The sequence below is a fragment of the Sander lucioperca genome, chromosome 11 (assembly GCF_008315115.2).
Source record: "Sander lucioperca isolate FBNREF2018 chromosome 11, SLUC_FBN_1.2, whole genome shotgun sequence".
Taxonomy (NCBI): domain Eukaryota; kingdom Metazoa; phylum Chordata; class Actinopteri; order Perciformes; family Percidae; genus Sander; species Sander lucioperca.
The window spans coordinates 6,242,105-6,364,000 of NC_050183.1; the positions used below are offsets into that span (position 1 = coordinate 6,242,105).

The following is a 121,896-nucleotide window of genomic DNA, read 5'->3' on the forward strand; positions in this document are numbered from 1 at the left end:
GGAACTGGTTATACCCAAGGCTCGCAAACGAGGTGAGCTGCTCTATAATGGCCACAAGATCCGCCTCTATGATGACTACAGCCCGGACCTGTTGAAACAGCGTCGGGGGTCAGCCCAAAAAGCACGTCGGCCCACTGGGAAAGTGCCCGGTATGCCAGATGGCCAGCCCGCTCTTGGCTAAGGGTATGAACTCTCCTGTCAAACACAACAAGTGTTTAACCATCTTACACATTTAAACACTAAAATAGCCTTTTTACAAGAGACTCACCTTATGCCATCAAATCACCTTAAGCTCCGGAGGGGGTGGGTGGGCCAACTCTACCACTCCTCATTCTCAAGTAAGGTCCAGGGGATTGCAATTCTTATTCACAAATCAGTGCCGTTCTCCGTGACCAAAGTGGCATCTGACACGAATGGGCGCTATGTCATCGTCACAGGTAAAATACGAGGAAATAGCCTGACTTTGGCAAACGTGTATGGCCCAAACTGGGACACGATAATCGATACGATTTTCGAGAACTTTTTTTTTCCCTCTTTCTCTGACTTGAATGCTCACCAACTCCTCCTTGGTGGTGATTTTAATTGCTGTCTTGACCCTTCGCTTGATCGATCGTCCAATAAGCCCTCTGTTCTATCCAAATCATCAAAAATAATTCAATTGTTTATGGAGAAATATGCAGTCACAGATGCCTGGCACTTTCTCAATCCTGGTATGAGACAGTTTTCTTTCTTCTCCCCTGTCCATGGACCATTCTACAGCATTGATTACTTTCTCATTGATCGCAAACTGCTCCCATCTGTCAGTTCATGCTCCTACAACCCCATTGTGATATCAGACCATGCAACAGTGGTTGTTGACAGCTCTCTTCCTGGTAGATCTGTGTCACGTTCCCCCTGGCGCTTCAGTTCTTTATTGCTTTCTGACCCAAACTTTGTTATGACTCTTACTGATCGCACTGATCTTTTCATTTCTATTAATTTAAACCCAGATACATCAGCAGCGGCCATCTGGGAGGCATGCAAAGCCTACCTGCAAGGAGAGGTAATATCTTACTCTGCTTATCAGAAAAAGATCACCTCTGAGAAAAGTACTAGCCTCGCTAGAGATATATCAGAACGTCAGTCAAAATGTGTGGTTTCTAAAGAATTACTCGTGAAAAAGGCTGAATTCAACGTCAGAATCACTGTTGAAATCACGTCATAACTAACCGACAAGCATCTTCATCACAACATATTACTCAGATAAGTACTACTAATGGGACAACTATTAATTCACAGGTAATCGACAAGCTTTTCAGAGACTTCTATGCCATGTTATACACCCCTGAATGTGTAGCTGATGAGACACAGTATGAACAATTTTTCAACTCCTTAGAGATTCCTTCTATTGACAGTGCAGCGTCATCTAGACTTGATGAACCCTTTACGATTGGTGAACTTAGAAGCGCTTTAATGCTGATGCAGAGTGGTAAATGCCCAGGCCCTGACGGTCTCCAGGCTGAATTTTATAAGATCAGATCAATTAGCTCCAATTTTACTGAACATGTTTAATGAGTCTATGCAAAATGGCATACTTCCCACCATATTGTGGATCTCTATCGGAGAAATGTGGGCCATCCACCCGCCTTCCCTGTCTGTTTGACACTTAATTTGGCAGCAGGAATGAGAAGAGGAGGAGGAGGGGTGTCAGACAAACAGAAACAGCAGAGGAAAAAGCTTGGAGATGGAGCGAGGTGAATGAGTTTAAGTCCTCGATAGGAGATTAACAATTTTGAGGAAATGCATCCTCAGAAATGTCCCTTCTCTTAATAACAAGTCTAAAAAGACACCATCTAGACATTTGTCTCTATGTGCTGCTTGAATAGTTATGAGGTCTTCTTTTCACACATTCGTGCTGTAACAGTAACTGAATAAATTGCCCAAACTGTTCGAGTGAAGGCCAGCGCTTCTGTTGTTCACACAAGCAATGCCTGCATGTTATTTTACACTTGGGATGCTTGAATGTTATTTTATTATGATGTGACCATTCAAACACCACCATCAATACTGGTCCATCCTCCATACACAGACAATAGAGCATAATGCAATATGCCAGAACAGGATAGTGCTTAATGACAACACTGATATTTATATTAGTCGGAATTAAAAAAAACAAAAAAAACAACAATTCTTCTTTGAGTATTTTTTATTTTTGTAACATTAAAAGTTATACACCAAACTCTACATAAGACCTTCAGTCTGCTCTAAGAATGACTGTGATTGCTCTTTTGTTGTGCTGGATGAATGCATGTGAAATCATTTACCCAATTGTAATTAAATAAGGCCAGTATTAGGCCGGTATTTATTAAAAGGAACTGACGGTTTACTTTTAGAATTGGTCAAGAAAAGTGAATTTTGATTTTCATTGATGATGTTGATTGATGTTTTCATTTTCTATCAATCAGTAAAATGGTTCCTTAGTTTACGATGGTGCGTCTAACTTGCCTTATTACATTGCAATGTACGCATGTGACTACAGCACATGTGTACATTGCCAGGTTGATGCTGAAACGATATATTGTTCAGCCCTAAATTGAAGCAGCATTAATGTTACCACATCTTATGAAGTCCAGTTGCTGTAACTGACATTGACTATGATATTGTGGCATAAGCTCCTTATTCACACAACCCTTTAGGAGCAAAATGGAGGTAAATAGTAATAGTGTAGGCTGCATATGTAAAAACACCCTGAGCATATACAGTGTGAGTACTATATAGTGACACAGTATATGTCCAGGCATGAAAACGGGTCAGGGGTGAAAAAGGTGAGAAGGATATTACCCCTCTAGGGGGGTCCGGGGGCATGCTCCCCCGGAAGAAAATTTAAAATATTCCATAGAGCATCAATCTGATGCATTTTGAGATGCATTTTTTGCCAACCTGGGGAGAGCTGATGAAACTTAACTTCAGCCATGAGCAGGGCTTAAAGTAAAACTGAGCCTGAAACTTTTTAAAGTTAATTTGACTGGCAAACCAATTAGTCCTTCTGACATTACACAATAATAAGTCATCATTTTTAAAAACTAAAAAGTTTTGGATACATTTTTACTTCTTCCAACCATATGTTAAATTAAGAGTCAATGTAGATTTACATATTGCAATAATATCATAATCCTACAATGAATCATTGTGAAAACAAAACTTTCTAGATGTTGTGTTACTTTGGCCAGGTCATCATCAAAAAAGCGAATTAGTACATTCATGATTTTGTCCATGTTGATATTTGCTGCTTTATTTACATTTATTAAAAACTTTGCATTGTTTAGCTTTTCATATAGCTAGACGTCTAAACTCTGGGACAAGGCCGTTATGTTTAAATACCTGCCATGCTGATTCCAAACAGACAGCTTTGTCAAGGCAGTTTGGGCTTCAGATCGCTTTTACACAATGGCCATCGTTAATGACAAATCATGTTCCGCTATCAACGTGCACACACATATTGTTTGTATCACGGTCGGGCAGTGAAGGAACAGTCGCAGTGGTAGCGGTAGCTGTCGTTGCCGGTAACTTACTCGTATGACAAGAGTGCACGGACCGAAGCTTTGTGACTAGCATCTAATGACTAGCAATCACTTTCTTACCGCTGTTGCCGTACAGTATCTTCCTTCAACATGCGCTGCAGAAGCAAGCACCCGGCTCCCTCAATTTGAGGCAAAGTGCTAAACAGCTTACCGTCTCCACCCTTTACCTCTTGTCCTCTATTCATGCCCAGCTCCATTTGTTTTTAACTACTTTCTCAACTAAAGCTGTATCTACATGCTCCAAGTTTGATAAACTTTGCCTCTGTCGGTACACGATCCGTTCTGCCTGCACGATCCGTTCTGCACATGCGCAAGATAATACTGTTTTACCTATCCATACGACCTGCACGATCTGTTCCACGCTAGCCTATGGCTAGCCTCCACCGGGAAGCTAACGTTAGTTTAGCTAACAGCTAATTCGGCTAACCGCTAGCTGACAGCTAGATTCAGTCTAAAATAACGTTAACTCAAACGTAATGGGAAAAGCAGGCTACAGCTAAATTAAGACTTCACAGTAATAACAATAAAGACAAGTATTGAGTGATTGTATTTTAAATGAGCACAAGTAAAGTAGAACTGATGTAACAGCTGTTATATATGTCAACGTTTATTTTCAAGTTTTATTTTGAGGGTCTTTTAAAGTTATTACATGCTGTCTCAGCTAGCAGTTAGCCGAATTAGCTGTTAGCTAAACTAACGTTAGCTTGGCTGTCGACCGGAAGCGTGGAACAGATCGTGCAGTGTCGTAAATCCTCGTACAACCGCGCATGCGCGAACATTTTGCGCATGTGCAGAACGGATCGTGCAGGCAGAACGGATCGTGTACCGACAGCCTCCATTTTTTTTGCCGCGTTACCACGGAGACCACACCGGCACCGCACTCTCGCATTTCGGCAAAGACCCGCCCTACTTTGCATCTGATTGGCTAGCACTCGATTCATTGGTAGGTGGAAGTTCGATGATTGGTTAAATCCTGCACTCGCGCTTCCTTCTGGCACGCGCACCTGTTCGCAGTTCACTGAATCCTTATGCAGTTTGCTTGCAACAGTGTGATCATCCGTGTAACCTCCCTCCTTTTACTTTCCTTGCAGATATTGCTTAGATCATAGGAATATTGGCCAGGACGGTTCTAAATCATAAGTATTGTTTGTAATGAATGTGACCAAAAAAGCAAACATTTTTCCAATTGGTACTAATTCTGTTACTCTAAAGACAGCGGAAATATTGGCAAATTTAACTCCAACTCCCTGCAATTTTAGCACGTCATCATATGTCTCTTTTTCACATCTTTACTCCCTCTCCCTGTCAAAAATGAAGTGGAATTAGCACAGAATAAGATCACCATAAGTGCCGTTCAAGAATTACTTGAGCATGACCGGTGCAACTGAGGTCATACCGATGTTAGTGGCTATCTCTGACAGAAACTGCCATCTCCAGTATTCAGTGAGCAACCACAGCTGCAGCCTCGGTTATAGTGTAGCTACAATTTCAGACAGATTCTTCTTTTATTTTTAGAGTTGTGCTCCCTGCAGAGAATTTAATATGCATTAACTAACAGTAGCTGGCTGGTTAGCCCAGTGCTTGCTGGCAGTGAGAAAGTGGATCACACTGGCAGTTTTAGAAGGTGAGAGTGAAGCCCCCTGTGGCCTGGGGACCAGCCTGCCTCTGCCTTTGACTGTAGCAGAGGGCAGCCGCATGTTAGCTTAGCATGAAACCGGACCTGTCTAGCATTAAACCAGGTGGCAGCTAACTCTGGACTGTGAGAAGTTTCCCCTCTCTGTCAGCTTAGACGCACGTTGCCCCTGATGAGGTGATCTGCTGATTATAGATTTGTCAACAGCTCAGTTGCTGAACAAACCCCAGGAGTGAGAATATGCGGCCACAGTGCCAAGTGGATTGCAAGTGGAAAAATGCATTTGTTTGTTAATATAGCTGTGGAAAGTCCTGAGAGGTAAAGCCAGCTCCCTGTGTGCCCACTGCCAAGCTGTGGCTTCTACAGGGAAAAATGATCCTGAGAAATTGCATGAAAGGCATTTTGATTAACATGTACCAACTTGTACCTCCAAAACAAAGAGAGTTGAGGACCAAAATAGCAGTACGTGAGCCAGGGAAAGACAGAGAGGGGGGCAGTTTGAAGAGTGGAAATAATCTCAGAGTGCCATTAAATCAAAAAATATGTTTAAGAAGAAATCTTCAGTTAACAATAAGAGGGGACAATGACCAAGTGATACGACAAGCGAGGGTAGCAAACAATCGTGACTGACCTGTACTTCCACATTTGAGGGCATCACATAAAGGTGGGGGTGCTTGGGAAGGGAGACGGAGCAGAGAGAGAGGGAGTGTGTGGGTCGGAGCACCTGTTCCTCCATTGCCTCAGTTTCCTATTGAGGAGCATGGCAAGGGGAGCTGGCCTAGCCTATTTATATACAACGCTGGGTCCTGTTACAGCTGTGGCACAGGGCCAGGCTGTGGCATATTGAAGCGGGTAGAAAAGAGCAACATGCAGGCCCTGCACTGTCAGATGGCTGGCCAAGAAAAGGGAAGCCTAAATCAGATCACACTGGTGACTTTGGCTCGCCTCCTTCTATCTACCTTCCGGAACTGGCAAAGGAGAGAGGAAGGGAGGGATGGTGGAAGAAAGGCAATGATGGCCTTAGACAGAGGGAGACAAAGAGACAGAATATAAACGGAGAGAAAGAATGAGGAAGAGAACAAGGTGTGTGTGTGTGTGTGTGTGTGTGTGTGTGTGTGTGTGTGTGTGTGTGTGTGTGTGTGTGTGTGACAGTGACACTTGTCTTTGTTTTTAAAGACAAGTGTCACTGTCACTTGTCTTTAAAAACAATGACTCACTATTTTCTACTTCCACCGAGCTTGGTTCAACCAAGGCTGCTGAGAGAGAGCAGAGGAAAGGACAGGTGTAGGAGCAAAGTGGAGGAAAAGAGGGTTGAAGAAACAAGAGCAGAATGTGTGTGGACGGCCCTGTTTGAAATAGTATATAATAGGCCATGCAGTTGCTGAATCGGTCTTCATTTCAGATCGACAAAGGTCAGTTTAAAAGATTTTCGTCAGATTTTGACACACGCTCATCCCGCTTGCCATTTCCAGGTGAGTCCCGACTGCTCCAACTGAGCATGTCAGGTCGGCTAAAATGAAGGCCGACAGCTCCTCCAATGGACAACGGCACGGAACACACCGAACAGACTCGAGTCACTGACAGCTCGATGGTGTTTTTTGCCTCCAACGGCACCTTCCAGGCAGCTAACTCTAACCTTAACCCTAAACATAACCATTGCCGCGCTGCCTGGGAGGAGACGTTGGAGGCAAAAAACACCAAAGACCTCACTGACCTCGCCAGACTGTCCAACGGCCGATTATCGGCCCGGTGTGTAGCTGCCTTTAGAGTGACAGAGTACCTGATAGGAACTGATCCCTGGAGCCAATGTCCACCAACCTAAACACCAAATATCCACTGCTTGGACATGCGTAGTCTGACAGTGAAAAAGGTCTCATTTCCATACCGTATGTAAGATTGATATGAGATAAGATGACTGAGACGCTAAGGTATTTTTCAGCCGCCACTTTCACAATCAAAAACAACAAACAAAAAATGTGCCCATATTTTACAAGAAAATACAAATACATTTTATCTAGCAACCTTGCAGATTGCTAGCCTGTCTCTAGATCTCCAGTGTACTGTTGCACCCCTGCTCTGACTCCATACTCAAAACCAGCAAACAAAGGCCAAGAATTTAAAATCATCAATCCATATGTTAAGCAGATAAGATGTTTATTGTCTTTGTATGCAATGTTTTTCCTTATTGCCCAGTTCCTCATTCCATTTCCAGCCTTTTCTCCTTCCCTCTGCCTCATATGCTTCTGCAACACAGCATAGTGAAATGTGAATATGTATATAGTGAAATGAAAGGATTTAAAATGCAGAGCGTTGATGCAAACTGCATCTGCAACTACATGGAACCTGACAGATATACAATAACAGAGATCTACAGATCTTTCCACTTAATTCCATGACTGATTGTAACCAACATGTTCCCCGTCTAAAAAATGATTGGACAGCTGGTAATACACAAACCAAGGAAAGAAAAATCTGAGAAATTCTGACCACGCCTTACAAAACAGCTAAACCAGGTGGTGCTCCAAACAAATAAAAGCATGTTGGGGGGGAGCAGCATTCCTGACATAGTCGAAGCATTTGGGAACAGACAGAGGAGGAAACAAGAGCAGGTAATCAAGTGCAGGCTGGACTGTGCTGAAGATATACTGAAGTGCAAGACAGACCAGACAAAAAACACACACACACACACACACACACACACACACACACACACACACACACACACACACACACACACACACACACACCCACACCAGAGTGAGTAATACAAAAAACATCCGATGTTCCTTTTTATTGTCCCACGTTAGTGAGTTAAGCGCAGAGCAGTGTCTTGGTGTGGTGAGCTTCGGCCTGAGAGGGAGGCAGCCAGGGCTCGGTTCCCCTGCTCGACTTGCAGCCACACGGCAGCAGCTGCAGGGCCCGGCCCCACCAACGCTCTAACCCACAAACCAGATCTACACATGAGGCTGGACGAGCTACGCCTGCCTGATGGATCTGCCAAATAGGCTTCTTCAAACTCTGTATGGCTTTCTTTCTTCTTCCAAATCGGCCTGTCTGCCTGCTTGAGATCTCTATGGTTGAACAATGGCTGTGAAGCTACATTTCCAATCCTAACCTGCTTCCTGTAGTGCTGCAGTTTGTGCCACTCAGCATTCAGACTGAAACGGAAAAAGAAGAAAGGGAGAGTACGAGAGCTTTGATGGGACAGCTGCCCAGGCTGTAGCTCAACATGCTAACTCTTTTTTTTGACACAGTAGTTTTTACCTCCAGCTAAAACAGTTTAGGGGTTTAGTGGAGGTATTCCCTGTGTGGTGAATGGACGAATGAGCTCATCCCGAGCATGGCAAATCCTATTGATTTGACTGAAATGCTGCAAGGCTGCCAACCCCGAACCAGAGCAGAATCCAAAATTTGATGCAAATGAAGAAAAACACCCAGAGGAGGAAATAATTTGATTCTAACTGCCTTGAAATGAGACTCTGATTGTTTGTGTATATATGAATGTGTGTGTGTAAGGACTATAAAGAGAAGTGAGGAGACACAATAACAAGCACAGGAGATGGGAAAGCATAAAAGAGATGAACAAGAAAAAAACAAGACGGAACATGAGTGTTGTAGAAAGCAAAGTGGTACAGGAGCAAACAGAGAGACAGGGAAAGAGTTGACAAACCAAGACAGAAAAGTGGGAGATCAGAGGGGAGGCTGGCGGGATGGAGAGGCCAGGTCAGTTTAATGGCCCGTTTGTCTGCACTGTTAGACCACCAGCTCTCACTGGCTGCTGCAGGAAACACACACACACACACACACACACACACCTTTTCCATTGCTCAGGTCTGTGCCTACAGCTTCAGTGCCTCCTTCCATCAAGTCCAAGTCCAAGTCCAACTGAAATTAAATTGTATTTTTGTCTGTTACAGCATAGATGTCTGCTCTGTAAATCACTGGTCCTGTGTTCTTCTTTTCGAAAAAGAAATCTGATATTTAACGGGAGAAAGAAAACTATTTTTAATATTTTTTGGTTCTCCCTAGTTTTGCATTCAATAGAATAATGTGAATTATTTGTCTACATAGACAAATATCTTGCTCCATTACAGCCAATCTAATCTGTTTTTGTTACTCTCTGCCTTGTAACACCACTTTCTTACTGACTTGATATCATTACACATGAAGCAGCAAAGCACTGTTCACATTATCTATAAACATTTAGTTGTAGATTTTTGATTGTGGGCAAATATCGCCTCCGCCTGCTGTTTGTTTTTCCACAAAACCCCTTTGCAGATTCCCAAAGACTTTCAATCATTGCCCTCCTCTTTTGGTTTTCCTGTACAGGACATCCACGGGCATGCTAGGCATGGACGGAATACTGACGTCATGTTAACGTTCAAAAGACCCCCCAGCCAACAAATCATCTGCTGTTCCTAGTCTCTGACAGACAAGTCCCTGGAGGGGAGGGCCTGTGGCCACAGCGGTATTGTAAAATGACTTCCATTCATTACGCTGTCATTTAACAGCAAGGCATGATTCAATATGGGCCCCCTTTAACTGTAAGTGAATTAGGAATGCTTGATGCAGACTCGTAAACTAGGCGCAAGCTCTATATCTCTCCGTTCCTTTTCACTCCGTCTTGGCATGAGTCCGTCCAGTGTTTTCTCCCAGATGAAGGCTAGAGTATCAGCGTTGCCACAATGGGACACTCCTTTCACTCCAGTCTGTCCTTAAGTGTCTGTTTTCCTCACTTTCTTCAAGAGCAAGACGCCTAATGGCCAGTTAAACATTGATACAGCAACAAAATGCACGTGATGCGCACACACACACACACACACACACAAAAGCATGTGTCAACAACTATACAATGACATTAAAAAGAAAAAAATAGGTCTGACCTGAATGCTTGAAAGCCTAATGTTTTGCCATAACTGATGCTTACGTGTCTACTCAAATGCTTTGTTGATTTCTTGCCCAGAACACACACACACACACCACGAGAAATTTTCTAATTTGCTTGACTGAGAATATCTGTCAATCCGCTGTAGACTTTGATCTTTGCTAATGATTTCCCAAACTGTAAATTGCATTGCAGCCGTTTCAGAAAAACACTGTCAATTTCTGTTAGCCTATCAAAATCAGTTTGTCATTTGTGAAATGGTTGATTGGTCAAGCACAAATCTGAGTGAGCTGAACTCAACTGATTCGCACTAAATGTTTCCCAGTTTTAACAAAAACTGAGCCTGAGAGATGTATTCTGGCGTGTGCCAGGCTATTAGTGGGTACGTTATTACATGTATCACTGCCAAGGATTAAACAAAAGCTACTGACAATAGATACAATCTCCCAAAACGCAGAAACAAACCAGTTAATAAAAATCAGTTAACGGTCAATAAAAAACAACAACAAAAAAATCATACAAGCATATATTCTGTAATTAAAAGATCACATGTATTCCTTGGCCAGTGGTTTTGTGAGGCACGGCCAGATTCTTACCCATCTGGTTTCATGACTACAGTGGGTGAAAGGGTGCAGAGGTGGAAGGAGCCATACAGTGGGCACGGAAATGAATTGAGAAGGAAGGTGCACTGTATACCCTCTTTCTGTTAAACAGGTGGTTTCTATCCCCCCCGGAGTGCAGTGTTGCTGGAGGTAATCAACACTGCAGTTTGCCAGTGCAGGACTTCTGTAGAAAGCTGTGATCAAGTAATATTACGGATCAATTTCAACACTTTTATAACTGTTATTGTAGCGAGTGTGGGACCCAAGCAGGACTAACTCTCATCAGTTATTGACAGACTCTGAGATTCAGTGAGTTACTCCCACATAGCACAGGACACATACTGATTGGCGAGATGCCCTGATTTGATTACAGGTGTTGGGAGTGAATTGTTGAAACAATAAGGGTACAGCGCTCAGGGGGTCGAGAGAGGCAAAATCAGCCATGATTGTATCGCCACTGGCAACATTCAAAACCACACAGCAGCACCTCAATAATCTGCCACTATAGACTATATTAAGACAACAATGAAAAAAGATTATCCACTTTTCTGTGATCACACACACAGTTAAATGTGTGTTAAATGCAGCAAGGCTAGAAGTGTATTTACAGGGGAGGAGGGGCGAGTACAGTACTGTCAGAACAGCTAGTGCTGTCACCATAGTAACCCATCTCAGGCTAGTTCATCAGGACAAAAACAGAACCCCCCTACCCCCAACACACCTCCTGAACACATTACACATACAAGCATGAGTGCTCATAAAAGGACACACAGACGCAGCAAACACAGCCTAATCAGAAAGGTCCATGTGACTGGGTTTTCACAGTGTGCAGGTGTACATGTTAAGCATCACTTAGGAGCAAGCAGGCCTAATAAGAGAGGAGAAAGCAAAAACCAAAGGGGGGGGTGTCAAATGGATGGTGTTCACACATTTAAGAGGTTTGAAAGAGGAGGCTTTCCCACCCCATATAGAGCAGGATTAGCAGGTGTGTGTGTGTGTGTGTGTGTGTGTGTGTGTGTGTGTATGCATGCGAGACAGGTCCGCAGGCTATGCGCATCTGCAGTGTGAAAGAACAACAAATCAGTGGATGAGAGTGAACCCTCTAACCCCTGAACATAAACGCAAACGGAGGTAGGGAGGGAGAATGAGAGACGGATATGGGAGGGAGGGAGGGAGAGAGAGAGGGAGGGAGCGAGAGAGATGGATATGAGAGGGAGCGAGGGATTCAGGGAGGGAATATGGGAGGAAAGGGAGCTCCAGCATAAAGAGTGGAGAGATACACAGCTGGAAGGAAAAGAGGGAGTAGAAGTTGTTGTGATGCAAACAACTTCTACTGATTTAGATTTCACTGATCAAAATTGTTGCATTTTTGACATGCACAAATCATATACAGCAGCTGATGAAGAACTGATGAATGAAAGTTTAAGAAGAAAAGAAATACAAAAAGGCAAAATGCATATGCCTAATACTTAAGTCGGTGTGTGTAATTAACTGCTAAGAGACTCACTGGGCTGTGTGACAAACGACCACTTCTTAGTCATATGACAGTCCTCAAAATAAATTTAACCCATCAGGTTCAGTTACACACACACACACACACACACACACACACACAGTGTGGCGTTAGCACAAAGTTATCCACATACAGTGCTATGCAAACAATTGCAAAAATTAAATTAAATTTTTTTTTGTCTGAGATGCAAACTAATTGTTATGAAGTTCATAAAATTACTAGCATATATTTGTTCAAAAGGCAGAATAACCACAATTTTAAATGTTTATCATTAGAAAGTATCAAATAAAATATAAATCACTGACAGAACTAAGCCTGGCGCAGTTGATACGCATTAGCTCTTCTAATTTGAACTTTATTATATCCATGAACGTACCTTGTATTGCTGTAGTACCTAAGTATTGTAAAGATCTCAGACAAGAGTTGTAGCTCAACAAATTGGGGGTGTTTAGAAAAAAGACTAACAAAGATTCAAGACTCTTTAAAACCACCCACTGTAGAGTTGTTCAACTGTGTTACATCTTTTCCACAGCCCTGTTACACTGTAAACAGGAAGCCGTTTCTTCACATTTCCTTGTAAGACACAAACTTACATACATAAGCTATCGTCAGTGAGGTCAGACTTAGAAACGGCTACAAGATCAGTATCCGACAGAGATGGACACGTTATCTGCTGTGAGTGTGACCCTCAAATTACAGAATGGTTTTCTAAACTGTAACCACCAGAGCCCATATACAGATTACCATGTGACACAAACAATTCAGCCTTCCTCTCTCACACTAATGTAGATGAATCTGGAAACACTGTTTAAAATGTCAATTTCTACACAATGGCTTACATACAAAGTCTGCTGTCCACTGAACTGCTTCACTAAGCAAGGGTGAACAATGAACTGTGCAAGAATGTGTCATTTTGGATGTGTAGCTAAAGCCTGGATCAACATTTTCAAAAAGTGGAATTTTTCTTCCATTAAAATCGAGCCACATTCAGCCTTATCAGCTATGGACAGCATCTTCGCCTGAAAAACAAACATTTAGGATGGTCAAAAACCCCAGACCACTGTGGATTGAAAGCCAATATGATCATTAAAGATGGACTTTCAAATTCACTCACATTAGGACACGGACATGACCTCAGCCAGTGTCTGGTCCTGTCTGCAAAAGGCCCCCAAAAGATCCCATTGCTGATCCCCGTATTACAGGGCCAGCTCAACTTGGATTTTACTGTGTGAAGTCACCAACAGTTAAAATAGGGCAGATCCAAACAGCAACAAGGACTATCAAATCAGATAGTTGCAGCATGGCGTAACGGCGTGTGTGTCTGTGTGTGTGTGTGTGTGTGTGTGTGTGTGTGTGTGTGTGTGTGTGTGTGTTCCCCACACACCATCCATCCCCTCCCGACTCAACCACATTTCTGTGCAGTGAACAGATGTTTACATAAACAGTCACAGTTCTCCATCTAGGAATGGGACTCAGAGGAGAGGGCATTAGCTAAGCTCCATTTTGAAAACAAAAACAAACAAAAAACAGCCCTAGACTAACGCACATATTTCAGCCTCACATGATCCAGTGTTGCATATGAAGAATTAATTTGATCATTGTGTTCTCAAATAAACTGAGTAGCTTGAATCAATTCATTGTCAAGTCTGGGTTAATTTGGCAATGACAAAGTTTTTAGAATATGAATGAATACACTACAAGTCACTGGCTGGAGTTCTCCATAGCAATGGACATTGAGGCTAATGGGTTGTGTAGTCTTTATAGAGAGATTCAATACACAAAACTAAAGTAAAAAAATATATATTTTTCTTATAAAATCTACATTGAAACTGATAGCTATAGATGCCAATTTAATTTCTGTTCAGTTTCAATTAGGCTATTCTCATCGTTTTACTTCCAATAGTCTTATAAACTTGTTTGTAGACTAAAAATCAAATAAGAGGTAAAATGTGGCCAAAATAACTGGTTAAAAGTTAGAGTTAAAAATTAAAAATCCAGGCATAATTGTCCAGCCTTCAACATGCCTATGTCTACACATTATGCCTTACAGCTACACTTGACATCTTGACCATGCTTTTGTAACCCCTGGCTGGGTATATTTCTTCATCCATTGGCTATTCAAAAGCTTGAGAACACTGTACATTAATAATTATTGTCTCTAATGAATTCAAATAATTCTTTCACCTTTTGCAATCGATTATAAAATAAAAACAATGTTAACGTTGTACTGAAGCATCTGTCAAAAGCACATACACAGCAAACTATGTATTTGCTTGTCAGCCGATAAAATTGTGGGAGTCAAAAGGTCAGGTTGTGTTTTTCATCCTCCGCTTGTGTTGCTGTTGGAAAAGACTCCCAGAAAAAAAAAAAAAAACACACACACACACACACACACACACACACACACACAACTAAACGACAAAAAAATCTATTGGCAAGTTAGGAGAAGTTGTAAGGCATACTTGGAAAGATAAGAGCAGAGGAGGAAGCACTTAGGAAAGGCACCCCAACAGTTAATTTTCTTTAGCAGTACATATTGCCTTCCTGGCCAACACTCAAAACACAGCACACAGCTGGTAGAGTCCTCAGTTCATAACTACCATTGTCTGTAGGTTCTTTGAACATGGACTACCCAAACGTACAATGGCAATCTGCGATCAGCGCTACGGCTGCATTGTGAAAGCCACGTTTCTGCATGTAGCCCATTAAACATACAGTAAAGGGTAGAAAATTAATTATTATTTAAATACAGATTCTTTTTTCTCTGTTTACTGGCCATGGTATAAGCACAATAAAGTCCTTTGAGGTGTCCTGGAATAAAGTATAATGGGTTCAATAGAGGAATGGTCACTCTGCTTTACATTGCGACATTCCTTGCCTCTGCCTGATTCATTGTTTTTATGTATCAGACACCTTGTCATATATTAACACTTCACTAATTTCCTAACATGTATCATGCAATTTGTCCATTTGATGAATTGGATGTGTGGTGGGTCAAGGGGGCCACTCAGGGCACACGGGCTAGTGCTAACAGGCAGCCCACTCTTGAGCCTGATGCTCTGGTACACACTGTTCTCATGCATGACCACCTCCTCCTGACACACACACACACAGAGAAAACATACATTGCCCGGAAGTGGGCAGGTCATCCTGCAGACAGCACAGGGTGGCTGGGGTGTATACTGACACACACACACACACACACACACACACACACACACACACACACACACACACACACACACACACACACACACACACACACACACGGCATCTCTCATCCTAATTTTACAAATCAACATGTTACTCCACCAGCAGAGTTGGAAAAATAACTATTCAGCTGTAGTTCCTGAATAAATGTGACTGGACATTTAATTCAGATCGTCAGGGTGGGGGATTCTTTAGGTCAGGGATCTTCAACAGGGGGTCCGGGACCCCTAGGGGGTCCTCAGAGTCACTCCAGGGGGGCCTCCAAATAATTGTTCATTTAAAAAAAAAAAGTCTTTACATGATTCCAACATATTATTAGCAAATATAAATCCCCACTGATGGTAGCCATCCACAGATACAGTTCATCCCAAAGGACTGACTGTTCCACATGTGTGTTTAACATTAAAACATGATTTATAAAATCATGCCAACAATTATTAGGCTATTTGAATAGCTTTTCTATGCAAAAAAGGTATCTAAAAATGCTTTAGGTTGCCCTAAAAGTTATTGTAGGACCAGATTAATATGCAACTCAATTTTATACAATATATGTGGTAGGGGGTTCCTGATCCGTCTCTCTTTCAGTTAAGGGGTCCTTGGCTTAAAAAACGCTGAAGACCCCTGCTTTAGGCTTTACAGTCAGTGTGACAGACTTGGCTAAGAAGCATACAGACTGTGGAAAGTATACATAACAACACATGCATACACACTGCCCTTTTCCAACAGAGCTGTGCTTACAAGCCTGAGAGGAACAAGAAGGGGGCAAGGCTCCCAGTTGCACAACTTGTTTTTCACAAGTTAGACCAGGAGACAGCTCCTTACTTTAAAAAACTGCTAACTATGACAAGGAGCCCAATCAAAATCAACTAACAACAGTCTGTAAAAAAAACCGCTTTGTTATATTCTCTAGAGAGCATTCAGCAGATCACAGCCGCAGCGTGGTTTATATACCCATACTACTTCCTCTTTCCCATGACTGAGGTGGAGATGTCAGGCAGCATGTGGATTTAGAATAAAGTATTCTAAGTATTTTGGTTGTTGCCCCCCCCCCCCCAGGCGTAAACATCTCAAGAGTGCCAAATATGGTCACTTCCCAGAGAATTAAGTAAATCAGGAACCACAAACATCCAATGACATAGACCCCACTGAGAGAGAGAGAGAGAGAGAGAGAGAGAGAGAGAGAGAGAGAGAGAGAGAGAGAGAGAGAGAGAGAGAGAGAGAAAGAAAAAGAAAGAAAGAGGAGGAAGGAGGGATACCAGCAGCCCTGTCTCATAAGACCCCTTTCAGGGGCCTCTGTTCTGTCTGCATACATGACCTGTGTAAAGTAGCCAGAACATTTCCTTGGAACCTGGCCACTGGGAGACATTTTTAATAACTCAAAGTTTGAAAAGCCACAACGTGACGAAATAAAATAAAAGAAACAAACACTATTTTATTAACGGTTTCATTAAACTGATTAATTCCCTAATTTTAAACTGATGTAAAGGCTCGCTTGCTCTATTCACATGCACTGGGTTCAGTACTGAAACACTGAACACAAACCTCAAAAGTACAAATGTAGGCCATAGGTTAAACCGCTGATAAACAAGTAAAATGTGCTTTCATTAATTTCAGTGCACTTGTAATCCAGCTATTCTTTATCTACAATGAGGTTTCCATTGAAACATCCATTCATTCAAACTGAGATAATGATAGTAAGTTACCACATGGTCAAATGTATTATCTACTTTAAGTAACAAGATCTGTTTTTTCTCATTTAATTCTCTCCCACTGCCAACTTAACCTTTTAAAAATATTACAAGATTAACCATGAATATACAATGCCGTCAAATTAGCTGGAAAATTAGTTGAGTCAAGTCAGTGTATTTCTATAACTTGGGTCAATCTAATATTGCTTACCTAAACGTTTAACATCACATTTAACCCAAAAAGATTTTTCAGACTAGATTAGATGAACTTTTATGCCAATAAAAAGATACGCTGATTTTAAGGGGCTTTTCCTCCATTATATGACTGCTTTAATGCAACAGCAGCCAACAACAATCGCGTCAATTTAAAACAAAATAATGCAAATTATCATTCCACTGATATTATTATTAAGGCGAGGTCATTAGGCGGTTTAAAGCGGGATCGCTATCTCCAGCACTCACTCTAAAGCATCGCGGCACTGTTTATATTACTCGCAGTTACATTATTACAATCAAAACCCCAATTCATTGATGAAATACACCACACAGAATAAACATGCTCTGTACTTCGGTGCGATCTGCTAAAGAGAAACGTAGGCTAATCCACCACCTATAAAGAGACTTCTTAGCGTCGGCGGCTAATTTGTTTACGTTCAGGGTGCAGCAGCGCCGTGTGTGTGTGTGTGTGTGTGTGTGTGTGTGTGTGTGTGTGTGTGTGTGTGTGTGTTGTTTTTGGTGTGTGTCTGTCGCCATGAGAGGCCTAGCTGCGCTCACAGGGCCAATCCTGCTACTCCCAGTTTAGACTCGCTGCAGCAGACCACACTCGTCCAGTTACAGCGACTAATCTGGCCCTGGGGCTGGCACATTCAACACAGGCCGCTAAAATATGTACCTTTAAGAGACGGAGCGAGGGGGGCGGGGATATTACTCAATTTACCCAGGAATATTAATTAGCGCGCAGCTACGCATACGCAACACCTTAAATTACTAGCCCCCTTAATTAGACTCTGTATGAAACTTTACGCATGCGTCAGAATGAAGACGAGAGTCTCGTGACTACAATCTTAATTGATCAAATAAAGATAATAATAATAGAAAGAATTAAGAAACCGTGTCAGTGATGAGACAAACTTTCTCAAATGTGTTAATAATATTCAAACAGTAATATTCCTATTGTAATTACCGTTGTCTATATAGAGCTCTTTGGTATGTTTATGGTGTCTTTATCATACTTTATGGTAGTTTATCCCCCTATAATGATACAATAATCATGTCTACTGCATTGTGGTATTTACTTAAAGTAAACAAATTTGTAAACTCAAATTGTTTTTACTTCTGCATACGTGTGCAAACTAACAAATGCATTTACATTAAATATAAAAGGGTGTAAACATATGTGTCAAACATACAGCAACATGGCTAGGAACATTTTAAAAAGCAATACTTACTTTCTCCGTGTATTAGTCCACACTGGCATATAATGCAGGTGCCGATGATAAAAAACACAATTTGTGCTCGCAGCTTTAGCGTCCACCGTCTCATTTTGACTTGAAGATAAGCTGTGCTCTCTTCTTGAAGCTTCTCAAAAAATCTTGAGGGAGAAATGTTTATTTCAAAATGCGTTGGAATATCAAAAGTATTGAACAAATTCTTAAAAAAATTAAGGTCCAATATAGCCAACTGATTAAACGTTGCCCCCCGTAAGCCGGGGGGAGTAATACATTTATGAGTATCTTCCCAGCCAAGTTTGTGATGTATGTGAGCCCTGGAAAAAAATACAGACCATTAAATAACGTGATCTTGGGTTCTGGCAACACATGTGCGAGTAAAGATCTTCATTTTCCATAAGTGAAGGCGACAGTCCGCGTTCATCTGTTTGATTGTGGTGCTCCACTGAATCAATAGAGAAATAACAGTATTTTTATTAATATCCCACACGCAAGAGGGCTAGTTTGGAGGTCCCCAAAGGAGGTCCACTGGCCCCGGGCTCATTTCTCTGTAATGCACTGCTCCAATGAGGGACGATACACTTCAAAAACAACTGGTAAGAAGTATTTTCCCTATGCACAGCGTTAAAAAAAAAACTGCCTCCTCTTCTGTTTCTCCAGCACACATGAGCTGAAGTTGTGGATATCGCCAAATGCAGAGCCAAGAACGGGAGATGGCAGGGTTTGCGTTCTCTCCTTTGAAGTCCACAGGTCTTCACAGGTACCCCTGTTTGCTAGTATCTTCTCAGAAGCTCGTCCTTTTAAAACAGATGGCAGCACATCCCAGGAAACTCCTCCAAGCAGCTAGCTACGTGCAGGAAAAACGTGCAGCGATACAGCTTTCCCTACTACGACCTTCCTCTGAACTCCTTCATCCCCGTTGACCACCACGCCGCAAACGAATGAGCACCCGTAAAACGACAAAACGGGAGAAAGAAAACAAAAAAGGGAAACTTGGGAGGTAAACGTTACTTCTTTCCCATCCACTGTGGAGGAAAAAATGACAAAAATAACATCTCCGTTTAACCTGCACGTTGCTATGAAGTGAGAAAACTCCACCACGCCGCCTGTTTCTTTCTCTCAGACTAACGTTAGCTGATAGGGAAAAACAGCTAACGTTAGCTAGCTAATCCAAAACAAACGAGGTTTCAGTGTCGGCGATGGGGTTAAACATTAAAAAAAATAGCACACACACAAACAAAGTCAGTATCCCGTCTGCGATAGTCAAAAAACAATGAGGTAAACAAACATAAAAAGACTTAAAAAGACGGGTCAAGTGTAAAAACTTGGATCCCCGTTCCGTTTAGCGGTTGCTCTCCCTCAGGTTCCCCCTCTTTCCGTCTCTCTTTCTGCAAAGCTCTCCACCAGTAAACAAGTCCTGCCAGTCACCTCAGCTGGGCCACACATGGTCTGCGGGAAAACACGGAGCGGATAATCGGTTAACCAACCACAGAGTCCGGATCTGGACTGTCTGTTGGTGTCAAAACATCGGTGCTCTTTGTCGGGGGGAATGGGAAGGTGAATACAAATCAACACCTTTTAAAAACGAATTTAGAGTAAAATAGGATTGGATAATGTGTAAATAGAAATAAATAGGTCAAGCAGAAGATCCCCTTTTTGATATCATGTATGTTTGTTCAAATGGTTCAAATAAAATATATTTAATATTTTGGATAAAGTCCTATTGAACTCATATTGGACTCTATCATATAGGATTTATATATATATATGATTACCACTACAGAAATCTTATAAAATGTTCCATGAAAAGGGCAATTTCAACTTTTTCAGTTTGCATTCTTTAATACAGATTGTGGAGGATAAATGAGTAGTTGTAGCCCTGCAATAATTAGTTTTAGTTAATTAATTAGTTTTAAGGTTGCTGCTGACAAATCTTTTTATTATGATTAATCTGCTGATAAATATATTGATTGATCACTTTGCTTACAAAATATCAGAAAATATTAAAATGTATAAATAAATAATTATGATTTTCCAAAAGACCAACGGTCCACAACTCAAAGATATTCATATTACTATGATATAGTATGACATTGAAAAGCAAATAACAACTGGAATTTGATTGCTATTTTTGCTTGAATAATGACTGAAATTATTAATCAATTATAAAAAAAAATAGTTGCAGGTTAATTTCCTTAATGAATCGACTAAATCTTCTCAGTTCTAACCAGTTTGGAAAATATTTGTTTTGTTGTTTGGCATATGTATATCTTTTAAACTGTTATTTCTCAAATAAATACAAAATCAACTTATATTTCTTATCATCGAAGACTAGCCTTGATTTAGGTGTTTACTTACAGCCCATGTCAGTATATATATATTATATATATATTATATATTAGGGCTGTCAGCATTAACGCATTAATCGCGATGCGATTAAGGGCCGAGCAGTAATAGCGTTACAGAAGGCTAGCTCTAGCTCCATAGTTACCTTACTCCAAGCTTCTTCCCTTGTGAACACCTCCGCTCTTCACTCTTCACACACTACGCTCCGATCTGCACACTGCTGTTTACCTTTTCCTGCTACAGCTGAATTCCCGCGGGACTTCAGCGCAAGACTACAGCCAGCCTTCTGTAACGCTGTTACTTTACAAGAAACAGGCATCATTTGGCCCGTTTCCATGTAGTTACATAGTCACTGATATGATCATAACCACTACAGTGCTCAATTACCTATTTTTGAGGGGGAAATAAACTTTTTTCGCCGCAAAAGCATGAACTGTCCTCTGGAGGACATCCACCAGACCAGCGGGCGCCCGTGGATTGTTGTCGGCCGCGGCAGGTGGGGAAGGCGGGGAGGAAGTAGAAGGATGCCGGTCTGGCCTGCTAGCCTGGCTAAGGCAACTAACACACAGTTCGCCACTGCGTGAGACTACTATTCACCAACGCCAGATGGATCGCACACAAAATGGATATATATGCTACAAATACACACAGAACTGCTGCGTGATGATTATTACTGAAGCCTGGCTGAACACACTCACTCATCCCAGACGGCAGATAGCAGCTAACAGGGTAGGTGAATTTAAACAATGTCTGAATTGAAAACGCATCTTGTTGTCATGTAAGGGCCCTGTTCATGTTGCACAGACATTTTAATTGCATTTTGTGTCTGTTAAAGAGGCACAAAGGCAATCTTTATCTTATGCCCCCAAAACTGCCGTTCTAGCTAAGTGGGAGATCTCGGCATTAGCTGCAGCAGCTCCATGTTGCTAGCGCCAATTCAGCTCGGTTTTTTTTGCTATCGACAGTACTCACATACGTATAGCGATCAAGATTAACGTAAAAATTGCCCAGAGTTCTCCTTTAAAAAGTATCGATTCAGGCACCATTAAGGCACCGGTACCGCTTTAGCACCGGTATCCAAACCAAACAATACACAACCCTAATATTGACTCTATTCTTCAAATGTGTGACTAGATTAAATATATAATAAACAAATACAAATCTTAAAATAAAGTTCATAAAGTCATTTTCTTTGCATTAATTTCATTCCCAATCAAAATACACTGGTAAGATGCAATGTTAATATGTAGTTAAAAACAGTTCTGAAATGCAAAATAATAGTTTTATATGTGATAAAACATGTGATTAACTATAGAAATTCAACGATTAATCGCAATTAAGAAAATGTAATCGTTTGACAGCCCCTATATATATATATATATATATATATCTGGTAAGCTAATATTGGCCAGGTGATTTATCAGACTTATTGTGAGATTTTAGCTTAGACCTTCTTTTTGTTGTTTTCAAATATTTCCATATGATTATCAAGTAGGAACATTACTTTGAAAAAGATACAGAGCAGTTTGGAATCAAACCCCAACAATGTGAAAAGCCACAGATGAAGCAAAGATGACACAATCCTTTTTTTTACTAACAATGTCCCAACTTGCTGAACCAAGCAGCATACAACAGTTGATTAACACATATACGATATTGTGTAACAGGATAACATGCAACTATTATATAATGATTTTTACATTTTCACCAGATTTTCTTTTTCACATTGTCATAGAGCAGTGATATTTGTTGGTAAAACAAATGTGCTCTGTACCATAGAGCAGTGTAAACATTACACACTGCCTTGGCCTTGCAGCCAGGAAGTAAAATTCCTGCCTGCAGTAGGGAAAGTACACAATCAAATTTGCATAGCAAATACTCTTGTAATGAAACCTGTTGAATGGAACCTAACTGCACACACTACCTGGAAGTTTTTCCTACTAACACTTACAGGATGGGTGAATCTGGCCACAGTTCTCACCTTAAGAGAATAGAGAATAAAGTAGAAGATTGGCTTCTTGTTTATCACATGGGGGTGCAGTTTGTGTGCTTAGATGGCTATATACAGGTCTACTCTGCTAAGAGCTTGTGGAGCAAGCTTGTTAATCTGAGGAATGTTGTTACCCAGTGAACAGAGTAAATGAGGTCTTAGTGAGATTAAATGTCACAGGTCTGAAGGACTAAGGGCTGTGGAATCTAGTCAAAACAGATCTCTTTGTTGTAGTGACACTGTCTGATGCCAACTGGAGGCACACACATGCAGTCTCTCTTCTTCTCTTCACACACTTGTCCCACTTCCCCTGATGTGCATAACACCAATTTCTTTAATTTTTCAGTGGGAGTAGAGGAAGTCAAGTGATTGGCTTTTTATCCCACTAACCTACCTAGAGTGCTGTTATGAGTCTACACATGCAGCACTTGTGCAGCACTACAGCTGTTGTACTACGACTTCATTTCAGTAGGTGGCACTAAAAATAACTCCAGTGAATTCACTTACTCCAAATGTCAAACCAGGACAAAAGGATACAATGTTATGAATAAATAGGATTAAATCTGATCAGAGTGGAAAGCGTAAGGAGCTTTGGGCTACGTCAAATAAACATAATGTAATACTGTCAGCATACATACAGTGCTGTGAGGTTGTAGGGATTCACTGGGAAAGGTTGCTTTAAATTATGACTGCAAATGAAAATATATCATTTTTTTTCAAGATTTAAAGAAGAAGATCTAAATATGTTATTTTCTCTTGTTCTGTCACTCACAAAGGCAGTATTCCTCACTGGGAACATGGATATCACAAAGCCGTAGTGCCTGTCATGAACATGTTGACACTTCTCTTTTTTATCACAAGCTCTGGGGCAGAATTGGGACATTTCCACCTGGTATCTGGTAGTTTATTCAGACTGGAGGATATGCAGAGAATTTGAATGACACAAAGATGGTTGGCAGTTGAAGAAAAGCTGCAGGGTCAGCACTCATCACATCAGTGAAAGCTGTTCCTCAAGCCCTCAATGTCCCAGTGTATATCTTTCTGGTTTCTGGCAAAACAGCATATATCCACATATCAAATTGTCAGCCATAGCACGACAAAATATGCGCCTGCCTGTTCACCAAGGTCTCTTCTGTTCCTTTAAGGTCCACCAAGGTATTGAACTAGTATCAAGTGAATAAGTGGACATAAAAACATAATGAATGCAGATGCTTCTATACAGGGAACAAGGGGTCATTGAATGACATGATTAGGGATGCAATGATCTGTCTTTTCTCCCCTGTTTCCATTTCCATTACCTCCACTAAGGTCCAACAGATATCTTGATTTGGTATCTGCCTCATCATCCTTGGAGAGAAGCAGCATTTATTAGGAAAACTGGTATTCACACATACAAGTTAATGCATTACAAATGCATACATTTGCATCCCCCCCTCCTGTCTCAACTGTCACAACATAAACTTCTGCAACATTAACTTCTACATATTCTGTCTGTTTTTCTCACACTCATACACAGATGCAGAAGGCAAAACCAACCACTGCTCGTTCTCTCTGCAGTCGCCTCTGCTGCAGCCTATAAATGGAGGGATTAATATGTTTGAATGGAGAGAGTCTCTTTCCTTTGTTGGTATGGAAGGCTCAGTAATTAGCTGCCTGGGGAGCCAGGAAGCAGGAGCCTCCATTCTGCCTGCGTGTATGCGTGAGGGTATCTGTGTGTGTTTATGTGTGTGAGATGTCAACCAAGGAGAGGGTCATGAGTTTAAACAGACAAAGCAATCCTGGATTATCCTCTTCAAACGACTCCCTGTGTTCGTGATGTACACTTTTAGCACTTGCTGTTCCTTCACTTGAGTCTGTGTAGCCTGCAGCTGGGATGAACAACTGCATATCTCTCCCTTTCTGATTCCCTTGTTGTTTCTCAATCACACAATGCAGTCACACATACTGTATGTCGTCATTTAAGCAAGAGGGTCCACACCTATTCCTCTCATCACTTCTCTGCAGCCTCTGCACACGTGACATCGGAAAAAGGAGTTTACAGAAGCATACACAACAGGATTCATGGGTGATACACTGCATACACATTAACTGTGGCAGAAGGAAGTTGTGTATTTTGGTACATCTGCAGAAAATATTTGCATATATAATCAATGCATTCCTTCTGTAACTTTCATTCATTACTTAGTAAATAAGTAAATTAGTATATTCTTCCTGTACAGGTGCAGTGGGTGTGGGGGCCTACGACAGGCGTTGGTATTTTGTGGCTCTTTTTCAAAATGTATTCAGACTTCATCATCATCATGGTTGAATAAATAGTCAATTGATATTACATTAAAATTGTATAAGCTAAAAAAAAAGTGGTCCATTGATATCTAAATGTTTTCATTGTGTTTTTATTGTAAAGGGTTTTTTTGACATCATAATATAACCGGAACCTGGCGCTTTCCTCAACCTCTTGCTAAATGCTAACATGTTAGCATGCTAAATGCTAAACTAAGCTGTGATAAATGCTATATCTGCTAAACATCACTGTCTTGTGAGCATGGAAGATGAGGGACCTGCTGACTATTACAGTAGATGTCAGACTAAGCCATTGATGAGGAAGCTTTTAGAAAGAACACCGTGGTCAGCTCAACACTGCGATTATGTGCCCTATGATGCGTTCAGTGATCCGATAAATCTCACACACAGACCACACAACTCAAGTTGATAATCCATGTTGAAAACAGCTGCCTTTCAGGTCATCGCATTGTCTGTCTGTCTCTGTTTGATCAATCACCTCTGTCACTAATGAAATTGTAACCAAGGGTACACACAGTGTCATCTAAAAAGTAGCTTGTTATGCATTACTGGGGATTTTTGAATCATAGAGTACATACTGTATGTCAATCAGCCTTCCAGACTCTGAGAGTCTCTTACTGTACACAGCTTACTGCTGAGTCTCAGCGGCAGATTCAGACCCAAGTCATGCATGCACAAGATATTTAAAGCACACTCTATCTGCTTTTCTCCTTCCATATTCATGCTCCTCTAGGCTTAACATTCATTGATTTATTAGCATGTTAGGAAGAGCTGATGAAAAACACACTGTAAAACTTGCATAGATACATGTAATCCAGGAGTTATATTGATATTATTATATCCCTTTTCCTGGACCAAGCACCTGGAAAGCTTCTCATATAATAAGATGAGATGCTGTAAAAACAATCGATAGAAATTCACTTTTTACTTACTTTGATATGGGCCAGTGGCCAGCTAGTGTCCATAGTAAGTTCCAGTCCAATGCAAAAACATTTTAAAGTACTGGAGCTTTTTTGATTAGTCGATTAACAAAAAAAAATAATCATCTGCAACAATTTTATAATCAATTCATTGTTTAGGTCATTTCTCTGGTTCCCTCTTTTTACATGTGAATATTTGCTGGTATATTGAATGGGTTGGGGTTTTGGACTGTTAGTATGACCAGATCATCAATGATAAAAAAAAAATAATCAGCTTTGTTGCAGCTTTATTTAACATTATTTGCATATCTGTATCAAACAGGAAGCTGCTGCTAATGGTAAGAGGCTGTTACATAACTGTCTATATTTTGAAGTGAAGTCAATAAAGCAAACGTGACAAAAGCCACTATTTGAACACATGACCTTGTTCCTGACATCTAACTTCCTTTGGTTCTATATGTCACGCTGACCAAGTGAATTCCCCAACCACTTTGAAGATAAAGTGAGACATATAGCAGTTTATTTTCTAACAAAGGTTTTGACTTCCTCTTTCAGACAGCTCTATCTCTGTGACAATGTCCTGAACTATAGGACCCTTCAGTAAACCTGGACCTCCGCCCTGTTACACTCCGCTTCATCATGTGTGCTGTGTGTCCCTGTGAGTTCACCCGTGATCTTTATAAAGACACTTAACCTTGAGTCACACACACACACACACACACACACACACACACACACACACACACACACACACACACACACACACACACACACACACACACACACACACACACACACACACACATCCCAGAGAGCCTTGTTTTTCCCACACATGGAACACAACACACTTATCTATAAACAGATTAGGCTGTCAAGCTCACCTCTGCTGCCCTCTCCTCTCTTTCCGTGCGCAAACTCTCATCACCTGCTCTTTTTCTTCACACTCTCAAACATGAATCCACCTTCTCCATTTTTCACATTCTTCTTTTTCCCCTTTTTTTCCACCCCCTTTTTTCTCTTTCCTGACCTCTGTGTCTTCTCCTCATTTTCTCTCCCTCCTCTTTCCTATTTTTTCTCCTCCTTTGCTCCTATACCCTCCCCTCTGTTTGTTCTTTTTTTCTCACACTGATGGGCGATTCAGGGGCCCGTGTGCAGGGCCAAAGGATTAGCTTTATCATTGATAAGGAACCAGGGAGAAGCGTTACATGGCAAGCTTGAACCTGAATGCCCTTCCTGAGAGGATGTGTCAGTGACAGCTTTATCCACATATTGTAAGAGTGACAGCGAGAGCAACACGTCCAAAGAGAGAGGCACAGTAAATACAGGACAGTAAAGGTCAGGTCAGTGTCACAGCTCCCAGAGCAGCGAGGGATCAGGGGGAAAAGGTGTGTTGGCTTCAGGAAGATAGCGTGTGCTGCACAACATCAAAGTATGGCTCTCACACTTCCCCTCACACCGGGAAGAGGAAGATGTGGGGGACACTCTGTTGTTTTGTTGCTTCCTTGGCACACGTAAATGCGTCTAGTTGTACAATGTGCACATGTGCAAACAGCTCAGTTCTTAGAACTGGGTTCTTTTCCAGAATGAAGAAAACCTGATTCTAAATCACATTGTGTATGCATGTATATGTATTTATACACTTTTGTTATATATATAAAGTCATATCTGTATATAGTAGTCAAATATTACCCTGTTCTGCTTTGTTTGTTGTTGTTCTGCTATGTTTGTTGTTTTTAGGGGAATGTCTATTTCTGTGTATGTACTTTAAGAGCAACAAAACACCGGAATCAAATTCCCAATATGTGTTCACACTTACTAAAGCTGATTCTGATTCTGAGTCATTGCAACTAGCTCATAATTAAGAAGATGGAAAGTAAACCTGAGAAACACGCTTCATTTTTTTCAACAACAAAAAAAAGATGAGATATTGCATTGAGTTACAAAAGCTAGTGGAACCGAGACTGGCCCGGATGGGAAGACATGACTGTGGCTTGTTATATTTTTTCAATTGTTTTAATAAAATCTCATTTTAGGATTCTAGTAATTGACCAAATCATTTGAAGATTTTTTTGCAGTGTGGTACTTTTATCTTGGTGGCCACTATTCTTTCATGAATTCATCCATCTATGTTTATGATCATGTATAACAAGTAGATTAATGATTAGAGATGGATGCCATTTGCTGTAGATGCATTCGTGTCATTCTGTAAAATGTGTCAAGTATCTGTTTTGATTGGCAGCCTATTTCTGAATGTGAAACCATCCACAGGGTGACTTGTGAATGCAGCGCAGAGCGGGGATAAAAATTCCCAGGATTCCAGTGACACAGGGACCTGACAATGACCCTCTGTGTCCTCCCTGAATGGATATATCCAACCCTCTAAGGATTTAAATATCCATCAAAGCACCCCATATCCAAATGTTTTAATGAGTGATAAGAAAAGCCCAGGAAATTGTCTGAAAATATATAGATTAAACCTTGTATCTGAAAAAACTACAAACATGCAATTGAAATGTATTTGCTCTTACTGTAACAACAACCTATACATAGTGTATAACAGAGATGTGTCATTAAGGGGGAAAAATTAAATACAAAAATATGTTTGCCTTACAAAAATAAACCTGAGATGCAGGTCAGAGTGCAGAACTAGTTTTCTCACTGGCACACAGATCGACTAAGACTAAATAAGAGAAAGAGGAAACACTTAATTGCTTCCTGAGAGCGAGGCATGGCTGTGGGATAGATGCAGCAGCATTGTATTAGTGTTTACAGAGGAAACACTCCCAGCCATGCACCATCCATCCTGGACATTGCAAACACCACATCCAAGGTGAGAACTACTTCTTCTGAGAGGATCAAAGACAGACTGCAGCGCTCATGACACCATCAGTTACTAACTGCTATTCTTTAGAAAGTAACCTGGCCTAACGTCTGCAAAGCTATTCCTAACCGTCTCTTCCCCAGACAAAATTAGTAGCAACATGGCTGCCAAACAAAATCATTCATTAGTTTCCTCTTCTGTCTGCTTTTTACTATTGTTATTGACCCTGTGGAATGATGCCTAAGTACTGGCCCCCGAGAACCTGTCAGTTGTTTGACAGAGAGGTTTGAGTGTGTGTTTGTGTGTGGTCTGTTCTTTTCCGTCCCGGAGGAGCAGAAGCAGGGAAGCCAGGCTTTTAACTATTCGATCTTCCCGAGTACTATTTCCAGCCCCAGCCCTGAGGCAAGCTACTTCAACATCCGGCGACCTAGGCCTGACTGACCACAGCACTGCTCTGTGACCCCCGGGGGCCGAGCTCTGCACGCTGAGAATGGGAGAAACCGTGTGTGTGTGTGTGTGTGTGTGGGGGGGGGACAATAAAAACAGTGTTTGTTTAGGTTCTCACAAGGAGAGGGATGGGGAAGTTGGCGCGATCAGGGAAGTAGGATGAGTGTAAAAGTTCAGTGGGGGGTCTGGGAGTCAACAAACAAACTGTTGCTTAGACTTACGCAAGCTGGAATTATTGTAATGTAATGACATTTACTTGACAGAGTGCAAGCCATGTGTGTGTGTGTGTGTGTGTGTGTGTGTGTGTGTGTGTGTGATGAGATTGCATGACTGAAGGAGGCCGGCTGTGTGAGAGTACAGTGTGTCTAGTCACTATAAATAAACACCAGTTTGAAAACATGAGAGAAAAATAGCCCAAATTAGGACATAAATATTCAGAGTGTGTGCAAAAATAAGCAGTGCCATCAAGCATGCAGGCTAAGATTAGACAGGTGATGATTGGGAACATGTTGTAACTATATCAGCGGGACATGTCCCTGGATTAATTAAATGTTGTGTACTTAATTTTTTTGTAGGTGGTGGTCAAAGGTTTACATACAGGGGAAACTTAAGTCATGGCAGTTTGGGCTTTCAATTATTTCTGCAACAGTACTTTTTCTGTGACAGAATGATTGTTACAAAACAAAACAAATATGGCTTCTTTTATACATTTTTGATGGTCAAAAATATACATAAAACTACTTACACTATTAGTATTGTAAATACTGGGGGGCATAGTTCTAAAATGTAATTAACTGTATGCCTCTTAACTTCCTGTCAGTGGTTATGATTTACTAGTTGGTAACTTTTCTGTGCCTGTATAAATAGGGCTTGTCTGACTGCATGCATTATAATTGAGCCACAATCATCACAATGAAAGTCCAAAGAGCTCAGTGCAGATCTGAGAAAGTGCATAATCAGGACAAGTCAGGATTGACATGTGTGGCCATGTCAAAGCAGCTTCAGGTTGATCCCAAGATCATCAGGGCAAACAAGTGAGTACTGGGAACAGTGGTTTCTTTGCTAAGGTCTGGGAGAAAACCCAAACAGTCACACTTTGCTGAGAGACAGTTGATGGTCAGATGTAATCCAAGTCTCACCATAAAAACAAGTCTTCAATGATGTAGAAGCTGCTGGAACACAGGTACACACACCCAGTCAAGTGAGTTCTACGACAAACAAACAAGATTACGAGTCTACAGCCATGCTAACGGCTCTGTGAGGCTGTACTTAGCTAGTCTATATCCACGACGTTCCACTACGGGGATTGTTGCTGTGCTGCCGGAAATTCGGTCCGGATGTCACTCTTTTCGACCAGATGTCCGTTAACTTCTGCTTTCTTTGTGTTGTAATTTTAAACACTGGTCGATTTATGAGGACTATGGTTAACTGCTCCTCAGATCTCTGCAGGGTAAATCCAGACAGCTAGCTAGCCTATCTGTCCAATCTGAGTTTTCTGTTGCACGACTAAAACAACTTTTGAACGTACACGTTCCACCAAAACAAGTTCCTTCCAGAGGCCATTTTGCAGTGGCACCGTGGCTCTGTCTGGCGCTTAATACCGCCCAAGACAATTGTGATTGGTTTAAAGAAATACCAATAAACTAGAGCACGTTTTTCTCCCATCCCAGAATGCTGTGTAGACCCTCCTCCGCAGTGCTGTGAAGGAAGGTCTGGCAATGCAAGACTAGTACTGAGCTAAATGCTAACAGTAGCGTTTAGCAGGAATAATGTTTACCATGTTCACTGCCTTTGTTTAGTATGTTAGCATTCGCACTTTTAGCATTTAGCACTAAACACAGGCTGATTGGAAGGTCATTAGTTTAGCAGGTATTAGGTCATAAACCAGGTATTGGACAAATTATAATTTTGACCTAATGATGGTGCTATAAGAAAAGGCAGGGGATCACCAAAGTCATATCTGGGGATCATGAATGTCTGTACAAAATGTCATGGCAATCCATCCACTAATAATAGTTAGGTATTTCAGTCTGGACCAAAGTGGTGGGCCAACTGACCGACCAACATTGCCATCCCTAAAGCCAGGCTGCTAGTGTGGCTAAAACATGTCAGCTGGCTCTTGAAAGTTAAGGACTACACCAGTTTTATTTGTTGCATCTATGCTGTTTCAGATTTATTCCTTATCTGTCTTGTAATGGGGTGGACCGACCGACCGTCCAACATCTTATTTGGTCTCATGGCTAAAAACCTTCTGGAAGAGAGTTTTTTTGTCAGATGTATCAAAGATGGAGTTATTTGGCCACAATGACAGGAGGTATGTTTGGAGGAGGAAGGGTGAGGCATTCAACCCTGAGGACACTGTAGCTTCTGTCAAGCATGTTGTTGGTGGTAGTATAACGCTCTGTGGCTGGGTTGCTGCCTGCGGAGTAGCAAGATTACCTCAGAATTCTTCAGGGCAGCTAGTATTGAGGTCCCCAGGACATCCTTCTTCTTTTATCTTCGCTTAAGATCAGCCCTAAAATGTTATGGAGTGCCATGGGGAAACAGTCTTGAGGCGCACCCAGTCATTAAATGGTTTGTTGATTTTCCTGTGAGAGGATTAGTGTCCAAGATGTATGCTAAACTGATGCAAGTATCCATAGGAGAACTCCCAATAGTAAAGAAATGGGAGCAAGAGCTTAGCCCTTAGGGGAACGCAATTAATTGGGAGACAGTTTGGGACAACATTTTCCACTGTTCCAAGAATCCAAATCACCAGTATATCCACTTCAACATATGTCATAGGACATATTGGACTCCCCAGAAGAGATACGTCTCTAAAGTCATTCCCACTCCCTATTGCACGTTCTGTCAACCTGAACAAACTGGAACTTTCCTACACATGGTCTGGGAGTGTGAACAGGTGCACGAGTTCTGGAATAAAACAACATCAATAATATCTGATGTGATAGGATGTCGAAGTCCTACTGACCTGATTGTTTTGTTACTTAATGACGACTCTAAATTACACCTGCTTGGGAGACAGAGGAAAATCTGGCTAGCCGACTCAACTGCAACCAAGACAATGATAGCTCAACGATGGCTCCCCCCTCACTCGCTTTGTATAAAACAGTGGTTAGCGTATTCTCTAGACATAGTTATGCTTGAGTTCTCTACAGCAAGGATTAACAAAGCCAAATCATTGACTATCAACCTATGGAAAAGCACAGCAGCACAATATCAGACCTAATGACCTCAGCGCCACAAGAAATAGAGGAGAGTGACTAGGCAAGGTGTGATTTCTGTTTGTTTATTTGTTCTGTTTTCCTCGAGACCACAGAGGGTGGGGGGTGGGAGAGGGTTTTTGTTCTTGTTCAATTTGTGTTCCTCTGTTCTGTATGTCTAATGATTAAAAAACAATACAAAATTGATCTTAAAAAAAGGGCAAAATCAAACCATTAGCTAGAAAGTTAAATCTTGGACGCAATTGGGTGGTTTTAGGATTGCTAAATCAAGCTAACATTATGCTTTTGGAGTCGTAGTCATAAATGTACTGAACTCAACCCCACTGAAAATATGTGGACTGCCCTAACAAGGACAAGTCCATACAAGAAAACCAACACATTTGGCTGAACTGCACCAATTCTGCCAACAGGAGCAGAATTTTGCCAGAAGATTGTTGATGGTGAAAAGTGCTAAGAGGCATGCAACCAAATATTATGTGATTCTTTTATATTTTCAGAAGAAATTATTATAAAAAATAATAATAATTCCAATACTGTCATAACACACATGCCCCTTACAAGTATATGTAAACTTTTGACTGTGCTCTTCAACTCTCTTTAGTCTTGTGTCTTCTGTCATGTTCAGCCATATTGGATTTCCTGTGTGTTTGGAGTTGTTTTGCTGATTGTTGCTGTATCCTGAACTCTGATCAATAGCTCTGCCAGACAGTCTTCTTCAATGCCCTATCACCTGCCTGCCGCTCAGACAATAGGGAGATCAGGGCTTTAACTCATCAGCGTCAATCACAGATAAGTGAAGTGATGTTAAACATCACAAGTCACAGAATGAAAAGATTCAAGATTCAAAAGTTACCGGAGCATATTTTATCTTCTTATTTGCAGCATAACAAAGGAAAATCTAGAAGACGCTCAATACAAAATCAATTTCTTAGTGTCCTTCAGCAACAGCACAGTTTGTGCCTAAATTATTCCACTGACTTGCAGCAGCTATGGAGAGGGTTCAGCCAAAAGATGTATTTAAGTTGTAAAAAAAAAGAAATAAATAAAAATAATAATAATAATAATAATAATAATAACTCCAACGCTGATCTTAAGCATTACAACTGCAGGTCAAGGTTTCTCACAACCTTTCTCCCTGGTGCTGTGATGTTTTATTCAGCTACACGTTTCTCTTCTCATCATGCTGCAGTGTGAGATGGATTGAGGCAGAGGGGGAGAGGAGAGGGTGAAGAAGGATAGGAAGAGGTGAAATTGGGAAAGAAGTTGTCGATACAGATAAATAACAAATGAGAGAGAATACTATATCAATATCTGTTACAGCAGCAGTTGTCGAGGCCAGCGTGACATTTACGAAAAAGTGCAATTTTTACACCAGTAATGCAGTCAAACACGATTGTGATTGTTATATTGTTATATTTTTGGATTATTGTTACTGATGTGTATTAATGTGAAAGTAGCATTTTATTGTTGTATATTATTTACTGCTGGGTATTTTAATCTGTTACAGTGTATCATATTTTATTTATATTTTTGTTTATATGTTTTATTGGTAAAATCTTAATCTGCAAAATATGTAATAAATGAAGCAGAGTAAAAAGTACAATATTTTCCTCTGAAATGTAAGTATAAAGTACCTAAATATTGCACTTAAGTACAGCACTTGAGTAAATGTACTTAGTTACATTCCTGTCCATCAGCCTTTCTCAGCTATTGTATAAATCTACTCTTCACTCTTCTACAGTTTTATCTATGCTTTAGTCATATTTCAGGGGTTTCCAATAATACAACAGCCTTTTGCAGCCAAATGTATCCTGCAAGTCAAACATACTCACCCTGCAGGAGGAGTTAGGCCGTTCATTCATATATGAATGGTTTTATATTGCACTATAAAGCACAGTGCCGTGAGCACAGGGTTGAGCCTGTTACAAAAAAAACATCCATTCCATATTACTACTTATCCGATTTTATCTCACTGGTTTTCAGTAGCCCACGAGCGCCTACAGAAGACCTTTTCTATCTATCGCTGAAGATGCTCACTATTGTAAGCAACCTCTTACCCCATCTTCCCCTAACAAGGCCGAAGAAACAGACAAAGAAAAGAATCAATAGTTAAATGCAAAGAGCTGGAGTCTGACAACCGAACAAGCAGCATCACTATTGATCTGGATTGGTTGGAATATGATGGATTTGAGAGGACAGTATTGTCTACTCCACTTTTGTAAGAATCTCAAGATATTGAAATACTAACATTCTCTATTTGGGCTGCATTTTCTCAGAGGCTACACTGAGAAAGCAACATGTTGCTGGAAACCTTGGAGAAGATTTTCTTTTACCAAAATGTAGCACTGTTGTATTTGTAATGAATCAAGGTCCATTTGGTTGGCCTTGACATACCAACTTACTGGACAAAACATGTGATGAATGATGTTGAAACTACCCTTGAAAAAAACCTTGGTGTCAAACATCCACGCAAATAACAACTTAGCCAAGGGTCCAGTCCTTTTATCAACACGGTATTTTACACACACACACGCAGGCACGCAGGCACGCAGGCACGCACGCACACACACACACACACACACACACACACACACACACACACACATACACACACACCCCTAATCTGCTACCCTGAGGAGCCTCCCTTGTTTCAGGAGGGGCCTTGCACCTGCTGGCAGCTTGGGGCCTCCTGGGGGAGAACATTGAGGAGGCCCAGGAGAGGTGTGCCTGGTTCTAACTTCTCATTTTTATTAAACAACACATTACCCCACACCCTTCACCCCTCATCCTCCAGGACACATCCTAGTCTTGGCTCCAGCCTCAGGCGGAGCCCAAAGCCCCAACTGCTCCCGCTTCATACTGTCCACAGCACCTTTACAGTACATTGTTGACAGTTATTACCTCAAGGCCTTGTCCTTGTCTGAGCAGCGATTCCCAGCCCAAAGCTTCAGTCTATAGAGAAAAACAAGTGCTGCATCCAAGACACCTGCACCTTCTTATCTCAGTCACAATTCTAGTTTTAAACACCAGGAATAGTTGGACATCTTAGGAAATACGTTTCACACGAAACACAAGACACAGGTGACGTCTTCGGATGACTTGTTTTGTCCAAACAACAGTTCAAAACCCCCAACTATTTCGTTTTGTATAATATAAAGTAGACAAAAGCAACAAATCCTGACATGTGAGAACCTGGAGCCCGGGAATGTGTGTGTGGAATTATTGCTTGAAATAACGTGTCAATCAATTATCAGAAATAGTTGCCAGTTCTTTTTCTGGTCATTGCAGCTCTAAAGTGTAAAATTGAGATTATGTGGCAGCCTATTTCTTGGTTTAAGAGAATTAACTTCCTGGAGTCTCTGCTGCCTTGCAAAAACCCTAAACCACAAAATTGTCACTTTTACACAAACGACAAAACATGTTAATCAGTGAGCTTTAGAGATGCTGGACAGAGCCAGGCTAGCTGTTTCCCCTTGTTTCCAGTCTTTAAACTAAGCTAAGCTATATGGCTCCAGCTAAATATTTACTGCACAGGCATCAAATTCTTGGCAAGAAAGCAAATCATATTATATGTTATATAATATTTCATATGTTATATTGCCCCCAAATGTTGAACACTATTCCTTTAAGTCTGCTGTCCTTTGGTCAAGTTAGAGGCAGACACGCTTTGCTTCTCAGTATCAAGCCACAAAGCCTCCTGTAGTACCAGCAACAGCCGCGGTCTTCATTCCTGCCCGCTGGGAGATCCTGAATCACTAAAAGGTGAAGGAGCAAAGAACCAATAAATTAAGCCTCTCAGCAGCAGCACTACCTAGGCTCTATACATCAAAGAGCTGAGCAGAAACCAGCAGGAAGGTTTTTTTTCTTTCACTGGGGACTCTTTCAGACAAATAGGCTGAAAGGTTCAGTGCATTAACCCACATGTTGACACTAGGCTGCGAGTCATAGGGGGGCAACAGGGGGCTGCAGAGAATGACATATGGCTCAGGTCTTTGGGGTGCAATAAACATACATGCATGCACAGGCGAAAATACACAGGCATGTACAGACGCAAACACACAGCGAAGGAAGTGCTGTTATGGCTGCTTGGTTTATCTCTACTTCTCGGTGGATTTTCTCTGAAATCAACCTGGATCCTCAGCTGTCACAGATATAGTAGGTGAAAGTGGTCCTTCTAGGTGCTTTAGCTATACTTCAACGCTCCAGTCAGAGAGCTGCCACAACACAGCTGTACATATGTGTGTGAGAGAGCTTTGACATGAGCCCTCATTAAACTGAGGAAGAGCCACAGACACAACACAACCACAAAAACAGACAGAGATACAGAAACAGTCTCACACACACACACACAGGGAGGCGGGTCCTGTCGAGGGAAACAGTAACGGCAAAATGAAAACAGAGAATCTTCCACAGCACCTGTGTAGACAAGAGAGATTAAGAGATTGAGATCAACAGTGGTGCAACTTTGATCAGAAGACACAGACTCCTCCACTGAAATCATCGCTGAAGCCTACCAATGCAGTAGTGCCTTGTAAACTTAAAAACTACTCTGTAAAAAAAGGTTAATTGCACCGCCAAAGTTGGTTTTGGTTTATTGACAAAATCTTTACAATAACGATAAAATTTGACTTATTTCTATCCTTGTCCCTGGTGTTTTAACCGTCCATTAACCCTTATCTAGATGTAGACAGGATTTCCATGTCTAACCTAAGAAAAAGTGGAAACTAAGAACTAAAAACTGGAAAATTAAACCATAAAAGCAGCCAGTCAATAGAAGAAAATCAAGGCATTTATTGACACATGGGGATTTAACTGTAAATTGTATAAATTCTGAGCAATTCCAAACCTTGCCTCAGTGACTGAGCGTAAAGACAGAAGCATATCAGGTCTGTTTTCCATGAATCTGAATGAGTATGTGTGTGTGAGATAGTCACTCACATCATAAGTGCAGCCTTTTACGCTCCCATTAGGTCATTAACATTACAGCACATTTAAAACTGTCAAAAAAAAAAAGAGAAAAAAGAAAAGCCCTCTTTACCCTTTTGCTCCATGAAGGAAGCACATGGAAAAAAGAGAATGAAAGGAAAATCTCTTTCATCTCTGTAGGCAACCTAAATCCTCACTGTAGCTGCAGCCAAAAACTAAATTAAAAAGACTGGAGTGTTAGTGTTTAACAGGCCCAGCGCTGCGCTGAGAAGGGATGGAAGTTCTCTCATGCTTAACAATTTGTTCCTCTGCTCTCTGCTGTTTGGATAGATCAAACCAATTAAAAACATACTCATTCTCTCTCTCTGTCTCTCTCTCTCACACACACACACACACACACACACACACACACACACACAAACAAGCTCAAATATCAGAGGTACAATATCAAACAATATCCTTGTTTACCAAAATGTGCAAATTAACTGTGCCATTAATAAGAACATTGTTTGGGGATCCCAGGTTGTGAAAATCTTTGGGCTGCTGTTTATCATTTCCATTTTCCTTTCACACATCAAGTCTGCAGTTATAAATGTTAATAAGTCATTGAAAAAGGGTTTTAATCATCAAAATTGAAAGTTGTTAATAAGTTGTTGATAAATGGATTTCGGTCCTGAATGTCTGCAGACTATTTCTAGAGGCGAAGTGCTAAAACTGATGCAACCAGTCAATAGGATTTTTTAACAACCAAACAAAACATTTTTCTTGTTATTACTTATAACTGATTTATAAAGCATTGGAAAATGATTTATTAGCCATTAATAACCAGTGTTGGTAGCTATTTTAGATCTTTTGTTTAATTAAACGCAGCAATCCCACGATATACTCCATTACAAGTAAAAGCCCTGCATTCATAACGTTACTCAAGTACAAAAGTATTCGCAGCAAAACGTACTTACGGCAGAATTGTTCCTGTCAGGGTAGTATCGTTATTATTGATGATTACTGTGTAACTTGTTTGAACTATGTTGGGTAGTTTTAAATCTACAACAATACATTACATTTTATAAGATGGTTATATATTTTAATGCAAAAATGTACCCCTTCATAAAGGGTCTTATTATACAATGATACTGAATTGATCCAGCTCAATTTACAAGCACAGAGCGTCAAACACTATTTTCAGAGTGTGCCTGTGGGAGATGAGTGCAGGAAGGAACCAATTCAGGTTTCAGGGTCAGAGGTTAAAAGAGCCATTCATGAATTCTCGAGGCATTTGCTTAATATAGGAACTCTTACTTAACACTTGCCAGACTTTGGAGTCTGTGTAAGAAACTAAAATGAAACTAACGGGATAATACAACCATAATGAACACGAGAAACCACACCACTGATGAAGTCATGTACTGTAGCTGCAGCCTCAGAGAGCGGATCACGCAGCCAGAAGAGCATTAGCAAAGGCCTGAGAATGGAGGCGCCAACAGCTGTGATTTAACTGAGGGATGATGATCCTCAGCAGTGACAGAACCTCATTTGGTCTCCTGGTGGCCTGCATACCTCGGCTTCCAGCAGGCAATATACCCCCCAGGGATCCTAAAATACACGGGCAGGCCAGGCCTCGGCCCAACCCACCAGCCAGCCGTGAGGAGGGGCAGCAGCCAGGGAGATGGGAGAGAGGAGAGAGGAAGGGCCAGGGGCAGGAAGCAAGCCTGGACAAGCTAGTCAGCTCCCTAGTCCTCTAGACGACAGCCAGACTGACAACAGAGCAGGAATGTTAACCTCCTAGAAGCTTTTTTAGTGTGTCTGCTTGCATTAAAAACAGTTTTGCAGCAGCAATTCCCAAATGTTATCAGGCTAAATGACGTAGCTGACAGAGATTGCACAGAACACCCAGAAGTCACATATGGTCGCTGTGTTCTTTTTCTGTGGCCGACTGCCTTTATTTAGCCATACTTCAGTCCTCAGACCACTTCTAAATGAGTAGGGGTTAATTTAGGATTCATGGCTTGATCGGACCATCAGGGTCATTGAGGCCATTATCTGTTCACATGTTCAGGATGTGACTGACACACTCTGGTCACATGAGGTCACTGCATCAGACATTTTCAACATCAGAGGGCGCAGTTTCCTATTTTAGTTTATGAGGGAAAAAAGTCATACACAGCTCCCACAACACATTATGCCTAAACAATTAAATAAAGGAAATGGTTGTAATTTAGCATCTTCATACTTTCTTGGAATAATAACTAATTGCTTGTGATCTTACACTCATGAACAAACAGCTGCTATGAATAATGTAATGCACGGGGTTAGTCATTTTAATGAGAAGAAAAATCTTCCTTCAACATCAGCAGCCTCCGCAGTTATCACCAACATAACAGATATCCCCACCTGACAGACATTTATGGAATCAACCACAAACACATACAGACTTAAAAACAATAAACATGAGGATATTGGACATATATGGAAAGGTGAACGAATAAAAATTTAAATGCTTGGAATATGTTTCGTAATTTGTAATATGTCATTTTACCATTTTATTTTAACCCCCTTATTTAGCATTCATAAGCACTGTATAAACATTTAATAAATGGTTCATAACACACTATAATGTAGTCATTGACGGATTTAAATGTGTGTGTTAATTTGTCAACAACTATAAAACCTGTGGGCAACAATAAGTGGAGGCTGCGCTAATGAATGATAATTCCGTAAATATAATTTAATAATATAACATGTCTTCATAGGAGAAGTTAGAATAGTTGACAACCACTTTAAAATGTCCTGTTTACAACAGTATTGTGTTCTAAACCATGTATTAAACATTTTTTGAGCTTTCAAATGCTAAGTAGGGGCAGTTAAAGTGTAGCAAAACTATTCTGAGTTTTAGCACTTTTACAGCAATTTATAATTCTGCATTTTTAGATATTCAATTCATTCTATATAGTGTTGAAACTGTGTGCAGCAGATGGTGGATGGTTCGTGAACTCTTGAAGATGTATGCTTGGCGAAAAAAAAATTGTTCTACAAAAGATGATTTAGTCGCACTAGGTGAGAAATTACATACATGTATTAAATGGCACCAGCCTACCTGAGGAGGGATTCAAATAATTAAGGCTCAGTCCCTGCTGTCTGGGTATTAAGACTATATTCTATAAACCCTCCAACAACAAGCTCATGACCTCCATTCACTTTCTATCCAATTTTAAAAAACAAAATGGAATAATGACGCCACGTTTTTAACTTCCATCAGCCTGTTTAGAGGAAGAATTTGTGTTTCAAAAGTGCAAATGTTTCAGTTCATCAAACTGCGTTGTTTTGGTTCTGACCACTACTGATCTGTATCACACATACAGACGAGCTGCGTGAATCAATGAGGCCTATGTAGTTACTGCTCTGTAAAAACAGGAGGACGCAGGACTAAAGAGTTTGAGTTTGTAGGCAGTCATCATCGGAGACGGGGGAAGATTCTGATGAAGAGGATCATGCTGATGAAGGTGAAGGAGACCAGGATCAGCATCAGCCACAGCAGCCAGTTAACGGACTTTTTGGTGTGCTGCTCCAGTCGCTCCGACTCCGTCTTCAGCTTCTCAAAGTTCATGTCTGCCTGACGCATAGACTGGCTCAGAGTCTGGGAGGGAGAGAACACACACACACAGCTAATTATGCAAACATAGAGATAAATATTAAACACACAAACATACAACTCTGCTTTCTTATTCAGAGACTGCTGAACTAGTTTTCATGTAGAGGGTTCATAGGTTGGTTGGGAATGTAATTTGTCTTATATCGCCCACGTGTGGACAGAATCAGGTGAGACGCATGGCATCAGCAGAAGTAAACGTCTGAGGAACAGAAACATCAACTTAAAACCTAAAAAACTTTCAAAAATACATCTACTGTATGTCAAAAACCATTTCTCACAGAAAATGCAAATATCTGACATATGAAAACATATTGGCAAAAATTCAACATTGCTTGGTTAATGTTGAAGTCTGACATAGAGCTGGGCAATAAACCAAAAATACAATACACTGTTAACGAGTAATCGACAGACACTAATTTTGTGTCACTAACTTCTCAGTCCCTCCCCCCCTATCCGCTAAAGCCCAAAACGGTCTCCTAAGCCCCTCCCCCCACAAGGGAGAATTAATGCGTATGCATGAGCAGTGATTGACACACAGTTAGATGATTGGAGCATCTGAACAGGAAGCTGTGGAATTTTGTAAATTGCACTACAGGCTGTAGGTGGTGCCAGAGGAGATTTTTTTTATTTTTATTACCTGCTTCATGTAGTTCTACTCGAACATAGGGTCAGTTTCAGCAAATATGACAGAAAGTTAGTTTTATAAATCTTACCTACTCCACCTTTAAAGACAAACTCTTTGAATCAAGGTTTTTTTTTTAATCATCTTCATATAAGTGATTCTTTTTTCCACCGTTAAGTTATTTTAGTAACCATAACGTTGTCAATACAGTGTGATGAATACTGCGATAGTGTCTGTGCAGTTACCTGGTTGTCCTGTTTGATGATGTTCTGTGCTGCCAGAGTGTTGTTCTTCAAGTTGCGGGCCAGGTGAAGCATGTCCTCAGCAAGTTTCTCCTGCAGGTTGTGGTGGTGTTGCAGGACGGCCTCCAGCTCTGCAGCAGACTGACGCTCATCCAGAGGAAGACCTCTGCACAAGGTGGGACAGCCTGGTTAACATTTTGATTTTGGGCACAGTTACAACAAAAAGTGATACAAGTTCCTAGTTTGCCATAGTTTGAAAAGCAGTTGGCAGTGAGGAGGGATTTATGATTTAACAGAGCTTGGAACGAGCCTGAACTTTACAGCAGCAATCACGGTTTGTTACAGCCCTATATGTAGCTAAATAAATACAGTATACATTAGTTCTTTGAGACAAGAAATAATATGTGCAGCTTTACCTTCTGTTTCGCAAGTCGGTTTCTGACATGCCTATAGAGAGGAAAGGAGAACTTCATCATATCACTCTCAATCAGAAGATTAGCCTGTTTAAATATTAAGTATCATTTTTCAGTCAAGACACTGAATTTAAGATGCCTTTGTATTAAAACTATTTCTTACCTTTGCCTGATACCCCCTGTAAGGACACAAAAGAAGGACATGTGTGAATTGGACAGAACGGGGCCTTAATTATTTATTCTTTTAATCTAGTTTTTCTACCAAACATTATAAGTATTTCATTTGGAAAGCCAAACTCTAAAATGCAGTGCAGCCTAGGGGCTAAACTGTCCAACTTTGAAATGGTGAACAAATTGTAAATTGACTACTATCTGGAGGTGGAGTCAATTCAATTGTATTTATAGTATCAAATCATAACAAGCGTTATCTCAAGACACTTTACAGATAGAGTAGGTCTAGACCACACTCTATAACATACAAGAAGGACCCAACAATTCTAGTAAATCCCCCAAGAGCATGCATTTAGTGCGACAGTGGCGAGGAAAGTAGTGAGCAAAACAATGCAGATGTCATCCATCAGCTTTTATTTCTACAGCGTTTAAATCTCAGTAGTGAACCTTATATCTTGACCACTCTGCATTTTAGCTCAACCGTGTACATCTCATCCTACCGTGCCAAGCAGCTCGTCCCTCATCTCTCCTGTACACCGGGCCTTCGTCTGCATGTGGACAGTTTTAGAGACAGGCATCCTCTCGTTGGCTATTGTGGGTGTTCGTCCGGGGGCGAGGAACTGATTAGCTAAAGCTTTTTCTGTTGGTGAAGACTGTGAACGAGGACAGCAACGACATGAGATCAAAAAACTGTCTGAACAGGAGAAAGTACTGCCATGAATATTAAAGTGGCAATAATGTGGAAAATGCCAGTAATCTTGAAAATGATGAACTTGTAAAATATTGCCACTGACCAGTTTCTCTGCCTCAAGAAGTCCTTTCAGAAAATCTACTTTTCTTGTGTATTCAGTCAGCATTTCCGCTGTGGGTTTGCTGCAAAAAGCACAGGTTGTTATTGACTTGGGTTTTACATATGAGCAATAATAAAACATTAAGATGCACGACCTTAATGAGAGATGTTACCTCAGGCTTTTCCTCAGAGCCACCAGCATCTCCTCCAGGGCACCAACATACTAGTGGAGAGAAAACACACAAACAGTGGTTGTATACGTCAGCTGACATTTGTTTAGATAGTTTTAAACAGACGTGAACTTCAGAGATACCAAGCTGCCTCTGTCTTTTGCATAAAGTTTAATCAACATATATTATAACCTTCATGAAGGTAGGATTTATTGCAGGCATGTTGTATAACACTGCATTAGTGTTAGCTAGATGTATCTAATAAACTGGAAACTGAGTGCTAAAGTGTGAATATGAAGTGTAACGTTACCAATTTTAACAGTTAACTGTTGAAATGCACTGTGTAATATTAACGCGACTGAGTAAGCTAACATAGCTAGCAAACATTCTACAAGTCAACTGTAACACTGGTTAAATGTGTTTAATGTGTAACGTGTGTCGGAGAGGTAAACACTCCTGAAAGGTAACATCTAGAAGAAAATCCTGTCGGTGGCTTCTGTGACGACGTGGCTGACAGACCGAGCGGCTCGCAGCTGCAGCAGCTAACGTTAACGTTCACAATAACAACTGTCATGCTAACTTTAGCTGACGAAGGTCAGAGAAAAACAACACTGAACAATCCCATTCAGTCCGTGTTTGCACCGTCTTACCTTTTCTAACCTCCATTCCGTTTCTCCTCGTTTCTCCGACGCTATAGATTCACAGCGGGACAATAATCGGATAAAATTGATTTCTAATCTAGAAGCCATGTTTGAAACTGACACACCGTCGCAACAATATGACGCCATACAGCACAGAGAAGACGTAGGGCGGAGCGTCACGGTAGTATCACTGTCACTGCCCGATGTGAGTCGAGTGCAGATGTGAGTCGCGCATGCTCAGATTTAAACTGTTTACGGCATAACGTGTCATACTGAAATTTGTGAAATCTATAAAATAATAAACGTTTCTCTTTACATACAATAACAGAAGATGGTAATCATTTCAAAAACGTTGTAGCTATCTATGACGGTTTGGTTGCTAACGTTAGCTCAAAACGCCATTCAAGTGACAGCCTTTGTTGTGTTCGATTAACTTTTAGCTAGCAGTCATTTCAAAAACGTTTTAGCTATCTATGACTGTTTGATTGCTAACGTTAGCTCAAAACGCCATTAAGTGACAGCCTTTATTGTGTTTGATTGCTAACTTGTAGCCAGCAGCAGCAGTCATTTCAAAAATGTTTTAGCTATCTATGATTGTTTGATTGCTAACGTTAGCTCATAGACTGTGCGTTAGCTCAAAAAGCCGTTAGCATCTTGTAGGCTACTTGTCGCAAAGTGACGCATGCGTGACTTACATCTGCACTCGACTCACATCGGGCAGTGACACTCACAAACAAAGTTAGGGAATTACATTTGAAAATATTACATAATATATCCTACAAACCTATCTGTCCCGAAATTCATGCCTGTTGATAACTACTGTAGTTTTTGTAAAACAGAACAAGAGTCGTTAACCCATCTTTTTATGGTTGTTCATTTTGTATTGCATTTTGGAAAAACTTTGAAGATTATATGGTATCTAAAACAAAACATACAATCACACTTGAAGGGAAACATATTATTACTTATTTTGAATGTAAAGATAGAAAGTTATGTAATATTGTAAATCTCTTTATTTTATTAGGTATATTATTTGTATATATTTTTGTATTTTATTTGTTTACGTATTGCAATGACTGAACTCATGTTAACTACTTTTGTGAAATAAAGTTAAAAAAATAAATAAATAAATAAAAAATAAAAAGCGGACCGTCACGGTAAAATTGTCCAACCAGCAACAATGAACAGTGAATTTATATTTAATCCAAATGTTTTAGCCCGTTATTTAACCATAGACTGTTAATATTTACAGTAAATGGTTTTAACCTTTAATACGATTCACAATCTTGTTTTCCCCTCCAACACTTACTCAGTCTCGTTTTTTTTTTTTTTTTATCTGCAGAAGCCAAACGCATTTTTTAAACGACTGTCTTTTATTTTTGCTCCTGTTGCTTGTGTCGTTCGTATGGTTTAGAGCTCTTACATTATATTCGTGTGGTTGCTGAGCTGAAAACTGATACATATAAGGTACCATGTACAATAATGAGAATAATCTGGAAAACATAACTAATGCTATAACTCTGGTTTACCATGGATATATGCATATATTTGCTACCAAACTTGGAGGCTTGCAAATATCCATGTTAACAGACTGGCTAGTGTTTGCTAACTTAATGCAAGCTAATGTTGCTGATAGCTACATTTAGATTTTGGTTAAACCATGGTACCAATCCCATTTTCTTAAGGTCAAATAACAACTGGTAAATATAAGGTAGCATGCACAATAAATGACAAGAAGAAAAATAAATAAATATGAAAAAAATATATAAATATTTAAAATACAAAATGTGAATGTAATTTCAACAGCAGCACAACCTTACTGCATAATAGTTGTCTTATCAGATGCCATCACTAGGCTGATTTAAGAATTGAATATAGGCTGCTATATTTAACAGTGAGCTCATTTCATTCAGGTGTGAGGATGGTGGATCAGGAAAGACAGGGGAAGGCAGCAGGTAGGTCTAAGATTAGGTGGAAGTGTAGGGGGAGCCACTTGATACCAACAGATTCATTTCTTAATATTATTGATATGAAAAAACTAATGAAAAGTCTATTACATAATGTTTGTTTGACAATATGTCTTAGTGGAGAAGAACACAGGCAAGGAGCTTTGCTTTCGTCATCATCACTCGGGACTGGCACCACGCTACTGGCTACAAGTCTGTCCACACGTCTAAGGAGCCAGAATAAATAAATAAAGGCAAAGGTGAGGGCCTCTCACTACTTCCTGCCAATCTACATCATGATCATCATTATGTGTAATGGCTTATTAACCTCTCACCCAATAAAATCAGGTGCGATGACTGTGGCTAATGTATTTCTTTTTTACCAATATTATTGTAATTTCTCACCCCAAAACATGTCATTTTGGCAAAGTCTATCATGTTACTGTTTTATCAACATCAACTACAGTATAGACCAGACTGGTTTCATGTTTTCATGGTTCCACTGACCCATCCTGCAATAAATGTGATGGTAGAAAGTGAAGCACATAGAAAATTAAATGTAGAGCTCCCTGACATCTCTCACATATTACACATTTGGGGATATATATATAAATGGTCTGCAGCCTAATATATGAAGGAGGTCCAGCCCTTTAAAACACTACAGTGATTAAGGACTATAAATATAAACTTCACCTGACTTTGAAGTGTGTCATACAGTGCATGTTAAATTGAGTCACTGGATAACATGACATGGAGGCTATTGAAAAAGAATTAGGCATTTTCCATACAAATATTTATATTAAATTAAAAAAAACAACAACATAAAACCCATATAAAGATGTGTGTCCTGTGTAGTGGTACAATTTATTGTTAAATTTGTCACTGTGTACAATAGATGGAAGTTATTGAAAAAAATCATAATGTTTAATTGAAATAGCCTATTTATGTAAAATAGAAACAACACTCAAATACTATATATATATATATATATATATATATATATATATATATATATATATATATATAAATAATTATATTAATGAAAAACCACACCTTCCTACAGGCCACCACAGCCACTAACTCCTAGTGGTTGGAGAGCCAGCTTGGAGATGTATAATCTCCCCCTACTGGACTGGATATGGAACACTAGATTGACAGTAAAAAGGAACATTTAAATTGTCTGTTAAATCTGGAGGAATTTTAACATAAAAGACATTTTTTTTTACATATTTTCACTTACTTATAGAGAGAACAGAACCATTATCAAAGGGACACAAAATAAGAACATGGAAATGTATTTTGATCTATTTCTGTCTATCCTAATGTCATTTGTGTCTTGATTTGTGTCTGAAAGTGTAAGATATTACACTAGAGAGTACCCTTAACATTTGTCAAAATGCCACAAAAAATGATAGAGTCAGATAGCCTACAATACCTATTGCTGTTAGTCCCACAATGCAACACTTCACCTTTGATAGATGCATACATTGCAGTTGTAGGTCACCATTGTGCAAATTGATGATGATTCAGAAGTATCTAAAAATGGAATTTACTGCTAGTTCTTTTAATACATCGGTCCGTGTACGTTTTGATAGTTTGTTTTTTCGTTTGAACCACAAAACAAAATAAGGAGAAACCACCTGTTTTTCGTTTGTCGTTTCAAACCAAAAACAAAGAAACGGTAAAAAAAGAGCCATTCTCCCGTTTTTGGTTTCTGAATCCAAAAACGAAAAATGACTAAACCAAATTCAAATAACGGTCCGATTTTGTTTTTTTTAATTCCTTTTTTCATTTCTCCATTTGAATATCTACATTAAAGGAAAGACAGGTTGGCCAAGTGACCCGGAAGTAATAGTAAATATGGCCTATAAAAATAAAAGCCAAGCTGTTAGAACGGTCATAATATGCAGCACTAACGTTATACCAGAGTAACGTTAGAAGAAAAAAATCAATCAATAAATAGGCTTATATAAACCTGGACCGAAAGAAATCTGTTAGCAACAGTAGTTTATTACAGTGATTTAATATCGTGCCTATCCACGTATACATCACCAGTCACGTTTAATGAGCGCATTGTTTGGTTCAATCCAGTTGGTAATAGTTAACCTAAGAACTTACTGTGTGTGCAGAGTTGTTACTGTTAGCACTATATTATATAATTAAATGAATATTTAATGTGGTTTCCACCGTAATGTTCCCCCTTTCTACCAGCAGGTGGCAGTATTTAAATGACTGACTGTATGGTGTCTTTGGTAACTGTTTTAAATCAAGATTACTGATACAGATGTATTTATTGTTGTTCATTTCATTTGGTTTTTGATTTTGATTTTATTTAAAATCAAATTAATGTTAATCAGTGGAGCAGTGCTGAGGATGAACTAGAGTTTAAGAGTCTGATAGCTTGGGGGAAAAGCTGCTCTGCAGTCTGGTGGTGCGGCAGCAGAAACTTCTATATCTCTTCCCAGAAGGCAGCAGGGTGAACAGGCTGTGGCTGGGTGGGTACTGTCCTTTAGTATCCTTTGGGCTCTGCGTAGGCACCTCACCTCACCTCACCGACATCACTGATGCTTGGGAGATGGGTACCAATGATCTTCTGAGCAGTTTTAATCTCCCGCTGCAGAGCCCTCCGGTCCTGGGCCGTGCACATCCCATACCAGCTTGTGATGTTTCCAGTCAGGTGATCACCACATCATCAACACATTTGCTGATGTAAGATGTCACACTGATGATGTATAATCCTCAAGGCTCTCCTGGGTGGTGACCTCATCTGTCCACACTTTGACTGTCCTTACTTATGATCAGACTTGCAGCACTGTCTTTATATTTCATGAAAGCTTAAATGTTAACATAAAAATGTTTTAGAATGGCATAAAATTAAGAAATGAGAATGTGTCTGTACACCTATGTGTCTTAAGCAGCATAAGCAATCAACATTTGTTTGCTTTCACTCCCTCTGACTGCAGCTCAGTATATCATTTGGACTGTGCAATGACAGATATCGTAGCAATAGATGATGGAGAAGTGAACTGTGCATCACTGCATGAACTTTATCTGAAAAATGTGTGTATGTAAAAGTAAAAATACAATTCCATAAATGATATTCCATAAATATTATCCAAACTTTAGGAAGTGTTCTCTGTAGTGTGGTCCTGTAGCAATACATAATGATGGCAGTTGTTAAGTGTAAACAATTTTTGTATATTTACAGTAAATTACAGGTAGCACGGTTGCCAGTAAGTTACTGTAAATCGATTTTACAGCAAACTACTGCAGCTGTACTGTAATGCAATTTACAGTATATATAACAATACTGTAAAAGCACAAACAGTATTTTACTATATTTTTATGGTATTTTGTAATTTGATGCTATTGTACTGTAATATGTAGTTTTATTAATATTGATACATTACTGTTAAGTATTACTATATTATTGATCATTACTATTATAAATAATATTATATAATAATCTCCAGCTACTAATATTGTACTACTAATAAGGTATACTTCAGAATAACAAATACAAATCAAAAGGCAATCCAAACATTGTTCTTAATTTAAAAAATAATTTTATTTAAACATTTTTAAAATTTTCAACATTTTCCTGTCTTCGACGACATTCACATTTTTCCTGCAAGTTCAGCCCAGAGAGCTGCAGCAACTTTCAGTCAAATGTGATAGTGTTGATATCCTTCAACATGTTTCCACAAAGAGCAGCAGCAGGCAGCTGCAAATGTTTCACTGCTGTACAGCTCTCATGATGAAAATTCCCTCAATAGATCCACCTGAAAATAATAAAAAGAAACTGTTACCTACAGTATTTTATTCTGAAATCATACACATATATTATTACTATTGTGTTGCACAAATGGAAGGAACTGACTGGATTCCATTATAAAGGGATTGTATTTTACTCATAATCATAATCAGGGTGGGGGTGTATATAATGGGGGGGGGGGGTGTCTGTCTGGTCATCTGATGTGCCTCAATGTCTGCTTGGGTTGCAGTGACCTGCATCATGATAAAACAACATTAAGCAAAGAGTTGTTACAGTGTCCCAGGAAACATGAGTAGACTATAGTGATGAATGTGGGTTCACTTTGGATGTCATTATTGGTTATGAGACAATAGGTACTGATGTTTGTTACTTGACAAAAAAATACCTTGTCTTAATAAGTTAGTTATTCTGCTACCGTTAAATTCGGCGTCATGTTTGACTCTGTAGAACTCCGATTTAATGAATCAGTAATAATAAAAATGTGTAAACTGCGACGTTAAGCAGACGAACATTAACGTTACCTGGGAAACATCATTAATCTCTTTACATGGAGTTAAAGTTAAAACCAAATTATGTTAAATCATGATCGCCGAAATAGTTAGTGAATGTTTGAGTCGTAAGAAAACATAAATGATCTTTAAGAAGGAGTAGATGTTTACTGGTAAAGCTCGGCTCTGTTTAATTTAATGATATATTAATGGACGTTTGCCTCAGACAGTGAACGGGTTGAAGAATTTATTTGCCTCGTTGTCAGTCATTTCTGTAAATAAAATTATCAAACAGACTTTTCGTAATTCACTAAGTTATTCTGATCAAATCGGCATCATGTTTCACGAAGCAGAACTCTAATTTAATGAAATAATAAGTTATAAAAGCTCCGTGGACATGCTAACTGGCGTTGTTTTGTGATGTCAAACAGTAACGTTAGCTAGCTAGGGTTTTTTTCATCTCACTTTAGTTTAAAGGTAGTTTACAGAATAGCTGTTTCAGTTAAATACAAGCTGAAATGAAAAGCCTTTCTTTAGGAGTCATACAAAGTCATACGTTATAAAATAGGAGTATTAGCTAGCTATATGTATGTGTCAAGGGGAACCCAGATCTTTTAAATTGAGCAATATATTAACGGAGTCTGGAAAGTAATGGACAGAACACGTACTTACTAGCTAGACTAATGTTAACGTAACGTTAACTGTAACAAGTAAGTTAATATGAACAAATGTAAGGGTATTTTGTTCAGAGAAAAAAAAACAAGATATGCAATTAACTGTAGGCTACAATATGTTCAGAGGATAGCCACTTGCTATCCACACTAAAGTCACAAGGTTAGCTAGAAAATTACTCTGTGTGAGGATATCGCAACTTTAGAGTCGGGTATGGCTGCGTCTCATGCCGTTCCGTCTCATGCCATCCCGCCTGGAGCCGTCCCAGAGCTTCTGCTTTTCGAAATAAAAGCTCGCGCCCGAGCTTCTGCTTTTCAAAATAAAAGCTCGCGTCTGGAGCGTCCTGTGTCGTGCCATCCCGTCTCATGCCATCCGCCAGGCGGGACGGCATGAGACGGGACGGCATGAGACGGGACGCTCCAGGCAAGCCCGGGCGCGAGCTTTTATTTTGAAAAGCAGAAGCTCGGGCGCGAGCTTTTATTTTGAAAAGGAGAAGCTCGGGCGCGAGCTTTTATTTTGAAAAGGAGAAGCTCGGGCGCGAGCTTTTATTTTGAAAAGCAGAAGCTCGGGAACGGCTCCAGGCGGGACGGCATGAGACGGGACGCTCCAGGCTGCAGCCATACACTCTTGGCAACTTTAGGATGCCCAGTGCACCCCACACTATAAAAAAAAGAACGATGTTGTGGTAACGTTACACTTGAGCGTATAATCATGAAACATTATGATAAAAGTTAGCATGAAATACATAAAATAAACCAAACTTACCAAAACTTCCAAACATCCCCGGCTAGCAAAGCTTCTCCTTCAGTATCTGGGGGCCAGTTTGGTGTTCTGTCTGAGTAACTGACATCAGGAGTCGTTTTTTACAGCAATGCTGTATTATTGCCATGGCATATTACATTACATTAAAATTACCCACAATGCAACATAAAATGAAGTATTTTACTGTAATGAAGAAATGTGGTATTGCACTGTAGATTTTTACAGTAGCCTACTGTGCTGCTAAATATACAGCGATTTCTAAGAGTGTAGGCTATTCTGCTTAATATTACCAATATGCCTAGTAATTGCGGACAACAACTAGCCTTTATAATCAATCTGGAATGTAAACAAAACATTGTCAAGGTACACATTTCAAAGAAGACTACTTGAATGAATATGAGGTGCTAGAAAAACAAAATGCATCAGGCGGTATCCAATGATAGCCCCACCATGGGCCCAACACTTTTCTGTAGCTTTTCCATTATATTAATTTAATTATATAATATAACAGTAACAACTCTGCACACACAATAAGTTCTTAGGTTAACTATTACCAACTGTATTGAACCAAACAATGCGCTCATTAAATGTGACTGGTGATGTATACGTGGATAGGCACGATATTAAATCACTGTAATAAACTACTGTTGCTAACAGATTTCTTTCGGTCCAGGTTTATATAAGCCTATTTATTTATTGATTGATTTTTTTTCTTCTAACGTTACTCTGGTATAACGTTAGTGCTGCATATTATGACCGTTCTAACAGCTTGGCTTTTATTTTTATAGGCCATATTTACTATTACTTCCGGGTCACTTGGCCAACTTGTCTTTCTTTTAATGTAGATATTCAAATGAAGAAATGAAAAAAGGAATTTCAAAAAAAACAAAATCGGACCGTTATTTGAATTTGGTTTAGTCGTTTTTCGTTTTTGGATTCAGAAACCAAAAACGGGAGAACGGCTCTTTTTTTTTTACCGTTTCTTTGTTTTTGGTTTGAAACTACAAACGAAAAACAGGTGGTTTCTCGTTATTTTGTTTTGTGGTTCAAACGAAAAAACAAACTATCAAAACGTGCCTCCAACCTCAGATGCAGTGAAGTTTCATATCATGCGTTCACACTATCAAGCGACAATCTGGAACCAAGCTCACCTGCCACATCCTGATCTTCCTCCAGTGGATGAAATGGGATGGATGCACAATAAAGGTCAATTAGTGCCACGGCTAATGTCTAATGTCTCTGCCACCTATGCCTAAAGCCTGCAGGGAGTTCACTTCATGTGGGTGTACCAAGGGATGCCTCAGCCAACGCTGCAGCTGCAGGTATGTGTATAGGGAATTAGCTGATGTTGGTCATTGTGTACAAGAATGTACAAATATGATAGACTGGTAGAGTATTCCAATGTACCTGTACTTGTACTGGTTGTAATCTTTCTATTCTATTCTATTTAATCTATTCTATTCAGAAAGAGTCACATGGAATTTATAAACGCATGCAACTGCAGGAAACTTGACAACACTTGCCAGAACATTGAAGAGGACTGCGAATAAGCTGTCACTGTAACTTCTACTGGGATATACTTCAATGAATATCACCATGACCCATGGATCTTCCTGCTTTTGGATCTTATTTGATTGACAACTTCTTTATCACTAATGACCACCTTTTTCTCTATACTTGTGTGATTTTCAAGCTGATTATTGATACTTGATCTAAATCAGGACAGGATGTTAAATTCCCCATGTGTGAAAATTTAATTAAAGTTTGTAACTTTTTGTATTTGTTTGTACATTTGACCTCAAAACAAAATACAAAGTAAGTAAATGTAGCCTGATAATATCAACAATAATAATAATAATAATAATAATAATAATAATAATAACTGAGTAATTATTCATAGTTAAAAACAACTATTTTTGCAATATCTAAGCAGTTTCTTCACATTACAACTCAAATCTGAATATGGCATTGAATTGCCCATGTAGGAAAACTTACAAAAGCACATTTATTTTATGTTTGTACCTTGTTTAGTCAAAAAGATATACTGAAAAATAGATTTCAGCCTGGCGGTGGCGGCCATTTTGAATTTCTCAATTTTTAGGCATTTTGGGACATTTTTGAGCTTCATATACAGCAGATTTGGATTCAGCACCCCTTAATACCCCTAGAAATGTTGTATAATATAAATAATCACAAAATGCCTCAGTGGCACAAAAAGTGGGCAGCACCATGGGGGGCGCCAAAGCGATGGTTTCTAAATCATTTCTCATTTCCTCAATGTTATTACATAACATTTTAGTGGACTAACTACAGGCTAGATTAGGCGCCCTGTCTCATAAGAGTCCATCATAGAATGTTGACATAGAAGTCTATGGAAAAAGAGCAAAGCAAAACAGCTAGCTGTCGGGGCTAAAAATAGAAAAAGAAAGAGGGAAAAGGAGATGACATGTTAAGGGATGCGACAGCAGTTAAATAAGTGGATGGTGAGAGGCAACAGGTAGGATTAAAGTGTGACGTCTGTGCTTGGATAATTGCAAATATTCATGTTAACAGACTAGCTAGCGTTTGCTAACACTGGGAATGTAGCAGCCAAATGGGGGTTTACGGCTAGCTTACAATATGCAAAACCATCGTGCTCACATTAATTCTATAAGCTCTGCATTCTGCACCATATTTACCTTCATTAGTCTTGTACTGTAATAGTCTGATGGCGGACTCATGAACATTCGCCCATGCAAGAGAGAAGAGAGGCCTGTAGAGCCAGATGTTACACTTGTGGTCTTTGTGACCTCTTTGAACTGGGAATCCCAGAGCTTCACATACTTATCCAACAAGCTCATTTATTAATCTTGGATAACTTTGCTAAGTTAATAAATAAATAATGAAGTATATATTATCTGTATTATTTGTTTAGCTGCTTCCTCTTTATCTAGATTTAGGATCTGATCACATTTATGCAGAGAATTCTAAAGGGTTTAGGCCTACAGACTTTCTAGCAGCACTGTAATAGTTATAATAGCCATGTTTTTGATTGACAGCTCTCTCAATCTTATATGAGCTTTGTCTCACCTGTTAGGTCGGGAAAAATTACCTCACATTATTCCCAATATAGCTGCACCACTTTAAATCTGAGTTGAGCTCTTAACAGTCTGAGTATTTGAAAACACCTGTGTAGGTGTGCAAATGTCTGACATGTCAACAATTAAAACGAAGAACATACATACCTGACATAGCTAGCATAGTGGCATAGTTTTATATTATGAAGCCATGTCCTGCTGTTTATTAACTCATTTGGTTTTATCTCATTTACACAAAATGTGAGATAGATGGTATTTCAGTATGTCACTTGCTAAGGAGGTAGGAATTTAAATAATATAAACTTTAACTTGGCTAACTTGGATGAGAGTAGCTGGTAAAGAAGAATATGATTATGAATATGGAAAAAAAACACCCCTAGTCCTTTGCATAGCATAAGTCTACAGGAAATAGACTATGGTCTGTAAAAAATACAACCAAAATGTAACCAAAGCTTTGCATATCGGTGCTACTTCACAAGTGATGGGGAGTTGTATATCTTTTGTGGCTCTGGAAAGGAAACATCGCTCAAGTAATGATTCTTATATTAAAGGTGCACTATGAGTTCCTGCATGGTTTCAGCACGATTTAATTTTTGTCTCAAATCGTAGGCATCGCTCCTTGATCCACTAGCTGCCTGCCCCCTGAATACACTGTGAAAAAGCCCGGTCTCGGGAGACAACACAGGGGTCGTAAACGTCAAACAAACACTAGAGGCACAGGATAGGCACCAAAATACAACAAACACATTCCAGCCAATCACAGATGATGGTTGGGGGAGGGGGTGGGGGTTAGTGACAGTTAGTCATGACCGTTACGGAAACATGGGGGGGAGGGGCGAGCTTGCTCTGTTTTGTTTGGTATTTACTTGGAACGTCAACAGAAGTGACGTCATGCAGGAACGCATAGTGCACCTTTAAAGGTGACATATTATGCTTTCTGTATTTTCTGTCATATCTACAATGTTATAATGTTGGATTTTCATGTTGAACGTGTCCAAAACTTCCAATAATGAGGTAAACGTATTTTAGAGAAATCCCAGTGAGCTAAAACGTTCAGATTTCCAGCTGTTCTGAATGCTCCGGTTTCAGCAATTTTTTCTACTCTCGGTTAAGTCTTACGCAGCTCTAAGACACTGCGGTGTTAACACTGTTGCATGTAACTACATGCTACTGTCATCTTGGCTGCCAGTGTTGTTAAATTCTCCCCAATTCCGGGTCGCATTACTGCTGAACCATGTCCGATTGGGTAGTGTTTGGTTCAAAAGCCTTTATCTGCGATTTTTGACGGTAGAAAGTGCTGCTTCGTTCCACTACAATCTAGACCTAATGTTTTTCCTGTGTGACAGAGCAAAGTATCCAAACCTAATCTGCAAGATTTAACACTGCTCTTCGGTCTAATACAAATTAAAGCAAATTAATTCATTTTTAATTCATTTGTGTATGTGTAGTCTATATCAACGTTTAATTTCTGGGATTGTTCAGGTGCCGCCAGAAATTGTCCATCACCTTCCGCCTCTTTGTGTTGGCATTCTAAACTCTGGTCGATTTATGATGGCTATGGTTAACTGCTCCTCAGATCTGTGCAGGGTAAATCCAGACACCAACTGTCCAACCTGAGTTTTCTGTTGCACGACTAAAACAACTTTTGAACGTACACATTCCACAAAAAACAAGTTCTTTCCCGAGGCTATTTTGCAAAGGCACCGTTGCTCTGTCCGGTGCCTAGCGCCGCCCAAAACGATTGTGATTGGTTTAAAGTAATGCCAATAAACCAGAGCATGTTTTTCTCCCATCCTGGAATGCTGTGTGGACTAGCCAGACTCGCCGCAGCGCTGTGGAAGAAGTAGTGAATGTGTTACTGACTACATTCATAGATGTTACAAGCATCACGTTCTGTATTGTCATGTTAATACTAATAACCATTACAGTTCACGTCATTCAGTCCCAACCACACACTCTCTGTTACACATTACACATCAGAACATCTTCCTCATAATCTTGACAAACTAAACAGGCATCATTCAACAGCAGTCAGAGATGAAGATTAGTATTACAAAGTTGGCCAAAGCTGTGCTCCAGCAGAACCTGCTCATTATGGGACTGTTTACTTTAAACGGCAGGTACGGTACAGCTGAGTGAAGCCAAGTTCATTTTAGAAAAGGGGTAAGGTGAGTCCAAGCACTGGGAGCTTTGAAGACATCGTGGCACGGCTTGTTGCATCATGGCTGGGTTTGTGTTTTGTTTTTTTTGTTTCAAAGGAAAAAAGTGCCGTGTGCTGCTTCCATTTCCCTTTGCTATGTGAGGCAACGACTTTCTTTCTGGGGTTTGTTGTGCGGTAGGTGGAAAGACAATGTTGTCCATTGCAGCTATTGTAACGAAGCACCTACACAAGAGTCACAATGTCCTTGTTTCAAACATGTCTTGTGTCGGTTCAGTTCAATAAACACAAAAGTCACAAAAGACAAAGGTTCCCTCTCTTAATCCCAAATAACCGTCCCACCCTCATTCTGTAACATGACATGGGAATTGAGTTTCATCACCAAGGCACTAGCTAACGCTTCAGCATGTTTTGCTCATTAGGAGAACTTGAAAAGTGTGGCTGGAACCTGCAATATCTCCTTGAATTAGCACAAATGTGATTAAAAAAAAAAAAAAAAAAAGAGAAAGAAAACAAAATTGCTGCTCCATCATTATGAGGTGACAAAAAAACAGCCTCTGTCCCAACTCATCAGTAAATCACCACAATATATTAAAATGGTAGAAAAGGTGCTTGGCAACATCTTGTCGAGTTATTTTTACTGTCATAAAGGACAACAAGACTTCAGACACATTGCAGTTCCTTGATTCGTTCCCACTCACAACACCAACTGAACAGCCTCCATTTTGTGTCACGCCTGGTAAACTTTGTAGATCCACTGTGGATACTGCACATCTCATCATGTTCACATGTACAGGTTATGTTCCTCTACTGTGATTCTTGATTCTTATCCTCGCCTGGCTCTCTACAATCATTGTCATACGTGGCAACTCATTTCCTTTTGTCCACTCGGAGGTTGTTGCCCGTAATCCTCTTCACTTCTCTATCTTTCCTGTTCTGCCCTGGTCAGACATCATCGTCCATATAAGGTATGTCTGGGTCAGAAAAACGTCTCTGGCCCTTCGTGGCTTGAGTATCGAGGTGCTGGTGCTGAGGAGAGGGTGTTACCATGGGAATGGAGGAGGAGGAGGAGGAAGTGGAGGGAGGGCAGGAGGAAAAATGCAACAACAGGTCACACTCGGGGCTGTCAATGTACAGGGACTGGGTGCTGTCTTTGCGGCGGCCTGGGTGCTCCCTTCTCCTGAACAAGTACTTTAATGCTCCATTTCTAGGAGCAGTACAAGCCTGAGCTGGACTTGAGACTGCAGGGTGGGAGAGGACGCCGGGCGGAAGTTTAACTGTGCCTGGGATAATGGGGTTGCGGCGGTGCAGCGGATGCCTGGAGGAGGCGGTGGAGAATTCAGAGGCTGAAGAAACGCAGCTGGACAAAGAGGAGGTGGAGCTAGAAGGGGTGAGGTTTAGCAGAGAGACGCGTCCACCAGGGACTTGAGGTCGCTGGGCCAGGTCTGATGGTTTGGGCGGACAAACTGGCCTGTATCTCCTCAGCAGGGAGCCACCTCGTCCTGGAAGAGAGAAAGGAAAGAGGAAGAGTTGAGGAAGATAAACATGTTTCCCTTAAAGCTACTTGTAAATGCACACACCAATCCTGAGAGGGTGAAGACCAATGGAAGAGCATGCAACCATGTTATCTACCAAAAATGATGTTCAGTGAGGCACAATTAGAAAATTAAATCCTGATTGGATATGTTGTGCCGAAAGTTCAATTAATTAATTTGGATAAAGTTTGAGCATGCTTCTGTGCCACACATGCATTTACATGCATACATGGGTGTGCAGACATATGCACACAAACACACACACACACACAAACACACAAACACGGTTGCTGTTCCTCCAACCTGCTTGGTTATAGAGCAGACGTCACCGCTCCCATCACCATCACTGGTCCAGACCTATACCACAAAAAACAGGTCTGGTCTGGTCAGAAACCCACATGTGAGTGAGAGAAACAGGTAGAAGGAAGGAAAGACCAGGCTGTACCTTAATACTGACCTTCAGGCTCTGAACCGTGAACAGAAGAGCGCTGCTGCTCATCCAACAGACTCTCGGAGCTCAGTGAGACTTCAGAGTCAAAGTTCTCCTGGTCTGAACCAGGCTGCTCCATCTCTGGCAGTCGGCAGGCCAGATCATCTCTGCAGAGAAACAGATCAGACATCGGACATCAAAGAAATGGGAGACAGGAGAAGGACGCTACATCACGGTGAACAGAGAAAGCCTCCTTACTTCTCCTGTTTGATGGACTTGATGCGTTCCACCAGGTTCTTCTCAGCCTCTGTGTCTGAGTCCAGAGGCTCGTTCTCAGGGACCACGCTGAGATCACAACTGACCTTCTCATGCACCTGCAGAACACAGAACATCACACGCTGATACCTCAACCAACTCAACTTAACATTGTCCATTATGTAATTATTATATTTTGCTCTTATAATAATTGCACAATAAACATAAAGAAAATACACATGGCTTTGGCCCAAATCTGAAACGTTTTGTTAGTGAGGAAAAGAGAAGAGGCTGGATGGTGCATGTGGCGTTCATGCATCTGCACATCATTCCTGCAGCACTTCTGTGAAACAAGAACTAAAAATTCTGCGATACAAAAGAAGCTATTTAAACACATTAACACCCTTTCAAAACAGTACTGGTGTAAGGTGTTTACATACAGTATGCAAACAGTTCATTTGAGCTATGATGAAAGTTAAAAGACACTCCAGAATCCAGAAACGTCCAACCACTTAACAAATATAACATGACTTTCAGAGCTTTGTGGTCTTCTTTCAATACAAAATGGAATAAGATAGGGAGATACTGGAATAGCACTAAGGAAAAAAAAAAAACATGATAACCTTGCTTTGCAAGTCACAGTTGTCAGGCCATTGTCTTCCAATAAGACAACGCCAAAAGTATTATCACGACACCAACCCAGAACCATCTTGTCCTCTCATAAAGAGAACAAGAATAACAAACAACAACATGCAAACTGTTACCAGTTAGTAAGGAAGAGTAAAAGGACTACGGGAAGAAGGATAACAAAAAAATAAAAATAAAACAGCCAGAGCAGCACCCACATCTAACATGCCATGCACAGGCGCTTCTACATGGCACACTACTGCACACTACAACTACTAGATCAACTGCACTAGGAGAACTCGATGATACATACCACCACTCCCTTGTAAGGAGCTGAGAACCTGAGAGGTAAATGCCAGGAGTGCTAAAGAGAGACAAGGAACATTGGCCATGTTACCCATGTAATTCCTTTACATCCAGGCACGAGGCTGAGCAACAATCTAAAACGTTATGTTGTTGCCATGGTATTGAGACCACACTCAATCAAACAAAAAGGTAATCCAGAAGGAGGCAGGGTTTGTTTCTCACCGTGTTCTGTCTCTTGAGTTTGAGCTGGTTAACAGCCAGAGCCTCCGCGTACTCCAGCTGCTCGATCTCCTCCATCTTCTCATTGTAGCGTCTGATCTGCTCGTTGATGATCATCTCTACACAGCTACAGGGGGAGGAGGGAACCAGACGTCAGACAGTACGAGTATGTGCGCAGATTTACAGCGGTTTACTAGTTAACAATGCACTACAGAATGAAAGATTATTTCATATTGTGGAAAAGCAAAAAGCAGATTTTGTTGTTCTGGCTTCCATGACAGTCTTACGTGGTGGTCTTGGCAACATCCTTCATGCTGAGCAGCGGGTCAGCGCTGTCTGGGCAGCGCAGGATACACGGGGCAAAAACTATGGCCAACGAGTTAGGGGACATACGGTTGGAAGCCTCCTCTTTACACACCCTGCAAGATAATTCATCAGATATTATTAGCACAGTTGCACATACATATAATCCAAGTTATAACTTAACTGTGGTAAATTGAACATGTTTGTAATAAGTCAAGTGACAAAAGAGCCAATACAGAGAGTAAATACATTTTGAGTGGCCTTAATAAGTTTATGGCATGACCACATTTAAAGCTATACTGCGTAGTTCCCCCATAAGGAATTCTAAGTAATGACAACAACACTAGTTGCATTCATATGACGCAGGCCTTCGGTGATTGTGCACCACCCCCACCCCTCCTCCACGCAGTTGCTGGTAGCCAAGAAGGACACAGAGGATTAAAAAAAACACGGACTCTTCAGAAGAGGTAATTATCTTCACTCGAGCTTCAGCACGCGAACGTTGCCAGACGACACCATTTTCTAAACATAACTAAGCCATACTGAGAAATACAGAGTGTTTTTTTTGGAGCTGAACATCTTAATTAGCTTTTTATCAACTCATTTGGCAATGGCTCGAATGTTACGGATGTCCATTAATATAAAATAGTTGCGCAGTATAGCTATAAACAAGACCACAATGGGAGAATCCCTACCTGACAAGGTGAAAGACGAGTCTCTCCAATGTGTTGAAGTTTGCTGGAGGAAGCTCTTCCAGCACTTTGTATATAGCTTGAAGCTGCTCCTGCTTCTCTGGCAGTTCTAAAGGAGAACACACATCAGAAATCAAACCCCAAAATTAACCATGAACACTAATAGCTCATTATCTTTTTGAAAACACCGTATTTCAGTTTTAATTTAAGACTGATAAATGTTTTCCACCTTACATGTCAAATTTGTTTTTCACCTTAACTACCAGCCACTTACAAAGACACTGCCATAAACATCATCAACAGTCTAAAACCCAGCAGCAGATGAAGAAAATGCTGAAACGAAAAGCCCAGCACACAGATGGTCTATTGTAAAATGCTGCCCCCCTCAGGTGGGGAACGTCCTCCTCACCCACAGTATGCAGGAAGTCACTGTAATGTGTGAAGGTCAATAGTGGATCTGGTAGCTCCCTCAACCACTGTTTCACCAGGCCCGTCACTGTGTGGATGGGGTAGTCTTCGAGGCAGACCAGGTGGGGGTCTAAACACATCAACAATACAGCATCAATAGAAAAATCAATAAAGGAGCCATAACAAAGTTGTTTATCAGTTAGCTTTAAAGATGAAATAGAAGGACTCTGACCGGTCTCTAGACGCTGGTGCAGCTCTTTCATGCGGTTAGCAGAGCCAGACTTGCGGTAGATTCCCTCGGTGTAGAGGCCGTGCATCTCCACGTGCTCCAACATCATCTCCAGCACCATGGGCACTGGGTTCTTATCGCTGACCAGGTGATACACACGCACTCCAAAGTGCAGACCGGCAAATTCCTCGTCACTCTATGGATTCAGACAGACAGCAGCAGTTGTTGGTAAGACATCTACTTATCCAGTCCACTCACCACAATCTATCTACAACATCCATGGAAATCACACATTCACTACAATAAAGTTAACCATCTAATGTAGAAATATGATTCAAAGTTCAATATTAAGAAGTTTCCACTAAGGTATTAAAGTGCTCTTATTATGCCCATTTTCAGGTTCATAATTGTATTTAGAGGTTGTACCAGAATAGGTTTACATGGTTTAATTTTCCAAAAACACCATATTTTTGTTGTACTGCACATTGCTGCAGCTCCTCTTTTCACCCTGTGTGTTGAGCTCTCTGTTTTAGCTACAGAGTGAGGCATCGCACTTCTATTCCATCTTTGTTGGGAGTCGCACATGCACAGTACCTAGGTAAGGACTACTAGCCAGTCAGAAGCAGAGTATGAGGGCGTGCCCTGACAGTACCTAGGTAAGGACTACTAGCCAGTCAGAAGCAGAGTATGAGGGCGTGCCATGCTAACAGCTAGGTGAGCATTATAACATGTGTTACAAAGTGACACACGTTTGTCACGGAAGTAAAGGCTGGACTACAATAGAGCTGTTTGGAGCAGTTTGTCAACAGTGTTTTCTGTTGGAGATGGTAAGTGCCTTTGGGGTGGACTTTGGGCTTTTTCACTTTGTAAACCTATAACGTGCACAAAAAAGATATATAACACAATAAAGGAAAGGGAAAAAGCCAAAAAGCATAATATGATCACTTTAACAGGTGAGACTGTTCTTTGTCAGAATGTAGATGTATATAATATAGAGGGCCATGGTCCTTCACTACCTTTCAGTTAGCTTCTGTTCCGCTAGCTGTCTTTGCTGAAAGTTAATGTTTGTCCATATTCTAAGCTATACAGGTATCGGTTTCTGTTCTGGCTAGTAAAGATTAAACCCCCTTGTCATTTTAACAAAGATAACAAGCTGATTATTAAAATGAGGTGCTTAAATTTCACTAGCCTGTACTGTAATAGTCAGTCATTTATCTTAGAATACAAACAGCCATAAAGTCTGCCATATTTCACACTTTATAAGAAAATATGGCAGAGTCTAGTGATCTAGTCTTAAATTAGGGCATCAACTGTCTACGCTGTATAAATCCCAGCCTCACTCCAAAACCTTATATATCATAAGCACATCATTAATCCAGACCTGTGCTTTCTAAAAAATAAAAGCCTACCTTTTTGGTGCAGAAGGTGGAGCAGTCAGTGACTATTTTGCAGAGGCACTTCTTGTGGCACACCATTTTACAATCTGTAAGACAAGATACAAAATATACATTTTGAATTAGTGCAGGACAAAGTATATAAATCTTGCAGTATGTTATACTGCAATATTTATTGTTAATATCTGAACACACATAAACATAAGAAGAAAAGGAGTTTTGTTGAGGCGTTGACTCACAGCTGCACATGTAGGCCTTCTCCATGCCCCAGATGTAAGAACTACACTGGTCACACGACTGCATAATGTTGACCTGATAGTTGACGAAAACATGATCCAGCGGGCTCTCCATCTAACAAGACAGACAGTCACTCAATTACAAATCATAATCTATATTACATTCTGAATCATTATTGAATAAAATGAAAATAGAGGTGAATTTTAACTGCATACTTACACTTTTATCTTTTTTCCTCCTCTTCTTCCTAGCTTTAGCAGGCTGGAAAACACATAGAACAAGAGCATGAATACATTATTTTTTCATAGTTGGAGTAATTAGACTGAATGTCAGTGTATTCACCTTTGCAGGCTCAGCCTCCTCCTTCTTCATCTCTCCTCTGATGAAGCCATCCAGCACCGACTGGAAGAGGTTGACCACGAGTTGGACTTCTCCTTTCTGCTTGTCGCCTGCCAGGTGGAGGACTTTGTTCTGATAGCCCGTCATCAGACCTTTGTAGCCAATGGTGGGTCTCTGGCAAATTTCAGGGAACAGGAGTGAAAATAAGGAAGAGGAGAGGATGGTAAAGGCCCTGACACATCAACCTGATAATCGGCCACCGGACAGTCTGGCGAGGTCGTTGACTCGAGTCTGTTCGGTGCGTTCCGTGCTGTCGTCCGTCGGAGGGGCCGCCGGCCTTCATTTTGGCCGACCTGACTTGCTGAGTCGGAGGGCGGGCAGTCGGACTCAATCACCAATCTGATTGGTGGAGTGCTAACCCGGAAATGGTGAGTGGGATGAGTGACGAACGCCTCTCAAAATCTGACGAAAATCTTTTAAACAGACCTTTGTCGATCTGAAATGAAGACAGATTCAGCAACTGTATGGCCTATTGCTCGCTTAAAATGTTTTTAGAAACAAGTTTCAGTGAACTATTTTAGTAAAATACAAGATCGTATTTCGAACAAGCCGCCATTATCGTTCAGCTGGAGAAGCCAGACCCACGTGGCGCGTTCGTTACGTCTTGCGCACGCGCAGAACAAACGCTCAAGTCGGCGTCGCTTCGGTGTGTTCCAAGGCACTTTTTGGACCTCGGGGAGCTGACTGATCAGTCCGACTGCCTTTTCTGCCGACGGTCAGCCGTCGGGTTGGTGTGTCAGGGCCTTAAGAAGGAACTCTGGTCAGCAGGTGTTATGTGTGTTTGTTGTGTGCCTGTAGACAAACTCACTGGGAGAGAATACATGGCTTTGATCGTCTCTCTGAACTGCATGGTTGCTGTAACAAAGATGGCCTCTGTGGCTGACAGCGACTTCCCCCTGGAGCGGAAATCATTGACCTATAAAAGGGAATACAAACAAAACAATAGTTTTCTGGATGAATACGATAAAATTAGTTCCTACACTAAGTAAAAAATCCTGTAATTTTTCACTCACCTGGTTGCCCAGAAACTCATCGAGGTGCCGCAGCTCGTTGGCGTTAGTGATTTCCCGATCCAGCGAGGCGTTCCACTGCTCAGAGACCCGTGTGGCACGACTGATCTTTATGGTTGGGTTGCGGCTTAAACCTTTACCAGAACGGTCCACAGGGGGCTGGGACAGAGGACGAGATGGATGTCCGGACGTCGGGGCTGAAAGGGAGGGAGAATGTTTTCGTACTTATCATCACAAAGTAATATCTATTGCAGGGAGGAAAAGGTGAATAAATCCTACGTAGACTACTTCTACTCTTTTCTCAAACAGAATGTAAAGTATGCATAAGTACCATGGAGGAAACAAAACCAAGAGTAACTGTTTGTGCTGAGCATTATCCTGCACGGGTCAGTATTTTCTCAGAAAGCACACAGCAGGATTAGTTAAAGCCTGAGACTATTAGTGATAATACACCTGTGTTTTCTTTCCATTTCTCGCTACATAGGGTGTGATGAAAGTGGACTGAGCAGTCCAGCAGTTTGTGTTGGGTGATAAAATGTCAATATTTGATCTCAAAATAAAATTTTTATTGATGATGAAATATAATCAGTTGGATCATTTTTAGTATACTTAAGAATTACTCTCCTTTTTACCAGCTTTGGGAAAGTGGCACCCAAAAATCAACCAATCAACTTAAATAAAATGAATCTCCCTGCTCCAGTAAATCCTATAATTCTCCTGAACCTTGACAAGGACAAACTGAACAGTTTTGTATTTACCTTCCCCTCCCGTCGGCCTCTCATTGAGAATCTGAGCAAGTGTCATCTCTCCGTTGTCTGGTGTCTGGGCCTCCTTGTGCGGTCGTTTTTTCAAAATCTTGCTGAAGAAACCACCTGACCTGAAGGACACAGAAACACAGGAAGCTCTAAAGGATATTCACAAACCTTGTTGAGCAAAACTGTTGCATAACTCGCAAAATGACTCATAGCGGTGGACTGATATTTTCTGACGTGCTGCATACTGGGAAGAGATTTTTCAGTGTCGATTCACAATGTCATATCTCACAACTCGTTCATTTCACCATAGTTAGGTTTATTCAGTGTTTCTGAAATGTTTTGTGTTATTAATTATATGCCCGTTTGTAACTCCCTGGATTGTTTATTGGCAACAGGGAAAACATCATTTAAGTAAATAACAAAGATGTCCAGTTTTTAAAAATACCATCAAAACTGAAAAAGTCTGGTGTTTAAGTGCCACGTATTCAAGCTCTGCTCCAGCTGTGTTACCATAGCAACAATACAAATTAAAAACAAAGCAGTCTACCCGATGTCTCCATCTGATAAACCTCTGGCACCATGTCTGAGCCTCAAGCGTTCATTTCTGACATATGAATCCATTCAGAGTAAATTCAGTTCTCAGGAATTTCCGACTGTGTACTTGCAACACCACACAAGGAGCTGAGGATGGTTTGATTACACGAGTCAAAACGTTTTCCCAGGATCAATATGACTCAAGCAGACCTTGTAATGGTTTAAGATTGAACTGAGGATGATTTCCTGTGAATGTGTCTGTCTCAGCAGTGTATTACACGACAGATTGCATCATTACTGATACTATAGAAATGCACAGAAGTCGCCTACTGGACACATTGCCCTGTGCTTCACCCATCTCAATCATCTCCTTTTCAAACAAATGCATGGGCCAAAATGCTCTTAGCGCATTTAATAGCAACCCTGCTGCATCCCATCATCCGTCCACTCGTCTACAGGCCAGTCCAGTGCAGTTCAGTACCTGTCTGGTGTGGATGGGATGAAATGTGCTGAGTCTTGGTGACCAGAACCACCTTGGTGTTTCCTTCTGATGGAGCTTCCCTTTGAGCCATCGGTATGGCTTTCTGAGGGGGAAATCATCTGGAGAACACAAAAACAATTAAAACGTGATAAAGTATGTGCAGAATAACTGGACCATAAACTGTTTGCCAGTTGGGACAGATTTTTACAATGTAAAATGTCAAAAGTTTTATGTTTGAATTTTTCCATTATAACAGATGAGCAAAAAAAATACCTCTCTGGCTGAAAAAGCCCCAGCCCCTTCAGAGCCTGGAGACAAACTGTCAATTGATGAGGTGGCTGTTTCACTCCTGCGGAAGAACAGAGAGAAAATTTTTTATTTCTGGCACTGACAACTTAGGGGTTTCCTAACCATATAAAGATTATGTTGGAGACAAAACAGGTTCGAGGATATGACCAGAACAGAAGACGTACAGTGTTTGTTTTTTCCCCCTTTCCTCTCTGTTGTGAGGTGGAGGAGGGCTGGTGTTCTCAGGATCTCCATCACTCCTCCTCCCCCTCCACTTATCCTTATTCACCACAGGACGGCGTTGCAGGTTTGTTGCTCCGACAACATCGCCTAAACCGTTTCTGTCAGGCCCAAGGTCAGCGGTGTGCAGGGGTAACGAAGACGGACGAACAGGACCGGCAGTAGGAGGAGACGTTTTTGCCTCCTTCTTCCCTCCTTTGTCTTCCTTCATTTTCCAGGCCACAAAGGTGTACTGGTCCAGCTCTTTGCTGTCTGCCCGCTCTTTTAGCTTAGAGGGCTCCTGGCTTTTGCTCTTCGGCGGGGATGTTTGATCCTTGCTGCTGTCTGAGCTGGAGGAAGTGGAGGCAGCTCGTTCAGTCTCTCTCTGGTTGTGCTCCAGTCCTCTTCGTCTCCTCTGCTCTCTCTTCTCCTGGCTCCTGGATGACAGGCCCCTGCTAATAGCTGGAGCGTGTGCTCTCTTTAGTTCAGCATTGGAAGGTGAGGAGGTATTGCCCGGAACCTGTTTATCCAACCCCTCAGCTGGACATGTGGGTGTAAGTGCATTGGAGGTAACCCCATCAGAGGGCAGTCTTAAATCCTCATCTTCTTTCTCATCCAGCTGGGGTCCAGCCTCAGCCATAGTACCGTTGGTCTCCAATTCTTCATCCTCATCCTCCAGCTCTTGATCCTTGCCCTGTTCCTCCTCTGTGTGTGAGCTTGTGTTAACCTCTCCTCTCTCCTCCTCTGTCTCCTGGACAGGGACGATGTCAGCCAGCATCTCCTCTGTGACCAGTTCTATATCCGGATACTCTCTTGTTTGAGGCTCGCTTGCTAGTCTTTTCTCCGCTTCCTCTCTCTTTTTCTTTGCTTCCTGCGCTTTCCTGGCAGCTTCCTCTGCTCTCCTTATTGCTTCCTCCTCTTCTGCCTTTCTCCTTGCTGCCTCTTCTTCCATCTTCCTCCTTTCTTCCTCCTCCTCTGCTCTTCTCCTTGCCTCCTCCTCTTCTTCCCTCCTCCTCCTTTCCTCTTCTTCTGCCCTTTTCAAAGCTTCTTTTTCCTCCTCCTCCTTTCTCTGTTTCTCCTCACGCATAGAGTGGCACCTGTAATACACAAAACAGAAATATGACAGCCCGGATACATTTAAAAAAAATGTTTTTAGAGCATGTGAAGTCCATCTGTGGTCCAGCTGACTTGTTGTGAACTGGACTGTTAATAAGATGTTGTCTACAGTGACAACTCTCAGAGTGTCTCTATGTTGTTACCTTCTGCGTGCTGAGTGTCCTCTGACCAGGGCTTGTATTTTGGTAGCGCCCTGTCTTTGGCGGTGGTACGCTGATCTCTGTCTGTGCCCTCTCCACGCAGCCTGGATCAAAGCGGCTGCCTGCCGCCTTTGCTCCTCTTTGCAGTACCTGCGCCATGAACGCTAAGCAGGAGGACAGGATCAGTATTATACTTTAATTCTCTCCTTACTATTGAAATGGAAAAATACACCAACATGACAGTCCAAAAAATAAATGTTGCGCATGTGTTTACCTGTATCAAGATGGCTGCCTGTCTCATGTCCAGAAACTCTTTTCTCTGCAGGCGACCTCTGCACCAGCGCTGAAGGAAGATGATCTTCCGCATTACATCCTTGTGCAGCGTGTCCAGCAGCAGCTGTCGCTCCAGCTCCTTTAAGAACACCTGAACAGAGTGAAAACACCAGCATTTACATGCACAGAAGGGAACAGGAGCAAACGCAGACAAGGAGGTTCATAAGGTGTAGACAAAACAAAACTCAGGAGCAATGACGAGAGTTTAGTGGTGTACCTTAGTTTTGCCTATCTGGTACGTGGTGGGATCCAGGCCCATCTTCTTCTCAAGCAGCGCTGAGATGTCCTCTTTAGAGGCAGCAGCGTTCTTTGGCAGCAAAACCCTGAACTGCTCTATGAACTCCTGCAGGGACACAATAACAAATAAGAAAATTAATGGACTGTTCAAGAGAGGACTAATGTGGATGAGATGGTCAACCACATAAGGCAAATGGTCAAAACCAATGCCCATTATTAAAAAGAATGTTTAGATATTTATGAAAGATATTTATGTCCAGGCAGGCAGCAGCTACAAGTCACTAAGGACAACACCTTGATTTATAATTGACACCGCCTTCATGTGTGTTTGTAGTATCGTTGCAGGCCATTGCATCAGTTTCTATTCAACATCAACACTTTTTAGTTTCAGTGCCTATATTGGTGTGTGATTATCACATGGCTTTTCCTAAAAGAGGAGTACCTTTACAGTACCTGGAATGTGTACTTGGCTCCGTAGCCTGATCTCCTGATGCGAACAGTTTCCAGCATTCCTGTGTATCGCAGCTGCTGAACCACCAAGGCCTCATCCAGATACATCTCCTTCTGCTCATGTGCAAGGACACAAAAAGCACATTCAGTTATACCCTTACTATTTAGATTAAATTAAACTATTGTCAGTATCAGCAAAATTGAAGATTGTGTTCAATCTGATAGGGGCTGCAAAATTTTATTTTTCATACTAAAGATTTTTAATGATTTTAAAATCATATCTTTTTTATTCCTGTTTTAATAAAAAACAAATGTCAGTACGCAACGAGGATGTGGAATGTGATTACACTGCAGCAGTTTACACTCAAGATTTCCTCTTATGTCTTTACACTAGAAGAAAAGTATTCATTAAGGAGACCAAGGATTTGAACAGAAGATATTAAAGAACAAATTACAAATTGCTAACAATAACAGAGTCTTACCTTCTCAGCATTGGAGCGGATACAACGAATGAAGAAAGGCTCTGCTCTGTTCAGAGTCTCCAAGAGTTTGGTCAAAGAGGTCTAAGGAAAACAAGGAAAGGGGTTTGTTGAAAGTTCAGGACTGTTGCTGGAGGGGTGTTTGGCTTGTTTCTGTGTGTAAAATGCATACTGTTGTAGGTGATGTTACCTGGAACTGGGCACTGATGCTGGGGGGCTTCTTCTTCTTGTGCAGGTGGAGCAGGGACTTGGTGGTGCGATCATGCAGTGTCAGGCTCACAATGAACTTCAGAGAACGAGAATCCAGCAATCTCTGCACAGCAGTAATACAGTAGTTTAATTTCCTTCTTAAACTTAATTATTAAAATTCTAATAAAATAATGGCAAACTAACAAAATCACATCAACTCGACTTAAATACCATATTCTCCTTATCCACCCCTAAACTTGGGGTCTCTACTCAGGTTTACCTTGGGAATGACCTGCCGATGTTTGGTGTGCTTGTTTTTCCTGTAAAAAAGGGAGAAAGAAGATGCAGGGTGAGTCAGACGGACTGAAGCGTTTAAGGATGGAACAAGTAGTAGATGAGTGTGTGAAGCCGGGTTAGTACGGACGGCTGACTTCTTCATGCGCTGTCAGTCAGTGATGAAATCCAGGGTGGCACCTGATAGACGGAATGAATGACGGGCAGAAACAAGGAATGAATGAGTGAGAGGGTGAGGATGACAAAGAGGAGGAGGGAGTTTGCTGCGAGAGATGGGATGTAACTCTAAACAATCAGCTCAGCAGAGACACACCACACACAGACGGACATGCTATCATCACTACATAAAAAGGGCCCTACATTCATGTTCAGGTTCTCTCTCTTCATGTGTCAGACTGCAGAACTTTAAACTCTTAACATGCTGCAAGGCCGCTCGGACATACTATCACAAGATGCTCCAAAAGACCTCACATGCCAGCACAGCCTTGTGATGATGCTCATGCAGCAGTTAACGAAAGGTATTAAAGCCATTTCAGCTTTAGCCTTCAAGAAAACTAGATAGTGTCTACAAACAGAGCTAAAAATGTAATGTCTGCTGATGAAGCAGGAGTGTGTTTGATGATTTTATTACATTAGATCATATTAATGATCCAATAAGAAAAGGTTATACATGTGACAGATACAACTATGTATCGCTGGTTGTGCTAAACTGGTCAATGAGCTGAGAAAAAAAAGCTTTAATAGGAGCCAACTAGACTGGACTGCTCTGGAGAAGAGCTGACACCAGGTCTGTCTGCAGACTCACTGGAGGAGGTGTCGAGGGAAGCGGAGGCGACCCCAGGACTGCAGCAGCTTGCGAGGGTCCTCACCATCCAACGGCAAGTTCTTAATGGAGCTGATGATCTCTGCATGCATGTCTCTGATCACATTACATCACGCACACATCCAGTGTGGAGAGGGAAAGGGAGGGGAAGTAATGGGAGCAGGAGAAGGGAGGGTAAAAAGATTGGGAAAAAAAAAACGACAAAAGGAGGAAGGAAAGGAGAAAAAAAAGAAGAAAAAACGTAATGTGGGGCGTGATCGAACACCACTGTAAGTACACCTTAGAAGAAAACACACCACCGCAGTTAGTAAAGACAAGAACATACACCACAGAATAGCTGGGGGTATGATATCAAGAGGAACTTCATGCTCTGCTCATCCATGAAGAATAACCTACAAAATGTATTTTCCCACTATTCATGTACATGAAAACCACAAGACACGCTAGACCACCCAACCATGCTGCCATATCCCTTTTTAGAACACACACACACACACACACACACACACACACACACACACACACACACACACACAGAGTGATGGGGCACATATGGGTTGTATATACACCCATATCCCTGCCACTGTGGTAGTTAACATGCAGAGCTGAGCTGACGTTCAGTGTGCTTGGCCGTCTGTTTCCATGCTGGGGTTGTTACTGGCTGTGTGACTGTAAGTTGTTACTGGTGAGGCTTTTGGATTTGTGGTCCTTTAGTTGGGGCTGGTGTTACAGTGAACACTGGGCCTGGTGAGGTTAATATGGAATCTTTTCTGTGTCCCAGAGCTTGTCCATGCAATACTTTTCTATACTTACCCAGGACTGACCATGAAAACAGAGGACAGGCAGTGAAGGAATGGGCAACATATACAGCAAATGAGTCACAGTGACTCTGACCTCTACACCTCAGTGTTTGCAGATCTGGAAGGGGCTGGATGATTTAATAATGGCAACAATGTGCTGGGAGGTTCAGGTACTGCTCTGTAACAACAAAACCCCGTATACCCAGTAATTTTAGATCTGAAAGCAGGGAGGTACAAGGTCAAGATTCAGAGGGCCCAATAATAATAATAAAAAAAAATACTATTCATGGTTTTATTCCATTCTGAGAAAGCTCCCCCCAATTATTGGTGTCTATTTGACTCAGGACCTGTGTACATGTAGGAATACTTGTGTGCTTCCAAAGCTCCACAGTTGATGTACGTAATCCGGATGGCTAATCAGAGTAGGCCAGTACAAACACCTTCCTGTGCTCTATAGCAAAAATAATAAACGTGAGGAAGGAGGGAGATTATCGCAGCTACAGTAAAAGATGGGGAGTACAGTAAGGGAAGAGAGGGAATGCAAGGTAAAGGGCAACTTTGTTGTACTGTCTTATATTGGTGTACTGAACTTCCTTCTCTGCTTTCATATTTAAAAACAGGCGTTTGAAACATTTCACAAGCTGGACCTTCTGTGATAAAACCCATTTGATACTTCAGTTTGGATTCAATTATATTAAATAGCTTAAAAAAAAGATTCAGATGTTTTATTTTTAGATGGGAGCAAACTCAGAAAATGGAGCAAACTGGTATATATTACCCCAAACCAAACACATTTCCTTCCTGCTTGGCCTCATTTCTTCATTCCTTTCTTCTGTCCACCAAATTCACTTACTTCTTACTCTCATAGCTAGCAAAGATGTCTTCAAAGGCCTCTAGAGGGCGCTCCTCTGAGTGATCAAAGTAGAAATCGAGCATAGAAGCTCGTCTGTGGAGGGGAAAGGAGAGAACCGCACACAGTGACATCACCAAGAGGTGGAGAGGATATGGGTGACTGACAAGAGGTGAAGGAGGATTCATCTGTCAAGGTGACGTCAAAAGCTGTGATTTTGTCAGTTACAGTAAGTCACAGACATTGTCCTTCCTCATCTCATCCAGTACCACAGGATAAATGTGGACGTCCACAGTTCACCAACCATTAGAAACATTTCCTTCACCTTCAACAAGGAGCATCAAACAGGAAATATTGTTGCTATGCAGTTTTTAAGTGGAGGAGAGGATGCAGCTTCATGAAGGCCATATGTTATATTGATCCTATTTAAAATAACCAGTCTGTGTGAGTAATGAAAGCAAAGTAACAGAGTTATTAATCACAAAGTAAACCAGAGGTATTATAGCAGACATATTCCTCCAGAGGAAACATACCTGACTGTTAGAACACCTGTCCAAACCCAACAAAAAAAGTTTTATATTCAATCATGTTCATTACTTACTTGTACATTCGGTCTATTGGGGCATTGGATCGCTGAAGCTCTCCTAAAGGAGTTCTGGAGATTGGACGGACAACACCTAAAACAAAAAAGACAATTAATACATATTATTAATGAGTAAAACAATGTATTTATCATTAATAGTCTTTCAAGTAGATTAAAATATGATCAGAGTCACATGACTGCAGCATTTTTTTTAAACCTTATTTATTCTTGTTAATTCACATATAAAGGCTCCTACATCAATGGGCTATGCCTGATGGCACCAAAATAGTAAAAATAATTTTGAAAATATCAAAATCTCCAGAAGTCTCACATTTCTCCATATTCCTCTATGTGTTGACCTGAGAGGCTAATTACAGAGCAGAGAAACTGCAGCACTCTGAAGTTGTGGTGTAAGCTGCACAAGTGAAGTGAAGGCAGCTAGTGTGTGACACTGGTAAATGTAGTGTAATCTATCTACCTATAATGAAACAACTGTACTTTTGTGTTCCATCAATACTACCTTTAATACTGACTGCTAAAGAATATTAGTCTTTGTTTAGCATTAGCATAATTCCGATAGTCAGCAAGCTATCAACTACAAAAAAAGCATGCTGAGAAAGAATTATTTCACCCGGATGGGCTGGCCCTGTTACATCGATAATGTACCTGAAGTTTTGGTGGCCCAGGAGCGGCCCGCTTCGTTAAAAGCAGCAATGCCTCTGATGGTGGCGCGCAGGATGCCCCATCGAAACATGGCCACCGGGTCCATGCCGATGAGCTGCCGCACATATGCACGGTCGCTACTCCGCAACAACGCCACAATGTCTGGACGCATGTGGTCTGTGTTCTTCTCCCGGAAATCCTGGTGAGGTCAAATATACCAAGAAGATTAAAAACTCCACCATCAACACACAGACAAATGGTCTCAGTCATATTCAAGTGTAACTAAGTATTATTTAAACCTTTCTGCTTTTGTTACCTGAAATCTTCTCTGTCTGTCCTCCTTACCGTGATTTGATATTTGACTTTCCCAGCAAAGTGTCGAATGACGAATGCAGGCTCCATGACTGGTGTGGGGACAAAGTATTTGTTCCCCTGGTGCTGCTGCTTGAATTTGGCTAGTAATGTCTCATCTGTGGCATGGGGAAAGCTGAGAGAAGGAGAGGGACACGGAGGATGAATAGAAACAGTGACAGATTAATAGACAGCTTCAACTGAATCAAAACAAACCTCATTCCTAATCACAACCATGAGACGTGAATGAAACAGTGTGAATCATCTGTAGCTGTTCTTACTTGCTCTCCTCATCCAGCAGGTAGAGCAGGCCAGTGGGCTTCTTGCTGATGAGATGGATACAGCCCACATTGTCTGTGTAGTCGATGTTGTGCCAGGTGATTCCCTCTGCTTGGTACTCCTCCTGGTTGAGGCAGGACACAACATTTTGATGAACAAGCTCATTGGTGAAATCAAGTCATGTTAGGAAGTTTGCCAATTTTACTGTTGATTTTCTTACCTGAAATATTTAACCTTTTGGTCCCAAATGTTACAAAAAATTACAAATACTAATAACAGATGTAATTATTATAGTGTGTATGCTAAAATATGCAGCAGTTACTGTTTTCCCAGTCAAGTTTGACTAAATGACTAATTTTTTTTTTTTTTTAAGATTATTTTTTGGGGGCTTTTCCCTTTATTAAGTAGTGACAGTGGATAGACATGAAAGGGGGAGAGAGATGGGGGATGACACGCAGCAAAGAGCAGCAGGTCAGATTCGAACCCTCGCCGCTGCAGGACTCTGTTACTGGGTGAGCTAGAGGCCGCCCCAATAACTAAATATTTTAACAACAAATTTAACTTTGTATTCTGTTATCACTGGGGTCTGAAGGATAAGATAAACTAGCGTGAACGGCACGTAACTTTTTCTCCCTTCAAAGAGCAAATGTTTGGATGAGTCACATTTTAAGTAGTCATTATTATAAACACAGAGCAGAAGAAGAGAGTCCCAAGTTTGAATCACAGGGGAGCAAATCCACTGATGGTGCGTCATGTAAAAGGATTTGGAGGGAGGCATAACAAAACGAGACCACTCACCTGCTCCAGATTGAAGATGTGATGGTTGAAATAATACTGCAGCTGCTCGTTTGCATAGTTGATGCAGAACTGCTCAAAGCTGTTGGTCTCAAAGTCCTCAAAGCCAAAAATGTCCAGGACACCGATGGACAAACACTAGAAAATAGAACGAACCAAACACTAGTGAGGAGCAGGAAGGGGAATGCATACCAACCATCATCTCAAAAATAACAATATTTATAGCATTTAATGATGTACAGTGTTTTTTCGTCAGTGTTGTCATCAAAATGAAGTTCCTTCAGGTATGTCAGCAGAGGAAAACTCTAATTTTCACTATATGTGTGTGTGTGTGTGTGTGTGTGTTTGTGTCTTACTGGGACAGATTCCTCCATATCTTTCTTGTTGAGCAGTGCGTGATTGATGCGCAGGACAATCCAGTCAAACAAGGCGCTGTACAGAGATTTGGCCATGGAGTCTCTGGCTGTGATAGCCTGATGAGAGCAAGAGGGGATGAAGCATATTGTAAGGCAAACTTCAATAAGCTTAACAGAACAGAAGCAAAAGTGTTGTTTCATAATGTGCTTTGGAATCATACTATAATATTACAACAAAAGTCTGACAGAGGCCAAACAGAGAAAAGGAGAACATGAAAAGTTGAACATTATACACTGACAGGAAGAAGAGATCTACTGTAGGTGTGGTATCAATAAAGAAGCAGAAAGGCATAAGGAAGAAGCAGACACACAAGGCCACCAATTAGTGTGCAGTTGGACACTATTATAGTAATGACAGGTTGCAGAGATGTCTTTGTGGGTGGTGCCTACCTCAGAGTGGCTGTAAGGGAGGATCAGCTTGTCGTTGACGGTCACCGTTTTCCTCTTCGTCAGCGCCTCAACCAGAAGCTCCTCTTTAACCTGAGAGGGAATCCACACAGGTTAATGCTGCTGACAGTCACAGACAACTGGCCAGACACAGTGAAGTATGGAGTTGCACAGAAACAAATACGTTACCTTTAGCAGGTCAGAGAGCGTAGCCAAGACCTCTGGTGGTCCCACGTCCAACCCCTCGTCTCGGCCTGTCGACTTCCTCATGTAGGTCACGTTTCCCAGATACAAGATAGCCGAAAGCACAGAAAAGATCCTGCAACACAGTCACAAAAATTACGTCAGTTGGAAGCAACAGTGATCATGCAGATATATGACAAATGCAGGAACAATGCTACACATGCTGTTCTTATCATCTGTTCAATAGAAGCACTGGATGGGGCTACACACGGTTTCTAATAAACTGCTACATTAGCTAATGAGATGCAGCTATTGTTGTGCTGTTGGTGCTCTAAACAGTCTCTTTGCTGTAATTCTACTTTTCTTTGGTAATGTGACTCAATGCTCAGACCAAAATAATCTCGGTTTCCAGGACTGAGTGGAAAAATGCTTCAGGATGGATTTTCAACAGTATCCCTTCAAAATGTCTGGAAGAACGTTATGCTTCTTTCCTGCATTACACTCAATATATCAAACATGTTGATATATTCATGATTCACTTACTGCTTCTTGGTGGCGGGAAGGAAGCCAACCATCTCCATTGCCTGCTGCAGCCTTTCAAAATCATGACGCAGGTCTTCCTCATCTTCTATCTTAAAGTTTTGCTACAAAGAAAAGACATACAGTTAGTAGGGGTGTATAAAGATGAGAAGAAGAAAGCAAAAACACAAAATGTACAAACAAAAAGGTGAAACAAAGAAGTCAATAAAAAGGAGCAAGAGAACAAAGACTGCGCCATTAACATGCAGTGCACATGTACAAAGTGAGCTGGGAGTGTATACAGCGGCTTATTTAAAAGCTTGAAAGTCATTCATTAATACAGGGTCCACTCACAGTGAATTACAGTGTTATCTTAAAGGTGCTGTAGGTAGGATTGCAAAGATCCAGGACTTAGCCAAAAAATTTGAACATCGATAACTTCTCAGTCCCTCCACTCTTTCCGCTAAAGCCTAAAACTGTCTCCTAAGCCCCTCCCCCCACAAGGGAGAATGAATGTGTGTGCATGAGCAGTGATTGACACGTAGTTAGACACCCCCCTGGCCCTGATTGGTGCATCTGAACAGGGAGCTGTGGATTTTTGCAAATCGCACTACAGGCTGTAGGTGTTGCCAGAGGAACCAGATTTTGTTTTTTTATTACCTGCTTCATGTAGTTCTACTCGAACATAGGGTCAGTTTCAGCAAATATGAAAGTTAGTTTTATAAGTCTTACCTACTGCACCTTTAAATGTCAAAAAACGGGTTAGGGCTGGGCGATATAGAGAAAATCAAGTATCACGATATTCTTGACCAAATACCTCGATATCGATATTGCGATGATATTGTAGGGTTGACTATTGGTGCTTTAACAAAATGTTATTTACACAATGAGATGACCAGAAATGACTTAATGACTTAGTGGGTAAAGGTAAATAATAGAACAGCTAGAACAGTCTGGTAAGTTCAGAAAATTACATCACTTTACTGTAATGTAGCCTGTAAAAAACATATTACAATATCCAAAATCTAAGACGTTATCAAGTCTCATATCGCGATATCGATATAACTTCGATATATAGCCCAGCCCTACAACGGGTTATAGTTTATTAACACAATTGGAGGGTTATTCACTGGGGTTGAGTGACTGAAAAGGGTAGAATGGCAGTGAAAGAAGTGACAAAAATGTTTGCCGTTTATATCAATTGGATAGACAAACTGCTGGATGTGATGGGAAAGGGGCAGTACTGTACCTGCTTGAGGTAGAAGTAGTCTTCAGGCGGCAGCAGCTTGAACTCCTTCCTCTCCTCCTCTGAAGCTCCCAACAACAGGTAGTAAAACACGTGGTAGTTCCTTGAGAAACAACACACATCATTCTTGAAGTCTGTACTACACACAAACTGCACTCACACCAAGTTATTACTACAAGAAAATGATCTTTAAACTGCTATTCAAAAAGGATGCAATTATTTATAGATGCATCCATCATTTGTTTGTTGTATTATGTGGTGAGCAGTTATCGGTGGATATGAGCTCGATGTTTACAGGCACAAATAAGGGGGTGATAAAGTTCTGGTGATAAACCAAGAGTCAACACATTGTAAAAAGCTAACAGAAACAAGACAATGTCTGGAGCTCAATGATATCAGTTTTCCACTTATGCTATCAGTGGGCAGGTAGGTAGATAGTCTACAAAGCTTTGTTGTAAAAGCACACAGGAGTAATGAGTTTCCACACTTATCACAAAGAAATAATTACATCATACAGTGGAGTCACTCCCTGACTAGACAGGCAAGATGCACTGTGGACAGCAGCTGTAGGCTAGGTGATTAACAGTACAACGTCCAGGCGGTTAGCAGCCTGAAGGTTATGAGGCGGGCTTGTCAATAGGTGACTACATTTTCCAAAACTAGCTGGGAAAATCTGGACAGGAAACGTGAATGTGTAACACTCTTCCCAATTACAACAGCTAGAGTGTGTCAACTACTTCAGCTGAGCTGCTCGTGGCTATAGCTTTGCTGTGTCTACAGTCAATATGGACACATTCTTATTAAAGTCAAGTTTTTTTATTGGCTTCATTAATGTAATAGTTTAAACTGAGGGTAATAAAAATATGTCTCTTTGTTGGACTCATTCATCAGTAATATATATTACTGCAAATGAAATGACAGTGGAGGATTTGCTCACTCCCCCAACACTCTGACTGTATTTCTCACTTACAAATGCCCAAATATTTATTTGGATATTAGTCACACAAGTAGCAACAGACCTGTGGTCTAGTCGGTAGTGAATGTTCCAGTGAGTAACAATGGCTTGTATGACTTGAAGGAAAAGTGAGCAACGACATGGTGAGTGAGGACAGGAATGTGATATTTTTTCCTTATGCTTGTATCTTTGTTTGTATAGCAACTGTTCATTCTCAACTGACACAAACCGAAATCACTGAAGGTCACAACACCAAACTATCTACATGATCTATCACTGATACATTCAAAGTCCTACAAAGTGTCCACACTGTCCACTTTGATATCAGTGGGTAACGTTATTCAGTTCACTATGGACACACAGCTAATGCTAGTATTAACATGTGTTCATAATAAAGCATTTAGGTGGCTAATACCCCAATCTAGACTCTAGAGTGTCTGCATATGTGAGTACATGTATGTGTAAGTGTTTAGGCAGATAAACCATTAAAGTCAAAGACCAAAGACTGAAGCTGAACTTCATATCCAACCATCAGAGGCTTCCCATGTTTGTACAGAGGACCCCATGAGGGTCAGTGGGGGTTAAGGGTTAAGACCCTGTCCCTCCTCACCTCTCGTTCTTCTCTCTGGAAACCAGACGAGACTTCTCCAGGAGATACTTCTCTACCACAGCCCTGTAAGACAGAGAGGAGAGGGAGGGGGAGTGGAAGAGGACAAGAAAAAAGGGTAAGAAGAAAAACAATGAAGATGAATAACTTAACACTAAAGGTCAGTCAGCTCTGTCCGTGTGTGTGTGTGTGTGTGTGTGTGTGTGTGTGTGTGTGTGTGTGTGTGTGTGTGTTTTCAGGTCATATGTGAAAGTGGGCTGGCAATAAAAAATGAGGGGAGGAGCAGAACGGGAAGGACAGATGGTCAGAACATTCAAAGAGTGAACAAAGCCTTCAGATACGATCAGATGGATTGTAGCACATCACATAGCAACACACACATGACCACAGACAGACAGCTCTGGCATTAATTCATTCTATTTTAATTTTATTTTGTATACTATAGATTGAAAGAGGAGACTGGAAGGCTACTGCGGGGGTAGAGGTATGCTTTCAGACCACTGCAGTCATGAAATATGCACTAAAAGCAGTGGAATTTACCCACTCCACCAGGCCAAGGCCATAAAGTTGTCTAAATCAAGTTTTATAAGTAAGGGTTGTTTTTTTCTATAGCCAGGCAAAAACAACACTGCCAGTCCTAATGCTCACTAAGAATAGAGCTGTTCTGTGAGAAACATAGTTGTGTCAATCTGCTAAAACTGCAGCCACAACTATAGACTCATTAACTTAGACCAAGTACATACATCTACTACATAGATCCACTAGTTTGCGTTGTATAGTTCTCAGAATAGTCTGCACTGCAGTATTGCAATGTACTTTTATAGATATAACAAATGTTGGGGTGTGATTTGTTATAGGTGTCATGGTCACAAATACTACCTAACTAATTTACAATGGGTACATTTTTACCACGCAAGTTCAAGATGTATATGTATAAAGATGTATCAGATGTTTTTGACAACACAGAGCCTTGTGGCGCACACCGAGTAACTGACAGGAATTCACATTAGGCTGTCCCTACCCTGACACACTGATGCCTGTCTGATAAATACCCCTTGAACCAGTTATAGGTGTCACGTACAGGCATCAACAGTGACAAAGGCTTTTGAAACATCTGTGAGTTGTACATTTTTACTCCCCAACTTGCACATTAAGTTTATCTATATATCGAAACAGCTGTACATTTTATTTCCAAATTGTATATATTTTTAAATATTGCTAGTGTATTATTCTATAATTATTTCATGTATATTTTTTCCTATTATTTAATGTTTACTCTGTACGTGTGCTGTGTGTCTGAAATTTTGCTGCTGCAATAATGTTATTTCCCATTTTTTTGGGATCAATAAAAAAATCTATCTATCTATCTATCTATCTATCTATCTATCTATCTATCTATCAAAAAAGAACACATACAGAAATTCAGGCCATGTAAGATTTTACTGTTTGATGCTGCTTCTTGAAAAACCTAAGTAGAAGTCCCCCAAACTAGACATCTGAACTCGTGGTAAATGTGTCCAGTATTTAAAATGTTTTTGTACAAGTGGAGATAATTTGTTTCAGTGAACCCGTTTGACACCTGAACCCATTCTAGGTTACGTTCCAGTAAATGGAGTAATGCGTCTCAGTGGCTCTCATATTTGCACTTAATGCCATATACATGTTACAGTACATTTGTAAAAACCGAAGAGTAAGAGAAGTTTCACACATACATACAAAAACATACATACAGTACATGTTCATGCTCTGACATCTTTCACTGACACACCACCCCTATTTTACACCTCTGCTACAGTGTGTTTATTTTCATTGTTATGCTCTCTGTCAGATCCCAGTGAGGAATGATTAGCTGGACAGAAACCCAGAGAGAGAGAGAGAGAGAGAGAGAGAGAGAGAGAGAGAGAGAGAGAGAGAGAGAGAGAGAGAGAGAGAGAGAGAGAGAGAGAGCGAGAGAGAGCGAGAGAGAGAGAGAGCGAGAACAAAACCATCCCGTCTGTCAGTTAGTCAGTCTGCTCAGAAAGCAGAGCAGAACAGCAGCCTTCCCTTTGTTAATCTCCTCTATTGACTGTCTGAATGGCTGCCACTGGAGATGGAGAGATAGACAGGCAGCCTTTGTTAGGATTGCAGAGCAGAGCTGTGATGGTCCTCTGAGTCCAATACTTTACTGATGTGAAGCAGAAGGCTACACCAGCATGTACAGTGATGGTAAACTCTGGAAGGTGTTTTAGGTTGACTATATTCATAGTTTTCAGCATGTCCTTGTCTAAGTGGGTTCACTTTGTAGCACAGAAAAGCATCAGCCAGCTAAAATCAACTCTACTGATTAGATTACAGACCTTTCTCAGGGTAAGCAATTCAATAAAGCATGATGAGACCTGGTGCCATAAGGGGATTATCAGGTTGGGGATACCCACTTACTATGGAGCTGAGCAGCTGTCACCACAGGCATTTACACAGTTCAAATAAAATTCTATTTCTAGTACGAAACATTTGCATACACACCACTGTTAGAAATCTCATCATGTCAGCCCTTAGTCTGAGTGGTGTACCAAATATTCTCTGCAGCCCTTCAGCTTTTGACTCTTCCACAACTATAGCATAACATGTTGTCTTTTTTAAGACACTGTATTGAGCAGCTGTTCCCCTCTCCTGATGAGGAAATGAGGAAGTGAGTGACAGTTGACCAGACTTTGATAAAGCTCCTAACCAGAGACTGACTGCTGAGAAAAAGGAAGAACATGCTGGTGGTTAAAAGTTTCAGTCTACACACACATTGCACAGAGGGGGATTCACATGACCAGTCATAACAAGAGCAAAGAGGAAGATATAAGGCTAAGGAGAGGTGGAAGACCCCAGATGAGCTACAGGAAGAGGATACAGAACACAATCCTTTACATGTCCCTGTATGGTGTTGCACTGCAGATTAAGGCAGCGTGGCTTTGTGTGTGGCCTTTTTGAGAGTGGTTGGTCACAGCACGCATGCGCGCGCGCGCACACACACACACACACACACACACACACACACACACACACACACACACACACACACACACACACACACACACACACACACACACAGTTAATTACTCACCCTCTGACGACTCCACTCTCCAGGTAATTCACCTGAATGAATTTACCAAAGCGGCTGGAGTTGTTGTTGTGGGCGGTTTTGGCATTTCCAAAGGCCTGGCAGAGACAACAGGAGGCGACAAAAATGCAGGGTAAGTTTCAGGGTATGAAGTCAAAAACATGCAGTGCATTACCAAATCGCCCAACAACTTCTGAAGATTAATGCCACATCCATGTGGTTGTGTTTCTTCTATATTTGTCTTTGTCTTTTCATCAAATGAGCCAAAGACATAACTGGTTTATTATCTGAAAGGCGACAACATTTCAACTCAGATGGAGACAGGATGGCAGCATGTAATTTTGGACCAGATAGTTGTGTCCTGGAGACCATGTTAGGCTTGATTTTAAGATTTTTTTGTAGTAGCACCCACTAGTCCCCCCTCCAAGATTTTACAATCTCTTCCTGTACATTGATGTTGATGTTTTGAAACTCAACTGTGACCTCTGTTGAGTTTCGAACCTTATATGGAGGTGCTATTGGGTGCAACACAATCTAGCACATGTATCAGCACTCTCTCTGAAGTCACCAACAACAATTATAACAAATCACTATGACAACAAAGAAACTAGATAGAGTCAAGGGGTTTATTCTTGTTTTTAAACAGCAGCTGAGATGGCAGAAGGGGGTGGAACTGTGTGTGTGTGTAAAAGAGAGAGAGCATGGGTCAGTGATGATAAATGAGGTTGGGACAGCCGTTAGTAGCAGTGTCAGTGACAGAAACAGAGAGGACCAAGGTTTCTCTCCAGGCTTCAAACTAATGCTAAGCCAGCCGGGGGTACACAGAGCCTAGCTACCAGGCCTCACTGAGGGGCCCCGTTAACTGTATTGATACGGTAAAGGTAAAAGTACTCTTTTCTCTTCATGATGCACATGCTCACATGGTTACAGATACACACACACACACACACACAAAACAAAAGGCCACCGCAGGGGAAGTTAACTCATTGCATGTTAAATAGGAGCCACATTGTTTCTTCCAAAGCAGTTGCAGGGTGAATTTGATACAGTGGTGTTGAGGTTGATTGGACACACACACACACACACACACACACACACACACACACACACACACACACACACACACACACACACACACACACACACACACACACACACACACACACACACACACACACACACTGCGTCTCACTATCTTTGTGGGGACCCGTCATTGACATAATGCATTCCCTAGCCCCTTACCCTAACCTTAACCATCACAACTAAATGCCTAACCTTAACCCTTACCCTCACCCTAACCATAACCTAATTCTAACCCTAATCCTAAAACCAATTCTTAACCCTCAAACAGACCTTTAACCTTGTGGGATCCAGCATTTTGGCCCCACACAAAGCTGTCCGAACCCCACAAGTATACTGTATTCCCGGTTTTTGGACCCCACGAATGTAGTTAAACAAGAACACACACACACACACACACACACACACACACACACACACACACACACACACACACACACACACGTTGAGATTCCTTAGGATGACCTATTTCATTTCTGCTGCTTAAGTAGACCTGCAAGTTTTGCATTAGCTCTTCACTAAAACTTTTCCTACCCTTTTACACCAGTATAATTTTGCACCAACTTTCATTTTTTCAGTGCACTAAAGCGTGAATTTGAATTAGTTTTAAAACCTGAGGGAAGTATGAGGCAAGAGTTGTTGCTTGTTCATGGATGTTGAAAGAGATACTCAGTTGTCTCTTGTCCGTGACCAGAATTATTAACCTTCAGTTTAACATGGACTTGCTCAGACAAGACTCCTATCCACCCACTCACTGGGCTCACCCACCCACACTCTCTCTTTCTTTTTGTCTTTATGCGTTTGTGGTTGTGTTCTGATGCCAAAAAAATGTGTATAATTATTTATTTAGGTGTTGCCTGTTTTTACAAAGTACAATGCCATCACTTCTGTTCCAGGGTTGAGGGTCAGTAAGTGTGTTTTGGCACTGATACTCCAGAGTGTCTCACTGCTCAATGCTGCCCACTGTCCACAGTACTGTTCTGATCACCCCCACTCCACAAACCTTGCAGCCAAGAGCACAAATCCCTGGGAAATCTCTGCAAAGCCCAGGCTGCTGCACCATGGAGGGAATGCAAAACATGTCACAGCATCATTCGCATTTGAACTTGCCCATGAGCAGCTGATGTGATTGGCTGGAAGGCTTGCAGGTATGGGGAAGCGGACTGACGGCTTTCCAAAAAGTGTCCATGAAAAGGTCTAATCTGTATTCTTACGAAATAGGGGTTGCTCTCAAGGAGCTAATGGAAGAAAAAAAAGAGGAAAGGGAGAGTGAGAAGTATAGAAAGAGAGAGAGAGAGACAGAAAGCAGAAGAGCTCAGCAATCTGCAGTGTGTACATATTTTGGGTATGCATATCCAGTGATTGTTTCGTACAATGCTGTCTTTACTGATTCTTCTCTGTGGTGAGTTGGCTTCACTGGCAGCCCGCTGCCTTGTACATTTCCACTTTAACAGAACCAGACCTATCCAAATGAAGTCTCACATCCTGATTCAACAGACACACAGACACACAAACCAAACTAGGGTAGTGTCTCTAAAACTGTGCAGTTTATGAGTTGTTTGTCTCAACAAGCGAGTGGGGCAAATTATACTTATAAACTTGCAAACAAAGAAAACTGTGTAAGAAAACAATCTGATGTTGTGTATAAGATTGGATGTTCACGGAAACAACAAATTAGATCTGCTGTTGACTCCTCTGAAACAACTTTCTATGCTCTGAGAGTTGCCGTACTCCCCCCCCCCCCCAAGCTGTTTGTAGTCACTCCTATGAGTCTTTTCTATGTTGATCTTAGAGCATTAAAGGTTTGAGCATTTTTTTACATCATTTTAATATGCCTACAAAACGTTTTTGTAATCAGTAAAAACATACAGCTGGCGCTTGGGTACTAGACATTATTGCTATGACACTGAGGCACTGCTGCATCCTTTAAAGTTTAGCTGCTCAAAAGAGCTTCAGTTTAACGTTTCCACAGGCGCTGCCAAGGCCCTGACACTGACACCTCACTACAGCATGGATACACTCACAAAGGGAGTCTAAATAGTCCAACCGTCACAAAGAGAGTTCCCACATTCACAGAGGGCAACGGCAGGCGCTCATGCAAACACTCATCATACCTCTAGGTGGACATGCTCCCTCACTCACTCATTCATTTAGCCTCAGACACTTTAGACCCACAGCTATATCAATCACGTTCTTTAAGCCCAACTAAAGTTTATATATTCTTCAATTACAGGTTAAGCCAAAGAAGTAAGCAGCAAGGTAATGAACTATGTAGTTACTGGTACCCGGAATATTGAGATAAAACACCAATGGTACTTTGTGACAAAATAATCACTGTTTGTTGTTGTCCTGAATGTGAAAAATGTTTTGGTAAAATCACATGATGTTGGCAGTAATTGAATGCAACAATGTCTCTACACAGTTCCTCCTCTATGCTTGACCTTGCTTGAAGCCACCACTACAGTATATCCCACCAACTAACTACACTTAAATGCCCTCGAGCTTAACTCAACTGAATTGTTAACAAAGAATTTGTACTATGACGTACAATAATGGCGTCAATAGCCCTTAAGAGGGGCTGGTGCTTAGATTTAATAATGGTGACTGTTCCAATGAATGTGGTTATACTGAACCACAAATAATATTTTTTCTTGTCTTGAACAGAATGACATGGCAGTACTCTGTTTTAGGAAAAATGACTTGCAGTACACTACAATTGCGCAGATGTGCTGGATGACACTTTCCCACTGCAAAGGATTTACATATAAGGATTTTAGCGCTTAAAGGATTCAGAAAATAATCAATAAGTTGATCAAAATAAAACCAAAGTAATACATCTAGCAAAATGCCAAATTTGCTTCACCTAGCATCACATGTGGGCTATGCTGCTTTTCTCTGTTATATATAGGCTAATTAGTATTGAACATTTTTGTGTTATGGAACTGTACTTGGACTATTTTTAGCTGCAGTCCTAAATGAATTACAGATTTAGATACAGAAGACACTAAACGATGACAAAGACAAGAATTCAGACACTACAAAGCTTGTATAAAAAGTATCAGATGACAAGTTATCACATGATAGCTACACAGCAGTAAAACTATAGTGGAAAAGAAACTTGTGTTGTTGCCAGCATAGTGGAAATAAAGTGGTGGTAGTGGTGTTTGGGAGGAAAAAAAAACTAATAGCTTCAGTGGTTGGTTGATTGTACAGCAATAGATGATTGTTAATATTAGCAGAGGTTGGAAAACAGATCAGGCACTTTCATGCAATAGCTTTAAGATAAAAGCTATGCTTTGCCTAACTGGGATCAACAGAATAATATAAATGCCTGATGGAGAAAGACTAACTCTGAAGTATATTAAGCAAGCAACATGAGACAAATAACAAATCTCCAAAGAGAAAAATCATGTGCCTAAATTTCTGTTTTATTTTAACCGTAAATGTTTATATTTTAGGGACTAAAGGGGAATTTTAAGTCTAACAAACAATCCAGTTGACGCAAACAGAACAAACGCAGATAGTTACGAGGGAGTCATTCTGCACAGTACATATAACAAACCACATGGAGCAGCTGGAGAATACAGCATACTTTGTTATGTATTAACCTAGTGCAAGAATTTCAGCAATCCTCATATTTAAGGCATATTTAGTTTGATCACAGACCACAAAGTCATTTTAACATCAAGAGTATACATCATGCCTGGTGTCACAACTGATAAATGACTCCATTACTGAACATAAAGCTGCAATATGCAATGTCAACATGACTTATGCAACTGTAAACTAATCTAGTCAGTCAAATTATAACTTCACTGCAGCATTACATTTTTACCCATATCTCTGTTAAGCCTTTTCAACCAAATGAGAAACTTAACCTCTCGTTTTCTGTATCCCATACTATTTACCCAATTCTCTTACTTGTTGGCCCATATTTGTATTGCATTGTTACAGTACATTAAGCCCCATTTGTGACCTTGGTACTCTTTATGTTACTCTGCGACTCGGTCACATAGAATTCTAAGGGCAAACCAAATGACAAACAGAATTATTTTGCCTGTTATGTTAGGTAGCAGTTTGCACCTTTAAAGGTATTCTCGTGATCTCAACATTGTTCATTGAAGTCAGTCTGGGATGAGAGCATTTTTCCTCAGACAAAACCAATATTTAAATCCAGTTTCATCAGTCTAAATTATTTGGTCAACCCCCTGTATGCATACATAACACAGGGTCAAGTAATGAAGATGTCAAGAGGTAAGAGGTTGGAATAGAAAGAACAAGTTTTCGAACACAAGTTTTGCTCCTCTTGTGGTCTGGTGTTTTACAAAATTGGAGCCATTTCAAGCAGCTCCACCCATGTCTAAATGGGTACCACATCAAACCTTAGCTTGTGGTGTGGTCAGAGTACCATGAATAGAGCTTGAAGTGGCCTGCAGCATGCTGCTACATGTAAGCTGTATTTGCCTTTAAGGAACAGCATATTCTACTCTTCAATATGATACTGAATGGTATGATTACAGTAATGCCTTTGTATACTTGTATACACACTATGTGTGTGTGTGTGTGTGTGTGTGTGTGTGTGAGAGTGAAATGAATGACACGTGTGCATGACGCAGTGACTTAAACTCTGTAATGCCAGCTTTTCCCAGACTCATACACAATGCCACCCAGCCTGACCAAATATAGCTGAGGAATAAAGGGGTGCAACCCATAACTAAGAGATAAACAATGGCTCAGCAGACAGAATGGCCAGCTACTCCTCTGTACTTCCTGAACAACAATACAATACTTTGGTATAGCCACACCCCTCAAGGCCCTAAGCTAACAGCAACTACTGCCGTTACTTCCCGTGTCGTAGCTGCTTCCTGTTAAAAAGGGTTCCGGATGATAGGAACTTCCTGTCTAAAGTTGTGAGACAAGAAGTGGCACGGAGGAGGCTGGGGACTTAGAGGAATCTGTAACAACTAGGAGGTTAGACTTCAGTTAAAGGTTACATAGCTGATGTGGAGATGATTTTCTCCTCACTAACTAATTCTGCTTTTAGAAGAAAAAAAAGAAAAGGCTGAGCTTCATCATACATTACATCAAAAGAGTTGATGTTAAAAGAGAGATGTTAATGTATGAGCAAGAAACCCAGGTTTTGTCAAAAGACTTCTGATCAAACAGCTTTTTTGTCCATTTTCTATCTTTGGAGAACCTTGAAAGTTTGAGTCAAGCTTTTACTATTTGACTGGTAATATGCTGCTTTCTAATGATGAAATCATTTTATTCAAAATGCTGCAGTACTTAGTTGCATTGCTCAACCTTTTCAGGCCTGTAACCCCATTAAGTGCCTCATAACTTAGGCAATTGCAGAGTTTATTTTAAGAACATGGATTGAGCCCCATGTGGTTTATTATTTTTCAAAAATATTTTTTACCTACATATCATGAAAATATTTGTCTCTGTTAACAGTGTCCTGATAAATACACTGGGACAAAAAAATGTATACTTCCTTATAATTAACACATACTGTAACTTCAAAATATTGCCTGAAATGTGTCAGCCAACTCTCTGCAACAAAGGAGGGCCCTGTTGACATTTAGAGTAAATAGTCTTCAAAGCCTGGCAAAAGAAAAAGGGACGCGAAAAGAACCACGTAACAGAAGACAAACCAGTTGGACCAGTTCACAAGTGACATACTTATTCAGAGCTGGCGAGCTGTTCTACAGGCAGAAGCCTTATTTGTTAAAACTGCAGAAAGTATTAAGGACAATCTCTCCTTTACCTGCATTATTTTCAAGACAAAGAAGGGGCATTTATAGAATGGAAAGAAATGGCACAGTGAACAAAAGTAGGACAGCAGCTTTCCTACATGGTTTCAGGTTGGGGCCATTTAATTTGCCAGCAACACAGCACACAGCCAGTCCAGCACCATAAACGATGATCTCATCTCCTCAAAATGTCGTGAACCAGGCCATAAGACCACCCCTATAGCGCACACGCGCGCACACACACACACACACACACACACACACACACACACACACACACACACACACACACTTTCCACCACTGTAACCTGATCAGCGCCCAGGACAAAGAAAACTAAACAAATAAAACCCAAGTAAAATGCCTCCATTTTGGTATACGCATCTATAAATAGCATTCTACACTCCAAATATAAGGCCTTGGCTGGAACTTGTTAGGAAGGAACCTCAAGAGGTATACTATTTGTGTGGAGAGAAACTGCAGGGAACATCATTTTAGAGGAGCTTCCTCTGTAAAGTGACTTTTGTTTCATGTCAGCCATCTTATGAGCATGTTGCTAAAGCTGACAGGTGTTGTAAAAACAGTAACTTTTCACATAAACTAAGGGTACCTTAGCACATAATAGTGTGGAAAAAGCGTTTATTGCAACTGCCTCCATTAAGCTTAACTATTTTGTGCGAAATACAAATTTCAATGCAAAAACACTGCCTGGGGCAATGTACAGCTGTTCAACAGCCAAAATGATTGACTGCTCGCAGATGGAATCCAACCTCCACTTACTCCACAGACCAGGCCAGCAAGGACCGAACCCGTCTCCCTGTCTGCCCCTGGAACCACAGCTCTGGACCAGGCTCACACGCACTGCATTCTGGGAGTAAACTGCAAAATGGAAGTGTGTCTGCCAAAGGGACCAGAACTCTGCTGATGGAGGGGAAAATCTCTTCAACCCCTCCCCCTTTCTCAATCAGCCGGCCGGAACCAAAGACTCTGACAAACTGACACACATCAAGGGACCAACGCTGCTTATTCAAATGCGTCTGAAAGCAGCAGCAGTTCTACGAGTGAAGGCTCCAGTACTGAGTCAGAGGGTCTGGAGACGACAGTGACTGATGATGGATGACAGCCTCTGTGCCTGCAAGTTACTGAGGCTGCCCACCATGTATTCTTGCCATTAAGGCTAAAGCTAATAGTTTGTGGCCAGTTCTGTTTAATTTTGTTCTGCTCCATAGTATTGTGTATCCAATAAACTTACTTTCAGAGATTAGGGGTTTTCACTTTTCACAGTTTTGTACTGTGAATAAACCACATTCCACATGCAGCTTTTCTGGCTAAAGGTCTATTTTTAGCCACATTACTTTGAAATAAAACTGAAAAATCTGTAGGAGATTTACTTAAGTACTCAAGTAATTAGTTCCCCACACCAAGGAGGACTATTAAACTGATACTTAGTGCTGGGATTTCTACCTTACTACATGGTTTTCAGGTGATTGTGCAGACATGTGCGGCTGATATTTACTCTGCAGCCTCAGGCAGAACTTCATTTGATCTCGGCTGTCATATATCTCAAATCACTAACATACATCCAGATTACATCACTGACAGGAAGCACTCAAACATTATATGACCTAGGGTCAGGTCTCAAAAAGTTTTTTCCCAAGGAGCACATGTGCTCCTACGTAGACAAATTTAGGAGCGCATAAAGAATTTTAGGGGTGCAATGAAAATGTATCAAAAATTTTGTTTTACTTTCATAAAAGGAATACGAAGAAACATTTACAAGCAAAGGGATTTCATTTATTTGAATAGAACAAGTAGCCTAAACTAGGTTTTTGATTATTTCTGCTTCAAACTGTATTTATTTAATATTTATGTAATAATTTATACTTTCAACTGCACATGGTTCAAGGTTCATTTATTGTCATTGTACAACAAATGTCCCACTAAATCCAGACAGACCTTTGGAGAATTCACTCCAGTCAGCTAATACAGTGACTTACACAAGGTAACTGCTATTACTGTTGATACATTTTTTACAACACGGGTTATAAATACAAAACGTTATTAAGTGTAATGTTTTCTATTTAAAATACATTTTCTACGGGAGCAGCCTCTAGCTCACCCAGTAAGAGCGTTCGCCCCATGTTGGCTGAGTCCTGCACCGGCGCGGGTTCGAATCCGTCCCGCTGCCCTTTGCTGCGTGTCATCCCCCATCTCTCTCCCCCTTTCCAGTCTATCCACTATCAATAAAGGGAAAATGCCCCAAAAAATCATCTTAAAAAAAAAAAAAAATACATTTTCTACTGATCAGTACACTAAATATACATAGTAGTGGTGTAACAGACCACTCCCACGGTTTGGTATGCATATGAAATGTAAAATACATACAAATGCAGTTTTACTGTCGCTGTGATGATCAGAGTAAAAACTGCGAGGTAGGGCGCAGAGCACAGAGACAAACTGTGGCGCAGGTATTCGTCGTTGCTTCTGATTTTAAGTTAGCCTGACAAGCCAGACCCACATCAAGATGTTGGGTCTGGGAACTCACCATTGGCAGGGCTCAATCCGAGGGGCCGGATAAACGGTTGTCTTTCAAATTCCCTCTGCACTCATAGCCAACCAGAGCAACGCTAGTTCACAGATTAAACTTTGGCCGTATCCGGTCGGCAAAACTCCAAACACATCTTCCTTTTTTAAGAATGATGTCAGTGCGATTCGAAAGACCGCTGTTCGCCAGCAGCAGCCATCTTCTTTGTTTTCAAGGAGCAGGGAATTCACGCGGAACCGTCGCAACTCTGCCGTCCTTATGTTAAGCCCGCCCGCCGACTCTATAAATGACGTGATTGGCCTGACGAGAATTAGTTTTTTCCAGCTCGCAAGCCAACGAAGAGTTGCTAGACTGACCGTGGCTGCAAATTAAATTTGCTGCCGCTAGGGTGCGTCTAGATTTCTAGGCTAGGTTTTAGTTGCAGCTTGAAAATTCAGTGGCTACGACGGGGTCAGAGTTGAAATAATATGAGCTTTAAACGCAGAGATGGGCAGCAATTCTATAGACAGTGAAATAAATGGACATAGCGACGCCATAGACTTCGACGGAGACCAGTGAAGTCAATTAGAAGCACTTTTCCGGTGATGGCTGAGCGTACTGCGCAGCTGCTACGCAGCCTCAAACTGAGCTTGACAACGTAGATGTCACGTGAGCAACCGGTCTGAAAGTTGTAAGTCTTCTGGTAGCTGTGCCAAGAGAAATCTGAATCATTACAAATCTTGCAGAGACGGAGAGGGTGAGTAGGAGCTGTCCATGAGCGTAGGAACAGGAGCAAAACGTTGCTGAAATATTTTGTTCCGATGCTTTCATGGACTCACTGTGGGCTTCTCCCTTGACTGTATGCCTCCACGTCCATGATGTGGATGCTGAAAATGACTTCACAATAATAACCCTGCTTGAGGTCTGCCCAGGGGCAAATTCTTCCATAAGTGGAGGAGACCCCGTTTCTCATTACAGGGATGAAAAATAAACAAAATCAAATCAACTCTGTTCTTTGCAACGTAGCTCAGAGATTAAAATAATAACTTACCTTTCATGATGCAACCATTTTTTTGTTAAACAATAAAAAAAGCTAACAGATGTCTACTTGTCTGCATGTATTTGTATGTGCCTCTTTTGTCACCACACACAGAGAGCTGTAGTTTGCAATGAGCTCTGGATATTCAACTGTCTGCAGCATAAAGATACCCTCAGCGTTCTTACAGACAGTCACTGGTGGCTCCCCATACAGTATCTGTTCTAAATGCATAGTTATTCAAATTATTCACTTCAAAGTTGCCTGAAAACACACACACACACACACACACACACACACACACACACACACACACACACACACACACGCTCAAGTCTAAACTGCTGACAGGACAACGCAAATAAAAATGGTTTTGATTTGGTTCACTAACAAAGGAATATTAAAATATGCATTTTGAATGCAAATGTATAAGATATACAGTGAGGAAAATAAGTATTTGAACACCCTGCCATTTTGCAAGTTCTCCCACTTAGAAATCATGGAGGGGTCTGAAATTGTCATCGTAGGTGCATGTCCACTGTGAGAGACATAATCTAAAAAAAAAAAATCCAGAAATCACAATATATGATTTTTTAACTATTCATTTGTATGATACAGCTGCAAATAAGTATTTGAACACCTGTCTATCAGCTAGAATTCTGACCCTCAAAGACCTGTTAGTCTGCCTTTAAAATGTCCACCTCCACTCCATTTATTATCCTAAATTAGATGCCCCTGTTTGAGGTCTTTAGCTGCATAAAGACACCTGTCCACCCCATACAATCAGTAAGAATCCAACTACTAACATGGCCAAGACCAAAGAGCTGTCCAAAGACACTAGAGACAAAATTGTACACCTCCACAAGGCTGGAAAGGGCTACAGGGAAATTGCCAAGCAGGTGAAAAAAGGTCCACTGTTGGAGCAATCATTAGAAAATGGAAGAAGCTAAACATGACTGTCATTCTCCCTCGGACTGGGGCTCCATGCAAGATCTCACCTCGTGGGGTCTCAGTGATCCTAAGAAAGGTGAGAAATCAGCCCAGAACTACACGGGAGGAGCTGGTCAATGACCTGAAAAGAGCTGGGACCACCGTTTCCAAGGTTACTGTTGGCAATACACTAAGACGTCATGGTTTGAAATCATGCATGGCACGGAAGGTTCCCCTGCTTAAACCAGCACATGTCAAGGCCCGTCTTAAGTTTGCCAATGACCATTTGGATGATCCAGAGGAGTCATGGGAGAAAGTCATGTGGTCAGATGAGACCAAAATAGAACTTTTTGGTCATAATTCCACTAACCGTGTTTGGAGGAAGAAGAATGATGAGTACCATCCCAAGAACACCATCCCTACTGTGAAGCATGGGGGTGGTAGCATCATGCTTTGGGGGTGTTTTTCTGCACATGGGACAGGGCGACTGCACTGTATTAAGGAGAGGATGACCGGGGCCATGTATTGCGAGATTTTGGGGAACAACCTCCTTCCCTCAGTTAGAGCATTGAAGATGGGTCGAGGCTGGGTCTTCCAACATGACAATGACCCGAAGCACACAGCCAGGATAACCAAGGAGTGGCTCTGTAAGAAGCATATCAAGGTTCTGGCGTGGCCTAGCCAGTCTCCAGACCTAAACCCAATAGAGAATCTTTGGAGGGAGCTCAAACTCCGTGTTTCTCAGCGACAGCCCAGAAACCTGACTGATCTAGAGAATATCTGTGTGGAGGAGTGGGCCAAAATCCCTCCTGCAGTGTGTGCAAACCTGGTGAAAAACTACAGGAAACGTTTGACCTCTGTAATTGCAAACAAAGGCTACTGTACCAAATATTAACATTGATTTTCTCAGGTGTTCAAATACTTATTTGCAGCTGTATCATACAAATAAATAGTTAAAAAAAATCATACATTGTGATTGCTGGATTTTTTTTTTTAGATTATGTCTCTCACAGTGGACATGCACCTACGATGACAATTTCAGACCCCTCCATGATTTCTAAGTGGGAGAACTTGCAAAATAGCAGGGTGTTCAAATACTTATTTTCCTCACTGTATGTATTCTGGTGGTGTGTTTTATCTGATTAGCACCGCCTTTTCCTGTGTATCAGTGAGGCAGTTGCTTACTTGAGTTAATCAGACAACTAACCATGAGACACTCTTGTCTGTTCAGAGTCCATATGACTGTTAAAGAGACGGTTGGTTGGTCAGTCTGTGTCTGTCTAGAGTCAGGCCTGAACGCAGGGCACCATTATTATCAACCAGCTGGCCTTACACAAATATTCAACACTGCAGTTTTACATAGTAGCAAAAAAAAACTCATTTATTGAGTTTCCATGATTTATTGATAGATATTCTCCTACTATCAAATCAGTAACTTACATATAGCTTTCTGTATCAGTATGGCTATAGTTTTGGTTCATTCTGTCCTGTCAGCTATTGCAGAGAGCAAATCACTACAAGCATTTCATCTTTTAAGAAAGCAGGAAGAGGAGCAGTCACCTGACTGAAACAGCAACAAAGAAAGACCAGCGTCTGGTCAACAACAGCTCTTAACGAAATTCATGTTGTTCATATTCTAATGGTCGAAAACAGAACCCATAATGTTACGCAATCAGTTACCCAAAGAGAGCAAGATTGTATGTTAAACATAATCAGAAATACCAAATCAAAAGTAGGTAGATATAGGAAACGAACAAACAGCCTGTCTATAAATTCCCACAGCATTTTTAAAGGCAAGGGGCCACGTGACGGGTTGATAAAGCAACTTCCCATCCTCTTTTTCATTTCTTCTTTCTGGGTAGACCATAGTTTTTATGTTAAAGTCTTTTACACTGCCCCATTAGCTCAGCCCACGCACAGAAGTGCAATGGAGTCACAGCCTGAAAACCCATTTGCTCTGTACTGCATAGGATCTGATACTTTCATGGGATGTTTTATTATTCATAACCACTGGAGATAATTATTGTCCCAAATAATAATGTCCAAATATAACTCAATGTATTTTGCATCCTCTGTCTATGTATGCAAATGCTTTTGCATGCCCTAGCAACATGAGTCACCTTTGAGGAAACAATGTCATTGGTGGATATGACTTAATCAAAAGAGCAATGCTTCTCACACCTGAGAGAAGCCGATGCAGAAAAGAAAAGTGTAAATTGCTATAACAGATCATTTGTGATATGAGATGTTTTCCATGTGACTGACGAGACAGATGAGAACCTCAGAAGCTAATGGCCATCTAACAGACTAACTTGTTTCACTTACAAAATCTACAGTATTTTATCTCTGTACAGTATTCGGTTACACTTTACTTAAAAAAGGTATCTACATAAGAGTGACATGACACTGTCACGAACGTGTCAAACATTATAAACAAGTCATAAACATTTGACATAACGCTTCTTTTAGTAAGTGTCATTCGGTTCGTCATGTCAAGTTATGGTTATGGTTAAGGTTAGAGTTAGGGTTCATGTGTCATGACTGTGTCATGACAGTGTCATGTCACTCTTATGTAGATACCTTCAAGGAAAGTGTTAGCCAGTATTCTTTATTATGTTGTGCCCTTATACAAGACAGACACTGGCTTTTATACTTGTTCCTCTATACTTTTCACCTCTTTACAAGAATTAAGCAGCTTCCCCAACCAGAACAGGTCACTAACGTTTGTCTAAAGCTGCTTACACACCAACCAGACGGCCAACCGTCGGCAGAAAAGGCAGTTGGACTGATCAGTCTCCCCGAGTTGGTCAAAGAAATGCCTCAGAACACACCGAAGAAACGAGAAGTAATACGTCTCCATAACAGCAGGCTGCACTAATCTGTATTGTCGCCCAAAAATGAAAACCGGCAGCTGATTGGATGAATGCGTCACGTGGGTCTGGTTTCTCCGGAAATTCAAAGACAGACTGTCATGGCAGCTTGTTCAGAATACGATCTCATATTGTACTAAAATAGTTCACCGAAATGTGTTTCTGAAAACATTTTAAGAGAGAAATAGGCCGTGCAGTTGCTGAATCTGTCTTCATTTCAGATCAACAAAGGTCAGTTTAAAAGATTTTCGTCAGATTTTGAGAGACTCTAGTCACGCTCATTCCGCTCCCCGATTCCGGGTTAGCACTCTACCAATCAGATGTGTCATTTGAGTCTGACTGCCGGCAGTGCCCGCCCCGCCGATTATACATGTCAAATCGGCCAAAATGAAGGCCGACGGCCCCTCGGACGGACGACGGCACGGAACACACTGAACAGACTCGAGTCACTGACCTCGCCAGACTGTCCAACAGACGATTATCGGCTCTGTGTGTCCTTAAGAGTGACAGTGGGTCACACTAGTTTAACAGTTACCTCAATTGTTTTAGAGGAAAAAACTCAACATGAAGTGGTTGTCAGCCAAAGTGACTGGTGGAGTAGACACAGTCTGTCACACATGGTAACATCTTACCTCCAGGACCGGTCCAGCTCCCAGTATGGTCCTCTCCACCCCACTGGCATAGCCCTTCTGGCTGAGTGCAGTCAGACAGTGGATCAAGAAGTTGGTACTCTGGGTCTTGCCTGAGCCACTTTCCCCAGAGATGACGATGCACTGGTTGACCCGCTTCCTGAGCATAGCGTAGTAGGCCACATCTGCGATAGCAAAAATATGAGGCTCCAGTTTGCCCAGCTGGTGGTTCTCGTACATCTTGACATACTTAGGGTTGTAGATGGGCAGGAACTTAAAAGGGTTGATGGCGATGAGGATGCTGCCTGCATAGGTGTAGATTTTTTTCTTGTAAAAGCGCTTGCGCAGGTTGTTTAATATGCTGTCCTCATTGAGGACGGGGAGGTTGCAGAGGTCTGCAAAGTTGTCCTGTGGAGGAGGAAGGAAGCCCCTGGCGGCTAGCTGTGCTTCCTGCTCCTTAGTCACAGGTGGAAGATGGACATAATGGATAGTGCCATCATGGTTCCTCTCCTGGATCAGGGGAAGGAAAAGAAAAAAACGTAGCTTAACCATATACTGATGAAACTGATGCACTTGCATCTGTCCGATGCTGTTAAAATTATTCTGGGTTGTTTGAATTTCTTAAAACCAGTCAAATGGTAAAGGGCAGTCCCAAATGGTATAGAACTCACAGGGATGAAATTATATTGGGAAACATTTTGCATGTAGCTTATTAACTGCCTTTTTTGTTATATTTTCCATCATTAGAGTGTAATTTGTTATTTAGGTTGACTACTTGTTTTGTTCTTCACTGAAAATGGCAACGAAGAGGAAGTGAGAGCAGAACGAAGCAGAATGTAATAGTCAGACAGTGGAAGGACACTTCTCAGCGGTCCAAATACACCGAGTCTGACTGCAAAGTGAACTGTGTGCCGTCAACTCTACCTGTAGTAAGAAGTAAAAGCCAAGGCTCTGAGGGTGTTTCTCTTGGGCTTTCCGAGGCCACAGCAGAAACCTCTGTGCTGGCAGGTCTCCAGCTTCGAGCACCCATTCCTCTCCGCCACATTCCTTCACCTCTGCCAGCACATACATTCGACCAGGGTCCAGCCCAAGTGCCGTGGCAGCATCTGAGATCACGGAGGCTGCTGTCGCATCTTTCTGCACTCTGATGAGTAGAAAAAAGTAATTGCTAAACTTGATCAATGCTGCATTACAGTAGTTCCTCTACTTTAACAACATCATATCTAAACATTTATTGTTATTGCTACATTTTCTAACTGTAATGCTGTGGCACGCTCACCTAAGGTTGCAGCAGGTGGTGGACTGGGCAGCCAACCGTGGGTAGATCTGGAGCAGGTATGAGCGGCCATCATGATCGTTGGGGCAAGCTGGCCCGCCTCCCCCCCCTCCTCCACCAGCGTTCGTTGCCATGGTGGCAGCGCCATCTCTGACACTCATCCTGGGCCAGGGGGAGTGGCCTCAGCATGCCGCACCCACTGCTTCCCTCTCACCACGCAGCACCTGTAAATGATCAGTGAAAATTGGTGTCACTTGTATACATCCACACTGACAATGGTGCCTGATAATTTCACATATTGACAATGGACCATGATAAAATGAGGCTTTGAGGTCACAGCAGAAACCTCTGCAGTTACATTAGGGAGGACAGACTTTTTTTCCCCAACAATTAGCTATTCTATTCCAATAAACATTTAGCACTTGTGTAATGCCAGTAGAAACACTGCAAGACAGTGAATGGTTTTCAATATAAACCACTGCAGCTTTCTAAAAGCCTGAACAGTGCATCATTGCAGCTCTGAGCAAGCATTTTAAAATGCAAACAAAATAGTTGATTTACAAATAGTCTCAAACAACATGGGAAGCTAATCCTTGATATTTTACTCTCTGAATTTTACGTTCTGGACATAACGTAACTCCGCTACAGAGATGTGTCTTAGATTAGCCTAGATGAGAGGCCCATAGAAGAAATATAACAGTTTGATAGGATACAGGCTTTATAAATTAGCAACAGATCATTCGTGAGGCCTGTGTCCCATGAAGTCATTTACTTTCCTAAACCTATTTTTCTGTAATCAGTGGTTTATCATAAACATATTAAAACCCTTTACACTACAGTGAGCAGAGTACCCAAAGCTAAATAGTAATCCCACTTACCAAATGTTTACCAATCCACTGAAATGTTTCAGAAATATTAGAAGAGAAATTAAGTGTAAAAACACAAAGTGTAAATTGCTGATCCTATCCTCATGTTGTGAAAAAGCTAACATAAGTGTGAAGTGATAACTGCTACACTTAAAATGTTAACTTGAAACAACAAAACAAACTTTAAGGCAAACTTCAAAACATTTTGATTGTATGATATCTGACAGAGAAAGCTAATTGTTAAATTGAGTAAATGTAGATAGTTTCCAGTGTGTGGTTGTCCTAACATCTAAAAACACAGTCTTCAGAGTAGGTCAAACAAAGATTAAACTGTACTTCCATTTCAACAAAATAAAGAGAAGAATATTGCTCTAGAAAGCACATAAGCCTAGGCACAGGGTTCAGACAAGTGCATCAGTGGTGACTCGAATTTAAAAACACTGCAGTGCATTGTTGTCACATCAAATGTAAATAGCTTTGCCACTGAAACTTTACTGTAAGTTGCAGCTACAGATGCTGCACAGAAAGTGAACCCTTCCGCTTGACGACAGCAACCAAGACACAAAAACAGAGAACACCGAAACCACAAATGGTGTAATGACTAGTTGTTATTATAGTTATGTTATTCGTTCTCACAGACAAGACACCTACAGTGATGTAGGACGAAGAACCGACATGATAGTGTTTAGCAACTTTTCACCACAATAACTTATCTCTCAATCCATGGATAACTCAACTCTGCCTGGCAAGGTTCCAACACTAAAGCACTTACAACATCACAGAGCGCTGGGCAGACCATTAACTGAGAACCAAGTAGAGGTTTGTTTAGACCTTACTACTGTTATCACTGATTTCCTGACCGAGGTAAAGCTGCCTTGAAGATTTACCAGGCTCTTTTATGAACTAAACCACAAAAAAAACTAAGGGGGCAGGACAAACGTATTACTGATGAATCACATGACCGGGTCCCATGCCATTAAACTCTGGAGTCAACAAGGTCGGACACCAATTCTTTGAGAACCCTTTCGTGTAACCGCAGCACTGTTTTAAGTAAGAGTTTGGCAACAGAGGGCCATAATAGAGGTTTTAATTCAAACCAATCACTATACCATACTTCTGGTTGACGGCGTACTAATCAGAAAAATCAGATGATGTGGTTTATAGTTGTAATGAAAACATGCATACTTTCAGTCCTCCTCAACATGTGACTAGTTCTACTGTCAGGTATGAGCAGGCAAGGTTTTATTACACAAGCATTAATGCAAAATAATAAATTTAACCACAGCGTTTACATGCTGTTCTGTAAAAGTTGAGCAAGAGCTCACAGCATGCTGAACTTCTACTGACGTCACACATTTGTCCTAAATGGCCTCATGTTCTTGTTTCAAAGAAAACTAAACTTTAAATAACAATCTTTAAATCTTCAATGAACACATGGCTATCTGCAACCTGCACATAGAGAAAAGAGAACAGTTGGGTTCATCCATGTACAACTAGTAGCAGTTTTTCGCACCACAATCTTAGTTTACAGTAGTTAGCGTCAGTACAAAACCACGTAGGGCTAACACTACTCTGTAATTAGCACTCAAATCCTTATACAATCATACTTCTTAGTACAACTGCGAGTTAACTTGACTCCACACCAAAATTACTGACAGTGTGTTGCTGTGGTTACTTTAGTGGACTGACATGATGACAGCTTTACATTGTAGTTGATGAACAGAAAGCTTGGCCGACAGTGATTCATTTAAAAGACTTTAAAGTCATACTGAGTCATACTATTTAAGGACACACTCTCAGTCACCGTAACATCTAGCTGGTCCACAGCCAAAGGAATATGATCCAGGTTAAGGCCGTCTGTAACAAAAATGAATGCAGAATAGTCAATTATAGTTGAGTGTGAATCACAGAGACAGCAGCTGGGTAAGGTTTGGTCTAATGATGGATCATGTAGTGTGGCTTTGCATCAGTAATGTATTCTGCGTACACTATAAGTCCCCCTTTGGGAGAAAGGAACCTGGTTTAAATAACTCTATGGCATGCAGAGTGGCCTGCCTTAGTAACCTGATCCCCGGGTCCAGTCCTGAGAGTACCAAGGCCTACAGTTTATCAATTTCATCATTTGAGCAAAGACGAAAGAGTTTATTTTCTCAACCTGAAAAATAAGAAATGTTATTGTCTGAGATATGCCCAAAAAAGCACGCTGAGGGAAAAGAGGCCGCTCTCCCAAATCCATTCCTTCATGAGGTTTGTTTTCACTGAAACTTTACAATAACTGACATAACCAATGTGTTCTGTGGAGTTATCATAAATGATACACACACATGTGAATTAGCTCAAATAACAGGATAGCTCATTTCAATCATGTGCAAAAATATCAAGATAATGTTTTGTCTCTTCCTGTACTGTTTAACCATGAGAATTGTTTTCAAGAAAGGAATAATCAGAAAACACAACAGTGCTATCTTTAGAAGAATTAACATCTCAAACTAAAAACAAGATAGCAAGCTACCAAACCACATGGTGCTGCTAGTAACTGGTTGGGTGTATCCACCCAATGTTTCTGGGGTTGTCTTAATTGATCATTTTGCATTGTTCAAGCCTGTTTTCAGGTACTGTTTTCTTTTTGCCGAATTTGTTGGTTAAGACATACTTAAGGACAAAGATCACTACATACCATAATGGACCAAATACAAAACTGCAACAACAAATATATCTTAACAGAGCCAACTCTGGTATCATTTAGGTCACAGTAGAGAATTAGAGGAAAAATAAAGCAGCTTGAGAGTCATGAGCTTGTGCCTTTGCCAAAATAGCTGACCACAGTCCCAAAAACTTGCAAGCCTGTAAAATGCCAAGGCATGCAAAACTGCAGAGACCACAAAAGACAGCATCATTATTATCCTCGATCATGGGCCCTGTCTGGTTTAAATCTGTTACTTTAACTCCTGAGCTGCTAGTTTCCAAACAGCAAATATATAGTACAGTATATGTGTGTAAGACGAAAAGCATTTCATCTTAGTTCATGTGGATGTGTGGAGAAAAAAAGGGAAGTGACAGAGAGAAAACTGAACAAAGAAAAAGAGGGGAAGGGCAGAAGGACAGACAGAGAGAAAAGTAAACACCTAAAATAAGATAGAAAATAGAGAAGTCCCAGGGGACAATCAAAGGAGACGAAGGCTTTGTGATAATGCAGCTTCCTCCCTGCGGAGGAGATCCTCTGCAAGGATGCCCAGCATTCCTCAGATAAGACTCTGGGTTGTCTGCTTTGCGTAGGCTTAGCCTGGCACTTTAGCTGCTTACTGAGGGCTGATGGGAAGACACTAGAGCACAGGGCTACAACTGAGGGGAGACAGAGGCCCTTCAGCTGCTTACTGTGGGCATGAGGGGGCATTAACAACTAACAAGCTTCTTAAACCAGACATTTTTATAAAAGGCGGTACCACTCATCCCCATTGGACTCACTAACCTCATCCCACCTATCCCCTTATTATCCAGTCAAGGAGAATCGGCTTGGAGTAAATTACTTCCACTGTGCATTCATTGGGATAAATAATCAAGATAAATAAAGATTGGCCTACACACAGAAATGTTACTCAGTTGATTAATTAAAACAACAGAAAATTAACAATCAATCAGAAAAAAAACAAATTCAACAGCTAATAAAACTACTAACTGTGGGATTATAGTTACATTTTTCTTTTAGATTTAATTTTCTTTGACCACACATTCATGTCTGGACTAGTGCATCCTCGGTCACAGGGGAACTATGTGGGTCAATATGTCACAGAGCCGTACTGAAAGTTAGGGCGCATTTTATGTGCTGTTATTCTGACCAGCACTAGTGTACACAATCAGTGAATAAAAGTGTGTTGCATGCATGCGCACAGGAACAATTAAGAACAGTAAATACCCCTCTGCCAAACTGGAAAGAGAAAAAAATATATAGCATAAAACAAGCACTAATTTAATGCCATAACTGAAGGTGGAGTTGGCAGGAAGAGGTTTTGACAGACACTGGCAGGAGTGAAATAAGCCAAGCAGGTCTTACTCACTTTCTCCCAACTCCTCCTCTGTCTTCCTCACCCAACTTTAAAAAAAAAAAAAGAAGGAAAAAGCTCCACCCAGAGAAGAGGAGGAGCGATAGTAAGTCTAGAGTGCCAATTAGTGCAGAGAGAAAAGAAATATTTTGCCTTTATATGGCCAGTTGTTTTAGTGTCTATGATCTCTCTTAGAAGCCTTAGGGCGTTTTCACACATGAAAGTCCAAACCAAGGTCCAGACCAAGGTTCATGTTTTTGTTACATTGTATACATTTGATCCGGTAAGTTTTGGTTTCACACTGCAGTTATGCAAGCGCACTAAAGATCTATACGTGACAAAACTACGTCCTGCCCTCATACGTGAGCTGCGTCTCCAGATACTTATAATTGATTGGTTTGTTGACGGGCTTCCCCGTCCTCTCGTATCCTCTCTCTGTGTCGGAGTTTTTTCAGCTGACTGCTGCTCTCCTCTACTGCCGCGGCTCTTTTTGTTTTGTTGTGATGTTGAGAAGCAAGACATGGGAACTTTCTTTCTGGAGAATTTATTCAGAGACAAACGGAAACCTACACTGTACATTTACTACCACTTAACAAATAAACTGCTGATGTATTCTCAGCTCTGATAGCCGACAGCTGTCTGCTCTGAGCGCATTCACCGTCACACACTCTCTCATGTAGCCTACACACTAAGCACCGAGCTATTCCTTAAAAAGGAGCTTCCCCGGTCTTGTAACACAAGGAGAGCCTGCCAGAGCTTCTTCTATTTGGTCCGAAAGTCCGAACCATCCAAGAAATGCTTTCACACTATAAACGAACCGGACCATGGACCATTGCAGTTTGGTCCGGACCGAGACACCTCTTTTTATCGGACCAAAATTTGGTCTTTTGATCCGGACAGTGGTCCGGGGGAGGTTTCACACCTATAATTTTGGTTCGGATCAAACTGAAAAGTCCGAAAGTCCGGACCAAATGAGGTAAGTGTGAAAACGCCCTTAAGTGTCATGCTCTTAGGGCGTTTTCACACATACCTCATTTGGTCCGGACTTTCGGACTTTTCAGTTTGATCCGAACCAAAATTATAGGTGTGAAACCTCCCCCGGACCACGGTCCGGATCAAAAGACCAAATTTTGGTCCGACCAAAAGAGGTGGTCTCGGTCCGGACCAAACTGGTCAAACATGGTCCGGTTTGTTTACAGTGTGAAAGCATTTTTTGGATGGTTCGGACTTTCGGACCAAATAGAAGAAGCTCTGGCAGGCTCTCCTTGTGTTACAAGACCAGGGAATAGCTCCTTTAAGGAATAGCTTGGTGCTTAGTGTGTAGGCTACATGAGAGAGTGAGAGTGACGGTGAATGCGCTCAGAGCAGACAGCTGTCGGCTATCAGAGCAGAGAATACATCAGCAGTTTATTTGTTAAGTGGTAGTAAATGTACAGTGTAGGTTTCCGTTTGTCTCTGAATAAATTCTCCAGAAAGTTCCCGTGTCTTGCTTCTCAACATCACAACAAAACAAAAAGAGCCGCGGCAGTAAGGGAGAGCAGCAGTCAGCTGAAAAAACTCAGACACAGAGAGAAGATACGAGAGGAGGGGAAGCCTGTCTACAAACCAATCAATTATAAGTATCTGGAGACGCAGCTCACGTATGTGATGACGGCAGGACGTAGTTTTGTCACGTATAGATCTTTAGTGCGCTTGCATAACTGCAGTGTGAAACCAAAACTTACCGGATCAAATGTATACAATGTAACAAAAACATGAACCTTGGTCTGGACCTTGGTTCGGACTTTCATGTGTGAAAATGCCCTTAGTCTGTGCAACATTTTCTTCCAAATGGACCTCCCAAGACAATCACACTCATATATATATATATACACTGACTGTATAAACAGAGAAGCCAGTCAGTGCTGAGACACCACCAGCTGACTCTATAATCTGGCACGAAGTTAATGACCCAGTGACACATCAAGGGTCAATGAGCTTCAGCTGGAATAATATGCATTTCTCCATGTTAACTCTTTTTCTCACTCCTCCAGCCTCTTTCCGTCACTGTATGCCTCACACTCTAATAAGCACATGAACACAAAGAGGTGATCCAAAAGTAAGCAAGCTATGTCAACAGTGAGTGTGGACTAAAGATATGGTGACTCCCAGAATTCCACTTCAGGACGCCAGATAAATCTCACGAGTTAGGGCTACAAGCAGCTCCTATCATAGGTACCATTCCCGAAAGAAGAAAAAAAAGTAACAGGAATCCCTTCACCCTAATGAGTAAATGCAAGGCTACATTTCCCAAGTTGAGTGTTGTAAAGCACACTTTTCTGGATCTGACTCAGAAACAATAAGTAAGTTAGGCGTAATTGTAGAGACGATTGGTTGTGACTATGTAGTAAGAAGGAATGCGTCAGGTAAATCACACACAGAAAATACATGTCTGACTGCTTCGTGAAGCATGAAGATGTTGGACTGGCAGTAAAGGTCCTATATAGCTTGTTCCAAGGCTTTGTTGAAACTATTTCTTGAATGAATTGTTCATATCCATCCACCAACGCTTTTACAATTCTGATATCTTTGGAAATCTTGAGAGCTTCACTAGAATTTAAATTAAGATCTGTGGGTTTAAACTGTGCTTTTTCTGACAACATGTGCTTGTAATGATGGACCCGCTGAAGTCTTTATGGGGTTTAGGAGGTTAACCATTTGAACATTTGTGCTCAAGTTAAATGTTTTGTTTTACACACAATTTCAAACCTATCAAAATCCCCAGGTCCACCTACACCCTTTCCAGGGTATATCTGTGTGCCTGGCTGCAATGCTGTAGACATAAGCTCCTTTTCTCTCCCAAGGGACAGTGCCGCTGAGGTCACTGAGGTATCCATCACCACTACAACTCTCTCTGCATGACCTAATGGGGATGAGAGGGGCTGGCTCTTTGCCAACGCAGGCTGTATTGTCCTCCGGGCATAATGAGAAGCAGAAGCAAGGGAAGTACAGATTCAGTGTGTGTGTGTGTGTGTGTGTGTGTATTTGTGTGTGTGCTTCCTACGGGTTTCGGCCTGTGTGTGTGTGTGTGTGTGTGTGTGTGTGTGTGTGTGTGTGTGTGTGTGTGTGTGTGTGTGTGTGTGTGTGTGTGTGTGTGCGCACGTGTTGTCTTAGGGATTCATAAATGCACTTGGGACTTGTGTGAGAGAAAGAAAGATCGCTCCGGTTGCTGCTGACTGGTGTTAAATCAGCCTCACAGTTGAGGCTCTATAGGAAGTGCAGATGCACCCAAAATGGCTATGAATGGCTGAGAGCCCTCCCTCTGGAGCCATGTAGCCTATTCAAAGATGGAGCCTTTTGTTTAAAAGGGACCAAAACCTCAATCAAGGAATTAACTCATCCAGCAGACACCAACTGGGCTCAATAAGACTAACACAGATAGAGAGGGAACTATGAGGAGAGAGTGAAGGAGAAGGAAGAAAAAGGGCACTAAAAGCTCATCTCCTCCCCCCTGTTTTTAAGTCAGCTCCCAGGCTGGCCAGCCATGAACAATAAAACCAGAGCTGAGGAGCATCTGCTGCCGTCTAAAGAAGAGGATAAAGGAGAGAGGAGCCGCAGGGATCCAGTCTTTGACTTGTCGTTGATATTAACCTATTCATTCAATACGGAGCCCAAGCTCATGGTCAAAATCCTCTTCTCTGCCACAAGTAAGCTGCTAGAAAAGGAGTATAAAGTGCAGAGAAAGAGATCACACATGCCGTTTGGTCTTACAGCCAAATTGCACAGTGGCAGTCTTTGAGAGAGATAAACAACACACCATTCGACAGCTTGGTTTTCCAAGCCATAACTAAACTCAAGTTAGCCAGCTGTCTATCACAATAAATCACCATAACTGCCATGAACAACACTAATCAATTATAACATGGTCATCTGAGTGCAATCCATTGATCTGCCAATCCCAATATCATGTGTCTGAGCCACGTATTGACAAACTGAAGCAGGCTGTTGTTCATTTGACATCGCTCGGAGGTAGGTATAACCCCATGACACACACAGGTCATTCAGCTGAGGCTGGCTGTGGACACACTGGACAACCTACTTCAAGACAACTTGTAATAATGGCTGTGTTACTCATCCAAGGCCTATCAGCATGTTCTGCTGTTGCTTGAGGCAACCCAACATTAGTTTTAGCCACAGCTTTATGAACTCCTACTTTATGTACATTTCACAGCAGGTCAGTAATCAAGAGGCCAGGGTACAGCCTTACACTACTCCCCCGTGTCTCGCCACCCGTCTGGACTGCTGTGTTTTCAACTGCTTCCTTAACTCTGCCCCCTTCCCTACATCTCTCCTGTCATACCACTATCTTTAACAGAATCTCTCCCAATGCTACCCTCCAATGCCTCCACTTCGGCCCCCCACTGATCACCCCCCTCTGCTCCCCACTGCCTAACATTTAGCACTGCTGCTTTAACTCAGTCCAGATGCCAAACTACACCGAGTACAGGAGAAGCTCAGTGTTGAGAGAACTCTGCTTCCTATAAAAACCCATGCCCTGGTGTTTTTGGTTTACAAATAATTCCCCTTTATCATCCAGTCAACGAGACCTGAGGGCAAGCCCCAGTGGGCAAAGTAAAAAGGCCAACAAAATGGATTTGAATCAAACCACTCAAAACATGAGGCAGAGGGCTGCAACAGAGCACAGTGAAGCTCACATGCAAATATACACATTCAAACACTCCCCAAATAATATCCCAGCCTTGAACGTATGCCTTGCACTGACATAAGTGTCCAGGTTCTTTCATCCAGAGGTCAATACTGGGATGAGATGATGCATAGCAATCAAGATGGCGCAGAGAAATATATGTTTTCAATCAGTGTGATGAGCTGAAACTCTAGATTCAAAGCAGCAGCATCCACATGAAATACACCAGGCCAGTGAGGGCATAGCATGTCTGACTTAATGCAACCCAGAAGGTCTCTGCTGAGTCTGATTGGCTGTTTTGGGATTCCACGCTGGTTGGTGGTGACAGGGGATTCCAGAGTTTTCCGGAGCAGTCATCTCAGCCATGTTGGACTAATAATGGACTACTTTAGACCAGTGGTGGACAAATACAGCTAAATGATGACATGTAGGACACTAGTATGTTCTTATTACAGGCATTCAGGGGGTGGACAAAACAACATAAACACCAGCCAAGTACAATATAATGTATTTGTCAAATAAATTCTAAACTCGTCAAGGTTTGTAGAGCTGTTGGTTTAAAAAATATTGTTAATGTTGGTGGTATTTCTGTAACAGCCAGCAAAAAGTAGTCTGGGCAGTGTGTAGATAGCAAGTCAGGAAGCTAAATTATTTGCCCAAAATATACAGAAGAGCTGAAACAATTAGTCAATTAATAGATTAGTTAATCATCAATTAGCCCTCCGCAATTTTGATAATCTATTAATCCTTAAATACATTGTTTTTTAAAGCTCAAATTTCACTGGTTCAACGTTCTCAAATGGGAATATTTGCTGGTATCCTTAGTGTTCTGTGATAGTAAACTAAATATCTTTAATCAACAGATTAATTGTTAATAAAAATGATTAGTTGCAGCCCTACCTAAATAAATAAGCCTGTTAAATAAATGCTAATATTTGCACAATGTGTTTATTGGATTCAGGTGCATTTGATCTGAGGCTGCACAGGATGGTCTCCAGTTACAGAAACACTTCCTTCCCGTTCAGTGCGACAAACCACATGCACAAACACACCAGCATACAGTATGTCGTCTGGAGATGGGGGCAGCTGCAGGCAGAAATCAGGAAGACGAGAAAAGGAAGCAAAGGGAAGGAGGCAGACAGAGGGGATTATTGTACACAGTCACTCATGTGGGCTACCCAGCTCTAAAAAACATTTCCCAAACACATGACTCCATTGTAGCACCAGAATAGTCACTGCACCAAGTTAATACTTATTTAAAATCCCTTAGCCCTGCCACTGGTTACACATGCCACACACGCTTTTCTTTATTCCTCAGAAAAAAAAAGTTCAGACAACAGGGTACAATGCCAAACTGCTTCTGCCTGTAAGCATACATCTCAGGTAGCAGGCAGAAACTGAGATTTAAACATCTAAAACAAACTAAAGCCTCTGCTCTCTCTGCTATGGCACCATGTTTTAGTGGGGGTTACTAAAAGCAGTGCCAAAATCCCGCTCTACCAACTGAGAAACACCTCAACAATATTACTCATCCCACATTTTATACCTGCCTTAACCTCAGTTTGAACTTGAATTGGGACAAAAAGCAGCGGGGGGGCTAGCAAAAAGAGCATGTAATGAAGGATGTGTAATAAAGAGTAACAAAAGGGAGAAAAAGAAACTTAGACATTGTGACATACAATAGATTATGTGGTGCAGCTAGTATAATCTACTGAAACAATCTTCCCTGTGGTTTGTCCTGATGATGTTTGGGTGGCCTGGCAGATTCACACACCAACGTGTGGATGATAAGCATCTTAGAAAGGATAATGTCGTTCTAACCCATCTATATTGTTTTTAGAGTAGTGGACTGGACAGTAACAGTAGGAAAGAGCAAAATGGATGCTGTTCAACGTCATATACCATATAAAGCCATTTTCTAAAACATTTTCTTACTGTCCCTTTCTTTTCTTCTGTACAGATCCCATCATGTCTTTTAACACTCTCGCCGGGGCCAGAGTTCCTGAGTGATTCTGTCAGATTAAATGTAACTTACATATGGAGGCATTCATCAGTGACCACAGTCAGACTGCACAGTAAAAATAGAGCAAAAACAAACAGAACAGAGCACAGCCCAGCCAATATAGAGATCATAGCCATGGTCTACTGTTCCCACTCCATCTCCCTCTCCTTCTATCCTCAGCTTGTCTCTTTCTTTCCATCTCGTCCCCCCGTCTGTGCCTCCCTTGTCTGTACTCTTCGGTGCTTGGCTTTTTCTCTTTTACTTCCCTTGTCACTCTCCGCAGCCCTCCAGGAATCTAGTGGTAAGACAGGGCTGCAGTCAGCAGGCTGTGGCACAGAGTCCAATCCTACTGCTGAACACAAAGTGCTAAGAATGACCAAAATACATGCGTTGTATTAATATATTTACACAGGAAATGTAAGTCAAAGGCTAACATACGGTACATCGCAATTATTGCGTACCTAAAAAAAGTGTCATTTTGTTTTCAAAAGAAGATCAAGCCTTGTTACATAGTGATCCAAAACTAATCATTTCCAGGTAATGTAATGGCCATGTTTGTTTACATGAACACAAATAATCTGATCAAACTGTAATCAATGCAATATGCGAATAAAGTGGAGTAATCACCATGCTCGGTTTTGTGAATGCAACTTTACTCACTATCACATGAACATTATGCAATGCACTCCAAATTAACTCAAGTTTAAAGGGCATTTTAGCCAATAAACATCATAAACTGAAATACACACTTACACACTAATTACAACAACAAACGTCATGCGCTTCTAAGTAGCGCTTTGTGGACCTTGTATGCACTAATCCAACGCTGTGCCGCCTTCACCATTGTCCTCTTTGCTTTTGCCCTGGCACGTATAATAGGAATGTTCCGTCAACTCTACCACCTTGCCTGGCTGAGATTATTAATTTTTTCCTCACATCATTTCAAAAGGATTGACGTTGGAAGTCTACTTCGTTAGACTTGTCCATAACGCTTAAACCAACCCAATTTGTGCCAATATACTTCCACCTTTAAAAAGAGGATTTCGGTGGACTAAGTATTAGATTAGGGGCTGTATTATCTGTATGATTCCCTTTATAAAGTCTTAGGACTTCAGGTTCATTCTTAAATCTCTTTCCTCCTCTGTATTTGCATCTCCACAACACAAAAAGAGACCACAGATAGAACTTCAAATACCCTGGTCATTACATAGTCATCATGCAATGTGCATATTTATCGCCATCATACAGGCAGGAGTTCATGTTTTTTTTAGAATGTACATAACTGTTATGCTTTATGTGCACTAAAACAACCCAAACTACTAGTTACACATGGCAATTGTGTGACTTCCGTGGTTTGACGATAGTAAAAGATAAAGCAGGTGAGCTGAAGTAGACGATGGTTGTGTCGAATATGCTTGTTGGAGGCAGTGTTTTAGACAACAAAATATTACAATTAAGTCCAATTTAGCCTAAACAATGGTCCACTAAATGCTCTTACGGCTAGTTTCTGTCCATTTCCTCTAACTGTAGGAAGAACTGAAAGAGGTGGCTTTTTGATATACATTTAGGTAAATTATAATGATAGGTGCACTCAAGGCTGTATCTGCCTGGCCTTTGTTAGCTATGCCTAATGATCCAATTTTGACAGTCACCCTCAGAGATAGACCATGGTGCAGAGTAAGAAATAGAGCCTCAGGGTGTGCCTTCTCTCTGCCCATAATCCAGAGCCAAGGGACAGGATCAGTGACCGCAGAGAGGATGGAGGGGGAGGTTAGCACTCACCACAGCCATCAACTAGTCAGTCAAGACACACACACACACACACACACACACACACACACACACACACACACACACACACACACACACACACACACACACACACACACACACACACACACACACACACACACACACACACACCTTCCTGAGGGTGACCCCTGCAGCTGAGGGGGAAGGGAGCAAATGACAGAAGGCTTGTCAGACTTGTGAGATATAAGCACAGATTCAATTTTATTTTTCTATGCAAGAGGTTGCATGTGTTGTTGACCAGTAATGATAGTGATGCATGGGATCCATGGGTCTAAGACGAGAATAAAACAGTAGAATCATGCAAAATATGTCATAATCTATTGTGGACAATTATTTTTGTATGTTTTTGTAGTGGAAATGTTTTTGTTTAGTGACCCTGTGTGGCTGCTGCTCATTTTTGGCTGACAAGTTAAAAGCTCTCACTGGGAGATCTCCAACCACAGGAGTCTCTGCCGGAGCTAAAGCCCAAGTATCAAAATCACTAACAGAGAGTAGTAACTCATACCACCTCATGTCAAAAAAGTGTAACTATCCCTTCAACAGGGAAAACAGTCAAAATGCTGAAATCTTAAAAATCAGGGCTGTTGAGCTGCATGTTGTACAGCTGGTAAAACTGGGTTAATGTTGGTTAATTTTCTCTTTACAATCCATACATTTGAATGTGATGAAAGCAGGTAATGTAAACACTGGAGGGTTGCTTCCCAAAAGAGAGTAACAAAAAAGATGTCACATGTAGCTTTTAACCTAAATGCAATATGAAGTCATTGTGCTCAAGCTGCCTGAAAGTGGTTAAAATATGTCTTCCGTGACATTGACAGACCACTTTTCAGTTCACTGTGGAACATTTTTGAGTTGTATATTTTGGTTAAAACTTTTGCTTGGCTTATAACTGTGCCTTTAAATCAGAATCTAAACAGGCATATTTGGTATAATCAAAATCACATCACAATCAAGCTTTGATTCCAATCATCTTGGATTGATGTGTTTGGGCCTTGCATTGATGGCTGTGCGAAGACTAAATCATAACAAACAAATGCATTGTAAAAGAAGGCCATCCCTAAACAGTTGGTTGGCCTTTTCCTCACTTATACCCTATCATTACAGCTGGGTCTATTTATAAAGCCCATTAATTCAGCTTGCCACATTGAAAGAGCCACGTTACCAAGGAGTTTGTGGAATTGATGACTTTAAATCCTCACCACTCTCCCTCTCTTTACCTCTCATTGTCTACTCACACAGACTGCTTTGCTCACTCACTAACTTTCTTTTGCTTGCACTCTCCATCTGGTCCAGTCTCTACAAAATACAGGTCACTGCAAATCCACACTGCAAAGCTCAGTTAGCAGATTTCTAAAGAACGCAAGGCTATTTTTTCTCCCCATCTTTCGCCACAGAAAGGCGGACACTGGAGCATTGCTGTCACATTATTGGACTAAGCGCTGACATACTGTACACACAAAAGCACACACATATTCACAAATACCAGTGTCCCATAGCTCTTTTCTGACCTCCTTCCCATTCCTCTCTTCCTTTTTTTCCATACACCTACCCAGCTTGCTTTAGTAGGTATACACTGATGGGAATCATTCAATGTTTACACATTGCAGCCTATTCAAATCAGCTGTCAACATCTGCGATGAGAAGGTAAGGTATAGAGCTCTTTCAACGGCTTAGTGATAAAAGGGTTTTAGATTGTGCTCTCCTGAACGAGCGCTCAGGTTTACAAAAGGGCAGAATGACACCTAACCCTTCCTAGTGTTCTTCAGCAGCAGTGTAAGTAACAGTGATACAGACATGTACATGTAATACAAACACAAGTCTCTACATGTCTTGACTTTCCTGCCAAGCCATTGGCAATGAGCCCTTCACTATACCTCATATAGCAGCAGTCAGAATGACACTTGTCAGTGTCAACATTCATATTCTACTTACTGAGGCGACATCCACAATACTACGTTTTCATTTTTTAACGGCGTTTAAAAAAAAAAAATAATAATAATAATAATAATAATAATAATAATAATAATAATAATAATGTCCACACAAGCATTTTAGCTCAGTAGCACAACTAATCTCCGTCTGTATTAACACGTCTGACAATGCATAACACATGACCATTCACGCACACGGTTCTTGCCGGTGTAAACAGGAAGTAGTGTGGACGCGAGACATAAACGTAGCAAAAGACATTCGTTTTTTAAACAGAAACGTAGTAGTGTGAATGTAGACTGAGGCTCTTCTACAGGACCATGGGACTGCAGGTGTCTGCGTCATTCCACAGGCAGCCTACATCATGTTGCCCCAGCACAACCAGCTGCACATAGAGGCAAGGCATACTGCTAAGGGACTCATTAGAAATCACTCTGCTGCCACAGCACACTATAGCTCGACCTGTTCCTCTGTCCTTGTTCTATCAGCGACCTAAATTAGTCAGATTCTGAAGCAAAAAATAAAAGAGGAACACAGTAACCTAATACTGCACTCACACTAAAGGCCCTGACACATCAAGCCGACGGCCGGGGGACTAGTGTGTGTGGCGTTGCCTCTCGTCGGCCCTCGTCGCCTTCTGTCTTGGCCAAAAATTAGCAGCGGAACACACCGCAGAGACTAAAGCCGACGGCCAAGTACCACATACATTCAGCGCCTGCGTAAGAGGAAATAACTCACCATACCAGCAGGTGACGGTAATCTATTTGTCATTCAAAAGGGAAACCGGATAACGTTGCTACGATACCACAACAAACAGTGTTGTGCTCAATCAGCGGCAGAACCGAAAACAGAGCCTACGGTCCCTCTGCTTCACTCCCTGCCGGGAAGACAGCAGACACCAGGAGATGGCTAATCGGACTGTCAATGGGCCCTTAAATTAGGGATGTCCCGATCAGGTTTTTTTGCCCTCGAGTCCGAGTCCGAGTCATTTGATTTTGAGTATCTACCGATACCGAGTCCCGAGCCGATACTTCTATAATATATAAAAAAAGAATAAAGAAGAGCGAAAAAACAGATCCAGGATGTTCCTTATTTTTTATTTAATTCACCTTATTTTAACATTCAACAACTCTTAACAAACAGAGCACTTCTGTTACATATCTCACAGTTTGCTATGGCAATGTTGTTGTTTATAATGCTTCCGTGTTCTACTGTGCCGGCATTTAACCAATAGCGTCTCTGCAACAAAGTGATGTCATGCTGCACGCGTTGCTGTTTCTGTGTGGAGTCAAAAGGGTCTAACTCTGTGCCACCGCATAACTATAGATGTATTAAAAAATAATGAAAATATATATACATATATATCCAAGTCCTGATCGGGAGGTAACGTCCGATTCCGATCGAGTCTGAAACCACGTGATCGGGCCCAATTTCCAATCACGTGATCGGATCTGGACATCCCTACCTTAAATACCCTGTTAATATGGGCCTATTTGGAACAAGAGCCTTTCTTCCAAATATGGTATGCTCATGAATATTTAGATGAGCTGCGCGCTGATTGGTTGAGCGAACCACATACACATACATTGGAGACGAGACAGCAGGACTCATATTTCAAACACTGCAATGTTATACATTGTTTGTCTGCTATTTCGTTATTAAATTCACTTCTGAGACTTTTTTATGCGAGAAATCAACTATATAAAGCTCAAATATGGGCCGCTTTACGAAAATTGATGGCTAACTGCAAATTTGGTAAGACGTGTCAGACTTCAGGAGCTCCACACAGTCTGACGAGAAAGCGGCAGCCTGCCGGGCTCCATACCTAGGGCAAAGTCACCCAAAGTTTCTGGGTTACTGGACTACCGGGGCTCGGGGCTGTACGCAACTGGATAGTCCAACAATCAGACCAACGATCCGGGTGACATAGCAGCGACAGCGGCATCAACGGGTTGCTGCGCTTCGGTGGCCGCTATGTTGAATGTAAACAAAAAGCTGCTTGGTCGCTTCTCTATCGTCATCGTGTTAAACCCACCAATAGCACGCCAGGTGGATAAGCCAGTTTGTGATTGGTCCCCGCAAAATTGTAATGGAAGCAGGATAGATAAATGTACAGGTTTCCAGCCTGAGCTGCAGGGCAAATTGCCGGCAGATCTGGCTGGGTTTACCTAGTCAACGCCTTTGCAGTAGTAGCCCCCGAACTCTGGAATAAGTTGCCTCTACATATTAGGCTGGCCCCTACACTGCCTGTTTTCAAATCCCATCTTAAAACATATTTTTATGCCCAGGCTTTTAACACATTAGGATATATCATTGTCATTTTGCTGTTAAACTGTTATCTTTTGTTGTTTTTGTGTTCATTGTGTTCTATGTTTTTTTGATTTTACAGCACTTCGGCCAACTGTTCTTGTATTTAAATGTGATTTATAAATAAATTCAAAACATCAAACAGTAGGCTGAAACCAGAATAAAATGCCAGAGTGGTTGGTATTGACGACATGTAGCATATTCTACAGCACCCAATGTGGGTCTAATTTCCCACACTAATCATGATTCATCAAACAGTTGTGAGAAACAAAATACACTTTCCAAGTAATTCATGAAACACCAAACAAATTTGACCCTGAAAACACACAAGATAAGACAGACACTAGACAGATATGTTGACAGATCAATTGCAACCTCCACAAAGTTGCTTTTAGTGTCTACAATGCACAAACAGCCCACACACCCTCTGAAGTCATCAGCAAAAAATAAAATGCTCATATGTAGCTAACCATCATATCATACCATCATATCTAAGACATCAATGTCAAAATTAAGCCATTGCAATTTCATTACCATGCTTCGCCCAACACTTGATTATTGTTGCCTTTAAAAAATATTTTTATAAACTTATCTTGCTGGCTGAGGTTGTGGTGTCACAGCAGAGCAGAGCAGCTTGCTTGATAAGCGTATTAGGAAACAACAACAGTTCCTCTAATGTGGCTCAGGTTGATGTTCTAAAACAGCTACACACCTAAACTTCTAAAGACATGGACATTAGAGGTGTTGAAATTAATGTTTTAATAACTGATGCATCGAATCATGGACATTGACGATGCTGCATCGATAATTGGCCAGGCCATAATCGATTATTTCTGTTTACAATTTAATGTAGGCTTAACAACATTTCTGTTTACATATTCTGTTATGTTTTGCACATTCAGGAAGTGCCATGTGCTCAGTGCTGTAGTTTTATGTATCCAATTTATTTAGTATTAGAGCACTGCAGAATGATTTGTTTTTGAAGCTTGAAAAGCTATGAATTAAATATCCTATATGGCTTTAACAGAAAAATGTATTTGACGCATCGTGATATCGAATCGAAGACATGATAATCGTAATCGAATCGAAAGATCATTGAAGATTCACACCTCTAATGGACCTAGCCTATAACAAGCAGAGCACTATGTGGACTGTTAAAACGCACAACGCTTAGCTGAGATAGAACCGATTTATAGTGTTATCTGTGAGGAAATGATTATTTAATATCACAAGGTAAGATTTAGCAGTTGAAAATAAATGTAATAAAGATGAATATGAAAGCTGAGTCTGAGAAAACCCTTGAATCTCTTCTCGAGTCTCCTCTGAGAAATATTTTGGCACAGCTATCATTGAGGCAATTATCTTTTCATCCGCTGTTTTACACAATTGCATCCGCTAGTATGTGTAGACCAATTACAACTCAAGGCTGAGCTGGAGATGTAATTGGTCTTCCTTCCCCCACCCGCTTCCACTGTCAGCTCTGCAGTGGTGCTTGCAGAGTACCAACCATTAGCAGGGAGCCATATGGCCCTTTTCTTTCAAAGATGGCAGAGAGCCGTTCTGTGGACTGCCTCAGTGCTTAGAAGCACTTTAAGGAGGTATGGGATAAAATTGGCTGTATTGCAACATCATTTGTGGGCGTTTCTGTTTACAATCATTCGAAGATATTGGGACAGGTCTTTTGAGTGAATAATTAAGTGAAAATTAATATTACAGCTTTCAGTTCAGATGCCATTCATACATGTTTAGACAGTATTGTGTGTTCATATCTGACTAATATCGGTATTCAGTTACATCTATTCCCTTTTACATTTCTAAATAGTAACTATTATTTAAATTGTGAGACATGAAGCATTTTTAATAAATGGAGAATTGACTCTTAAGCTTTCTCTGAGGGATTGGGATGTTAATTAGATTTTGAATATGACAGATGGGGATCGTGTGTGACTGTATTGAATATGCTGATGCTTGATCCACAGCATAGTAGTTGGCAGATCCTACACCACCAGTGGGCTTACAAATGCTGCACAGTCCACACACACCCACCACACCTCCACACGCCTCCTGTGTCACTCTACTCATTACAGCTGATATTGTTACATACAGAATTATTCTATTATGCTCGTAACGGTAATATTTAATAGCTCTATTCTGGACTATGACATTTAAAAAATGAGTAATAAACATGCAAGGTCAAATATTTTGTACACGTTCTACATTTTGTTTAACGTCACTTCCAGAGTTTGGTCTTGAAGACCTAATTTAAAAGGCTGGCTGGTTGAGCTCATCTTCTTAATGAGATGTCACTTTCATTTATATTCCACGCAGAAGCTTTGTAGTTCAATGATGAACTGTGGTTTGCAAAGAAATCAGAAGAAAATTGGTCCCGGACTGTTTTGTTATGGTGATTTGTATAATTATTTATCCATTTGTGGTATAGAAATTACTTAGTTTCAATGTTCTTATTGAGTGTCATCAGCAGAGAAATTAAACTTAAATTATAAATACAATAGACTTTACAACAGTCACTTGCTCTCATAAAACTACTTAAACTAAATTAAAACATGAAATAGATTTCATTCCATCTACTTTAGGTTGATGCCCCACCTACTTGTTTTGCAGGGTCACAGAGTACATTTGCTGTACATCCCATAACCTTCCGGCAGGAGAATATTTGTAACTTTACACTCTGGTCTGATAGATTATTTCAAGCCATTCTTGAAGGCCTGAGTCATATGTGGCTTATTAAGCACAGAATGATGCATATATACATTATTTTACAATGAGGAAATGACTTGCTAGTTAGGCCATTGGAAGAGCACAACAGTGTTTGTTCACAAAGTAAATCAGATAAATGGAAAAAGGGAAACAGGAGGGAGAGGAACTTCCAAGTAAAGTGCCTATGTATGATAACTTTTTTCCACCACCTAGCTAGATGTTTGTCATGTAGCAAGAGCTTGATCCTGTAGCTTTGTGTGGAAGATTCTGTTAAGGTTTGGCCAATGTGCTACTGTACTGCATGTTATAACAGCTCCAAAATTGTCACTTCATCTGGGCGAAAATCAATATCACAAAAAACAAAACATGTTTGACCAGATACCTCGAAATCAATATTGCAGCGATATCACCAGTAACGTGGATATAATAACTAAATGAGTATAGGCAAATAATAGAACAGCTAGATTAACTAACTTTGGAAAATACACACATCTCCCAGTCCTAATTGTTGACCTCTAAATTGATATGGTGACAGTAGTTACACATGATTATAGACAAACCAGGGGTGAGCAGTACTAATATTAGTGTGCAATGACAGGAAAAGTAGGCTAAGTACAGGCAGTCACTGCTGATATTACTCAGCCAGACAGTCAAATAAAGTTCAAAAGGTTGTTGGTTAGTTGCAATGCAGTTGTTAAGTCTGGGGAAAAAAGACATTTAACATTTAACAGCATTTGACCTTTATATTAGTTTTTTTTTTTTTTAAATGCCCTGACAATACCTATCCCATATCTCAATAACAATACTGTATCAATATCTATCTCTCTAAATACATCTGTTGCTGTATTATACTACTTCATCTATCACTGGCAACCGTGGCTGTACTGTACTGGGTATAAACTGTGCACTACCATGGAGGGCACATAATAACAGTTATGATACACTGGTAATTTGGATAAACTGTAGTTGTTGCCCCCTTCTAGACAATTCCGGTTTGGATTTATGTAAAGGACTCAAGAGTCTGCAAAAAAAAAAAAAAAAAAAAAAAAAACACAACTCAAGAATGTGGAGCTTTTTCTGAAATCCAAGTGAGACTTGTTGATCCCAGCAAAGCAACAAGCAACTGACAAGTAGGTTAGTCACATATCAACCAGGCCTGGGCACATTGCACTGTAACAAGTCAGCCTACATTCTCAGCTCATTCACACAAAACTAGATGCAGCTATGCTTCTGGAGCACTGACCAGACAGGCGGCATGTTGTTACCAACAATTATCATTACAGTCAGCCAGGACGGCTGTGAAAGTTAGCTGGTAACCTCCATTTTGTCTTAAAATGGGACGTTAAAAACTAGCTAGCTAGCTAGCTACATTCAATAGAGAAGGGTTAACTTTACGAGTCGCAGATGTTAACTGAGCTGCTTCACAATAACTTAGAGCTCTGTCAATGCAGTGCCTGACAACGTTAGCCATAAAAACGTACCACCTTCGACAACAATAAACCCAAAATATTTCGACAAGTGCATAATCTTTTGCCATAGCTAAACGCTTGCTTTACAGAACAAGCACGTACAAAGCCAAGTGCACGGGCAAACAGTATTTAACGTAACTTTACCTTTAGTGATTGTATTTCTCATTGTCTTGGTGTAATCCTTGATTGCATTCCCCGCGAGTCAACCAACTGGTGAAAAAATATTGATAACCAAGTCTCCGCTTTTCAGTTTGTGGTTTTCTTTCTCCTTTGAATAAACCAAGACTGACTTGTATAAACCAGGCTAACAACGGTGGAGTCCCCGACAGACAACGGTTGAGAGTTGAGCTTGCAGTTTTGAAACAGGGGTGGAAACAACATGAACCGACAAAAAACGTTTTATACGCTTAGCTATGTTACACAAAGAAAAGCAGTGTCTGAGGTAAAATAGACTCAGAAGACCTGACAGACTATGTGGTTTCAGACCGGCTAACCAGCTAGCCTGTCGCTAGTACTTCCTTTCTCTCTGCCTAGCTAAATAACAGAAGCAGTATGGGCGGTGGAAAAAAAAAAAGTTGAGGAAAAAGGCACAAGCCAGATTCTATACAATGAAGGCACCCTGTTGCTCCGGGACATTTACTAAAGAACATCGCCCTCTGCAGGATTACGACGGTGGTACTAGTGTGGTGTCTTAAATAGTAATGCTGTGATGCTGTATGAAGAGGAATCCGCCGACACTGTTCTTGATTATAAAAAGGTTTATTACAAGCAAAGATTCA

The 121,896-nt window shown here is 41.1% G+C and overlaps 3 protein-coding genes across 13 annotated transcripts in view; all 3 read right to left on the reverse strand.

The window, feature by feature from the left end:
* The window catches only part of insrb (insulin receptor b), an 85,595-nt gene extending 65,642 nt beyond the window's left edge, over positions 1-19,953 (reverse strand). Inside the window, exons 1-2 of one of the 2 annotated variants that reach the window (XM_036007287.1) lie at positions 18,875-19,953; positions 18,540-18,682 (exon numbers count right to left, since the gene is read on the reverse strand). In XM_036007287.1, coding sequence (XP_035863180.1) covers positions 18,540-18,633 — 94 coding nt within the window. In that variant the 5' untranslated portion in view covers positions 18,634-18,682; positions 18,875-19,953. Of the gene's footprint in view, positions 1-18,539; positions 18,683-18,874 lie in introns of those variants that run through there. The other variant, XM_031307127.2, reaches the window with a different exon arrangement.
* A 19,474-nt stretch (positions 19,954-39,427) lies between these two features.
* use1 (unconventional SNARE in the ER 1 homolog (S. cerevisiae)) lies at positions 39,428-44,390 on the reverse strand. 2 transcript variants are annotated; one of them, XM_031307437.2, is made up of 8 exons: positions 44,222-44,390; positions 43,575-43,624; positions 43,406-43,484; positions 43,112-43,264; positions 42,604-42,619; positions 42,444-42,474; positions 42,031-42,193; positions 39,428-41,148 (listed from the first exon to the last, which is right to left on the reverse strand). In XM_031307437.2, the coding sequence occupies exons 1-8, from the start codon at positions 44,357-44,359 to the stop codon at positions 40,966-40,968; spliced, it is 813 nt and encodes a 270-aa protein (XP_031163297.1). In that variant the 5' UTR covers positions 44,360-44,390; the 3' UTR covers positions 39,428-40,965. The 2 variants fall into 2 exon arrangements, with proteins under 2 accessions (XP_031163297.1, XP_035863445.1); XM_036007552.1 differs by lacking the exon at positions 44,222-44,390 and adding an exon at positions 43,764-44,042.
* Positions 44,391-56,807: 12,417 nt separating this feature from the next.
* Positions 56,808-121,685, reverse strand: LOC116055277 (unconventional myosin-IXb). 9 transcript variants are annotated; one of them, XM_031307134.2, is made up of 45 exons: positions 121,262-121,685; positions 99,294-99,514; positions 98,939-99,158; positions 98,018-98,524; positions 83,198-83,292; positions 80,110-80,172; positions 78,548-78,647; positions 77,323-77,423; positions 76,786-76,915; positions 76,600-76,689; positions 76,150-76,266; positions 75,797-75,931; positions 75,001-75,122; positions 74,714-74,855; positions 74,372-74,567; positions 73,724-73,799; positions 73,126-73,218; positions 71,455-71,568; positions 70,636-70,675; positions 70,357-70,479; positions 70,170-70,250; positions 69,691-69,801; positions 69,218-69,343; positions 68,942-69,091; positions 68,671-68,831; positions 67,378-68,508; positions 67,178-67,253; positions 66,905-67,023; positions 65,893-66,011; positions 65,138-65,331; positions 64,933-65,040; positions 64,068-64,238; positions 63,945-63,986; positions 63,728-63,839; positions 63,504-63,577; positions 62,098-62,290; positions 61,867-61,995; positions 61,461-61,566; positions 60,750-60,881; positions 60,466-60,589; positions 60,251-60,301; positions 59,314-59,429; positions 59,083-59,222; positions 58,929-58,982; positions 58,340-58,592 (listed from the first exon to the last, which is right to left on the reverse strand). In XM_031307134.2, the coding sequence occupies exons 2-44, from the start codon at positions 99,449-99,451 to the stop codon at positions 58,969-58,971; spliced, it is 6,402 nt and encodes a 2,133-aa protein (XP_031162994.1). In that variant the 5' UTR covers positions 99,452-99,514; positions 121,262-121,685; the 3' UTR covers positions 58,340-58,592; positions 58,929-58,968. The 9 variants fall into 9 exon arrangements, 8 of the variants coding, with proteins under 8 accessions (XP_031162989.1, XP_031162991.1, XP_031162992.1 ...); XR_004106252.2 differs by having other exon boundaries at positions 58,401-58,592; positions 59,071-59,222; XM_031307129.2 differs by lacking the exon at positions 58,929-58,982 and having other exon boundaries at positions 56,808-58,592; positions 121,262-121,684.
* Between the last annotated feature and the right edge of the window lie 211 nt (positions 121,686-121,896).

Bases quoted from the DNA above. Each gene is read 5' to 3' on its own strand.
- LOC116055277 (XM_031307129.2), bottom strand. From the start codon at position 99,451: ATGAGTGTCAGAGATGGCGCTGCCACCATGGCAACGAACGCTGGTGGA. The intron at 99,159-99,293 runs GTGAGCGTGCCA...TCTACTCATCAG, and splicing joins ACCACCTGCTGCAACCTTAG to AGTGCAGAAAGATGCGACAG. The intron at 69,092-69,217 runs GTACACCACTAA...CACTCTGTTCAG, and splicing joins ACCAGATAGGCAAAACTAAG to GTGTTCTTAAAGGAGCTGGA.
- use1 (XM_031307437.2), bottom strand. From the start codon at position 44,359: ATGGCGTCATATTGTTGCGACGGTGTGTCAGTTTCAAACATGGCTTCT. The intron at 43,625-44,221 runs GTAAGACGGTGC...TCTCTCCACTAG, and splicing joins CGGAATGGAGGTTAGAAAAG to TATGTTGGTGCCCTGGAGGA. The intron at 42,194-42,443 runs GTAAAGCTGCAC...CACCTTGTGCAG, and splicing joins ACCGACTTGCGAAACAGAAG to AGGTCTTCCTCTGGATGAGC.